This window comes from Lutjanus erythropterus, chromosome 8, assembly GCF_056507025.1.
Source record: "Lutjanus erythropterus isolate fLutEry1 chromosome 8, fLutEry1.hap2, whole genome shotgun sequence".
Classification (NCBI taxonomy): domain Eukaryota; kingdom Metazoa; phylum Chordata; class Actinopteri; order Lutjaniformes; family Lutjanidae; genus Lutjanus; species Lutjanus erythropterus.
The window spans coordinates 2,621,603-2,765,781 of NC_139324.1; the positions used below are offsets into that span (position 1 = coordinate 2,621,603).

A 144,179-nucleotide genomic window follows, 5' to 3' on the forward strand; every position below is an offset into this window, starting at 1 on the left:
GGACAGACCCTCTGACTGGATAAACCTGCAACTGATTTTTCAAATCTGGACCATTGATATTCCTCATAGAGAACCCTCCAATTGTTAAATAAATTATCTTGATTGACCTGACCGGATCTAAGGCTGGAGGAATTTGGTTTGAATTGTAGGGTGGCCAGACATATGCCAGAGCAAATGAAAACATGAGCTCAGCAGATTTGTCTGGTTCCCATGCTACAATATAACAAATGAATAACACTAATTTGAAATGACTCCTGATTAGGCACAAACAAAGCAGATTTGGAGTTGATTTTGCTCCTGTCAGAGTTGGAACTGACGCTGTTGGTGTCGGTTGGAAGCATTGATCTCTTCTGGGGTCCAGGCGACAGATTTAGCAAGGAGTTAAATCTCTAAACCTCTGGTGTCAAATCCAAGGGCACAGGAAGTCTGACAGCACACAGTGACTGTATATTTTGTTGCCATGGACACAAATGCGCAACATGCATTGGACTGCTAAATTGCACAATGCACATTTTTTTCCGTTGTTGCCTGAAATATATGGCATAATTTATTTCTCAGTGGGGGTGCTTACTTGCACTGCGCAAATAAGCAACACTATTGCACATACAATGCTATTCATACGAAATAATGAAATATGCTGGGACACACATGCACTTATACACACATAAAAACATGCAAAGCTCTCATTACACACACGCAAAAAGCTCTGTCACAGCTTATCCTTCTATTCTCACTTTCTGCAGTGTCCGTGCCACTGTTACGATACACCTGTCATCACACTCTCCAGCAGCAGCTGCCAAACAGCTTTCTGGCTGATGTGCAATAGCTACTTCCTGGAAGCTCTTCAAGCTGGATATAGACCCACAGACATAGAGACTGACCAATAAAGCTGCCAGCTGCTGACAGAAACTCCTCTTTAAAGACAGTCTCTCCTGAGCAGGGTGCATATAGTAGGGCTGAGATGAGCCCAGTTATCTATAGATATTTAATGTAACGTTTCCTCGTTTGAGACAAATGAACATTGAAATCATGAATGATGTTTCTCCAGCTGTGCAATATGGAGCTTTGTGCATCAGAAAACGTAGCTGTGGTTGATTGCTCAGCCAGCAGAGTGAAAAGACTGACACATCAGCATGCATAGAAAGGCAGTGACAATCAGTAAGCTTTTCAGTGCTTGATTAGTATGTGAACAACTACCAGTTTCCAACTCCAGCTACTTATCTATCGTACTCCTTTTCCCCGAACGTGACGTTATGGGATGATGCATAGCTTTTAAAATGGATAGTTTTGTGAAGTGGGGTTGTATGGGGTACTTGTAAATACTGTTCTTTATTATTATTATGATATATAATACTAAATTATGAGATCTCCATTTCTTCTTTGATCGTCTACTTTTGTTCTCAGTGCCATTCTTGTTATAAAGAATTCAGTTCAAATTATTTCTCACCAAAGACGCACCTCTCAGTAACATGTCCTCTTCTCCCCTTACTGGTCAATTCCACACATTAGCTGATTCTAATCTCCTCCCAGCGTCAAGCACCAGACCTGTACTAGTAGCCCAGAAGAAAAGAAAAGTTCAAAATAAGATCTTGTCTTTGTCTACCCTGTGTCTCCTAGACATAAATGAGCTCAATTTAAGACCAATGCGGGACTAATGCTTCTTAAATTCGGCACCTGGGAAACCGCATTTGTCTCGTCTTAGCCTGGGTCTTATTTTTCTTAAAATGTTCTTTTTTTTTGTCTCACTACACTCAGTGGTCAAATTAAAGTCTTGTTGCTCCATGCTGTCATCAAGACAAAACCTCTGAGACACCTAAACTCTCTTGTCTTGTTCCTTTTTTCTCCAAAGGGGGGTTTAGGAGAAACAAGTGAGACTTCAGGAATAAAAATCTCATTTATTTCTGATAAGACAAAGAAAAGATGATTGTGAGAAACAAAAGTTTAATCTGGGAGGGCTTTTTCCACTCCATCTGAATACCTTTGAAACTCTGTCCCCCAATTTTATTAGACTTCTTAATTAACCAAACATATGAACATCCCACTTTTGAGCTAAATGTTCTTTACTTGATCTAAAGCAGCATCATTGCCTCATTTAATTCCCTTGGAGAGAAAATACTTGCACTGCCTCACAGCTTCACATCCTGTAAACCAAAGCCCACTGGGTGTTTCCTAAGGAATGGGAAGGCTTGGTGAACCCCTCACCCCACACACACAGTCAGAGGGCGACAAGCAACAGCAAGACTCTCAGATATCTGCACCTGTCCATGCTGTGATCCGAAGGAGGCCCCTGCTGGGAAGCTACAGGGTATAAAGAGAAGTCTGAGAGATGCAGAGATAGACTGGGAGCAGAGAAAGAGTGCTGGGAAGAGGTCAGACAGAGTCGGGCTCAATTTCCTGGTGCATTATGTTGCTCAAGTAATAACTCAAATTACCTAAAATAGACTGTTCTGGTGCACACCAGCCACTTTGGATTACAACTGTAGGATTTCATAACAGGAAAATTCATCAAGATAAGATTAAGAAAAACACAAGACATGCAACTCAAAGCAAATGCTTTCATGAGCAAGTCAAGTCTCAGCCTTTACCAGTGAAACAGGATGTTTGGACATAAGAAGGGTTATTCACTTGTTGACCAGGATGTCCCTGAGTATCTGCATGTGCATATAGCTGTATGGTATAGGTCTGCAGTTCAGTCATTCTGTTGTTTCAAATCCAGTGTAGGCTATATAACAGTCTTGGATTCTCAAAACACAAAATGTAGACCTCTATATTACATTATCTGTCAAAGTTTTAAATGATCATTTTTTTAAAAAAAAAAAAGACCCACCTGAAAATGTAATAAATCTCCAATAATGTAATAAGGTATTACATTATCGGTAAAAATGTTATTACAGTATCAGTCAGAATATTTTATTACATTATTGGTCAAGTTATTACATTATTGGGTTTTATTACATTTTCGACTGAGTTAAGTGCAAATTTTATTACATTTTCAGTAAATTATTATATTATTGGGTGCTACAATGAGGAATACTTGATGTGTTGCAGGTGAGTAAAACAGATTTAAGTATTAACATTGTTTATGAAATGAAAGTAGCCTCTCTAATGATTCAAGTCAATTTTGAAAGAAAACACTCAGACATCAATACAACACACAATGAAGAGACCAGCTGGAAAACTCACACTGCTGAACATCATTTAGGTGGTTAAATGGTTCGAGAGGCTGTTTTCAGTTTTGTTCCCATGCGCTCTGATATGTCACTGCAGCAAATGTTAATATTTAAGTATGAAAACAAAAACGGTAATTATAAACTTGACAGGACAGAGGAAACATTGGAAATACTCTTTAAGACAGCTCTCATGGAGGTCAGGATGTATATGCCTGCTTTCCTCCAAACTAGGATTTATTGGTAACATGAACGATCAATTAAATGATTAAACAAAAATGTTGCTTATACCAAATATAACATGCTCAAATTGAGTGTAGATTGGTTGTATTTTACCTTTACTGAAATTCTTAACCGATTAATTGAGCATCAATTAATCAATATCATCCCTACTCCAGTTTCACTGTATGAACTGAATGAATGAAGTTACAGCTGCTGTGTGTAAATGTGCACACAGCTTCATTCTGTTTCTCCCATCTGCAGCCCACCTGTCATTAATCAGAATGTTAATTTTTATGACCTGTGGATAAACTGCTGTGCCTGAGAAGCAGAGTATACACGTGTTGCACTGCGCTGTGCACCCCCTGAAAGCAGGCAGAAGATACAGCCCTTAGTGTTGTTTAGCCTCCAATCCAGGACTGTTTGCCTGTAATAACACTTGGGAGATGCAATTATCTGCACTGAAAGACTAACATACCTACACACTGCTTTTGTTCCATGTTCTTTGTTTGACTGTATGGAGACATTATTCACAACCTTCCTACCAGGGATAGTATACCCACATGCTGCTTGTGTGTCTATGTAGACATTACATCCATACAGAGCTGAAGAAAAGAACTGGGAGCAAAGAAAATAATTGGGAACATCATTTTTATTTCTATACAAAATGCAAGACAACATGCTGTTGATATAGAATAAATGATAAATAGGGAAAGAGCAAACCTTGTGTAGCCTGTGTTGTTGTAGTACCGACCACAAGAGTTAGTATTGTAGATATGATCATCCTTCTGCAGAGCTTTAAAATGGAGATGCCCGAGACCAAGGTTAGTTTTTATTCATTAGACTGTATGTATGTTGTGTTTGAGGCACAACATATGCGTGACATTTGCTTATTTGGATGTTCAACAACTTGTTCCCTGTACCTCATGAAGACAAAACAAGATTTCCTTTAGCAAAGTCTGTCATTTAGCAAGCTATACTGGAATGTTCAACAGTTTACACAAATTCTCTGAGTTAAGCAAAGAAAAAGGGGAAGAAGTGGCTTGTTTGTGGAGCCGACTACTCAGGACGTTGGCTAATGAGCCTAAATGCAGAGTGCAGCTCTGTTACCACACAAGGAAATGACTGCTCAAGTTGCTCACTACTGAGAGGACCACGAGCACTGAGGAGTCTTCCTGCAATTGTAAGAAACTACTGCCCTGAAGTGTGTGTACTCTCTTTGCTTGTTGTTGTAAAGACAGATATGATTCTCTGCCCAAATGAATTCAATACCAGGGTGTAGTCGAGTGATAATTGAAGGGAAAAAAATACATTAGGGGAAGCAAAACATACAACTTACTACTTTCTGTTCCCAAACAAAAAAGTTTTTAAAGAGCCTGTAAAGGAAAAAGGGAGATTTTCTTCAAAACACATTCTACATGTTTGAAAAAAATGAGAAAAATTCTCTCCAGATTGGATCCAGGGCTGCAACTAACAGTTATTCATTAATGTGTAGATCATTTCCTCAATTAGTTGCATGATCCATAGAATGCCAGAAAAACAAGTAAAATGTTGATAACTGTTTCCCAAAGCCCAAGGTGACGTCTACAAATACCTTGCTTTGACTACAAACTGAAGATAATCAGTTTCCTGTCATAAAGGCACCAGCAAATATTCACATTTGAGAAGCTGAAATCAGAAAATTTGCACATTTTTTTCTTTAAAAAAATACTCAATGATTTACCAATTATCAAAATAGTTGGCAACTGAATGGCTAATCGATTAATCTATTTATTGTTGCTGCACTAATTGGCGAATATGCAAAAATGGAAACCGAGCTAAAGAAAACTCAACTTAAAACTTAATGGGAGACCTTTTTTTCATAGTAACTAAAAAGTTACTTTTCACAGTACTGCGTTACCTTTTGGTGTAAGTAATCAGTAAAGTAACTGAGTTACTTTTGAAATAAAGTAACTAGTAACGGTAACTAGTTACTGGTTTTCAATAACTAGCACAACACTGGAAATAACAGAGTATAGACATTAAAGTGTGATGAGGTCTGTCTTATGCAGACTGGACAAAAGTTTTAAATACACACATGAGTTCAGGCCAGAGTCCCAATAACATTTGGAAAGCTACAAAAGTAAAAGAGGTTATCCTCCATTCATCACCTCTAACATTATCACTCATAAATTTTTCATAAAATGAATTAAATAATTCTTGAACGTACCTGTGAGTCCATAAACCGCCTCTTTCATGGAGCAGCTCTGTGGCTGAGGAAGGAACAAAACTGTTGTGGAGGCAGCAGTGAACAGATATAGTGACTGAGTCAAACCAAATAACACACAAAGGGAAAACAAGATGGACGCCAACTACAAGTAATATAAGACAAAAACTAACTAAAGCCTGACCCCCCTCTGACTTGGCAGCACATGGTTTGGTCTGATGAGCTGGATTTCAGATTTAAAAGGCTCCACCCCTCAGACTCACCTTTGCTCAACCAGGAAGTGAACTGCCCCCAACAACCACAGTAAGTCAAAGACAAAGAAACACATGGTTAATAAAACAGAGAAGAGCTTGTTAAAGGCCACAGAGTCAGAATGTGTTCACTCCATTTAAACAGAGTGAGGACACAAGCAAATTAACAAGATTTATATCAAACAAACTGTGTCATGTGAATTGTTTGGACTGCAGATGGTGAGTGAGGCTGTTAGCATGTGTGGCTGTTAGCATGGCTGCTAGCATGTGTGGCTGTGGTCATCAAACCTTTAACACTCTTTTTCAAGATACCACTTGTACAGAGCAGCAAAATATTGTCTGCATCTCCAGCTACAGAAATGAACCAAAAATTGTAAAACTACTGGTGTTAATCTCTTTAAAGGGACATTCATTACCTAAATCCATTTTTCCCTCTCATCTGCTTATTCATCTAAAGAGTTTTTGTGATTTGCAGAGTTCTGAAAATGTCCTCCTTCTCTCCAATATGTTGGAACTAAATGGCACTTGGCTTGTGGTTAAAAAAAAAAAAAAAAAAAAAAAAAAAAAAGTTTTGCAGCAACATCTGTCTTCAGTTTCATGTAGGAACTGTTTTTTTTTTTTTGGGGGGGGGGGGGGGGGGTTACTTTAAAAATGTATTCCAAGTTACTAGTTACCTGATAAATAATGTAGTCTGTAACCTAATCCAAGTATGACACTAATAAAGTAATGAAATTTGATTACTTTATGTTACTTTTGGATTGCCTCAATATAAAATCTGGTGAAATTGTTCAGCCTGCTGTTTAAAGAGCGATGAAAGTCATATCATATGATCAGGCCTGGACTGTTATCAACCATGTGACGTTTCAGGGGGATTCAACCATGTACACTGAAGTTAATACAACTTCCTGTGTTTTGGTGAAACATGGAAGTTTGCCATGCCATCATGACAACACCATTTGACAGTAAGTCACAATCTTCACAATATAGTATTAGCAAGGTCTTAGCCTTTTGATTTAGATATGGTCAACCTGCTACAAGGAGCACACCAGAACCTAAAACATGTCTTTTCCTGTTGCCAGCAGGTGACATTATGACTATCATAGAATATTGTCATGCGTTCAGGGCGGGACTTGTATTAAACATGAAGTTTGGTGTAGACCAAACCATTTATACCAAAGTTATAGCAATTTTGTATTTCATGGCAAGACTTCAAAATTCAACGCCATGCCCTTCAACAATAGCTAAATCATTCAATAACTTTTGATCACAAACTAGTCTACATGGCACACACTGATTTTGAAGTTGTTATAATGAATTCTGTTGGAGGAGTGCGTGGAAAACACCAAAATTGACCACTAAATTCAAAATGGCCACCATCCTGTTGGGGTTAGAATGTGGTTCCCTTCAGACTTTTTTTTGCATCTGGGCATGATACATGCTTGGTCTGATTTTCATGCATGTTGGGGGAATGTGCCGTGGGGGTTGCTGTTTAGAGGCCGTGGCCAAGCCATTTTACCATGCCCACCACCAAAAACTATAATCAGACAAAAAGAAAAGTTTCATGCGTCATTGAGAATGTCTTGCCCCTCAAAAATGTGACTGAAGAGGGTGAAAAAGAAGAAGAATCTGAGCAAATCCAATAGGGTCTTCTTACCGTTCGGTGCTCAGGCCTTAACAAGTAGCACATCTGTGCTGCAGGGACTTATGCAAACACCACACACTGCAGGCAATGGCAAAACATAACCAGAGGAGACGGCTCTTCATTAAATTATGAGCTGATCAGTAATGGTAAGATCAGTGTGTCCCAAGCAGCTTGTTGTGAACCTTAAATATTTATATGAGTCATGCTGAGAAGAGGAAAGGTAGAAGATTGCATCCTGAGAGCTCCATTTTCCCCTGGAGAGAGCAGTAAGTTACGTGCAATATATGGACAGCAACAATATAAAGAATAAAAGTCTATCAAGACCAATAACTATAACTATAAATATATTGTTTTAAAAATGGTTATAACTCAAGTAGATGGGAGAGTCTGCAACACAAGTCCACACCATAACTATGAGTTATCAGCTGAAAGTTGATAGAGAGCTGAAATATGTTGAGGTTTAGTTGGAAGTTGCACCATCCTCGTCTGTCATTTTCAACCTGCACATTTTACATCCTGCAGTTCATTTTTTGTTGACCACTGCATAGTTTTTGTACACTAATGAAATAGAGTGCTTAAGTCACACCCTCTCCAGTGTGCCCCTTGGGACCTAAATTCCAAAAGAATATGAATGGTAGTCTAGCAAGAAACTTATTATTATAAGAAAATTATTTGATCTGTGCCACAAATAACATGGGGTTTTTGTCAATTAAAAACATAATTTTACAAGTCAAGAAAGTCTCAGTTTGTCGTAGTTTAGTTTTGTGTGAAGTTACACAGTGGACTACATCTCTCGTCTAGCACAATATACATCATTAAAAGCAATCTCACTTCCCCTTGTAACATTATATTTCCTTTAAGTGTTTCATCCAGCAACTCCAGGTGCTTTTGTCAGCCAGGAAGACAAAGAATGAGTGAGAATGAGTGTGACTACATCCTGATACAAAATCACGCAGGTATTATAGCTTCAGTAGCTAACATTAGCTTCTGGAGGGAGAAAATAATGCATTCACGGCTTCTGGGTATGAAGTCTTTCTAATTACATTTCTTCACAGTCTTATACTTCAACAGTTTTACGACAAACGGAGACTTACTTGACTTGTAAATTTATGTTTTAAATTGACAAACAGCGCATGTAAGTTGTAGCACAATTCAAACAGGATCACAATATAAATTCTCTTGCCACTTTATATTTTTGATTTAAGTCCCATGGTGGTCCATCGGAAAGAGACATGACTTCGGCACTCTATTATCTTGGTGGTTCTCTCCTGCAACTTGATTTGATGCTGTGATCCAAGCATGTGACTTGAGTCCACAGCTCTGCTTCAGAAACCCTTCATTTGACTCCGGGCAAGATCTCCGAGCAGCCCATGACAGCAGCTCACTGCAGGTAGAAATAAGCAGCATACCAGTATAAGCAAACGGCTTTAGAGATGATCTTACCAAGCAGCAGACTGTGTGCTGCAGGTCTTGCAAGATCCAGTGTAAGAGCAGGTCATGTGCTGTGAATACACCATGTCATGGTAATGAAGTGTGATGGGTCTGCAGCAATCAGCTGAATGAGCACTGCACCTTGTAACATGTATTTCACATGAATGCATGCACTAAGACCAGCTCATATAGGTACTCTTAATAAATAATACAGTGTGCATACTGTAGTTTTTCTTTATAGTACAGGAGATATATATGCAACAGCACTAAGCTGCTAAACAAAGAGTCAAATATTTCCAAATTGTCCATAAAATATATTAAAGCATCTGAGGAACAGAGACCATGAAATAAAAATAGATTTTGCAGGGGCGTTTATTTCATCCCTTCAGATGTGCTGTGCGTCAGCACAGGGCAAGATGGTAGAAGGTTAAATGCAGATATTTATTCACTGTAATGCACAGGTTCACAATCTTTTTAGGCCTATGACACTTTGTATCTAGGCAATGTCTGCATGTGACCCTTCTTCTCTGGTTGTTTCATTTTTTTTAAGATGAGAAAAGATCATATTTTGTTAGTCCACAATTGGGAAATTTGCAGTTTTACAGCAGCATAGTGGACAGCAAAAATATAAAGAAGCATCGATAAATAATAAATAAGTAAACAAGCAATATAAACAAGGAATTAGAGGAAGGATAAACAATTAATAAACAGTCTCAACAGTTGATTTTACACCATTGCACAGAGGGAATACTGAAATTGCACATTGAAATGATAATACACCTGATTTAAAAATCAATATTACATATTAGATTATTAGGTTTTACAGTCCTGAGCGAGTGAATCTCTCCAGTATTCTATTAGAAAAGGAGCAGAGATTGAGAAAAGCCAGAAATAATAAACATGAATTATGTTGCCTCAGTGATGTTTCGTCTTGTCATCATGTTGCAACCCATTGAGATTTATCTTGCAAACACGCGACCCCCAGATCGAGAACCACTGTCATTGAGTTTCAGGCAGAGCACGAGATGTAAATCCCAAATGTAACCGCTAAAAATGTTTTCAATGGAGACATGAAAAAATACAATGAGAGCACTCAATGTAAACATCAATAAATGTGATAAAGAAATGTGTTCACTCTAGAAGAACTGATGTCAGGGTTTAATAGTGTTAGAATCCACGGTTAAAATGTCATGATTATGATAATACCCACTGGTTTAGTGAGTTGCAGTCGTTTCCCCTTTTTGAGTCCCAAACAAAACAAATCAAGCTTAATTTTAATCTCCTGCACATCCCCAGATAAGAAATGTCTGTAAACACAGGATGGATTGTTTACTAAATCCCCGCGCCCGCATTTTGCCCTTTGCTCGTAATTGAATGCAATTAGGGAAATGATATTGAATAAATGTTGACTGCAGTGTTGGAGTGCTGCCAGGCTTTGTTAGAGGAAAGACTGAAAAAAAACTATGCAATGGGCTTTTTCCACTGGCGCTTTTGGCCACGCCGAGCCAAACCATATTGCACTTGCATTTCCATTATCACTTTCAGCGTGCCGAGCTGTGCCCGGGATGGACCTACTTTGGAGTGGGCCAAAGTGAACCCGACCCGCCTCCAAGCAGGCTGCGGTGATGTCTCACCAGCCATGACCAACCCCTTGATGAGCCACCTTTCTCCCCCTTGAACAAGCAAGGGTTGTTTTTTAAAGTCTCTTTATTATAAGTTCTCAGCACTTTTGTAACTTCTAACAGAATCTATATGTTTTGTAATGCGGTTTGCTGACTGCAAAAGTGGTAGTGATTAAATGTCTGAGAGCAACCAGCAAGGAAACTGAGCATGTTATTAATTCATTTCAACACAGTATGACCTTGTTGTTCAAAACACGGGAATAAGTAACATATATAACTACATTTCGAGTCCTCTCCTTCTGTTAGATAAGAATCTTTCATGAGTTGGTTCGCTCGTTGTGAATGATCAAAATGTTAAAAACTGTTAAAAATCAATAAATTGCCTACTGTTTCTACAGACAGTAGGTGTCCAAGGAATTTAATTCTCAACAAGTATCAAACTAATGACAAATCATTCAACAAGTAAATGAGTTTTCCTGTGTGGCCCTAAATTACATACTGGCTCCCTTTGAGAACCCCTGCTTTAAAACCTCAGACAAGAAGTTGGCTTAACTCACTTTAAATAATGTGGATGATGTCAGGTAAGGAGTAAGAGAGATACAAGCCTAACACTGGTTATAAGCAGATTCAGTTTTACTTAAGCCTGACAAGTACATCTTTGTATTTAAGCAAATGGACAAAGACAGAACAAAAACCAGAAACCACAACCTTTTAGTAACCTCGACAACTAAACACAACCTAGTGTCCCTGCTTTGATTTCTCAAGTACTTTAAGCAGCAGTTTTTATCTTTCTAAACACTGTTAGAACTTCCTGCCAAAGCAGCTTTCATCCTAAGTGGTCCTCTCTTCTGGCACCACTTTAAAACACTTTGTTTACATCGGGAAAACACATTAACATATTTTTTCTGCAATGCATGAGTTTGGGGTTTATAATTCCAGGTCTGTGGCTGACAGTAATAAATAAGGATATTACTGGTTATGAAGTGTTTTTTTTTCTCCAATTCATAAAGTTAAATTATTGTTAAAACAAATGATTGATATCCTGAATAACAAGTGTGTTTGACTTTATTTTTGTGTTTAGAAATTAAGACTAAAAGATTAAAAGAGCGATTCCATACAGAAAACAAGTAGGGCCATATATCAAGCCAAATTTATTTGAGCTCTGAGTTTAAAGTCAGAATTCTGAGATAAAGTCAGAATTCTCAGAATAAAGTTGTAATTCTGAGATTTAAATCAGAATTTCAACTTTAATCTCAGAGTTTTGACTTTAAACTCACAATTCTGCTTTTTTTCCCCCTCAAAATTCTGACTCTTTCCCCTCAGAATTACGGCTTTATCTCAGAATTCTGATTTTAAACCCAAAAGTCAAATTTTTTTTATCTCAGAATTCTGACTTTAAACATGTGGGTCCTTCTCATAAATCTGACTGTAATCTGCAAATTCTGACTTTATTCCCTGAATTTAAACTCAGAATTCTGCCTTTTTTCTTCTGAGTTCTAATTTTATTCTCAGATTTTTTTTTTTTTAATTATTTTTTGGGCTTTTTGCCTTTATTTAGATAGGACAGCTGAAGCTATGACAGGAACGGGGCAGAGAGAGAGGATGACATGCAGCAAATGTGCTGCAGGCGGGAATCGAACTGGCAGCCGCTGCAGAGGACCGACAGCCCCAACACACGGTGCACACGCCCCACCAACTGAGCCACACTTAAATCTCAAAATTCTCACTTTAAACTCTTGAATACATTTTTCACATGGCTCCATTCTGGCTTTAATCTCAAAATTTTTACTTTTTTTTTAATCAGAATTTTGAATTGACACTCAATTCTGATTTTTATTCTTAAAACTGTGAGAATATACAAACAAATTTCCACATTTTTTACATGCGGCCCTAATCTTCCTCCATTATTCTGAAATCAGACTTGTCATGCATGAAAGCTCATTCCTAGTCCTCTGTAGACGTTTGACAAAACTGCAACTGATCAAACTCTGATGAAGTACTGATGAAGACCATGAGATATGACTGAAAGCTCTGAAAAGCTAGAATTTGAGTTTGAGTAACGTGGCATGAAACTGAAACAAATGGCTAAACTGGATACTTTATATTTTAGGGCGTCTGAATGTTAGACTGAGGATATAAATGCTATCAAAAATAGATATCTACTGTAGTGTTTGTAGAAAATAAATTCCACTGTATCTGACGCAGTGCTCTTGTCCCGTTAGTTCCAGCACTGCAGCATGAATGACTCATCATAACAATGACTAACGTGACCTGTGAGCCCACTTAAAGTGACAGTCAACTCACGGAAAATAGAATTTGCTCTCACACTGTTGCATTATGGAAAAAAGGCAATGCAGCTCACCCACGATTTCGAGCACTCAACACACAGGTTCTGATGGGTTTCAGGAATAGTGCAGCCACCCCCACTCAATGCTCATGCACAAAATATGAAGTCATGTCCTTAATTGATTTTTGTGTTTGGTATCAGTGGATGTACATGATCAATTCTGCACTGTGAAGTTAGGCGTGTTGGTATCAGTCAGGAGACAAAATGACACGCAGGAGGAATAATAAGTGGTATGTCATTAGTTCAACTGTTCTGATGCCTCTCCCTGCTCAAGTATTGGCTTACTGATGTGGTGTTTTTTGAACTTTATTATATTTGCATAGATTTGCAATTTATAATCATTACCTTAGTCATCACTGTTGTCTTCACTTGTGTAGCAGCACATAACAACACAGTTACAAAGCACTTTAGAAACAATAGAAAATGCGGATTAGTAAAGCAGAAAAAGCTGGATAAGGAAATAATTATAAATGGGTGTGTGTGTGTAAGGGTAAAAAAGCAACAAACTAGAATTTAAAGGATATTTAAAGCAAGAATAAATGTGACATTTGAGTTTGTTACACTACAGAAATATGCACCATTAACCATCAGAAAAACAATGTGAAAAAGACACGCACATCCCTGAGCCCAGTGGGTTGGGTGCTGAGTCACAAAATATCTAAACCGCACAACAAAATCTGCACACCAAAAGAGCTCCCATTTGAAAAAAAATTATTAGCATGACATTTTGAGCTATTGGCTCTTCCTCTGAGGAAGACATCTTTTGAACAGGAGCCCCTTTTCCTTTTCTTGTTCATTAAACACTAGGGCCAAATCGCAAAATCAGGAAAAAATTAGTTGTTTCCTCTGCTCAGAAATGCTGGGGACAAGTCCGCTCTGCTGTCTCAGTGTCAAACACCTCTGTGACCTGAAAATGACCTGAAACATGGACGTTCTGTCTAGCAGCTTTATTAGACATGTCCACATGTTTGATCCACCAGAGCCAGAGCTTCAATCGGGCCTGGAAATTTGAGCCTGGGAAGGCCCAAGCCCAACAAAATTCTGTCCAAAACGATCCAAACTCGAGCCTCATTAGCATATTTCAGCCCAAACCCCATTACAGCCCAACATCTTGCTTAACAAGCTGCCCTCTATACATTGTAGCACAAGTGATTAAATTTAATGTTCTTTATTTATAAAAAAGGACCTTTAACCGTAATGAAAAAAAAAAAGAAAAATTTACATGCAACATGTCTGAGGACAGAACCTTCACACGGTCTTACTCTCACCATCTTACACACTCAAATAAAATATGTCTAGGCTAAATACTGGAGGCTAAAATATACTTAAGTATATTTAAATACAGAGTCTTAGGGTTTTAACATATGCCATGTCACAAAACAGTTGCACGATTGTCACCGATACAATGAGGATTTGAAGTGTGGCTGCGCTGTCTGAACAAAGGATCGAATGGACTGCGGATCAACAACTGGTTTGCTGCAACATTTGAAATCTCAGGCAAATGTCCAAGAGAAGCCCAAAGCGTGCAAAACAGTGGATTCACACTTTATCCAAAAAACTTCTGGCTGAAATACCAGCAGAGATAGCAGCATATGATGGATTTACCTTCAACAGTCGGCTGAGGTAGAATGCGGCCCTTACTGAAGAAACATGTCAAAATCTCCTGAAGAATCCATCTGAAATCTCACACCGAGTGAGTGAGAGCTTTGTTAGAGTTTTGCTTTTTAACTTTGAGTGATCACTGACTTTACTGAGCCGACTATTGAACGGCGCACTGCACACTGTGCGCACCTTGTGCTGGAGACAGCTTCTGAATGGCAACAGAATATGGGGATCTGTTTCAGGTTAATAGAATGACTTTAAAAACACAGAATGACTTGTTTTAACACATTTTGTTAGTTTATAATATGAAGGTGGTGCTGTGGTTAGCACTGTCACCTCACAGCAGGTCCTGATTTTGAATCCCCCAGTTGGCTGCAGGGCTGGGGAGTTTGTGGCTGGGGCAGGACCTTTCTGTGCAGAGTTTGCATGTTCTCATCTTGTCTGCATGGATTGTCTCTGGGTATTCCAGCTTCCCTCCACAGTCCAAAGACATGCAGCATAATAGGTTAATTGGTAACTCTAAATCGCCTTTAGGTGTGAATGTGAGTGCTTGTTTTTCTGCTTGTGTCAGCCCCACAATGAATTGGCAGCTTGTCCAGGGTGTACCCCGCCTCTCAGCTGGGATTGAGTCCAGCTCCCTCCCGTGACCCATCAGGATAAGCAGTTACGGACAATGGATGGATGTAAAATATCTCTTCCATGAGGCTGTTAGACAGTGACAGATCACAGGCAGTAAACTTGGCATTGCACCTGTGTTCGTGTGTCCGTTTGCAGGCTCTATACAGTGTTGGAAGGACTGTGGTTCTTTCTTATTTCAGATCTGCTCAAAAACATCCTGAATGCAGAAATCATAAACAATAGTTTAACTCTACAATTCAGTACTACATCCTCAGTTTTTTCAGAAACTATTTAACATGTATAATGTGTTTAGAGGAAAAAACTCCCTTTTACTCAGGCTTTAAGAAGTGAAAGACAACTGAGTTAGCCTGAGAGCTCCTCATGCAAGTTGTTTTAAAGTCGACAAGCCCTGATGGCAGGGGCTAGATCATTTGTCTTTAATCTACCGCCAGTAAAACCGCTAACAATAAACTGCTGGAGGACCTGAGGCTACAGTTGAGCTCATCTGGAGTTTAACCAGCTGCCACATCAGATGACACTGCTGTTTAACTTTAAAAGGAAGTGCCTTTTTTTGCAGAGCTGCCCTGGGGCATTGGTGAATTTAGCATCTGCTTCATGCCACTCAGATGTGAGGATACAGATGTGAGAATATCAACAAAAGTTTTCTCATATTCTGTACTTAAATAGAAGCACTGTCACATTACTGAGATGTCAGTTACAAGTAAAGCTACTGGTGTCAAAAAAGTACTGCTTCTCAAAAAGTACTCAGAATATTGGTTACTTTATAACCGTATGCATTATGAATCACAGGCATTCAAATGAAAGAGGTTTCTTTTTCTCCACATCTTTAGTCCAAATTGCTTCCATCTCCTGCCCTGTTCTGTTCAGTGCTCACGCTCACCTCTCCAAACCTCTGACTGTTACAGCATTTTGGGTTTTATTTTGTCCGTATGCCACTGTTTTCCTTGGCCCATTTGTTATCAAATAGTCTGATGAACTCCAAAAATTCAGATGAAAGGTTTGCATACTAATTCAAATTGTGCTCAGTACTCAATTATCATTTTAACTAGGTGGTTTACATATTGTGATACAAACCTAAGTACAAGTAAAATTAGTAGTAGTTATACTTGAGTAGTTCCACCTCTGGCCTACAGCCAAGCTGGTGGCTTTGTGAGCATGTATGTTGGTTTCCATATAATACAATCTTACTTTTAACTTGTGTTAGCATGGTAACATTTGCTAATTTACAGAAGATATTTCAGAAGAGATGATGTAGACTTTAAATGCGTAGCATTCAGTGTTGGGCAAATTACTCAGCAAGTGTACTATGTTAATTTTTACTTACTCTGAGAAATGGCCTTTGTCTCATCTGAGCTGGAGACGAATTTGAGCCAAACTGATGATCTTAAAATGTTCTTTTTTTGTCTCAGGAGAAACAGATGAAACTTCAGTAAGCTCAAAATAAAAATCTCATTTATTCTTCACAAGACAAAGATGAACGTGAGAAACAAAATTTTACTCTGGGACCCTCTCTTCTGTATACATGGATGGCTCAAACAAACACAGGACTTTCACCCAGGAGTCCAGCATTTGTGTTCCTTGTGAAACCAAAAGTTAGCAGTATCTCAAGTTTTAAGCTAGGTTAAGTTTTAACCCAAACCATGATTTTTCCCTAAACCTATCCAAGTAGTGCTGATGCGTAAACCTAACCAAATTGTGAATACTAACCATGTTTAAAAAAAGCTGTATGGCAGCCTCTTACACATGACCTGAGGTGAGAACAGGATGGGGTTGAAGGGTGTTATGCTGAAAATGGTTGTCTAGTGTGTCTGGAAATTACATTAAAGTTTAAGCAAAACAATAACAACAACAATAACTACAAGTCACAACACACTCGGTCATTTAATCTATTGTAAATATAAAAATATAGATAAGAACAGTAGTAAAGTCTGTGTAAAGTAAAAGGGAAGTTAGACCATTAGATGGATTTCTGTGTTCAGGATTTTTTGGGAGAATTTAAGACATAGCTCGATGACATCCAGGAGCCATGGTCCCCCTGTAGTATATAGGCCCCGTGAGCCGACACATGAATGGCACCACCACCTCCTCCCCTTGTACCTTAAGTGACTCTCTCAGTCCAAATCAGCCCAGCAGTTCACTTCAGTTCCAACAACCCGACACTGAAGAAAAAATAAATACCATCCTGTCACTGTCCTCTGACTCTGGTGGCTCAAACATGTCTGGAAATGTCCAAGCTTTTTTAATCATTTAAATGTGGCTGGGTGGTTAATAACACACTCTTTGGTGTGACAACCAGCACATTTAATTGCTTCACACAATCACTAACTGCACGGTAGGAGCAGCAGCTCAGAAAATGCTAATAGGAGCAGGTCAAACGGGTCACTGGTGGACAAAAGACCTACTTTGTTGTTTATGTCTGAGGACATGAGGTTATTGTAACCTCTGTCAGATGGCATTGTGGGACATTTGGAGTGTCATTGTCACTGAGCAGCAAAAATTCACAGGGCAATGCATTCCATCTCATCCCACTCTGATTACATCAACTGTGGTCTTGGCAGCAGAGTGGGGCACGTTCATCTAAACTCGACCCCATACAAAAGACAATGAGCCTATTCATGCCTTTTTCTGCCACAAATAATTACTACGATAAGATTTACAATAAGCTTCATTGTGTTTGTCACAATCTGTTTCCTGCCTCTGCAATTTGCTGATATTGTGACAATCTTGATCTGACAGTTACAGCGAGTACGCTGCATTTGAGAAATAATGTGTTCTGTGTGGATTTAATATCTGCATTTTCCAATACAGTACAATGATTGTTTGTATGTTAATGATAAATTTTATGGTTCTGCAAATGCTAAAAGTTTAAGTTTAGTGTATTTTTTTCAATTTATATTGTGTATTTACACGCATTCATAAGATTTATGTTGACAATGTTTTTTTATATCTTATCATATTTTGACATATCTGTTTCAATCTCATTTAGTATATTTTTAAAAGTCTAGCCTCTCTAAACCATTTACAGTATTTCATGTATATCCTTCTTTTCAGTAAATTATTTTAATGACCACCTGCCACACTGCCTATTTTAAACATGTGTCACTCTGTACATGCACAGCTGGAAGGTTTCATCTAAGCATTTCATAATGAGAGCTTTAAATAGCAGAGCAGATAAAAGCAACAGAATAGAGGACAGGCATCTTTGAAACAGTGCCCCAAGGTCCTCAAGGTTACCCTATACCACACGGGTAGACTCGGGGTGCTGGGGGGAGATAGGGAGGGAGATAAAACATGATAAAGTGCCATATTGGGTGCCTTTCCAATGGACAAATATGATAAAATGCCCTCTAGGATGCCTTTTCAGTGGATAAAATATGATAAAGAGCTCTATAGGATGGCCCAGTGACCAAGATGATGAACCTCATGCAAGAACCACTCGTACAGATTTGTTCTTAAGCAGTGTGTATGAAGTATGAGTGATTTAGGGGAATTTGTCGCATTCACCAATTTTCTTGTATTTTGAATTTTCTTTCGGATACAAACACAATTCACGAGTGGTCCAGACCTGTCGTAGAGTCAAGTCAAGCAAGTTTTTTCACTAATGTCTGTATATTTCATTAGTTTGAAGACATTTTGAGTTATAAGATAGAAGATTGAGATAAATTACACTTCATAATTATGCTGTTTGACTATATTTCAAATTATAATATAATTGTAGATTTACATATAAAGCCTCTCATCATTCATTCAATGATCTATTATTACCTGCTCCAGGTGTCTTGGCTGTATATCTGCACAAGCAGGTTTATGAAGTCTCTGTCCAGGTGAACATCCTCAATTATTACATTTTCAATCTCTGTGATGAAAACTTCCTCTTAACCTTTTCCTCTCACTGCAGCTATCTATCATCTATCTATCTATAGCCCTTACTGCGGCTGTGGCAAGTCATTTTTTTTTCCTATGAAGTAATTTTATTGAGACTTGTCCTCTTTATTTCAATGACAGTCTGACACTCTAGTAACACAACGTTAACAGCACTCGCTTTTCCTGTTTCTTTGCTTTAGCAGGTCTTTTAATTCCACTGCCGACGCTGTTAAAATGACAGATTTTCCTTCATGGATGTCTGAAAGCAAGATGTCAAACTCCAAACTCTTTAAGTTCTTCTTTTTTTCTCTTTGATGCCACTTCCTGACATATGGGACAGGAAGGGGGTCCATATATGGTATTTTGGGGGCATTAATAATGCTTTACAAGTGTCATGCACACGCACTAAAATACACACAGGTGGATAATTCACAAAGTTATCTGAAGTTACGAGCATTTGTTGAATCTGATGGTGTGTGTTTATATGAACCCTTCATATGGAAAAAAAAAGCTTTTGCACGAGGCCCAATGTGATGAAGTGCCGTCTAGGGTGTCCTTCATGGGAAAAAAACATAGAGAGCGCCCTCCAGGGTGCCCTTCCAGTGGAGCAAGTGCGATACAGTGCCATATAGGTTGTGCTACAAGCTGATAAAGTAATTGGCTTCCATATGCTTCTTAAGTGTTAAATACAGAGGTGTAGTAGTTCTTGTACTTAAAGTCACACAGCAAAACAATTTTAATTAAACCAGAGATTGAAGCTGGTTCTCCATAAATGCATCATGACTTTCAGCATGCCGCTGCCCCACCACACACAGCTGGTTCCCCCTGCCCCTCACACAGTCTGAGTACACCACTGCTATACCATTCTCATTCCTGTCTCAGTTATACTGTAGAGGACTGAACTGAATTGAATTTTCAAGCTCTCTCTTTAAAGCTATACAGTAATATGCATCATGTCTGTATTAAAATGTCTAAAAACAACTTAACATATGTTATACATTTTGCTGAGCTGTGTACTTACGTTATCCCAAATGTTTCCAACAGTGGTTGCTGTAACTTCTGTGAAATTACAGGATAAGTCGGATAAATCTGAGAGTGAGGAAGGAAGTTGACAAATATGACTAAATATTACATTAATAAAACTTAAATACATAACCTAGTCCAGGAACATTATCCATTTCAGTGTTAATTTCGTGAACTAATCATTTTCATCAACTCCCATGATCCCATGCCACTTCAGTGTCATCAAACAGACGTAATGTACAGTATTTTGTTATTTTCAATGTGAGAGAGAACCCAAAATATCCTAAATCATCCTTTCTGCCTGTGTACTTTCATGGGCAAAAACGTGGAGGAGGTAAAAGACTCATGAACTGAATGACTTCAAAATAATAATATGGGTGAGCCTGAACTGGAAAATATTAACAGTGCTGCAGCACAGAGGCTCTTGAAAGATGAATGCTCTTTGGCTGTGAAATGTAGGTGTGGTGAGTGAAGATGAGAATGTTTTGTGTCCTCAAGGCGCTTGGTAGGATGGGCAGGAAGGATAAGGTGGAGCTAAGACAAACTAAGAGACACTGATACGGAAAGAAATGAACATCATGAGGTCAAATCTGTGCTAGAACCAAAATCCTCCTTAACCTGATTGTTGTATCACACAGTGTGTGTTGTGCAGTGCATTGTGTGTCACTCAATTAAGTATCAGTGACAGCAGAAGAGGGAAGTAACTAAGAACAAATACTTCCATACAGTTGAGCATTTATTTCTTTGACAACCTGTTATTTTTACTCCCATTTTAATACAATATCTGCACTCCTGAAATTTTCTAAACAGGCCTGTTATTTTAGTTTTAATGCATTTGAGGAGAATTATTATTTTTATTTTGCATCATTCTGTGCCGCCTTCCCAAAATCAAGACTGATTTTAACCTAAAGATATAAAAGATGACTCCTATGCATCAATGCATATCACTCACAACAGACTTAACAAGTTGAAAACAAGATAAAACACAGAGTAAGATGGAAAGACATAACAAGAAGAAAACAAGGTGAAATATGTAACAGGACAAAAATGTTGTACAAGTGATAACAAGACAAAAACGACAGAAAAGATTAGATAAAAACAACAAAATGAGATGAAAGTGATGTAACAAAACATTACAAGACAAAGACGTAACCAGATGAAAAGAAAGTAAAAAGATGAAACAATACAAAAATAATGTAAAATATGTAACAACATAATGAGATAAAAATGGCATAAGAAAAACATTACAAGGCAAAGACATAAAAGAAGTAAAAAGACGAAAGCTGTGGAAAAGATGTAACAAGACGAAAACAACATAACAAGAGGAGAAAGACCATGAAAGGTGAAATATGTAACAAGACAAAAACATCCTGCAAGTGATAACAAGACGAAAACAACAGAAAAGACATAGCAAGAAGAGAACAAGGTATAATATGTAACAAGACAAAAGCAACATAACAAGATGAAAGTGATGTAACAAAACGTTACAAGACGAAGATGAAAACAAAGTAAAAAAGATGTGACAATACAAAAACAATGTAAAACACATGATAAGAGGAGAAAGACGTAACAAGATAAAAATGACATAACACGTCAGAAGCGTAACAAAATGAAAGTTACATAACAAAACATTACGAGACAAAGACATAAAAGATGTAACGGGATGAAAACTGTGAAAAACAGAGGGAGACTTGCCCCCATAGTAACTGTGAGGTTCAGTTAGCTTTGCACAGAAACAAACAGAGCTACACAACTATATGTACTTCTATGTGAGTAAAGAATGTGTGTACTTTTGCCACCTCTGAGTGACAGAACGCTATGCAGAATACTGCCAAAGTCCTCCTGTGACTGTTTAAAGCACTTATTGCATTGTCTAGAAAATGTGTGCCAGTGCAGTTGACTGGTCCACACAGGTTCCCTCTCACAGTCGACGCTGAAACAAAATGTTCTGATATCTTCCATTCAGCCACACTCCAGGACTTTTCGCAACATCCATCCCAGAGATTAACTGCATCCCAAAGTGCTCATCGAGTGGTGTTGGAGTGTCATGTGAAACACGATACAGTGAACCAACCCAACCTCTTAAACAAACTCACAGCAACTGTTGAAAGGAAATGGGAGTTGGTGGTGGTATTAAATGGAATTAACAGCCTAAGTGGTGTGCATGCACTGGGGATGGCCTGCGGAAACTTCCTGCATGTGTTGAAAAAGTTCCTGTGCCCTTGATATGGACCCAGCAATATTAGTTAGCCCCCGCTTTCTCCTTTTCATAGAACAGTGGCTTCCTGTAGTTTCCTTGAACTTCTGTTTTGGAAGCCTGCTTTGTTGAATGAGTGAGAGTGTAAGCAGGTTTTGTGCCAGTGAGCATTTCTGCAAATCTGCCTTCTATGACATGTGAGTTAAAAGTGGGGGTGCAAGATTGGAGCCAGCAAGGAGAGGTGTGGCTGGGATTTTTTTCCTGCAGGGATGACAAAATGTTTAAAAAAATAAACATATTACCAGGTTGAGTTAACTAAAGCTCCATGTACTTTCCTGGGAAAATATTACGCCAAACTTCATTTAAGAAATATGACATATTAACAATTTCTTACATGTCCGGAAAACCACATAATTTTAGAATCACAAGATGAAGTGTGTCACATGTCAGCAGTCCTTTTGTCAATTCAGCATCAATATAATCTATAAAGATAAACTGTATATCTGTACATTTTGGATTTTGTTGCCTCAATTTGTTTCCATCCTCTGTTGGTTAGCTGTGCTATTTTAGTGGGAGAAGACAGTGGGAACTTCTTAAAAAATTAAGATTTCTGACTAAAATGAGTGCTGGTTGGTAGATCAGATACATGCCAGCTTATACACAGACTCATAACACTATTCATTCACTGTCCATCATGTATGTTCAAGTATTTGAAGGTATTTTTAGGTTGTTACCTAAGTAATTACCCAGTTTGCTGATTCCTGTTTGGTGCTGGTGTGAGCACATCTCCCCTCCGATAATATTAAATATGATTGATTGTATTATGATTATGAATTATTTTTGATCCACATTAGCACAAATGTTTAAAAATAGCAAAGTTACATTATCAAAAAGAGGGCGCTCCCTTGAGTCTAATAGTGGGGGGTGCAGCTGCTCCAAGAACCTAGATATTGGATATTTATGTAAAACCCCAAATTACACTCAGTGACAGTCTTTTGTTACTTTTTATCTACTGTGTGGTTAAGGTTAAAAATGGTTTAAGATGGCAAATGAGATACTCAGCTGTATTCTGAAGTATATTCAGACTGAATGTAGAGGGATGCTTAAAGGGATAGTCTGCCCAAAAATAAAAAAATTCAGTTTCATTCATTTTCCCAAACAATTCAAGTGAATGGTGATCATGGAAAAACAACAACAACAACAACAAAAAAAAGCCTTCAAACTGCTCATCTGCCATAATCCAAGTCTCCTAAAGCACCAGCATGCTGTTCACTTGCACATGCACACCATCACGCCACATGTCCCCAGTTCAGACGGTGTACATGTGAACGTGGCTCCAAACTAAGGATCTACAGTGAAAATTTAGGCCTAGTGTAATTGATGGTTTTCATGTCCTTCAAGGCGATTTTGTTGCTCCAGCAGTGTTTTGTGGAATAAAGAAACTAAACCCGACCTTTAATCAGCATTTTTGTGAGAAGATAAATGACTGAATTTTCATTTTTAGGTGATCATATATGAAACTGATGAAAGATGGATTTGGTAGCATCTTTTCAAAATTTCTATAGATATTGTAAATTTCAGTTTCGGGCCAAATGAAATGATAGATGGATGAGCTTATTACAGGCCTGTGACAGCCACAAGATACCATCTCATCTTTTCTTTTCTTTCTTTTATTGTCAGAGTATTTGATTTATTGATTGAAAATGCTTCTGAAATACATACCTATCCTAGGTTTAATTCAGTAAATTCTCAGGATATGAGCACTAGACAAGATAAGCAAAGTTCAATGAACTGTGATGTTAACAAAAAGGCTGACCCTGTGGACAGATCCCTCTCAGTGGGACTGTTGTTTTTCTTTCCTATACTTTTTGCTGATGCAGTTTTAATGGAGTGTCATGTTTACTGACTGTGGAAATAAATGAAACTTATTTGCGACTGAGGATGTGGTAAATTCCACTGTTTTGTTTTATTTCAGTTCAGTCAGTTGGTCAGTTTTAATCCAGTTAATGATCATGGTATGAGTGGTATCAGTGCACAGATGTGGGAAATTCATTGCCACAGCTGTAATGTGCAAGTACGAGAGAAGCTGTGGAATCTGACAGAGTGATAACAGGCCATTTGCCACGGTCTTCTTTCTTGTGCAGGAATTCCCACTTCACACGAGACATGAAGTGACTTCCTGTGGGAGGGTTATTGCATAACGTGCACTCAGTGTTGCCAGACCAGCTCTGAGCTGAGCACTATCTTTGTCTGTGCTCTGGACAACTTTATGTACCTTTCTTGTACCCCTGTGGCCATAAGTCGAGAATTTTAGTTATGGATTTTTAAGAGGGATAATGGTATGCTGGAGCTGGGAGACTGCCCAAAATTTGAGAGGGTATTGGACAGGATTTGGAGCGCTACTTTAAAAATGTATTCAGATTCAGTCACTAATTACTGTTAAAAATGTGAGCGATAACCTTATCTTCACCTATCACAGTATTAAAGTATTGTAACTTTATTTTCAGCTGTTTTTGGATTACATCTAATGTTAGTGGTTGTTCTGTGTAGCTAACATTACTGGTTGGTCTATGTAGCTAAGGTTGGTAGTTGGTCTGTGCAGCAAGTGTTAGCGGTTGATCTTACTTGTAAATGTTTGAGACAAGATAATAGGGAGATTTACACCTCGTGAAATTTTTTTCAAAGAATAATGAATTGGTAACTGTAAGATTAGCTGGTTTCACTGCAGCCAGAGTGGCGTTGAGACTCATGAAGTGCTAAAATGGTAGTATATCTTTCTTTATTTTAAAATATATTGTAAAATTGTAACCCCGCTAGTAACTCCCATTTTCATAACTGTAATCTCTTTTTGTAAGTGTGCAGTTTTTGTATACTAATTACATAATCAAGTTACATGTAATCCATTTGTCCTCAAACCTGGTAGTGGATAAGAATTTATGCACACTGACCATAAATACATCTGCCATGTGGTGCACTCTATGCTTTATGGGTTAATGACAACCAATTAAAAACAAAATGTATAGTGTAATAACACTAACCAAATACACGATAATGATTCACATAATAATCCGTGTATTGACAGTATGATTCTCTTCATCTAATTGTGCTACTCATCTCCCCGTATGTCTATCTGAACAATGACTGTCAGGGGATTTCATGTAATTAGTATTTGGAGTTTCCTTTCCACTGTTGTCATCAATGTTCATTTAGTGTCAATATTTCCTGAATGAAAACCAATTCTTTCGGTGTCAGCGACAAATTTGTGTTTGTCTCCTGGGTAATAAAGAATGGTCTGACACCAGTTGTGCAACATGCTGTGTTTGCTGCAGCTGAGACCCATTGCTTATCTGTCTGTTGTCTAGCAAAAATACTTATTGGCTTTAACTGAACTTGATGATACAGTAATCCTTGCTGCGTTTCATTAGTGGCCTGTGAGTTTTAGAATGGTCTTTATTTTGTTTCTGATAGTTAAAGGGACAGTTCACCCCAAAATCAAAAGTACATATTTCCCCCCTGGCCTGTAGTGCTGTTTATACATCTAGATTTTTGTGGTGTGAGTTGCAGACATTTGGAGATATCACCCATAGATATATCTGCCTTCTCCTTCAGTATAATGGGACTAAATGGCACTTGGCTTGTGGTGTACAAAGCATGAAAAAAATGTATTTGAAAAATTGAAAACCAGTGTCTCTTTCCAAAAATCATGACCGGGTCACTCAACATAGAAAAAAAAAAAAAAAAAAAGGAGTTCCTACATGAAACAACAAGGTCTGTGGATTATCTTGAGCAATCACATCATGATTCTTGGAAACAGACACTGGTTTTCAATTTTTCAAATGTATTTCTTTTTGGTACTTTGAGCACCACAAGCTGAATACCATTTAGTCCCATTATACTGGAGAGAAGACAGACATCTCTTCAGGCAAAATCTCCAACAGTCTGCAGCTCGTAATAGAAATTGACAAGGCCACCAAATGTGGACAGAGTTAGTGAATGGCAAAGCCCTTTTCATTGTAGAAAGTTTTCTCCAATCTCAAGTAGCATTGTTTGATTGTATTATATTGTCTATGTGTATTTGAGAAAGCCTTTTTTTTCCTCCGTGCTGGGCCGTACACCCTGTGACCTCTGACCTCAGAGCTGAGGATCCCCCAGATGTGTGCAGTTGGCTCATGTCAGCTCTCGTGCAGCAGTGACCTCTCATTGCTCTGACAAATATTCTTACAGCTGTTATTGTTTTGTTGAGCTATCATAGCTAATTTCACATGGCCATCTCAAATATGAATGGATTCTTTTGGTCAAACTTTTCTGAAGCACATTGTTGTGAAATGCCTGTACCCTAAATTGTGACTGACGACATACAGAAACAAACAGAAATTTTGGTCCAACAAATAACAGTTTATTAAAAGTGCCTTATAAGAATAACAATAATTTGAATTTGAATTGAGTTGTGCAGGAAACACATTAAAATATAGTAATGAAAGTGCATGCATAATTCTGTCTTATTAAGAAGAAGTGATTTGTATGCTGAAAGGGACCTGGCATGAATAAGTAAATATTGAGGACTGCACTTAGAATTATTATAAAGACAGGAAATGGCATTTGAAGCTCTATTTGTGTGGGACTAGTATTACCTGGGGACCTCTGCTAATTTGTGATGATCTGTAAAATCTGTAAAAGGTCATCTCTGATTTTAATCCTAGGTGAATCTAAAGTAAAAAAAAATATATATGTAAATTATTAAATGTTTTTGACAATAACACTGCAGAAGAAGAAGAATTCATAACTTAAAATAATTTTAAAATGTGTTACAAGCCTTCATAACATAGGTGCGAAATTGTGCTATGATAATCATCTTTGTTATAAATCAGATTTCTATCAACAATGTCAGATTTTTATAAAACATGATTTAATCAGGCATAAAAAGGGTTAGTTGTACCTTAAGGACCCCTGTCTTTTAAAAAAGGAAGGAATACTGTGTAAGCACTGATAAGCTTTGGCCCGTTACAAGGTTTAATAGCCAATAGTTTGATGTTTTAAAACTGTGTTTAGGGAGGTTTAGGTTTGTACCCCTCAATTATGCTGGGAAAATATATTTTAAAACACTTCATATTTAAAAATATTGAGTTAGTATTTCAAAATAATAAGTTAGTATCTTAAAATAATGAGAACCTTTCACAAAACAACTTATGCATGTAAGTCATTATTTTGAGAACGTTTCTAATTATTTATTAACTTAATATCTTTATGATAGGGGAAACCAGGGGCAGTTGTAGCATTTTTTATTTTTTCCTTCATAAGTCATGGAATTCTTGAAATATTCCAGTCATCTTTTCATATGAGAAAACATATATAAAAGTTCATATTTTAATCCTGGCCTGTAGCATATAATAATGTTATCTATCTAGATTTCTTTGGTGAGAGTTTCAGAGTTTTGGAGATATCAGCCATAGAGATGTCTGTCTTCTAAATGGCACTCAGCTTATGATGCTCAAAGCGCCAAAAAAAAAAAAAAAAAAAAAAAAAAAAAAGTACATTGGAAGAAATCAAAATCAGTGGCAGTCTAAAAATCATAACCTGATTACTTAATCTCCAAAACTCTGCAACACACACCAAAAAAAATCTGGATGAATAAAGAGCACTACAGGCCAGGGGGAAAATCTGTATTTTTGGGTGAACTGCCCTTTAAATATGAAGCCACCAAAACCTTTTTAAATTAAAATGTCTCCAGGTATTCATGACACCCATTGCAACAGTCTTTCCTAATTCTCACTAACTATTAAAGCATCCTGTTGCTGGGGCAGAGGACGGCCACTGCTCAGGGTGATGCTTGTATTATGAATGACCAGGCTTCTTCCCAACTAGTCAAAAGCAAAAACAAGACAGAACAATAGAGACAGAAGCTGTGGAAGTTATTCCTGTCCTTCTTTTGTCCCCTCCTTGAGTGAGAGAGTATATGAAAGAGAAATTGTTTTTTTTTCAGTGGGAAATGTGGTTGGGGGTGTTGAGGGCCCACACTCTGTCCTTTCAAAAATACAGGAAACTGAGGGAAAAAGAAGGAAATGGTCATACATTTTGTGTTCTAGAAAGACAGACAGTGTCAGCTCACCAGACTGAACTTCAGCATGTTTCCCACTTTGAAGATGGGCAAACAGAATGGTCTTGTTATTGCAGACAACATCAGTCAGGAGACTGAAGAAAGAGAAGGAGTGAATAGAGGAAGGAAGTGGTCATGGTGCCGGCTGTCTGCTGACTGGCTTGAAAGGCAAGAGATACTCAAACAGGGTGGAGGACAGGTTTAGAGGATTTTTTTTTTCTGTTGCATTAAACACTCAAATAGGCCTAGACAACATATCCATCATTATCATTCCACCATAATAAGTGTCCACATTCTCTAGGCAAGGAAAGTTTATTTGTGTAGCACATTTCAACAACAAGGCAATTCAAAATGCATCAAGACAAAATGTAAAAGAATCACAAGGCAATATAAAAAGCATTCCAATATAGTCAAAAGGGTTAAATCAAAAATAGAAAAAAGATAAAACTTAAAAATAAAACTTACAATGCAACTTAAGATATTAATCAAAAGCCTCAGATTTGGTTTAATGAAAAGTCTTCAGCCTTGACTTAAAAGAACTGAAAGTTATGTCAGACCTGTAAGTTTCTCGGACTTTGTTCCTGATATGTTGTGCATAAAAACTAAACGCTGCTTCTCCATGTTTAGTTCTGACTTTGGGGACAGAAAGTTGACCTGTCCCAGATGACTGGAGAGCTCTTGATGGTTCATAATGTAGCAGCAGATCAGAAATCAATTTTGTCCCAAAACCATTAAGTGCTTCATAAACCCAAAAGCAGTATTTTAAAATCAAATCTTTGGCAGGAAGGAAGTGAGTGCAAAGACCTCAGAGGTGAAGTGATGTGATCCACTTTTTTGGGTTAGGTTTAGGAAAAAACTACTTGGGTAGGTTTACTCAAAAATCAGGTATAAAATACGTATGTTACTTACCTAATGTAAAGTGTAAGTAAGACATGAGAGTTGTGTCAACCTACTCTAACTCCAGTAAGAAAGGAAATTAATATATTTCTCTCAACTAGGCTTGGATGTTAATTACAGTATACCAGAGGGTGAAGAAATCTCAACAGAATGATTTTCAATACCATCATATATACAGACACTCCTCTTTCTATTAAACGTGTGGGGAAATGCCACGTACACCACCACGGGTCAGTCTCTGCACGACAGCACAGCTGAGCAGACAAACATAGCTCTCATAAGAAGAAGAAACATGGCGTCTTGGGGATGAAGGTACAGGACTATACAGATAAAAAGAAGTGAAATGCCTCTGCCCCTGTTTTGGATTATGTTGAATCAAGTCCAGATGATAAAAGTAAGCTAACAAACACTGCAGACTACTGACTGGTCAGAGTAGCGTTTTGTCATGAGTGTGTAACTTTAGCGAGCATTACAGAGGGTGAGGGGCAGACTGTTGGTGACAGTTAGTAGTGAATGCACGGTGAGCAGTGAAGTTGTCATTCTGAAAGAATACGTACAGAGACTGCACTATAAATTTACAATTTAGGTTCGACTTTTTCTGTGAGTAAAGGCTGCATCTTCTTAAAACCGAAGTGGAGCTCCTGTGTTTGCGTGCATTGTTTCCTAGTTGTGGGAACAGTGCTACAATAAGCTCCGCCTACATTGACAGTGTATTAAGTACAGTGGACGCCGGTGGACATGAGCGGTTTCAAACCAGTTTTACACAAATACCGTCCGAAAACCATATATCACATATAAAATGTCAGGCTATAAATGTATGAAAAAATGGATAATATCCAAGTGTTACCACAACATCACACAATGCAAGTGATATGATTTAAGTTACGTACATAATGAAACTAAAAAAAAAAGTAAAACTTTAAATTAGTCAACGTTAACATTTGCATTAACATTTCCAGCTGGGTTTCTAACCAACCATGCTGCTCAAAATTCTGGAAGTGGTGTTAAGTGTTGGGCTTGAGACAGAGCGGGCACACAGATCTGCAGCCCAGCCCAGAACCGATGAAAAGCCCCCTCACCCTTTTATTGTGTGCTTTTTGAGGCATTTAGATAAAGAGAAGATCAGAAATGTGGCCTGGGACAAGGGGAAGGTGACATGGATGAACCATCACATCATGTTGTTCCTGGATTACTCTGTGGCTGTTGAGGAGAATAGTTGATGTTTTGCGAGTGCAAGAATAAAAAAAAAAAGTTTTCCTGACTTTTTCACATTTTTATACACCAAGGCTGGAAGATGCATTTGATGCAGTTTGACGACAGTACAAGGTACTGCCTTATATTAAAGGATTATAAGAGGCTGGTTGCGCACACGCGATCGCTGCAGAACTGCTACACTTGCTTTTCTTGTAGAAGGCTAGACTTTTCAGTTACAACTACAACTACATTTCTGATTTTTAGACCAATGGAGTTAACTGAATGGCTACATTTGGACAATGCTACACCCGTTTCACATCTGGACAATACATTTGGACCTGTGTCACAGATACACACTGGGACCACTAATAACATATCCTCTTTATTTATTTTTCCCTAAAATCAGGTATGATATGCATTTTGCTTAAATTCTGTTTAAGCATATGTTTTTTTTTCCTAGACATTTCTTGCCTAATAGGTCAAAATGTAAACATGGATACACAAAAGAAGAATGTCAGTATAGCTTAATTCCAAGGGGCTGCATTGTAAAGAATGTTTCCCATCTTTCAAGGATTTGATCTTTCACTAGAGAATTTGCTGTTCATCTCCATCAGCAGCAGGTCCAGTCTTCAAACCCAAACTCCATGAAATGCATTCCAGATGTTATCCCAGAAAATTCTCACAGAAAAAAAATCACAAGATGAAAAAAACAAGACCATATAGGGACAGAGCATAAATAATATATACCCTTATGGGAGAAACATGACAACGAACTAGTACTAAGAAGAGGACAGCTATTTTCTTTTTCTGTTTTTCAGAGAAATCCTTTTGTCAGCTCAGCTTTTCAGTGCTGTTGCAGGACTACATGACACGATTTAAGATACATGATCATTCTCAAGCATTTTCTAAAACTGGATAGCAAATGCACAGAGTGTAAATAAATGTCAGCACCTGAAACCTTGACAACCAAAAGCACTGCTAGCGGGCTCTGCCTCAGAGCAAAGTTACCCAGACAACTGATGACCTGAGCGCATATGTTGGTTGAACCTTTGTCATGGTTCTTCCTGTGAGGCCTTTGGGTTGGGGAGGGAACATATTACACACTGCAGGCTCTGCATGGCCTGCACAGTATTAAGAGGGAAAGATCCTGCACAGAATTTACTGTAACAAGAAATGACTGTGAACAATCAAATCTGTTTTTTTTACACATGGAAGAAAACACAATCATGACAAGAAAGAGACTCTCACAATGAAGGACTTATAAATCATTTTGAGATATTAAATTGGAATAACTCAAACCACAAAAACACAGTAATTCATAACAAATCATTATGCCGACTGTGACACTCACAGAGGGATTAATCTATTGTGTACTATTTTGAAAGTTGTTAATTATTAGTGTTGTTGTATTGATGTGGTATTGCATTATAAGCTTGAACATGAGTGAAAATGATTTAGCGAAAAGATTATATTGATGCAAGTTTAGTTTTGTCTTATCACCCTTGCTGACCATGGAAAGACTACATGTATATATGACAAATTCTCACAGCAACGTGAAATCATAACGGTGTGTAAATGTCTGAGGTGATCTTTCTAGTTGTGTGGGGTGTGGGTTACAATTAGTACTTAAGGTAACTGGTGTGAGTAGCAGAGTCTTGGAGCCGAAGACAAGCGCAGAAATTTAATTTGACAATTGTGGATGAATCCTCCACTGTAAGCTGGTCAGCTGTTTCTAACTGTCAGTTGTCTGTAAATGCCAAGTTTAGCCTGTTATCCTGAAAACAAAAACCTACTGCCCTGAAAATACACACTCTGGACTTGGAAGTAGGTGGCTGCCTGTCTTGTTGCCTGCCAGACTCAATTAACATATTGCTCAATTTAACCATTATTAACACCTACAACTTCTATAAGATTATTAATGATTTCTTTCAGCTCATAAACAGACACTTTCTTATTCTGCAAACATTTAGCGTTCGTTTTAACTCTAATTATTGTGAAACAATAACCATAAGTTATAGTCCAGAAAAGAAATTTCAGAGGATACAGTGATGATGGCGATAAAGGGATTTATACAGTGTTCATACTGCTCTTCCAGTGTTATTTTTAAAATTAACAATCTTGCATGTTGAATGATTTTTACTTCAAGAAGACAGATTTCCTTGTGCAACCACCAGCATCTTCAGATCTATGGAGGACTGCCATCATTAGGAACATGTTCCTAATGATTGCACCAAGATACCCTGTTAAATGCATCTGCACAATCAATCCTCCAGGATCAACCGGGGTGACATCACAGCAGATCAATAAGCACAATGCCCTTCGCCTTAATGCACAATTAGCCTTACATACCTTTTTTCATTGATACTTTGCCACAGTTTACAGTTCTACCCCACTGCAAAATAAAAAAAAATGATGTGTGTTTTTCAAACTTTTCCTTTCCCGATCATTGGCGGGTTTTTGGTATAAAATGCAGAAAGATGGACATGTAAAACTGGACATTAACCTGTCTAGGCTTTTTATTTAAGTGAATAATTCATTCCATGCAGTTGAACCAGTCATCTTTGAGAAACAAAGAGTGAGGCAAGTCAGAAAAATATCATTTTGTGTGTGTGCTTCTCTAGTAACTAATTAAAAAAAAGAAAAAAAAGAAAAATCCTAATAAACAACATAAATAAGTCATGTCTGAAAAAAAAATCAATATTGTTGATTTTATTCATGTTGGGGTCAGTGAGGATGATCCCTGGAGCTCACTATCCTCAATACCAAGGTGATGCTGATGTTAATGCTGTTTGTCAGGAGGATTACTGCCTTGCGTGACCTGTCTGACATTTCACAATGGTAGACTAGTGTTTAAGACCAGTATCACCCGGCTGGCTGTGATGATCCTGATGCAGCTGTGCGGCTGAATATTCTGCAGCAGCTGCTGTAAATAGAGGACAAATCTCCTCAATGTTATCTAAAGAGACCCTGAACAGGACACAGACTGACAGCCCCTATCATTTAATATTATACTGCTGTCATATGACAAAATCATAAGAGGTGTAAATACAGCAGCAAAATCATGATTTATTATATGAATATCAGAAATGACATGCTACAATGCGGTATTTTAACTAATATGGTATCAATACATTGTAAGCTACTAAACTTGACCACACACGTTCGTATAGTCCATACAGAATTATGTAGCCTTGTGGTTGAGCATGGTGGCTCAGTTGGCAGAGCATTCACCCCATGTACTGAGGCTGTGAGTCCTCTGCCGCCGCCATGCATTTGACTCCAGCCTGTGGCACTTTGCTGCAAGTCATCCTCCCACTCTCTCTCTCCCTCTTTCCTGTCCTCACTTCAGCTGCCCTGTCCATTGAAAGTATAAAAATCCCCCCCCAAAAAAAGAAAAAGAATTATGCAGCCTGTCCTCACCAGAAGAATGGCCATATGTCATCTGTGCAACAAGTTCATTATAAGACGTATTTACGTTTTTTGTTAGGTGGCGACCTCTAGTGGGTGTAGTAATAATGACTGGAGAAGTATAAAGAAAAGACAGAAGTTTCTGCCAGGAGACTGGGCTTTGTGTCCCGGGTGAAACCAAAAGTCAAATTTACATAATGTGTGTATGTTACATCACTGTTTATGTTACATACTTCCCTGAACACAAACCATGATCTTCTTCTAAACCTGACCAAGTTTCTTTTATCTTATTAATGATTAATCGATTGAAAATTTGTAACCCTAGTTTGTGTATTGGAGACTGTGACCACTGAGCAAAACAAGAGGAAGGTAAAGTAGACTGAAGATCTGGAGGAACAGAAATCCTTTCTAACACCATTACTTTAATTTGTAATGGAGTAATATTACAGTAATGTAACTGTACTTGTACTTGAGTACAGATTTTCAATACTCTTTCCACTGTTGGTCGCCGCACACAGGTATATGCAGCTAGTGTGGCCGAGGTGTAAACCAAACCAAAGTGCAACTTTTGCACAATATTAATCACATAAGGTTGCAAGACATATGTCATGTGACTTCATACTTTATGTCCTGTACACCTGTCGCTGCTGGTACTCTTCATCAGTCATATTTAGGCATCATTGGCAATTGATCTGTTGTGTCGTTCAGGTATAAGGACATGTGATAGGAATATTGAAGTAATTTTGTATATAAGTAGTGATCAGATGTTTCAGTATTTTTCTTCTGTGTTTATTAGCATTATTATGGATTAAATTATTCAGTGACAGAGGAAGAAGGCCTACAAACAAAGTTTTGCCCCTTACATCAGTTGGCTTGTCCTGCCCCTGTGGATGCCACATGCTTTTGCCATTCATACGTACGCTGCCACACTTAACTGGTGCTGCAAAAGTGCTCTTTATTCACCAGAGAACAATCTAGGCAGAAAGGTCTCCAGCGTCCAAAGAGTCCAACAGTCCAGCAATCAATGTGCAGGCTGGTGGTCTTTACACATGCAAGTCAGATACCCACACAGCACTACGCCTCCCACACAGAACGCCCACAAACCCCCAATGAAATTTGACTGAGATGAAATTTGCTTGCCACTTTGAGCAAGCTCAAAAATGAATTTCATTGTAAACCAAATAAATCTTGACATTTAAAGACAAATGTTCTAACACAAATAGTCATTGTTGGTCTAAACCTGCATGAAAAGATCTCCCAAATCACAGGTAAAAGAAGTCCCAAAGGTTCCCTCTGGACCACATCTCATGTATGAAGTGCTTAATGACAAACATACTTTTCTGATGGTTTTTAATCAAACAAGTAAATCATTTGACACCTAATATGATGTATACAAAATACTACTATTTCGCAAAATAAATGTTTTAGGTGCTCTATGCCAAACACATAATTATTGTCCATACAATAATTTGATTAAATGAAGATTTTCTATCAATAACATTGATAACATTCAGCCACAAGAGGTCACACTCCCCATTCCAGTGCATTTTGGACCTGTCAAAGTTTTCAAAATGATTCATTCACAATTATTTTCATTTTATTTATTTATTTTATTTTAGGATACGTAATACTTTCTTTCTGCACTTTACTAAAAGCTCTGTGGATGTATTATTTTCTGGAAATTATTTGATGATATAAAAATTGTTAGCAATTTCTATATGCATTCAGAAAAACAGGTGAAATTATAAAGTTTAGTTTCACCATGAAATTAATTTTTGTAAAAACTGAGATTTTTTTTTAGGAGCTCCATGTCAAGTTAGCCTATACTTCTTTGCAATGTATGACAGTGGTGGGACTGGTATTTGGTGACTAAATTGGGATATTGTGGAAAGGCAAAGATTTGTGATAACAAACTGCAGCTGGCTCAAAGGTTTTGTTGTACTGGAGGCAGTGAAAGAATTTTTAAGGCAGAACAACTGCATGTAAAATCAGTGCAGATGTGTGAGAAGATGCAAATTTATCCTTGGCAGCACGACCGTCTTCAGGAGAAGGCAGTCCACTTAAATTGAAAATGTTTCAATCTAGTCTCTGCTGTTATACAAAGGGTTTTAGCTGATAGATAAATGATTGTATCATCAGTGTAGATTTGACAACCAGATCGATCACAGCATGATGGTAAATTATTTGTGTGTACGCTAAAAAGTCCCTGAGATGGAGCCTTGTGGAATACCCATTCTGGATCATTAGGGAATATCATATTTTTTTATTGATTTTAACATGTTGCTCTCTACACTTGAGACATGATGTAAATCGGCCTGAAAACTGAACGTTATTAAGTTTGTTTAAAAGTGTGACATGAGTCACAATGTCATAACTCTAAAACTGTTCTCACTACATTACCCATGTCTAATGAGCTGCTGGTTTTTTCAATGAGGTAACCATTTCTGCTGAGTGCTGTGGCCTAAATCAGAATTGTTTAGGACAAATGAGTTTTTTCTTTCAGGGTGGTCAGCTGATTGTTCTATAATAACCTTTTCCAGTTAAATAAGTAGAATAGAAATTGGTCTATAATTGCCTACTCGGTCTGCTGCTCCGGCTTCCAGCTTTGTGGGAATTTAGCAGCTCTAATGGAGAGTTTTATCAGATGTGTTACAGGTTTGACCATCATCGAGCTGTGTGTTTTAATAAGTGGAGGATCCAAACCAAACGTATCCTTTTGCTTTGAATTACTCACTTTGTTGATGATTTTACCCACTTTCTCTTGGTCATTAACTGACCTCTGAATTTACATTAAGTTCTCATTATTAAATTCAGAGGCATTAAAGAGTAACTACACCTAAGCGACTCTTTCTTGTCCATTTCTGTTAAATTAGTCAGAGGTTTGGGAAGGTCAATTGAATATTTTAATACCTTGAACAATTTTGCAGAGTGTTACGTGTAATTTTAGCCTTTATTATGAAATTTAAAATGCCTAGAGTCATTCACATTAGTGCTGGTAGATGAACTTACTCCAAAGTCAGGCTCAATGTGCCACCTAAAGGAAGAAATGAGCAGAAGCCATTCATTTTTAAATGCCTGCGTGTACAAGAACAACTGAGAACTGTCATCAGTGGGGGAAAAAAAAATATGTTCAGTGTAAAAACAGGTTGACGAACAGGGCTGAGGTTGACAGCCATGCAGAAGGTGACGAGAACATGGAAACAGCTAAATCCACCAAAACTAAAACTGTGATTAACAACAATAGAACAAATTTAGACACAAAAAATACATACACAATTAGTGATGACAGACAAAAAATGAATAAGATGTACACTAAGGGTTGACTTAGTAGAATGTTATTAATCAAACCCAAGATTTGCAGTAGACAGGCCTTCATTCCCAACCTTGCAACTGTTATTGTTGCAATAAAGTGGTTAAAAAAAAAGGCAGATAAACAGCATTTAACAGTGATGTTGTACATGTGGAATATGAGAAGGCGTCATCTCTTGAATGCTGGCCTTTTTCTGCTTCATTAAATTCAGAAGGCCTTTTGTGACTAAGTTAAGTATCTCTTCATTGCTGCATTATGTCCCAAATCCACAGGGGCTCCTGCAAGACAGCTGCAGCTATCCCAAAACAAAATTGGCTTTGGCAGGCAAACAAAAGGAGCCAAAGGACAGTACAAAAAATACTCAAGTTGAGGTTTACTTATACTCAGATTGTATCTTTTTTTTTTGTCTTTTCGCCTCTTAGCAACCCCCTGCGGTCTAGAGATAACAGCGGTTCAGTTCAGTCTGGGAGTCGGCAATGTCATGGGGCGACAGAGGCTGGAGAAAAAATCCAGGATTGCAAAATTTCCCCCAGTACAGTCAGCATAGCGGCTGTTTTGTGAATATTGTATTATACTGGCTCACCTGTATATTTCCCTTATGACAGTGGCTGTAATTTCACCCCAAGTTGTTCTTTTGCAACACAGGTCAGTTTCTGCTAGACTGCATTAAAGCTGCATTGAGGGAAAGGCTGGTAGGACTGAATGAGATCATTGTGAGGCTGACATGCTTTATGACCATGGACCATTGGCTAACGTTAGAGTTACATAAGAACAACCATTTCTACACCAAGTGTTTCGATGATGATACCAGACAGGAGAGGGGATTCAGATTGTGAAATGAGCAGTGTAGCCAGGCCAATAACACACATCACCTCTTGTCTTTGGGGAAATAAATGCTTAGGAAGGGAAGTGTTACAAATACAAGTAAACACTTTTTTCTTTTTTTTACTGTGCTCCACCACATTCAGCTCCTACAGGGATCATGTCAAGTACCATTATTGTCTCAATCCTTGTAACTTCAGTGGACTTTACTTTCAGTGCTCATGTTCTTGTTTTAAGACGAGGCCTTGGCTTCCACTTTAGACAGCCACGTCATTTCCAATTAATCTCCGTTTAAATGAAACACTAAATATTATGTTAAAGGCTGAGTGGCTTCTTCTAGGATGTGGCAATGTGTTTCAACTTCACAATTTCACATGCTCCCATTGGATGAATGGATTGATTCTTCCTTTCATCAATAATTTAAGTCAGTGGTTCACAATCTTTATCTGGCATGCCCCCTTCAGAAGCCGAAAAAGTTTCAACCCTGAGGACCACACAATTGTCAGGGTTAAGAGGGTTACAATGTATTACAATATAATTATTTATTATCTGTTCAAAAATCTAGTCCTTATCTACACATCACTATTAAAGTAAAGTTACTCGATTTACTTCCCATTACTTTTGGATTACCTCTATAATAAATATGATGAAATTGTTGTGCACAAATGCACAGGTAGATTAACACAATAATTATGCAAATTTGAGTGTACTTTGTTGAATAATATTAAGTTATTCATTTCCATAGTGATGACTTGCTTGCAGCTATCAAAAGCTAATACTTTCTGAAACTTTTTTACACCAGGAAAGCCACTGACAATTTTAATCTCACAGTCTTTGAACGCACATCGATGATGTTGATGTCCACAGTTTAGTTCCTCATACTTATGTTTTGCCATCTTTGTCATCAGTTTTTGCTATCAGCTATCCTTCATCGCTGTCTCATGAAGCAGTGACGTTCCATTGTTTGGCAGGATGTGGGGTCAAAGGTTGTGTTGCAGACTTTCACAATAAAACCCTGGCAACTAATTTGGCATGATATTACTGTGTGAATGAAAACAAATGTTAAAAAGTCACACAAGTAGTTATTTTATACCTGTGTCTGCACCCCTGAATTTATATAAATACATTTTTTTACCCATTATAACAGTTGGGTCACGCTGGGTACCTGACCTGGTGCAGGACTCGGGTTGCAAATTAGCCTTGGCTAGAAATCTTACATGTGATACATTTGTTTCTTGTTATTGTATCCTGCTACAATGTTTCTTGCATTGTCCCTGACAAAAAACTAATAAATAAAATAAACAATAAAAATGTTTGGACTGTCATTTTTGATGCAAACTAGCTAACAGTTGAATGAGCAATAGTAAATTGATGTAAATAAATGAAACCTGTAACTTGTAGGGCTATACCAAATGCTTTGAAGCATCACTCACTGCCATCGTATTTGAACAACAAAATTTAAAAAATTACTGCCTTGTCACTTGACGTGCTGGCCAAACCAATGACATAGTCCCATGATAAAGGTGAACACTTTTTAATTGTACTGTTAAAATGTGGAAATATCTGAGCACCTGACACCATTCTCAATCACAGCAGTGAATGTGTTGGGAAAAGCACTGGAGCTGGAACTGGAGCTGCTGAGAAAGTGGGCGGTCACTGTTGAGCTCCACATAAGGCACTGTCCAGTACAACCCAGGGGCTCCAATTATCAATTCGCACACAGGAGGTCTACATCTGTGTGTAAGAACTTCCGGTGTGCACAATATAATTGGTATTTATCACTTACATACATATGCATAGTGTATGCAAATCTGTGTGTTATCAACAATAATAAATCCTATGCTCTGCTCATGCATGAATTGCCTCGACTATGATAAAAACTCCTCTTCAGAATGTTCCAGTGACTTGTTCTTGATGGCAGCATGCAGAGAGACTTTACTTAGAACAAGATAAAGCAGACTGTCAAAGAAAAAGATAGGATATTGCTTTGGCATGTGCAACAAATGAAGTGAAAAAAAGACCACAGTAGAGAGCCAAGTTTCAATTTCAGCTGATGATGAAAAAAAAAACCCTTGTAATTATGTACAATCAGTCCCGCCAGTGGCCCCTCATCAATAACATACAGAAGGGTTTCTGCAGACACATGGTCAGGAGTGCTTCTAAATTAACACACACTGTCGCACGCAAGAGGAAGTTAATAAATCACATTCTGTGGGTGGAAATGAGTATGCACGCTTAATGCAGAAATCTGTGCATACAAACTGTTGATAAATGAGGCTCTGGGTCGGCACACTGCCAAAAACTCCTTATTAAGCTCTCTCTGCAGACGCTATGAAACTTTTAAATGCTGCAAACACATAAACCAGAGTGACCTAAACTAAAAGGAGCAGCCAGCAGGTTGAAAAAAAAAAGTTTCACTGCCTGTATTCTGGCCACATTTTGCAGATGATGTTGAACATTAAACAAGGCTGTTCAAATTCTGTCTAGATGTTCTTTTACAGTGCATTCATGAACATATATTTCATAAACATTTTTACATGAACTCCAAAATTCTCATAAGATAATGAACTCACTCTCACTCCAGGGTGAAGCCTGAGCACAAAGACACAGAAACCTGGACCACAACATAGCTTTCTGGCTCCTCTTTGGGTTAGGCAAAAGCATACAACATATACACACTTTATCCAAATAGTCAGTGTACACAAGTAAGATATTATTATGTTCATAAGTGTACTTTATCAGAACTTACGCCAGACAACAGTTCAGTCTTTCCCTCAATGTGGTGGTGATATCTCACAGCCAAAACATTTTACAAATCTGCTGCAATCAGCAAGAATCCAAAATTATCACTCATCATCTTCAGTCTGACAACTTCATTACACTCTCATCTACTGGCGCTGGTGATTATTTCTGTTTTTCTTTTTATCAATGATTATGGAGTATTTTCCTGAACATAAGTAAAAATACACACCTCAGCAGTCTCTCGTTTTTTGCTGGTGCAGCTGCTGCCGTGTCTCAAACATCTTAACAAGCATTTGTGCACAAAGAGGCTACATATGTAAGGATGCTTTTCAGAAAATTAAGAATAGAACATACTGTGGTCAAACTGGGATCATTAAACAGGTTTTAGTGCCTGAAGAGCCACATGACAGCATCATTACCAAAGAACGTATAGCACATGCCCCATGATTTATCAGAACTTAATCTAATTGTGGAGCAGCAGACTCAGTCCTGCTGAGAAGGATTGTGCACCTGTTCCACATATTGTCAATATGTATGCCTTGTGGCCTCTTACAGTACATCGAAAGGTCAATTCTCCATTGCACAAAAGGGTAAAGTGAGGTTACCAAAGGATTTATTCTTATCATATCTCCCACTTGGCTGCTATAGATAGCCTCATCTTCCTGACCTCTCAGCGCGGCCCCTAACAACATTATTTGGCTCAATTAAACTGACATTTTCAACTTTGCCTCAGTCTCATATTATCCCGTTTTGAGCCACTGCACGTACACACAATCATCTGTGTGCAGCCACCAATTTGCGATTCAGCCCTATCGCCTTAGCTGGGAGGAATGATTTATTTCCATTATTTTCAAAGCCAAACGCTGCCTGTCTGCTTATTGTTTTGCCGATAAACCGGGGCTGTCTCACCCTCAAAAGGCTGTTTAATGTTCAAGCAATTTTATCCAAGCTTTCATCATTGGTGCTTTATCATTTCCTCCTATCATTTGAAAAAAAAGAGTTGTAAAGCAGATGTGTTAAAGAGTTCACATCCAGGAACCAACCACTGTTCTTATGATCAGGCCCTTTTCTGACCCCTTATCTCCCTCCATACAGGTGTCAGACCACAAACATGGCAACTCAAATGCATCATCCCAGAATGGAGCCTGCTTCTTTTTATTTGTACAGCTGAAGCCCCGGTCGCCTTGGTTGAAAGGCACCGATGATGCACTTGCATTACCAAACAGATGAGTGACCTTTGCAGCCAGACAACCATGAGGAAGTCAAGTAAAATAAACATGCATGTCTGTGGTTTGACTGGTTCCGCTTCCATTCAATCATATCTTTTACAAAGTGCTTTGGGCTGTTTGATTTTCAGACTCAGCTAATGGATGCTCACACATACAGAAACATTTCCCATGACTCCAAACTCACCTCTCTCACAGAAGATTCTTCTTTTATCAGCAAAGCAAGGAACGTCTCAAATCAGCTAACAAAAGACATCGGCCTATAATTTTACAAAGACACCTGAAACTAGACAGTGCTGATCAGATATGGATCAAAATTCTGTTACTACATTGGCCATTTTTCGCCTAAAATGTTTGCAGAAGCATATTTTAGTGTACACTTCAGCTGTAATATGAAAAAGACTGTAACCAAGCGGCCACCATTTTGTGTAGATCTGTCTGATCGTGTCCTGAGACACATGTTGATTTTGGATGCCTGGTTAGGTATTCAAAGACATTCAAATTCAGTTTTATTGTCAACTGTCCATCAAATGATGTATAGCAGTTGAGAGTGATGTATTTTAATTTGGCACTCATTCTTCAGAAGTGGGACAAAGCTGTATTTTGAGGGGGTTTTGATTTTTGATTTTGATGAACCAGCCTCCAAGCAGGGGTGGAAGTAACAAATAGTTTTTGAGATGAATACTTTGTACTTTTATTTACAGTAAGTATATATCTAACACCAGTATTTTTGTGACTGAGTAATATTTTAGCAATGTAACAGTACTTGTACTTGAGTACAGATTTTCAGTACTCTTTCCATCACTGCCTCTGAGTGAGCGAGAGTTAACATCTTATGTGGCTGACAAAATGATTTTTAATTTCACAGCATAGTCGTAAAGTAGCTAATTTATTTTAAGTGTCTCAGAGTTCTCTTAATGCAAATCAAAATACACATTTTAAACCATAATTCTTACTTAGCTTTGATTACTTAATGAACTGAAATAGAAATCTTACCGGTGCTTGAGCAGTAATCCCGCCTTTTTTAAACCAGGAAGTGAGACAGGGGTCCTTTGGGAAGGCCATAGTCAACTTCATTTATGCCTGATTAAATCATGTTTTTATAAAAATCTGATGGAGTTGATGGAAATTTGGGACACAACTTTATAGGGCCAACATTTTCATAAATAATATATTTTAAAATGAAGATTACAATCACACAATTTCATACCTATGTTACATTGAGTATTGTTAGTTTTAGGGTATTTTCTGGCACAGAGCAAACCAACACACTTCATAAATTGAATATATTTCATACATGAAAACCTTCAAGAATAAAATTTCACCCAAAAATTGAGATTAGAGTGTTGATATTAATATGATTTGTCCCAGTTCTCAACAATACATGTTGGAATAAAATGTAGCCACTTTCTTTCGAAGACTACCGAGCACAAATACTCCAGACACACACACAGGGATCAGCCACCATCTGTCAAATATGTGACTGAAATGAAGTGGAACATGAAAAACAAGCCAATGTCAAGAAACATCCTCATCATCAAAGCTGATCTCACATAACGGGACGTCTGTTGAGCATTTTAAGCACAACAGACCACAGACGGAGCGAAACCCGGTGTCTTTACCGAGCACTTCTTGTGACATACATTGGACCCAGAACAGCATGAGAAACAGCTGCTCTGCATTTGCTCCTCAAGCCAAATAAATACTGAAACACGTTCCAGCAAAACATTAGAAGCAACGCTGGCCCTCTACCCGCGTTTGTTTTTAATTCAGTCAGCTGTAAAAGACTGAAACAGAAATCCACCATCATAAATCAATTTGGTGTTTTTTTGAGGCTTTAAAGCTATCAACAGCCATCTTTGATCCACCCTGTCTGCAGAGCACATGTCCCATTTTCTATTGTTCAGAGCAGATCAGAGTCCCTTTGTCTTTTGAAATTAAGATGTTGAAATCAGTACTAATGGAAGCCGGCGTTGTGCAGTTACATAAATATTTAATTGAAATTAATGTTCTGTCATGTTGTACAAGTTTTTAGCCACGCTGCAGTGGGTGTCTTAGGTGGCAGCATTGGTTGGTCAGTCAGTTCAAACGTTGATCCAGTCTGAAATAACCTCAACACATGCTGGATGGACTGCCAGAAAGTTTTGTACAGGCATTCATGATCACCAAATGATGAATCCTAAAGACTGTGTCATGTCCATGAGGTTAAAATGGTTTGGTGTTGTGTGAAATCACTCAATAACTGGTGGATGGATGCCTTAAAATATGATACAGAAGTTAAAGGTTCACAGAGGAAGAGCTGTAATAACTTCCCCCTGTCCTCCCCAGAAATGGGAGTATAAGTTGTCTGTATAAACAGCATATTCCGACCAGGAAGAGTGCCAGGCTTTGAAGTCAATTTTTCATCGAGGGCGGGCCACATGATGCACAGCTGCCCAAAAAGACTTTTTTCCCATAAGCTTACATTGAGAAAGTAGCTCTGGATACAAACCCCAGTGAAATGACCTGTTTCACTATCAGGATTTGATCTAATTTCTCAAATAACATTTGGAAAATCTAGAAGAGTTGCATGATAAAGTCACTTTCATCCCCATTCCAGATAGCGGATGGCTAAACCAGAAGTTAGCCCCTCAGCCAGTGGAAGTCTGTAGTGTGTTTGAGTATGGGCCACACGATACAGAAGCATAAGTTTTACAGGCCTGCCTCCAACTCTGAATCCAGTTCTCCTGAGTACATCCATGATTATGACCCATATGTACATTGTTAGGCAGCGACCTCTAGTGGCTGTAGTAATTATGACTGGATAAATATACAGTGTGATTAAGTCTACCTAAGGAGGACAAACAAACACAGGGCTTTCACCCAGGAAAGGAAAAGGAGTTTTTCTTCTAAAAACAATATACATTAGAAAATAGTCACTGAAAACATGTGAAAGCACAGAGAACTATGCAGTACTGAATTGTGGAATTTCGGTGCAGACACACCAAATCAGGCAATGATGGATCTCAACGCAACAGAACACCCTATGTTCCAGCAAGTGGGTGGTGCTTGATTTTGGCTCAAACTTTTCAACGTGGTGGTGGGGTCACAAACGTTATCATTTTTCAGGTAAACAGTACACGAAAAAATATGCTTCTGAAAACATTTTAGTTGAGAAATAGGCAATGCAGTATCAGTGTTTTGTTTCATATTTGATTAGCAGTTTGACAGTTTGATTGGACTTTCATGAATCTACTACACTGCATTCGATGGACCTTATTTGCGTAGAAGTCAGAGAACAAAGAAGGGTCAATTTTTCGCGCTGTACCCATCATGCACTGTGCAGCTGTATCTGCTCTTCTCCAATGAGAAATTAATGTATTGGATCCATCAACTTGATGTACATCAATGGATTTGGTGTGGCTGTTGTTCACAATTTGTTTCAGGATTTTTTGGGTGGACTTGAAATATGGCTTGGTGACATGCTGGAATTACATGAAGCGACACGCAAAAGACACTCCCCCACCCCAGATGGTCAGCCATGTATGTACCCTAAACAACTGTCAGTCAAAATCAGCCCAGTAGTTCACTTCAGCTCATTTCAGCTCCAACAACCCGACACAGAAAAAAAAAACATCCTGTCACCACCCTTGACCTAGACATGTAAAATACAGAAGTAGTGTCCATATTTCACATCACTCCCCCAGCATTTCAGAGCAGAGAAAACCTCTCATGATTTTGAGACCTTATGTTTATATCTTCAATAAATTAGGCTCTGTGGTTAATAACACGTCTATGGTGTGACAAACTCAACAAAACATTTTATTGTTGCTTTACATGAACTTAAGGTCCAGTACACCTGGCATACATGTAATTTCATGTGTCACTGGCAACCTGTTTTGTTGTTTAGGTATGAAGATGTGTTGAATAACTCTGATGATCCCTTACTTTTCCTCTAGTGCCACCATCTGATCATTTTTATGAAAAACTGCATTGAGCAGCCCTGACAGTCAGCAGCTTATATGATATCGCTGCATTTTCTCTCCATTTTTTAACAAAGATAAAGTATCTTGTTGAAAGTGTACTTTTCATTATGTTGCATTGCAATCTGGTGACACGCTGGTGCTTTTCGCTGTCAGTGAGATTTTTCTGTTCAGATCAGTTACTGTGAGTTCGTCAGGTTGCCTCCTATTTGTGTTAAGCCAGCAGAGGCTTCATATTTCCTGTACATATACTGTAGGCCAACAGACTGTGACCTCAGATTCCAGCATCTTGACCCCAAAGCCTTGATCACATGTTGAACCAACTGTAGCATCAAGTATTGAATCATGAATCACATCCCAAAGTTTATTATTATCCCTCATGAGTATTTAATTTTACTTCATGCAATTTGGCTTTCTATAAACTTTTCATTTCATTTTCATTTTTTTAAATTACTGTAAAGAGACAGTTCACGCTCAAATTAAAAATGCATATTTTTCCCCTGGTCTGTAGTAATAACCTGTTTTTCCATCTAGATTATTTTGGTGTGAGTTGCAGGGTTTTTGGCCTTAATGATGTCTGCATTCTCTCCAGTATAATGGGACTAAACGGTACTCGGCTTGTGGAGCTCAGAGCACCAAAAAAAAATGAATTTGAAAATTTCAAAACCAGTGTCTGTTTCCATAAATAATTTTTTATATTAGACAGAAAGTAGTCCCAGTAGATTCTATTGCAGAAAGAAAGTTGTTACTACATTAAACTGCTCACAACAAGGTCTGTGTATTATTTTGAGCAGCTGGGTCATGATTTCTGGAAAGAGACATTGCTGATGAGTTTTTTTCTTTTGGTTCTTTGAGTACCACAAGCCAAGTGCCATGTGGTCACATTATATTCAGGAAAAGGCAGACATCTCTGCAGCTGATATCTCAGAAGCTCTGCAACTCACACCAAATAAATCTTGATGGATAAACAGTGCTACATGTATTAGGGAAAAAATATGTAGTTTTGACTTTGGGGTGAACTGTCCCTTTAATAAATAACCTTGTCACTGCATCGTTTAATATTTTAAAAATCGATACCAAGATGGTGCTGATAAGGTAAGCAAAGTCAAAGTTAAGACAGCAAGAAACACTGGTGATACAGATGACATATAATGAATGATGCAATTAAACTGTAGGATGTCCTGTGTATATTTTACACAAATGTATATGAAGTGGTTTCTAACCCATCTCTTCTGTTTGTCCCTCAGGAAGGGATGGGCCAATATGCTTGCCTTTTAAGTGGAAACCTACATCATTCCACGGTTGGTGGAGACAATAAACATACAAGGGTGACGGAGAGACACTGCAGTGCTGCTAGAGGAGTGCTGACTAAGATTACGGTATGGGAATATATGATAAAATAACAGATTTGTATATATTTATATTTCCCCCCTGATAGATTTTTCACTAGTTCCTTAATTCATATATCATATATTTTGATGGTAAAGAAAAAAAACCCAGGTAGTAAGTAGGCAGTGGACTAAACCAATGTGAGGTGTGATGAGGGGAGCACACAAAACTTAAAAACGTATGGTGCTGCATCTTTAATTAACACTGGCATGTTATCACAATTCCAAATCTCATTACCTAACAATGACTAGCCAATGACAGACACCAGTTGTTATATTTTATTTTTTTTGATGAACATGATTACTATTGCAATTCAGTAATCCCTGGAAATTAATTGGGACATGTCCCTATCATTCCTACCTAATTCCACACCTTTGGTTTGGAATGAGAACCTATATGCTCAGCAGTTCCATATGTATCTGTGACAAACAAAATGAAGGAAGTGATATGACACTTTAGACCCGCCAAACTCTCAGGGTATCCATGTCCACCCCTTTTCAACTCCAGGCTATTTTTGAGCCCATTTACGCCAAGCGGTTCTATTCTGGGACAACTTGGGGACTGGTGTGCTTTGTGTGTAAGGGTGTGCAAAGCAAGGGGGGTTATATTAAAGTATCTTTGAGGGATGAAAAAAAAATGTTACTAAATGTTATAATGTGACAGATTGCTTTATACATACAGGTGGTGAAACCTGTCAATCTAATTTAGTGTCTCCAAACACAGCCACCAGCCTTTATGTGTCTTACAAAAAGGCGGCTGCTAAAAAGCAGGGGTGGAAGTAACTAATTACAAATACTCAAGTTACTGTAATTGAGTTTTTTTTTTTTTTTTTTTTGGGTACAAGTCTGTACTTTTACCTGTGCTTAAGTATTTATTACACCATGTAATCGACTTTCAAAATCATCATCATACTGAGTACAAGTTGATTTAATGTCCAAACCTTTCATCTGCATTTTTGTAGCCAATCAGGTGATCTGACTGCAAATGGGCCAATGAAAACAAGGACATATGGATGTATTGCATGTCATTCAACATTGTTTTATCTGGTGGAATCATCTGATGAATAGTGAAACTACCTCACAAAAGAATGTCTTCTATTGATAATGTATTAAACATCAATGGTTAAAAAGCAAGATAATGCTTCAATTTACAGGCCCCATAATTTCATGGTAAATACATGGTAATTACCAAGTCATATATTTGAAATTTCTTAAAAATTACCCCCAAATTTCATGGTAAGTATGTGATAATTTGCAAGTGTTGTTTTTATGCAAGTAGGTGGTAATTACCATTTCACATATTTGAACTTTCCTTGAAATTAACTGCAAATTTAATACATTACTTGGTTATTACCACGCACTACATGAAAATGGTCCTTGCTAATTATCACAAAATTAACCATGAACTCTGAAGTTAATTTGGGTGTAATCTGGGGGTTATTTCTAAGAAATTTCAAATATATTATTTGGTAATTATTACCTATTTACCATGACATTATGGGACCAAAGTAACTAATACTCCAAGTAGTTTTTGTGATGAGTACTTTGCACTTTTACTCAAATATTTTTCTAACACCAGTACTTTTACTTGTAATTGAGTAATATTTTAGTAATGTAACAGTACTTGTACTTGAGCACAGATTCTCATTACTCTTTCCACCACTAAATGACACTACAGAGGTTGTCAGAGACACTGAATGTCATCACGCTGAACACTTGTCTTCAATGGTGGTGACGATGTAATGCTGGTGTAGTTTGTTAATCGTCTAACATTAGCTTTTTCTTCCAGCATTGACATTCATGCTTCAAAAATCATACAATTTGTGTTCATTATCTTGCTGAACAAAACATGTAACAAGTTCATAAACTTTTGTTCACCACAGAGCTTTTTTAAATCTAAGATCCACTGGAGGAATCCCACTGAGTTTTTGTGGAGGCAGCCAGAGTGATGCTAACTTTTGGGGTGGCCTACAAATATCTATCATCCATGCAGTACTCGAGTGCCACTTTAATGTAAAAAGTATTGATTACAGCAGATAAGCATTATGGGGGACTATTGTAAGTGCAGTCATTTCTGCACTGTAAATGCAATGCTAAGATTAGACCTTAGACTGTCTAACTTGAAGGGTAATTCTAGTACTTGTAAACCAGGGCCCTATTTTTATACGCATTTTTTACATAATTTGGAGGTACATTCACCCCCTAGAATTACGCTGTAGACATTACAGCTTGTTTAATGGCCAATGAAATCAACTCAAATACTTTTTGTACCGGGTAGTTATTGACCCCACAATATGTAAAAACTGGGCCCAGGTTTAAAAATACTGGAACTGACCTTGACGCATATGTAAAATATTTGCTTTTACATGTGCTTTTGAGGAGATGGAGAAGTTTTGTACAACTCAAACTTTTACATTTTGAAATAAACATTTTTAAAAAGTTTTGCAGAACTCTAATCTATTTTTTGTGACTAAAACTCAAATATTTAAGTTTATCTAAAGAAGAAAAGTAAATTATAACAACCAAATAGTTGGTAACACTTTTTCAATATTTAAGAGTTTAAGTTGGGCTCAAAACTCAAAAATCTATTGCATTAAATTACCTTGAAATTTTGAGTTTTCTCAACTTTTTCATTTCTACAACAGTCGATTTAGTGTATACTACTGGATGTTATTATATTTATCAGTTTAATTCCTGTTACAGTGGTCTTTAATAAGATCACAATGGGAGGTTGTGCAATAAAAATGACACCTTTACTGTAGCTCTCAAAGCAGTGATATCAGACCTTGCTTCAGTTTTGAGTCAGCCTGAATGAAATCACTAACAGCCTCTTATTTTTACTACTGAGGAGGATTTTTGACATGATTGGAAATTCTTGTAAATACACAAGACAAGCATGCCTGCTAATAGCCTGCTGTTAAAACAAATACTGTTGGGCTGGCCTCTTGCCTGTGTAACAGATACCCCCGTTTCACTGCTGGCTTGTGTTCGCTGTCTGGCCTGGCGGGGGGTCACGTTTCGAAAGCTTGGCAGTGCAGTGGCATGTGAAAAATGTCCCCCATGTTAGGACGGCGGCAGAAAAGTAGAACAATAGGCCACATTAATGTATTCTGATGTTTGGTCCCACCAATTCAAAATGCTTTATCAGTGCGTAGGATGACAGGTACTATAACATTTATTTTAACTGATGTTGAAGGAGGTTTTGCTGTCAGGCTGTGATTTAAAATTCTGAGAATTTATTCCCAGCTCATCAACAGTAAAATGTGATCATATGGGCTGGGAAAACTCCTTATTTACAGCTTCTACCACCCAGACATTTAATGGAAAATGACAAATGACTAAAGGCAGTAAATCTTTAAGACAACTGTGGAAAATATTAGGCTACTCCTATGTCCTGCCCAGAGATGAATGAAGAATGTTACATTGCACAAGCCTCGCTTGTTTGTTTAAGAGTGTTTGGAGTCAGTTTTACCAAAGTCACAGACAAGTTTGAATTATTTTAGTTTTGTTATGTATCATCTGAATTCTTATAATAAAGAGGAAGACCACTCACTTTACACGTCACAGTCTGTGAGCATGTGAAAAAACAGGGGGTCTGCATGTATCAGGAAGACTTAAGGCCTCTGTTTGTTTGTTTGAGAGCCACATCAAGGAACTTTCATATTTTGTTGGTTTTGGCCCCCAAAAGCACTCATGTTTCTACTGTAATAACCACAAAATGTCCAAGGAATAGGACAGGGCAGGACAACTTTGTGCCCCTGGCGCAAAATGGCAAAGGTGGATTTGGACACACATCCATTAAATTAAATCCATTGTGCCTTGCACTTTCAATTTGTGCTTTAGATCCCTCAGTCTTGATAAGGACATATAGCCACCTTTAAAAGGCTTTTGTGGCTCCAGAGGGAGCTGTGTGAAATCTGATTTAAAAAATAATAATAATTATAATATATTTTTAAGTACATGTTTTTAGATTCATTGTATTTTGAATCCAATTTTTCATTGTAAAAGGTGATCGTACTCATTAAAAAGTTAGATTCATTAGTTTTAATATACAGTGAACCAATCACTTTCATAATATCTTAGTTGATAATTTAATGCTTTATTTTTGACAAAACTTCTCATGTTTCAGTGCCCAGTTTACAGTAAAACACGTTTGACTGACAAAGCTGGGACAATCACTGAAACGTCATTATGTTTTAGTTGTGACAATTTTAGAAGTTACACCCTGATTTTCAGACATTTTGAACAACTTCAAAATGATGGCGCTCATCTGCTCACCATCAAGATGTTTTAAAAAACAACAATAGAAAAATTTGCAAAAATCACTTTAGTATCATTTTCATGAATTTAAATTTAGGTGTTGAGATTCAGTACAGCCACCTCCCAATTCAAAGTACCCTACAAATGAAGCTTTTATATGTTAAAATTGTAGTAGGATCTGAGTGACCATCTATGATTTGTACACTTAAACATATTTGTGTCTTTTGGTTGTGGGACAGTAGTTTGCACCAATTTGGTACAAACATGCCAAATGTGGTTCAATGTAAATCTCTTGCATGTATGCAAAAAGCCTGCCATGTGATTCTATCAGTTCCCCCAACAGATAATGTACATTTAGGGTACGTTTGTCCCAAAAGAGGTAAGATGCATAAAAATGTTGTAGAAATTTATGGTAATATGGTGAGTGAACAGTTCAAATGAGGTGTAGGAGTGTGTTTGTCATTCACTGTCCCCCATAGACCAGCGCTAATCCTGCTGCCGTTTTATGATCTACCAAGTGCGTCAGACTGTTTCCATTCCAAGCGGACCCTCGAGCCGCCATGCCTCGGCACTCTTACTCCACACGTCCAGAGCTCCTTGGTCCAGAGCCAGGTACTCAAGGCCTCTTTCCAGGACAGAGAGGAGGGGTGTAGGTAAAGTCAAAATAACCACTTTCACTTGTCAGTATTTCTACTGTATGTAGCAACAGAAGCAGTTGGATGTGATCCAACCATGAATGTTTATCCATTAAATGCAATTGAGTAAACCCTGAGCCAGAACCAATTACAGGCTAAACTAACTTATTTCCCAATTAAATAAAAAGTACCTGTTGTACTTTCCCACTGGAGAGAGACACTGAAGTACAGTGGAGGAGCTGATTTGACCACAACAAACACTCATTCTTGAGAATTTTGACAAAACCAAGAAAATATTATATATATATATATATATATATATATATATATATATATATATATATATATATATATATATATACATATGTTTTAAAGGATCAAACTCTTGCCTGTTAAACCTTGTAATGAGCCATCCTCCTAGTAATTAAGTTTTTTTTTTCTTAAATGCATCTGTTATACACAGCTGACAAAATGGTAAATGCTCAGAGTTCTCTTAATGCTAATAAAAATACACATTTTCAAACCAGAATTCTTATTTAGCTTTGATTTAGAAGGGCTACAGAGTTGGAGGGCTACATGTTATGGTTGAGACACATCTGATAGCAATATTATTTCATGAATTTGTCAAAAAAAAAAAAAAAAAATACAAAGTTTGCCAGTGCTTGAGCAGTATTCCTGCTTTTTTAAACCAGGAAGTGAGACAAGGGTCCTTAGGGTATATCTAAACCTTATGCCTGATTAAATCATGTTTTTCCTCAAATCTGATGGAGCTGACCTCTGCGACACATCTCTAAAGAGCCATTTCATTAAAAAAAGAATTTAAAACAAAGATGACTCTAATAGCAAAGTCCTACACCTTTGTTACCAGTAGGCGTTGTTAGTTTCAGATTTTGAAGGATTTTAACACATTTTTAAATTGTTTGAAGTTGTGCATTCTTTTCTGGGTCAAAGGTGTTTTCTGGCACAGAGCAAGTTTAGAAATTAAAAACAAAATAAAGCAAACCAAAACATTTTATAAATTACATATATTTCATATATATGCAAATCCTTGAAAAATCAATTTTCTCCAAAGAAATGGAATCAGACAATCAGAATTAGGACATGAATCATCCAGATTCTCAAGAATGCATGCAATGAGTGCAAATGTACATATCTGAGTAAGAACATATAATTCACTAAATTGATGTAATATAGAATCATACATTTTAAGTACACTGTTGAATTTCATTTCCATGGCAAACCTAAAAATGAAAAACAAAACTTGTACAACTGTGACCTCTAGTGGCTCAGTAGATTATGTGCATACTTTGAACAAAAGTAGTTTAGTCAGAATTTAAAATTATGACACCCAGTGGACAACAGATCCGGCCTTCAGTCTGCATTTTTACCACACTGATCAATCATAAAACTGGGATATTTGTGTTCCATAATTGCAAAGATAACTACCCTTTCCAAGTATGTTAGTTATGACCATTCAAAGGAAAACGCTATTGTAGTTGTGTGCATCTGAGAAAGGAAGGATGGATGTAGCATTATTGTCACTAATTCTACAGAGATGAAGGACTTTAATGTAGCTGTCCTGCACTGAAGTTGAGTAAAAGAAAAAAAAAGATGAATTGAAGAATAGCTCAGAAGGCACAAGTTTTATTACAAGGCCACCGTTTTATTAACCAAAAATGTCAACTCTAATAAACTCTTCCCAGGAGGATGAATTTATGCTCCGCCACAGAGAGAGGCAGACACTGCCAGGCCTTCCCTCTCATCTTCAGCCCAGATTGCCAACAACCACAATGACACTGGAAGAAAAAGGGAAAATCACAATTAGGTTAACACACAGTGGGCAGACAAAGAAAGCATGTTTCATTTCGTATCACAGTGATTTAAATTAGCAACTAATTCAGGGTGCAACAAAAAGGATGAAATTATTAAAATTAAAGTAAAATTTTTCTTGCAAAAATGGCAGAAAATGCCATCTCAAATATGGTGATTTCCTGCTTTTAACCATTTATTATCATATTAAACTGAATATCTTTCTTTTAAACTGAAAAACAAGACAGTGAAAGTCATCACCTTGGACCGGGACAAACATTTTTCAAGATTTGACATTTTATCTACAATGCAGCACTAAACTTGAAAATTTACTTTAGTCTTTGTCACAGAATGATAACCACTAACCTGACATTCTGGATGGTTTGGCAAACAGAACCATCTGGGAAGCCATGCTTAGAAACTGTTTGGAAAAGGGCGAGCACTCTGGCAGAGCGAAAACTTTTCCATTGACAAAAGCCTTCACTGCCCTTCTTTGCTCTTCTTTTGATGAAGAAATACTCTCCAGTTCTGATATCATTAATGATATCGCAGTATCTATGCTAACGTCTTCAGTAGCCACCATTGTTTGTTTGAGAAGAGTCGTATCCATGGCCACCAGAAACCAGGCCACCAACAGATAGCATAGACCCTGGCAAGATGAAATCTCGCATGATCTTGTGATCTTGGGAATCCAGCTGCTTCACAAGGTAAGATAACCACTACTAGACAAAACACTTTGTACAAGGGCAAGTAAAAATAGACTTTGGGCAAGTAATTCTTACCTACTTACCCAAAGAAAAAATATCTTAGTGTTGTACCCTGTAATTGGGCTCACAGATGTGATGTCCCTCCAACAGCCACACACTGCTAAACTATGGTGCGACTAGGGATGGGAATTGATAAGATTTTTACGATTCCGATTCCATTTTCGATTCTGCTTAACGATTCGGTTCTTTATCGATTCTCTTATTGATTCTCATTTGGAAAAAAGGAGAACAAACAGGAAGCTAGACATGAACTGGAGCGAGTACTGCCAGCCTCTGAGCCAGTCAGACTCTGTCTCTCGTTATAGTCATCTAAATGTAATGCATTCATTTAACCTTAACCTTAACAGTTAACAGTTAGTAATAGCAGGTTTTACAATGAGGCAAATAGCGCTAACATGATAGGCAGTGTTAGTTAGTTACCTGCAGTATTAACTAGGGGTGCAACAGATAAAAAAAACTCACGTTTTGGATCGTGTCAGTTTTGAGTCACGGATCGGATCATTTTTCGGCTCAGCAAAAAAGAAAAAAGTGGTGGGATTAGGGTTAAATTATTTAAAAAATGCACTTGTCTTTGATCTTTGTCTGTCTCTAATTATCACCATAGTTATGTAATGTAATAATAATGATAATAGTAATGATAATGGTAATATATTAAAAACTTCAAACTTATACAGTGCTGTACTATGTATATACTATACATATATTAGATCATTATACACTGTACAGTATAATACACAACTACGCTCTGTAGTCTGGCTCAATGTCCCGCCTACAGCAGCACATCTGATTGGTTAGAAGTCATGATCAATCAATCAATCAGCAGACACACTGTGTCACAGACGGGGCGAGACAGAGCTGCACCGGTGAGCAGAGAGGAGCTGTGTAGAAGTTAAGACAGCTGATATCACCAAAGTTTCAATGAACATCATAGTTTTATGATCTGTTTCTTTGGTGATAGCAGAGTTACATCAGTGAAAAAAGTTATGGTCTAGATTTCACTCAAGGCGATGTGACGGCTTTTAAATCAGTCACTCTTCACAGAGATGAGCTGCACACAGCAGCATCTGTCCTGTCTGTTCACTGCAACTCTGCATTGAGATTTTGGGTATTATGACTTATACAAAAATAACAGTGACAGTAAAACTATGATGCTCACATGTGGTCCGCGGATCACATGCATGTCGAACCGTAGAGGGCGATCCATACAGGATGCAGATCAACTGTGATCCGTTGCACCCCTAGTGTTAACAGCAGAGGACGTGCTAACGTTGCCGCTGCTGCTGGGTTGAGATTCACTCCGGAGCGGATCGAAAACGCGACATTCATTCAAAGTTATCGCATGCTGTGTGTGAAAATGTTTCTACATATTGGTTGTATTTGCAACGTGCTTGGTGATGTCATTCGCGCCCACTGGAATCGATAAGGGAATCGTTTGCAAAATTGGCAAACGATTCCAAGGAACTGAAACACTGGGAACCGGTTCTCAACAAGAACCGGTTTTCAATTCCCATCCCTAGGTGCGACTGTACACAAAATAACTACATGTGCACAAGAATTACAAAATTAAACTTATCTGTTGCCAACAATGCTAAGTAAGCAATGGGTATAATATATGAAATAGTAGCTGTGTAATGAAGTATCTGCTAGCTGATCTATGTGCAATGTGACTCTTATGTACATAAGGTCAAAAGGTCAAACTAAATGAACCATTAAAAGCTGTGTTTCCATCACAGGAACTTCCCCAAGGACCAGGAACCTTTGGAGGACCTCAGTGCATTTCCACTGCAGGGACCAGGGCCTAAATTAAGATCCAAGGACATTATGTTAATACCAAAAAAACACCTTTACAGTACTTTACAGGACAGGAACTTTGGTGATCAGGTCAGCAAGATTGAACACTTCTGATTGGTCGAGTACACACAGCACTTTATTTCATCCACTATTTTAAGATATCAGCAACCGCAAAACAGTTTGTTTTTGTTCATTGTGCTGCAACACATCAACATGGGCCACATGTCAACCCAAAGTGCCTGGAACTTTTAGTCAGGGGAACTAGTTTTCAAGGAACCAAAAGGTTCCCTCAGCCCTTTGTTTGCATTTCTGCCAAGGTCTAAACACTCATGAAAATTGGGCAAATTTATCTGGTGTATTAAAAAACGACAGCTGTTTTTACATTATAGCACGTCATCCTGAGAATAAATGCTAAATAAGGCCTGGACTTCATCATTGGTACATTTGCCATATCCATTCATCTGTAACTTTATACTGATGTGTTGAAGAACAGTGAACAAACAACAAACTGCTTTGCAGCTGAAAATTTTTAAAAATGGTAGTTGAAACAAAGTGCTGCAAGCCCCACCCGCAAAATTCCTGTAGTTATGTTACATACTACACCCTGAGTAGGGACTTCCTCCAAAGGTTCTAGTCCCCGGCAAGAGTTTTTGTGGTGGAAACGCAGCTAAAGAGTAACTAAAGGTAAAGGTAAAGACCAACTTTATTGCAATATTACAACCACATAGTTTAACCCATCCTTGTACTAGGAACCAGTGTCCAGCGCCTGGGGACCCCAGATGTAAGTCAGCACCTCGGTCAGGGTTACTGACCGTAGATTTGACCGAGCACAACCCTCAAAAGCTGAAACTAGTGTATATGGTAGTGTTGCACAATACACTGAAAATAGGTACTTTTTGATACTTTTGTTAAAAACGGTTAATTTCTCAAGGTTTGGTACATGTTGTTAGTCATCATTTGGTTGTTTACACATGAATTTTTGCTTCGTGCAGTGCCAGAGCTGTGTGTCTGTCGTCAGTTCGACTTCTGGCTGAACTCTGCAGTCAGACACTTCCATCTGACATTTCCCTCCAGTCTCACTTCTCACATTTTTTCCCTCTCCACTCTGTATATTCATGAAGTTCAGAACATCAGATCGGAGCAGAATCTCATGTGAGTCCCTGTGTTTTTCAGCATCAGTATCAGTGTACTGGTATCATCATTTTTTAAATGATAGAGGTCAGTTTCTTTTAGTGTCACCCCATATTGCAGAGGTGTAAAGAAAATCATCTTTTAGTTTGTCCCAAAAACCAAACTAACCCATCCATGTGCATCTTAATGTGTAAGGGTTTATACCACTAGCATGTGTATATTTTATGTACTGTACCTTAGAGGAAGGCAGTGTCTCGTCTACTTGGTCTGAAAGAAAACAATATTAAAATTTACTCAATTTAACCTCAAATAAAGTTGTTTTATTATTACAGGGACAGTTCATCCAAAAGTCAAAAATGCATATTTTTCCTCTAAAGTGCTATTTATCCATCTAGATTATTTTTTTTTTATGTGAGTTGCAGAGTTTTGAGGATAGCAATAGAGACGCCTGCCTCTCCAATATAATGGAACTAAATGGCACTCGGCTTATGGAGCTCAAAACACCAAAAACATACATTTGAAAAATTCAAAACCAGTGTCTCTTTGCAAAAATCATGACCTGGTTACTAAAGTTAACCCACAGAACTTTTTGTGAGCAGCTTCATGTCGGAAGTATTTTCTTCTTGCTGTAGAATCTACCTGAACCTGTCTGAATTATCTAGAGTAACCGGGTCATGATTTTTTGGAGAGACACTGGTTATGAATTTGATCAGATGTTCTTTTTTTGGTGCTTTGAGCACTACAGGCCAAGTGCCATTTATTCCCATTATACTGAAGAGAAGGCAGACATCTCTATCTGTGATAAAATATGTATTTTGGGGTGAACTGACCCTTAAAATGATTTGCTTTATGAATGAGACTGATGCAGCATACACACACAGACACGTACACACACATACACACAAAGATTGTAAGAAGTTAGCAAAATGTTCTGCACGCACTTGTGATTGTTTGATTGTCACTGACAAATCAATATCACCGTCAATATCGAGGTTGGATATTTTGTCAGCACAAATCACACCGCCATCAGTTGCAGTGTAATGTGCTTGGGGAGCCTGTGCAACAGCTTTCTCTGAAAAACCAAAAGAAAATAAATAACATATCAAAAAACACATCAAAATGCAAAATGCAAAATGCAAAAAAAAAAAAAAAAAAAAATGCATTCATCCGGCTTCTTTTGCACATTTTGGCTACTCTCCTCACCTCTGACTACAGGTTGTACTTTTAAAATGAGAACAGCTACACAGTTTACTGAGCATGATTATCATTTTATATACTACAGGGAATACTTGAAAAAAATGACCGCTCACCAGATGAACCTCCTCCAGGACCTCTCACTCCTTCAGTCTTCATGATGAACTTCTTTGCTTTTAGATCTTTTATTTCTCTGGTGCTAACAACACCGGTACCATCAGTAATCACTGGTCTGGGAGGTCCTGTAAATGCTGATGACAATCATCGTTACTCATGTGGCACTGTCCCTCAAAAACTTTTACTGCTATCCAAAAGAAAAGGAAACTTGCATTATCATTTTTTTTTTTTGTTTTTTTTGGACCAATGCATGTGAGTCTATTTTAATTTTCAATTTGCATTCAGAAGCACATTGAAGAAAAACAGATATCGGGTCATTTTTTTAATTTTGTGTTTTTTTAATAACAAAGCAAAAAAAAATCCACTTTCCAGTTTTTGTTTCCCTATTTCTACATGGGATTGAGTAAACAGCTTGTTTTCCGATTTAGGTTTTCTCATTTTGAAACAGAAATCTGTCCACTGAGTGCACTTTCTAATCAAAAAACAGGAACTGTTTTCTTTCCTTTTTTGGGTTTCCTTTTTATTTATCATCAAAACGAAAGTAAGAAACAGATCGTTCCTGTTTTTTTGTTTCGCTATTTCTAAATAGGAAGCAGTAAATAGCCAGCTTGTTTTCTATTTTTTTTATTTTTTTTTTATTTTAAAATGGAAATCCAATGGCCGCCAAGTACACTGACCCTTCACCTGCAGTTTTCAGCTCTAAAACATCCCCTCCATTCTGAATTATTTTCAAAAGCACTCTCATCTTGTTTAATGTACTGCATGCTTCTGTACCTCTACAAATTCAGAGATACTTCTACAACTAATTAAGAATGTAATCAGGCTCACCTTGAAACAATGACCAAAATCTCGACAGAAGTGACCACAGCCATTCTGACCGCAGCCATTCCAAGGCCATGATCTGCAAGGAGACAGAAAATATTGCAATGGTTTTTCTATAAGCCAAATATCACTTTCTCAAACCAACCAGACTCATTGAAGCCAGACTTAAAATATGGAGGCGTTTTACTTTTTTTTTTTTTGTTGTTGTTTTTTATGTTTGAAATCTGGTCACTATTCACTTCCATTGTTTGGGAGATTCTGCAGCACTGTTTTCCTGTGAAACTCCAGCAGTGCTGTGTGGACTAACAAAATACATTCATTCAACATGAGGGTGAGGAGATAATGACTGAATTTCAGTTGTGAAAAAGTACTTTAGTATTTTAGCATTTACTCCATGTCAGCTAAAATTCTGTAATGTGACGCTGTTTGAATACCAGCTGAAATATAACATTTTTAAAAATCATCACTACCCAAACAGTGACTATCAAAACACGGCATGTTTTGAAAAATAACATATATTAAATGAAATTATCAACAAAGATGTTATAGTGTTTGGTTCAGTGTGTTTAATTTTTTAATAAATATGATCAAATTTAAGCATTTTTCATGATTGTAATTTTTATTAATTATCCTGTGAAAATTTTATATTACATTTTTAAACTTGAAACATATTTTTACAATGTAGGTGTAATCAAAAATTGAATAGGTAAATGTATGCTCTCTTATAATGATATTTATTATTGTGTTTCAGTAGTGACAAATTTTGGGAGAGGAAAAATATTCTGAAACTGTCTGAAAACACACAATGAGAATTAACTAGTGTTTCAGTTATTTAAAATGTGTACCATGTGTAACAGATTATTGTAGACTTATTTTATGAATTCCACCAAAATCATTCCCATTTATTTGTTTGTTTGAATCGGGATCACTCTAACGTGTTTCTGACTGAGGAATAAGCCTTGTTGTAACTGTCCCCTTTTGCAACTGTCCCCGGTCTGCCCTATCCTACAGTACATCACCTAATACAAAGATTCATTAAATTGTAACAACATTTTTGCGTTATTAGACTGTACATTGACATATGGCATCCTGCCAAACTATTTTTGTAAGCAGTCATCACAAGAAAAGTTGTCTCCTTGGCAACAAAAAGGAGGACAGGGTCCAAGTGGATCAAGTGTTGTTCTAGTCAGGAGTTTTGGAAAAAACACAGACAGACAGGAGGCTTGCTGATCAGCTGGCATCAATCATTGATGTGCTACTGCCAGAGGTGAGATTTCACTAACTGTTTTTTAAATATTTCACTTTTTATAAAGAACACAAGATTTATTTGATTTCAAGTTGTTTTCTATATCATATTCAATAAGTGCTGTTAAAATGGTTCAGCAGAAGTGTTTATACAATTAAATAGTTGTGGAGGGAGTAGCAGGGTTTTGGAGATGTCTCCAAAACTCTGCAACTCACTTCATCACACTACAGGCCAGATGAAAAATGTGCTCTTGATTGAGGGGTGAACTTTCCCTGAACTCTTAAACATTATCTTTTCCATGGTGAAGGTTATTGGAACAAGAATAATATATAACAATAAAAGCAGTGCTCTGGGAGAGCACTTCTCAATGTGAAGAGGGGGATAGTTGTTTCTGCTGAGAGACTGAATTTGGATATTTAATTCACAAATAAGTCTGAATCATCTTGAGCAACAGCAGCATCATGAGCCATGATGCCTGAGTGAAATTTAAAGAAATATTCAGAATGCATGAAGTAAATGTTTGTACTGGACCCGAAAGCTGGTTACTCAACAGAAATAATAAATGTTAATGACTTAGCTTCAACAGTGGTGTACAACAAGTACACAATTATAATCATAGTGGAGCCGTGTTGAGCCCATCAATAACAAACCAAACTACATGTGAGATTCAGATATGAGACTAAGAATGTTTTCAGGTTGTGTGGTTGTGTTAAATGCACATATTTGAATGTTGTTGTTTAATGTTATTCATTTTTTCTCCTTTAAAATGTACAAAAACACATTTTGATGTTCCTAAAAATCAATAATGTACAATTTTAAACAAACATTTATATAATTTCAGCAGTTAGGCCAACATAATCTATAGTTTATTCAGATTTTTTTTCTGCTTAGTTGTAATATTTACATGTATTTTTTCAAATTATATTGTTTTCCTAAGCCACCTTTTGTTTGCATTAATTAATTGATTAGACCACATCTGTGCTGAAAGCCAAATAATGTCGTGGCTCAAAGATTTCCCTTATTTCTTGCCTAATAGTTGCTAAAATTGCAACTATCAATAATATTTTTCATTTATTTTCGATTTACTTCGGTTCTTGTTCTCCTAAGGCCAGGGATATACTTGCTCTTAACTACGTGAAAAGCAAGTATATGTCAACCTTAAGCCTTCTATTCTGCGTTTATACTTGATGAAACGATTCAATATGAATGTTTTGGTCACTTTTTGTACTATATGATTTATTATAATTAATTATTTATTTATATGCCAGTCAATCTTGTAATGTCTTGTTGTTACTCATGGTGGTAGCTGCCAGGTTTTGCTGATTTTTGGTGTCATGTCTGAAATTGAGCTTGATTGTGTCCAGTGGTTGTATTTATTTTGTAACTGTAATTAAAAAAAACAAAACTCTTTCTAACTGAGAGAGGGGGGAGCTAAGCAGACACAAACACACACACTGTGGACTGATGTCTTTGTGTTGTACATATTTTTACCAGACAGACCTGAGATCAACACTGCCTCCTGCATCTTGAATGCATCCTGAATGGCCCATATATAATTTTAATATATCCCGATGAAGATTCATGTTGCGTAAGCTCGCGCGGTACACTTAAGGGTTTGCAAATAACACATGAACTCCAACACATCCTGAAGTTTGTCACGTCAAAGAAGTGAATTCTCTGTTAGATAATCAGGAGTGGCACGTGAAGCAAAACAAAATACGGCTTTAATAAATTTACTTCACTTACCGTGATCCAAAACAGCCCTGACGCAATTTGTCAGACGAACTCAGAGGAAAAGAGGACAAATCTCTGTCTTTGACTGCTCTTTGAGGTGTGGCTACTGAAACAGGATGTATACCCTCGCACTTACATCCGTTGTTTTGGAAAGGAACTCTAGATATGTGAATATCTGGCGGGGCTTTAGAAGTTGTTTAATTATTGTGAATTCTGGATCATTTAACTAGGTTGTGGTTTATTATGGGAAGGTATGTCTGGGTAGGTTAAGGGACATGAAACACCTTAGAGAAAAATCATAGTTTGGGAAAATGATAACTATCGCGAGATCTTTGAGTTTTCTTCTAGACACAACACACGCAGCGCGGGTGGGACTGCTTTAAGTTCATTTCTGTGGTTACGTAACATGACATAGTTCATTTTAGTTTCGCTTTTACTCTTTTCTCCGTGCACTCTTTTCTTTTCTGTTCTTTTCTGTAATATGATAACATATATATTATTATATGATATTATTTTTATAAATACAAATGCATTGTGTTTTTAATAATCTTAATAATTACTAAAAAATGTGATTTAATAACATTTATGAAGTATTTTATGGGTCCAAACACCACTTTTATTCCTGTCCTGTGGCCTCAGTGTTCAGAAACGTGAAATGAGTGAATAAAATCACAATAAGATATTTAAAATTAAATTGTTTCATGTAAATACTACTTTCCACCATGGTAAAAAAAATCTTTACTGATCAGTTATATGTTTTGTTTTGTTTTTTTATCTACATGTTTTCATGAGTGTACTCATCTAGGTTACAATAAAAACATCTGATACACACTTACTCACCAAATAAGGTGAAAATAACACTGTATTTTTACAGCATCAAAAGTGAAAAAGAAAGTGCTCCGTGGACTAAACATTAAAAACACAACACTATACCAGTATCAACAAAATAAACACATTGTCAGAACTAGACTACTGTGCCACTCCTTGCAAATTTAATTCGTCACTACCCAAGCTTTGGGACGTTTACACCAGATTGGCATTTTTGTGGTTGAAATGAAACTTGTCAGGTCAGGTGTAGTGGCTCAGCTGGTTGTGTAGGATTTTCCAAGCACCACTCGACGGTAGCACCAAGGCACAAACATCTTCTTGCTTATTTTACATTCTCCAGACAGTAGAAATGCCAAAAAATAGGCCATGAATTGAATTGAATTTGGGCCTGGAAGTAAACCATAACTTATTACACTTACTGATTAGCTTGCCCAACACTGGATGCATGGCAGCTTTCTTTTGACTACATTTCTACATCCATCTGAAGGCAGGATGACCAGTCATTCTATCTCATTTGAGGAATCATAGACTTTTTCTAAACAATGTGCAATTAAACAAAATCATGCAATTAATTAAAATGATCGAAAGTGGAGACTTAAATTCTGTCATATTCAGGGCCGGCTCAGGGCATGTAGGTGGTTGCCTGAACCAGTCTAGCTGGTTATGCATGGGTTATCCAGCAGATATATATCCAACCAGCATCAGGCCCTGGCAGAAGCATGTCTACCTTTTTCTTCCCAGGTAAAAAAAACTTTTCTAAGTCTAGGGGAGACCGGGGTTTGTTGGTACGGCTATTTTCTGGTCCTTTGAGGGTCACAAAAACAAAAATATAATATCACAATGTTTGCTTTCATGATGTGCACTCATCTAGGTTACAATTAAAACATCTAATAGACATAAAAAAGGTGAGAATAATATAGTTATCAGTAGTTTTACAGTATCGAAACAGAAAAAGAAAGTGGTCTGTGGGCTAAACATAAACACACAACACTATGCCAGCATCAACAAAAATAGACACATTGTCTTTTTTATTTAAAGAATAGCACATCACAAACCAGTTACATAAACATACACCAACAAACAAATAACAAGCAAAGAACCCTGTTAACACATACAAAAAACCATCAGAGACACAGAAAACCCCACAAAAAACAGCTAAATAGTGATCATCATTATCATTCTTCTTCTAAACTTGGCCTTCATATATTCCACCTTTTTTCATAGACATTCATTTTCCCCCACCTTCTAACACCCTTCTTTTTCTATTTTTTACATTTATTTTTAGTGCTATTTTCTTTACATTTTTCTCCCCCTTGTCCTTTTTGTACACAGAGGAAAAAAGGACTTGTAGCAACAATATAAATCAATTGCACAATCAGAACAGGGTAGATCAGGATTAAGAGTTACATCAACCAATTGTGCATCATTTAACCTTTATATCTCAACATAAATGCTGATATTGGATCATCACTCACCCCTGCAGCCCATTCATAAATCAACTGTTATCATATTCACATCAGAGGCCATCACAATTACATGGGCAAATGAAAATAGTAAATCGTTGAGATGCCCATAGATTAATGTCTATTAATCTATGATTAATTGCCATCTTGATGATCTATCTGGAATTGAACAGCCATGGTGTGATTTCTTTGTCCTCAAATAGTATGCCGTTTATGTAAAGTTTATCCCGGACAAGTATTGCCCTATCTTTCTTTTCACGATGCTCTTTCAGTTTGGGCATCAGCTTTCTCCTTCTTGCCAGAATTTCTGGTGGGAACTGGTCATTCAGTCTATATGGCTTACCCGCCAGGTGTTTGGTGAAACTTTTAACGAGAGCTTTATCCTTGTAGCACACAAACTTCGCCAACAGCAAACAAGGTTTTCCTTGGTTTCCTCGGCTGTGTGGGATTCTGTGCACACGCTCAAACTGGATTTTTTCCACAGTCCCTGCATCCATGTGTAACTCCTTGATGAAAAACTGCCTCAGCATTTTCTCTGCGTCTTCATCTGGAGTTTCTTTGAGCCCGGAGAGAGCGAGGTTGTTCTTCATGGATCTGCATTTCATCTCCAGCATTTCTTCTTTCATCTGGCCATTTTCAGTTTTCATCTCCTTCACCGTCGATTCTAATTTGGCGACTGCGGTCTCCAATGTATCTGTTTTCTTTTTATATTCATCCAGTGTAGCACATGTGGACTCAGATGTCTGTTTTACTTGCTGCACATCTTGCCGCAGCACGTCCAATATATCCAGCTTTTGGAGCCTGGCATCAATGGAAGCCAACACATGGTGATTTCCCTCTGCTGAAGGTGAATTATCCAGTGATCTTTCTTCTGGATTGGTGTCTTGAACTTGATCAATCTCAGTACAAGTGTCGGAGGGCACGCTGGCAGTCGGCGTCTCTGTCCCCTTGTCGGTCATTATGGGCGATATTTACTCAAGCTCAGCAATGATTTTGGTCATATAGTTGTGCTTAAAGTTTAAGTCAAAGTTTATGCCCAAATCATCAAGAAATCCAAGGTTTGGACCAAGTAATTACTTTCGAAGCTTGCCAAACTTAGACGCCTGTACACCGTGTGCTGTGTAATGCAATCTCATCATTCCGTTGTCAAACTAGACTACTCTGCCACTCCTTGGAATTTTCATTTGTCACTAAACGAGCTTTGGGGCGTTTCTACAAGGTTGGCATTTTTGTGGTTTAAATGAAAGTTGCCAGGTCAGGTGTAGTGGCTCAGCTGGTTGTGTTAGCATTACTTGGCGGTAGTGCCCAGGCACATACCCCTAAAATCACATGAACACCTTCCTTGATGTTTTGCTTGTTTATTTCACATTCTGCAGATAGTAGAAACACAGAAAAATAAACCATCAGAAGTATCAAAAATAATAATTGAATTTGGGCCTGTACTGGGCTGGATTAAGGATTCACCAATACTGTTGAGCAATAATATATTACCTAGTAATATTACTGTAAAATTATTACTTTTTACAGTAACGAGTAGCATAAGGGATTACATTTTCCAAAGCTGTAATTGTATTACAGTTAATCACCAAGTACCTCTGAGTCACTGAGTTACTTTTTGACCTTGGAAGACTATTTTATGATGACATGTACATGCAGCAGGTCGGGGCAGGTCACGTCAGCTGCTAACCAAAAACCTAAACAAAGGATGTAGGATGAGGGAGAGCAGCTGTAAGTATTGTCAGTATTTTGAGTTTGTTTGGCTACCTTGAGACAGAATAGGTGGTGATGGACTCTAATCTGAAAGCCACACAGAGTTTTCTGGGTCTTAACAGAAAGTTTTGTTTTACTTTTTAAAAGAGTATTAAGCTAAACATAACTTATTACACTTCCTGAGTAGCTTGTCTACCACAGCTTACTTGTAGCTTATCTGTCCTCCACAGCTTCCTGGTGGATGTATGACATGCTGTTTTGCAGGTGACCTTTTATATCCAAAATGTGGATATAAAATTTCATCACCTCATCATTTTATCCTATTTGATATTTGTGTGTAATTATGTTGTAATTAGCATATGAATTCTGGACTTGTGACCTTGACCTTAGACCTTCGACAACCAAAATTTAATCAGTTCACCTTTGAGTCCAAGTGAACATTTGTGTCAGGTTTGAAGAAATTCTCTCACAGCTTTCTTGAGATATACTGTTCACAAGAATTGGATGTCCTGCATGAATTGAAAAGAGAAAAATACCTTAATAAATACAATAGGAATACACTTTGCAGCCCAGTTCCACACCAGAGCCTAATCTCACCTATAGGTTGTAAAAATGGCTAGAGCCGGCCCTGATCATATGCCTCTCCCAAGCTCTTGCAGAAATACACAGACTTCTTTTGTACACACCAAACTATTCAAAAATCAAAAGTATGCCCCCTCCTTTCTAACAGGTTTACTAAAAGAAGCTCTTGAAGCATGATATTTTTATTTCCAAAAGAGAAAGGCAGAGAAACATGGCTGTCAATCTGATTGTCAGACAGGAAACAATTTCCTTTTTTAAATTAAATTGTTTTATCTCTATTTTCCACATTTCCTTGTGAAAATTTGCATTATAGGTTAGCCTGCTTAATAAATGGTTCACCCAAAGTCAAAAATATATTTTCCCCTGGCCTGTAGTGTTGTTTATTCATCTTTTTGGTGTGAGTTGCAGAATTTTGGAGATATAGGTTGCAGATATATCTGCCATCTATCCAATTGAATGGAACTAAATAAAACTCAAGAGTAATGTCTCTTTTCAAAAATTATGTTATGGTTACTCAAGATAATTCCCAAACCAGAAAGTAGTTCCTACATTAAACTGCTCACAACAAGGCCTGTGGATCATTTTGAGTAACTGGGTCATTAGTGAATAGAAAGAGACACTGATTTTGAAGTTTTCAATTTTATTTATTTATTTAGAGCTTTGAGCAGGACAAACCAAGTGCTTTTTTGTCCCATTTTATTAGAGAGAAGGCAGACATCTCCAAAATTCTCCAAAACTTTAAGATGTGTGTGATCTATGTTTCGTTTACAAGAAAAAGGGTAAATTTGACCGAGGTACCAAGTTTGCGCAACTGTTGTTGGAGCACAGAGCAAAAAGGGGGCAGGTCTTAGTAAGGAAGTGTCAGTTGTGACCTTTAGTTTTGTAAAAAATGTGCAGCAGGCTGTTTTGAAATACTATGTGCTTTAGTCTATTCATGTAGGAGAATCCAATCAGAATTGATCAACATGACACTATATCACAGATAACAGATGAGGCCTTCAGACTGTAATTTTACCAAAACTGGGAATTTTATTTTTCCATAATTTTAAACATTAATTTTCAGCAGATAGCCATTTCCAATTGTTCAAAATAAAATACTATTTAGTATGATCTTTTTAGCGTGCATCTAAAATGATAACAATAGATTATAAAAATGTTATTTAATATTTTTTTAGTAACAAAAATTAGCAGGTACATAAAGAAGTACACAGACAAATAATATCACTTGTGTTGTTTGCTCACCATATGTGCACTCGGCAAATTTAGCCAACAGTTGTCTGTTTTTCAGTCACATTACAATTCAAAGCTTATGCATTAGCACCATGTAATTTGTTTGAGCTGTGGATAGGTCCTCACAACATCAGCCTCTTTGAGAACCTCAAGAAAACGAGAGCATGATTCTTGACCATTAAAAATCACATGATCGATCAGGTTGATGATAGTTTGTTCTGGCAGTGAGATATGCATCATATTCTGATATTGTTTGTCTGAGACGATTTGTTTGGCATGCACATGCTGCAGAATGAAGGAGTGATCCGCCATCAGGTACTCGATGAGTTTCACCTTGTGCTTAGTGATCATTTCCACAGCGGGGCCCTATAAAGACAGAAGGTTTTGATTATCAATCTGGAATGAATAAGGGTTTAAGGATTTTTTTTTTCGTTTGAAAAGAATAATTTGCTTTTGGGAGTTTTCATACTGTGGGACAAACTCTTTATGCTTCAATATGCAGTTTATAGGCATGCATGTGGAGCTTGCCAGTTGTCTAAATGCCTGTCTGAGTGTGACTGCGAGACAGTGCTTACACTGTACATTAAATAGGTTGAAATCCTATTTAATATAACCTCTACAGTTGAAGCAAATTGTTTCCTCCCTTCCCCTCTTCCCCAGACTAAGGGAAAGCTCTGCAGGCTGCAGGAGCTCTGCAGGAGGATTTATTACAGTAAACATATTCCATTTTTTCCTTTGAGTTAAACTTAACTAAAGTCTACACTACTAAATAAAGGTATGACTGTGTAGGAAGTACCTAAATGTGTGTGCTACAAATAGACATTAATGTATTAAGTACATACATTCTGTACTCAAGTAGAAGTACAGATACTAGATAAAAAAAACTACTCTGGTAAAAGTACAAGTACTGATTCTACTTCTTTACTCAAGTAAAAGTGAAAAGGTACAGGCTCTGAAATGTACTCAAAGTGTAAAAAAAAAAAGTTGTCCTCTGCGGGACATTTCTACTTTCTCTTTCTGTGCAAAGCTAACTGAACCTCAGTTTCTTTCCACAGTCGAGTCTCCCTCTCTTGTTTTGTCTTGTTATGTCTTTTACGTGTGTGTGTGTGTGTGTGTGCATGTATATTGTACCTTAGAGGAAGGGAGTGTTTCATTTACTCCTCCTGAGAGGAAAGCTGTGTTAGAACACGCTGGTTTCATGATGAAGTGCTTTCATTTACAACACGCAGAGAGAGCGCACACATATTGATATCATACAAATATCTAACAGATAAGAAGTTGTAAGAAGTTGAAAAATGTTACCTGCACTTGCTTGAGATGGTGTGATCGTCACTGACAAATCAATAACACCATCAATATCGACGTTGGATATTTTGTCAACACATATCACACTGCCACCAGTTGCAGTGTAACATGCTTGGGGAGCCTGTCCAACAGCATTCTCTGAACAAGTGAAAAAAAAAACACGTTCCCATCAAAATCTGTTTTCCAAAAGCTCAAACTAAAACAATGTTGTACAACAGGTTTCACCTTCGAAATGAGAACACTCACATGGCTTTTTTTAAGGTCAGCACTTTACTTAACAGTGTAGATTTCATTATTTCATACTAAAGGGAAAACTTGAAAACAAAACTATATTTTTAGGGAAGTTTGAGTTTTACTTTTCAGTTATACTAGAAAATATATTTTAAAAGATAAAAACTCTTGGCTATTAAACCTTGTAACTGGCCAACCTCCTACTGATTTAATTTTTTAATTAAACAGCAATCAGCAACAACATTTGACAGAATATTTTAGCTTTGATTTAGAAGAGCTACAGAGATGTGTGTTATGGTTGAGACACAAAATACAGTTTAGCAAGCGCTTGAGCAGTATTCTCGCCTTTATTTGAAACCAGGAAGTGAGACAGGGGTCCAGAGTTGACAAAAATCTGGGACACAACTTTAAAGGGCTGACGGTGTTATCAAAACGAAATATTTTAAACCAAGAATGATTTTAATAGTGCGTTTACATCTTTTAACAAAGAAGTTTTCAAAAAGAGGTTTTCTAGCAGAGGGCAAATTTAAAGAAGGAAGAAAGAAAGAAAGAACACATTGTTACCTGATGGACCAGCTCCAGGACCACACACTCCTTTGAAATTCATCACGAGGCCTTTTCCTTTTAAGTCTTTTAGGTCTCTGGCACTAACATGACTGCCATCACCAGCAAACACTGTTGGTGGCCCTGTAAAATATCAATGACAATCATCATAACCTGCGTGACACTGTACTTCAGAAACTTTGATTACATTCACTAAAAAAGAGAAACTTGAATTTCTGGCTTAATTTAACCTAAATACATGTCGAGGCTTACCTACAATATATATAATACAGACATGAGCTGTACAGGAATTTTACAGCCTGAGCTTCACCATCTAGTCTATTTGCCAGCACATAGAGCCCCATAGGTCCCCAGCATTTAGAATTTTATTGGGCAATTTACATAATTAGCATAATCATGTGTGTGTGTGTGTATATATATATATATATATATGGACAATATTTTAATGCTGATTGGCCAATTTGGACAATATTGGAGTGGTCTGGGGGGTTCTTGACCATGCAAAAGCCATTTCTGGCAATTTTCAAAAGGGACATTTGAAGCTGAGGTGGCCCTATTTCAAATCCTGGTGAGCTGATTTTTAATGAAGTTTTAATCAGTTTTAAGTTTTAGAGGACGCTTGATTGTACTGAACACATAACTAATATATTTAAAATAATATGAACAACTTCAACTTTGTTTGAGATTGTAGGATATGAACACAATCACTCAAATCACAATCATATCCTCAAAAAGGATGGTATAAGTAAAAATTGTTTGTCCTGGAACAGGTTTTTAAACAGAACTATACCCAAACTATGTGCACTAGTTACAATCAGTGCAGCACAAGTGGAAAACGTTCAAGAAAAGCACCTTGAAATGGATCGAGCAACCTCAAGAACCTCCCAAAAACCACTCCAATGTTGCTAAAAACCATGCTAATCATGCCTAAAATATGCAAGTTAGCACCCAACTGTTAAACGATGGGGACCTAAACTGTATATTTCAAAGATAAAACTTTGGGGCACTCAGCATTTCTGGCTTTCTGACAGCAAGTAGACCACTCAGTGTCCAGCTCTGACATGGATCTACTTCATTTTGAGTCATTATTTTCAGTAGCTATTCATTACCTTGACTCTGTAGGAATTCACTCAGAGATAAAAAATATTCCTACACTGATCCAGAATGTAATGTATTGAAGAGTATTAGGGCCTAAAAAAAAAAAAAAAAAAAAAAACAAGAGGAGGAAGACTTTGCCTTTTGGGAATAAGGTCGAAGTCATGTTGGGACTTTTGACTTCATTCTCCACATTTCAACTTTACAATGAACGTTTCATCTTCATTCTTGACATTTCGACATTTTTTATCGCAACATTTTGAAGTTTTTCTTAACATTTCAACTTTAAGATCAACATTTCAGCTTCATTCTTAACATTTCGACTTTAATCTTGAGATTTCATCTTTAAATTTATTCTCATTTTGACTGTGTTTTCAATATTTTGACTTTTTTCTCCACATTGCAACTTTCTTAACATTTTTTTTTTGTTATATTTTTGGGCTTTTCTTGCCTTTATTTGATAGTACAGCTGAAGAGTAGACAGGAACGGGGGTGAAGAGAGAGGGGATGACATGCAGCAAAGGGCCGCAGGCAGAAGTCAAACCAGTTGCCGCTGCAAAGGACTGACAGCCTCTATACATGGGGCGGACGCTCCAACAACTGAGCTAAACAGCCGCCCCCTTTCTTAACATTTTGACTTTATTCTGGACATTTCGACACTCAATATTTCAAATTTATTGTGGACATTTTGACTTTATTCTGCTTTTTAAAAAACTTTTTTCAACGTAATTGTCAACATTTCAACTTTAATCATGATATTTTAACTTTACTTTTGACAATTTGACTTTATTTTCGAGATGCAGAATAAAAAGAATTCTCCGTCCTCACATGTTTTTTTTATATTCTCTGGCCTTCATACTCTTTTGTTGTAATAAGGATCACCTGAAAGCTGTGATGGAAGTCTGTCTGACATCTTGTTGTCCTTGATCTGCAATGAAAGACAAAATAGAGTCATGACGTGACTATGACCCTCCTGTAAAAATTACTTTTAACCATTAATCCATCGACTCTGGATATGTTTCATATGTTGTATTCACTGATAATGTACAATACAAAAGTGACTTAGGCCACTTGGAGAAATATTGTTAAGTTACTCAGTCAACACATGAATAATATACAGTATTTATTCCATTTTTTTAGCAGTCAGATCTGTAAATCATCTGCACTCAAAGTTTAAGAACTGTATGATGTAACACCGGGTTGCATGTCATACACTCCTATTTACTTTCTGAGTTTTTTTCAACCAGAAAACCAGTTCTCACATAAAACACACAACAAGGTCTGTGGATTATTTTGAGTAACTGGGTCCTGATTTCTGGAGACAGACGATGGTGTTGTTTCTTTTGGTGCTTTGAGAACCTCAAGCTCAGTGCTATTTAGGCCAATTATATTGGAGAGAAGGCAGACATCTCTACAGCCAATATCTCCAAAACTCACAACAGAAAAATCTAGGTGGATAAATAGCACTACAAGCCAGGGGGAAAATATATATTTCTGATTGTACAGTGAACTGTCCCTTTAACAATCTGAAAGAAATTAGTGTTTTTTGGTCGCTTTAATTTGTTGACTCCATTCAAACTGTTCATTCTTTATTCTTCAAATAACTTCTCTGATAATTTTAATCAAATTACCTCTCATTGTAGTGTTACAACTCACCTCAGTAGTGGGGTCAGTTGTAACAAAGAGCGTCTTCGTATGACATTAATTCACATAATCTGTGATTGTGAAGTAGACGTCCAAGTGGCTTTTATTTGTAGCAGTCAAAAATAAACGTACCTTGTATCAAACTCAGAGAGAAAACAGTTGCTGAGTTAGTGATGGTCAAAGAAAAAGTGTTACTTTCATCCCTGGTCTCCCCTACCACAAGGCTGTCTGGAAATAACATTATATAAGAAATGACTGCTGGTATAAAATACATGTTTTTACCTTTAATTTTTCTCCTGTTTTCGTTTGTTTTCACCACGTGATAGTACAAATTAGATAGTAATTGACACTTTTACGTGATTATCAGCTGCTTGCATAAATATTTCAGCTGAAATTATCTTAAGTGATGAAAAATATTTACAAAGCACTGTGTATTAAATACAGGTAAAGCATTTCCTAATGCATACGTAAGAATAAATGTCAATCACGCGTAGACTTAACCACACGGCCGACTGCCTCTAGCTGCGCGTTTCTCCAGTGAGCTTTCCTTCAATTCACTTTTTCATATCTGTAACATATTTTACAGATACTGACATGGAAACTGTAGTTAAAGGTGTCATGTTGCGGGTATGAAGTTGATATGACTATCACCAGATCATTTTGTCTTTGCTGTGCCAGCCGCGCATTCCACTATGCAGTAAAAACTTGTTGAGTCTCTTTATAACACAACACATAACCTACCTTTCTTTGGTGTAGCTTGTCGTGCAGTGGTCGAACAAAAAAACTGCAAGTGCGGCGATTAATCTCAGGATGTGAAAAATACAAAGTTTCAGTCTTATAGTTGACAGACAGCAGCAGTTCGCAGTTTCCCTCTTTCTCAGAAAAGTTTACAGGACACGAGAGTACAGGATGTATTGTACTTCCTCACTCAGAAGTGAAACCAGACCCACAGTAGAGGGCGAGATAAACAGGCGGTATACAGCACTGGTCATTACACTAGGGCCGCCCCACGGGCCCGTGGAGGTGGCAAGAGGGGTGGAGGGGAGTAATTCAGACTGTCCCCTGTTGCACATGAAAAACTCAAATCAAAGACTTTCCAACCTGGCCTTTCTTTCTTTCTTTCTTTCTTTCTTTCTTTCTTTCTTTCTTTCTTTCTTTCTTTTTATTTTTGGTAAAATACTCAGTAGGGTAGACTGGGGACACTTTCGACGGGACAGTTGCAACAAATCTTACTCCTCCAATCAGCACCATGCTAGAATTGCATGCTAATTGCTAATTGCTGCTGAGTTGCAGCAGTGGTAGTCGTAGTACTAGCGAGGGTAGTGGTGGTGGTATTAATCTTAGTGCTATCAGCTGTAGCTGTAATAGCGTTGTATTGAGTTCTATACTTGAACCCTCCTCCCAACAGGAGGATAGATGAAATATTCATCATCTGCTGCTGCATTTATTGAAATAAACTTGTTTTGGAGGTATGAAAATATTTTTTTCATGAGCTGTATTTCTGTCACACTGTCCTCAATTTTTTTTTTAAATGAATTATTATTATATTGACTTTGAAACCTTGTTTTGCTAACTTGTAAGAAACAAGGTAAGCATGTGTCTAGATCAATATGTCTAGCTAGCACATAATTTCTTATACCTCCAATTGGAAAAATGCTAGCATTGCATGCTAGTTGCTGCTGAATTGCAGAAATAGTAGTAACAAGGGTAGTAGTGATAGAAATACTAAAACTCAATAACTGTTACTTGATAAATATTACTGAATAAATAAATACTATAATATTATTGTAAACAATTAATATTTTCAGAATATCATGCTTATTGAGACAAAAAGCAAAAGATAATTAATGACATTTAATGTACTTTCTAATATGTTTGCAACTGATCCGTGAACATGTTGCAACATCCTCAGGGTTACCGGTCAGCTGCAACATCTGACTTCTTCCTTTCAAATAAATATTGTGAATGATATGTCATGTATAATTATATTTAGATGGTATGGATAATTAGCAGGCAGACGTAAATTTAAGATTAAAAGATTTGGTGCGATCGTCCCCAATCTCCCCTGGCAATCTAATAAATGACATGCTTACTCTATATAACCTATTAAAATTATATACGTGAACTACATAAAAATTGCTGGGTAATATGTATGTTAATGTGTAGTGTGAAGTCTGTCAGATCATCTAACAAACAGTGGTGGATAGAACACCAGAAGTCTGTGACCAAATGTAGTACTCAACTACAAGTAAAACTACTGGTGTTAAAAAATACCGCATAAAAGTAAAAGTACAAATTTAATTTAATTTGAATTTTAAGTTTATGTTTAAAATATGAACAGACTCGTATGTGTCCTTGCTTGCATTTTGATTATCATAATGAACAAGTAGCAATAGTATTTATACAATTGTATACACATAGTAGGCTACCAAAAATGCTCTTCACAAAGGGTTTTTCTGTATTAAAATATAATGAAATGATTCACTTCATGACAATATACAGAAAACCATGCATGAACAAATCAAATACCATTGTTAAAATACCAAATATTCAGTCATGTTAAGTTAGGGTTGAGAGTCTGTACATTCATCTTGAGGGGATAAAAGCTGGCTTTTCATTATGGAGGTGTTTGACCTCTATGTAAACAATCACTGTGAAATGTTTTATGACAATTTGCAACATATTTCTGATTAAGACACTTTTGAGGCAGGAGATAAGAGATAAGACAAACTGTTAAAAAGGAGGAAGGGTTAGTGCCAAAGTTTAAGATGGGGGTTCAATGCTCCCCCAATCATGAGGCAAACCAGGAGAAAATGCAGTTGTAACACCGCTATAGACTGCTAAATTTCATTGGTGTTTTCAAGGACCATAAATAAAGTTAGCATATGCTTTATGCATGTGTTTTGTTGTTCTTATGTGTTACCAGCTGAGCACACCGAGCACTTTAATTAACTGATTTACAAGCACAAAGCGCCTTAAATTTAAACACCTTCAACCATTAATGTAGTTAGTATAGTAGCTTGCTAACATCTAAATTAGGCTAACACAACATAATTTCTGCCACCAGCTTTGTGTGGAAATACCTCAAAAGATTAAACAAGGAAGATGCAAAGTGTGCGCTGCACTCTACTGAGGTTAGCTGTCACATTTGGAATCTGAGGCAAAATTCCAAGTGAAAGCCCAAAGCGTGCAAGAACACTAGATTTATACTTTATCTAAAACACCTATGGCTGAAATGGTGGCAGAGATGCAGCATATATTGCCTGTGGCAAAATGTGCCCCTCACATGAGGAAAGATGGACAAAATCTCACACCAAGTGAGTAAGAGATTTTTTTTAGAACTCTGCTTTTTAACTCACTTTTAAATCACTGACTTTATTACACCGACTTTATCTAATGTTATCTAACTTCTGCTGCATGCAGCAGCCCCTGAACGTGAACAGAATATGAAATCTGTCTCAGCTGAATGACTAGCTAGAATGACTTTGAAAACACCAAATAACTTGTTTGAATTCATTTTGTTAGTTTATAACACGCAGAATGGTAACATTTCACTTCCATAAGCTGTTCATTCGCAGTGACAGATCACAGGCTTAACTTGCCATTTCATCCTTGCAGCTGTAGCGAAGTTCAAACTGCTTCACAAGTTTATATTAAGTTGATTATAATGTTGATTAATGTTGAAACGGTGTTCTTCTACATCAGTGATTATTATTACCATCAGATAATACACTAAAGTGGTCAGCATTTTAACCTACATTTCTTCTTTCATTTTTTCTTCCCTTGTTACATATTTGCCTGAAATATGACTGTACATTTTTTGATGATAGCCAAAATTATACCTTAAAAAAGTGCATTTCCCTGGATAGTGTGCTTCTGTACTCAAGATAGAAAGTAGCAGATAGAAAGTTTATGGGGAAAAATATTAATCCCTTCTCCTCACCCAAATGTTTACCCCATGATTATACGAGTTCAGATGCATGAGGCAGGAGATGAGAAATAAGACATGCTGTTAAAAAGCGGGACGAATATGAGACATAGTTCAGTTGTGAAGTCCACATGCTCTGCTTTGGATTAGTTTCTTTCCTACATGCACACTAGTTGCAACTGTGTGGAACCTGATGGTGCAAATCCCCATCACCCCAACTTGGATTGGCACTTAAACATTAATAAGTAAAAAATGATGGGCTAAGGTAAATAAGTTGTCATACTGTACTGTACAGAACTGGTGCTGTTGATTCACAGTTAGAGGGCTGTAGGCGTGGAGGCATTAAGAGTGTTTACTGTGGAGGAGCATGTTTACTGCTGGATGTGCTTTTGACAAAAGTAGCATTGCGCTCCAGTGTTACAGTCCTCCTTCCAGATGTCTGGTTCAGTTCGCTCATATCCACTCCAGAATCTAAGCTGGTTTCTCGACTCTCGACTGGCCTCCGTCTCCTCTGCTGCTCTGACACAGCATAATGGATCTCTGCTGCGGGTTTGCCCTCCAGTGATACAAACCAGGCCCGAGGAGGCTGAAGCGAGGGGATTTTAGAAAGTTCTGCCAAGGCATGCACAGAGTGTCTGCTGCCCCCGATTTTATTTAATGTCCCTGGGACAGAAACTGACTCTGGGAGGCTGAAGTGACTGCTGGATGTGTTGCTGGAGGTTGCTGCCTGAGAGCCCTCTAAAACCTCAGGCTGGTCCTCAGTTTTCTCTGCCTGGTTCTGAGTGGCAGAGGGACCGGAGGTTTGTGTGAAGCTGTCTTTACTCGGCGGCTCAGTCGCAGTGCTGTTTGAAGCCCCTGCACGGGGAAGGGTGGCCGACTTGCTCCACTGGGGCTCCTCTGGCTGCTCCTCTAAATGGAAGAATGCTGGAGCATGAAGAATGGCAACAGGCTGGTTATAGAAAAACAAGTTGTCTTTGAGAGAGGCTGGAACTCTGATCTGCTCTGCAGTTTTCATGTCACTGTTAAGCTCCAGTTCGTTGCACTCCACTGCAATAGCCACAGCACTGGGGTTGGCTATTACATTGCCATTGTGCATAGAAATAACAGAGGCATTGAGTCTATTATCCCCCCTTTCTGTGAATGATTGGTTCAGTCCATCCTGTGGATGAGAGAAGTCCCCTGAAGAGAGTTCAAAGACATCATCGTCACACGTGGAGGTGGTTTGGTCCTTTCTCATCACTGGTAGGATCCTCTTTCTTTTAGTTTCACTGAGTGAACGTCTGTAGACAAGACAGAAGAACATTAGCCTTAAACAGTGGCATGAAACTGAGCATCAAAGTTCATTCTTCTTGTTTAAAAGCACATCTGAAGTACAACAATTGACCTTCCTAAATTCCACCCCTTTTGGAACCTCCGCAAACGTTCTCCTTTCCTGTTTCCTGCACTTACATATGCCATGTGCTATGTGTCGGGACCTGTAGAAGCTACCGCTACAGATAACCACAGCTTAAATTAGTAAGTGTTAACAGAACACTTGCTAACTAACTAGCTGCTCTAGACCTACATCAATTGTTAGCCAACAGCTGCCTAGTGTTTTGCTCTGTAGGAAAATGCTAGTTAAACTAGCAAGTCTATCTGCGTAAATCATTAGCTAGCTAGTTGCCTAGTGTTTTGCTAACATTAGCTAACTTAAAATATGACTAGGTATGTATATGTCTCTTTTAGAGGTCCCCCATTAGAAGAATCTTTTAATGGTCGTCAAAATGTTTTCCTTTCAACACAGCCAAGCCAAGCACATAGCATAATTCAGTCCAGGAAACAGGAAAGGAGAAAGTTAACCAAGGTCCGTCCAGGTACAGAGTGTGCTAAACAACCAAATGACCTGCGTGACTCAAGTGAGTGCCCCTGCTCAGGAGGTGATGCGTCAGACAGCAGATGTCAGACTCCTCCCAGACAGCACAGATGATGACAAATTAGCAATGCTAATGTTTGCAGCCATGGCTACATATGAGCAATTTCTATTATAGTAGATTTATAGTAAATCTAGATATTAGATAGAGATAGAGAGTAGATATTATAGTAAATCACAGAAAACCACAATGTCTTTTACCAACTTTCTTGACAGGACGATGGAGGGGAGAAGGCTACTAACATTACATTAGTTAAAACTCAACGTTTTGTTGTGACAACTTGTAAATGAATGTTTACTTGTTAATAAGGGTGCCACAACATACCAGTACTGACAATAAATGCGTCTGCTTGACGTGGTGAAATTAGTTTGTTGTGTTGCTCCTTTGCCGTTACAGTCTTCTTGTACTTCTTACATTACTGTGGTTTCTATGGTACATCTGATCTTTTGAAACCAAACCACTTCCACACTGTTGAAGGCCCTTCTGTTTCTGGAACTAACTCCTCCACCATACACATTTTCACAACATGAATTTATATTGTAATACTGCCAGTACCAGGATATTATTGTTTTAAATCCTGAAAAAATTATAACAATATATCACACATCCCTAATTTCTGTGCCGTCTTGGGTTCAGGTGCAAATTTTTGGACCCCTGAGAAACCTTACCAGTAATCATATTAACATCCCCACAATTTATAGTATACATGAACCAGTATGAGATTAAAGCCTTTGTTACCTGCGATAAAATAATAACCCAAACAGAAGACAGATGACAATAATAAGCATTCCTCCAAGGATAACCATCAGATAAGATGAATGGTGCAAGATGAAGTCGATGGCGATGGCAAGTCTGAAGAAACCTAAAGTATAGACATGGTAAGAGGGAGAAGATAAAAATAAACATATAATGAAAATCTCTGTAGATGAAATGAACCAGGTGCATTTTGTTTCTAAAAACATTAGCAATTGTTGTTGTATCATTATATTTTATTTATTATTAGTGCTGTCCCACAACTAAAAAACAACAACAAAATATGTAGATTTAAGTGTGCAAATCTAACATATTCACTAAAATCCTCCTATTAACAATTGTAATCCAAAATAATATTTGAGTCATTTTAAAATACATAAAAGCACTTTGAATTGGGAGTAGGCTGTCCCAGACCCTAAGTTCTACATTTTAACTTATTTAAAATGATACTACAATGATTTTTGCTAATCTTTTTATTTTGTTTTTAAAAAGTTTTTTTTTTGATGTTGTTGAAAGTGAAATTGAAAGAAACACATGCATCTAAAATATAACATAAAATTGTCACTACCAAAACATGGAATGTTTCACCAAAAATAAAACATATTAAAATTATCAACTAAGTTGTTATTACAGTGTTTGGTTCAGTGTATATTAAAGTAATGAATCCTTGACTTTTAAATCAGTATGATCTTTTTTTTTGCCCTTTACAAAGAAAAATTAATTAATTAAAGTACAATGAATCTCAAGAATTACGCTTAAAAAAAGTTAAAATTTAAATTAGTTTTAATTCTTTAACCTGTGAAAACTTACAAAAAATATTCAAACTATATTTTCAATGTAGGTGTAAACAAAAATTTTAATAAGTCAGTATAACAGTATAAGCCCTCTTACTATAAATATTTCTTAGTGTGTTTCACTAGTGACAAATATTCTGTAACTGTCTGAAAACCTGTCTGAAAATACAAAGTATGAATTAACTGTACAATTACTAGAAGCATGTACCTTGGATCTTATTCAATTTACATACATACAAAATCTGGGGAAAAGGAGACTTTTATTTTAAGATGTTTACAATGCTAACCTTGAACCAGTTAAGTAGAATGGACCCTATATATTTTTTTATTTGGTATTTTTTATTTATCTAACACATCTTTTGCCAGTTCCAGGTCACTGGATTAATGGATTATGAAACATATTTTTAAATTGTGTTTCCTAATAGTAATTGTTTTTTCTTTCTGCAGCTTCGAAGGTTAGAAAAAATAAATTAGCACAATCAGAACAATTCTATTAAACAGTAGGTTTACAACAACCATCACCAAAACAGACATGTTCCATCTGATACATATATATTGATCACCATCATAGTCCCATGTTACCGCTGAACATACTAACAATGGTAGTATCAAGAAGTGTAGAGCATTGCATTTACAGCACGTCTTCAACAGGTGGTCCAGGGGCCCCTAAGGGGCCCTGAGATTTAATGCATGAGGTCCCCCAAATCACAAAAAACACTGACAAAAGGCTAGCTGTGAATCTTCGTGCAATCATGTGAGCTTGCTAACCTACTAAATTACTGCAGAACCTATTCATAATAGCTAACTATTTAAATACATATTATGGTATGTATTATCATAACATATCAGCCAGTTAGCTGTATTATTCTTTCAAGTGAATAGACACTCCTGTGAGTCACAGTGGATCATTTTCTACCTTCGGGAGCAAGAGACTCTGACATACCCTCCACCTCAGAAACCACCTGCAAAAGTCCAGAGGGTGAAGCTAATGCTGCTAACATTAGCCATGCTACAACTGCTGCAGCTAGAAGTAAGCACAAATTAGAGAAGACCCGAAAATATTATATGCAATATATGTAGTAGGGGGTCTCTGCTCTGTCTCTCTATCAACTGAGGAGTCCATGGCCTGAAAAACACCGAGCACCCCTGATTTACAGTATTTTAACATGTTGAGGCTGAGCACTTGCCTCTGGTGGATGACAGAGGGGCTGCTATCCAGTAACCGAGGTGAGGAGCTGTGAATGTCCACACAAGTTTTCCCTCCACTGACTCCACCGTCCCCAGTCCTTTTCTCATCCACCCACCTGCAGCAGGTAAAACAAACACATTGACATTGTTTGCATGAAACTGACTTGAATTTCCCACATCACCCACAATCCTGTCAGATCTTAAAATAAATGTGCTCATTTTCTTCCAAAGACAGTTGAGATTAATGAGAAGGGTTCTGAAAAGTACGATAAATAATAAAAAAAAAAAAATTAATTAGCCTAATTTATCTCCCATATTTAAGTTTGCTACTTTTGATTTTTTTGACAGTTCTGTAGACCCAAAATGACCCAAAACTATAAGAAATTTATTTAAATTATAGTCTGCAAGCTCTCAAGGGCCACGTAAATGGAGGTGTGGTGGCCTTGAGTTTGAGTCACGTGCCATAGACTGTATAAATAGGTTTAACCCTATTTAATATACGATCTGGTTTAAGAGAGTTGTTCCTCCCTGCCCCCTCCTTCCCAGACTGGAAGAAGCTCAGGCAGGCTGCAGGAATAGTGAACCTACACACGTGCAATATGTGTGTAACATTATACTTTGACAACAACAAGCGACAACGAGTTCTACGCTGTAAGTTGATCAGCTGTTTATATCGCTCAATATAACCGTTCTAAACATTTACAACTGTTCTGTGGCATCTTCTTATGACTCATCAACAGATATTAACTCATTCAAGTGAACATTTAACATAATTGATTTTAGCTCCTTTTAAAGTAAATAAACAATCACACAGGCCAAAATAAAAGCAGACGTTCTGCACCAGAATGGAAATTTCAAAAGTGAACATGCTGTCTGTAGTGTTGTTGTCAGAGAAGCCAATATTTCAACTTAACATGTTTCCTTAATCTCTGATGACATATCAGTCATTTTATGATTTAGTACAGTACATATATTACAGATTTCCCCTTTAAAAGATCAGAACAGGCTAGATTTCAGACTCACCAGTGGTCTGGTTAAAGAACCAAGCTGGAACAACATTTGACGTGTCAAGTCCAGAGCTGTCAGGGAGGCTCAGGCTGATCTGTATCGGCCCACTCACATGTAACTCTGTGTCTCCAGAGAAAAGCTGCACGCTGACAGCCGCCATCGGACTTAACTCCACACTGACGTACCCTGGAAACACAAGGGAGGTAATGCTTTAGAGAGTATGTGGAGGAAGTTGTCCTGAATTAAATGTTCATAAATTAACACCTGAGCTAAGTGGCACAAGTTTAAAAGTTTATATTTTGAATCAGTTTGTTACAGCGTTTTGGGGATTTTCTGGTAGAAAAATTAGGTCTCCAGCAAAAACTTGTGTGGTCTATGTGTTGTTGTTCTTCATGCTATCACTAGATGGCACCATAGGACAAAAAATTCAATCTTACGCACAGCTTTTGTTTGTTCGTTTGTTTTTTCACTTTACTCATCTGCAATCTACAATGCAGGTAAAACAGGGACGAATCATGTCCTACCAAAAGGAAACTTTACAAAATGATTAATACAGACACTCTAGTTCCAGTTTTTTGGTGAAAATGTATTCTTTAAGAATTTATATGAAATTTATGAAATGAAAGACAAGAATTCACAACTTAAAACAATAAAAAATGTGTTGAAAGCTCTTTGAAATCTAAAAACTACCATGAGAAAGTAGAACAACAAGTAAAACTGAGTTATTCTAATTATCTTTGTATTATTATTATTATTATTATTATTATTATTATTATTATTATTATTATTATTATTATTATTTTCATGAAAATGCTTTCAAAAACATGATTTAATCAGGCATAAAAAGTTTTAGGACCCCATCTCACTTCCTGGTTTACTAAAAGGTTGGAGTACTGCTCAAGCACTGTTAAACTTTCAATTTTTTGACAAATTCATAAAATAATATTACTATCAGATGTGTCTCAACCATGACATGTCAACTCTGTAGCCCTCCTAAATCAAAGCTAAATAAAAATTATGGTTTAAAAATGTGTATTTTGATTAACATTAAGAGAACTCTGAGACACTTTAAAAAATTAAATGGCTGCTCACTGAAAAATGTAATCACTAGGAGGTTGGTCTGTTACAAGGTGAGTGATAAATACTGTCTGTAGTGCTTTGTTTCAATTTTCTGGGGAAAAAAAATAGTCAGTCTGTACCTGATTTACTGCTCATGATGCCCACAGTGTTCTGAAAGTTTTCCTCGTCTGACGGCAGTTTGGGAACAGTCAGGTACGCTTTAATAGAGGTGACATTACTGCCATCTGTCAGGTTCAGCAGCCTCTTGGGAAACTGGACAACAGGCCACGATGAAGCATCTACAGATAACAGCAAACATGATAAATAACAGTTGAAAATATGTTTAGAACATCAGCCATTCTTGAGAATTGGGACAAAACCATATTTCGAGTTTTTAGCAATAGCAATGGGCAACTTTTTATTAAATGAAGACATCAACTCAGATGGAGTTGATGTCTTAAGTTCGTCTTAAGTTAACAAAATTAAACATTTTTTAATTTTACAGCATATTCATAGTGAGCATCAATTTAAGTTATTAAAGTGTCTCAGAGTTAATGCTAATCAAAATATGCATTTTTAAACCATAATTCTTATTTAGTTGACATGCTATTGTTGAGACACATTTGATAGCAATATTATTTAATCAATTTGTGAAAAAAATAAAAAAAATAAATGAATAAAGTTTACCAGTGCCCGAGCAGCATTCCTGCCTTTTTTTAAAAAGCAGGAAGTGAGACAGGGTCCTTTGGGTATAGCTAAACCTTTTTATGCCTGATTAAATCAGGTTTTTCTAATCAGATGGAGTTGATGGAAATCTGGGACACAATTTAAAGGGTCAGCATTTTCATAAATTAATAAATACATTTCAAAACAAAGTTGATTGTAATAGCACATTTTCAGGCCTGTTTAATCAGCAGGTATTGTTCGTTTTAGACTTTGAAGGCTTTTAACACATTTTCTAATTGTTTCGAGATGTAAAAATCTTGTCTGGAATAAGGGTGTTTTCCTGTGCAGAGCAAGTTTAAAAATAAAAATAAGCAAATAAATAAATAAATAAAGCAAATCAATACATTTCATAAATTTCATATTAATAAATCCTTAAAGAATACATTTTCACCAAAAAAATTGGAATTAAAGTGTTGGTATTAACAAATAAAGTTTTTGTTTGTTTGTTTTTTGTTTTTTTATAGGTAACGCTCTGTGCCAGTTCTCAGGAATGGGTGAAATACATGTACTTTACATATAAGATATATATCCTTAAATTAATGCTTGTACTGATCAAAGAGAGGCAGATAGAGCATGAGCAAGGAAGAAAGACAAAATAAACGTGTACAGTACCAGAGGTTTTGCCAGTGATCAGGACAGAATCCTCAAAGAGCCAGATGTTACCCTGATTTAGACCAATCAGTGACATGGTCACGGATGAAAATACTACAAAGAGAAGAGAGGAGAGAAGAGGATGCAAAATTAGCGGAGTACTTCAATTAAAAATGAGCTGTTTTTCCACCAGATGGCAGCATAACATTATGTTATACCAAGTTGTGTATTTAAACCTTTAAATACAGTGGCAAGAAATTGGGGAATATAAAAATAATAGTTCAAGATTCATTTTTGTTGTCATTAGAAATGTACAGCACAGTAGATGACAGATAGATGTCAGAGACAGAAGACACAAATCCCAGATGTGGGTTACAGAAGGATCCCAAATAGTTTTGCTCGGGTGCTGTGACTAATTAGGTGTCAAATGCAGTGGTGTGGAGTAAAGTTTGGCCTCGCAATTACAACCAGAAAGTTTAGAAACCACTGAAGTATATGAGACTCAGTATTTTCTGAGATTGCATTTACATGACATCATTTGACATGTCCTGATTAAAAAAAAGCCTGTTGATGCCGTGGAGCAATAGATTCCCTCAGCTGACAGAAAAAGAAAGCAGCTATCATAATGAAGTCTAGCACTTCTGCCACACGGTGGGAAACTTTCAGCCACTCTGCTCCAAAAACAGTCTGGATGTGCTCACTGATCATTAAAGCTAATGATGAATAAAAATGACACTGTCTTTCTTATACGTCTCCACTTGATAAAGCTCATTATCAGTGGTGCTTCAGCTAAACGTCTTCACTAAAGGGAAAGTTCATATTATTTAAAGTGGGGTTGTATGAGGTAGTCATCCATAGTCAGGTTTAGGAAGTAATGATTACATGTTTAATTTACTCAATTTGGATTTAAAAAAAAAAAGAAAATATATATATATAACTATTCCATTACAGTTACAAAAAATAAGACATAATCAGATTGGTTACATAATAAATTGAAGATTATTAACATTTCAATGAAAATTTATTTTGAAATAAGGAACGATATAGTACAGTGCGTACACATGATAACACTTGAAGAGTCTCACAATACCACCCAATTTATTATCTCTTAAAAAAATTGCTTTCATCGGGTGGAAATTTTGCCATGATCTTTTCTCAACATCTAGCTAATTTTTGTAAACATTTACAGGCAAGGTCAACCGCTAATGTTACCTGCACAGACCAGCTGCTAAAAGTAGCTTCACAGACAAGCTGCTAACATTATACCTATACAGACCAACTGCTAATGCTAGCTACAGAGACCAACTGCTAACATTAGCTACACAGACAGCCTGCTATCATTAGGCACACACACCAAGAGCTTACATTACCCACTCAGACAACTGGTAATGTTAGCTACACAGAACAACTGCTAACTTTAGCTACACAGAACAACAGCTAACATTAGCTACATAGACAACCTGCTATCTTTAGCTATACAGAACAACCACTAACATTAGCTACACAGACCAACTGCTAATGTTAGCTATATAAGCAACCTGCTATTAATAGCTACAAAGACCAAAAGGTAAAAGTAGCTACTCAAGCCAACTGCCAACATTGGCAAAACATACCAAGAGCTAACATTAACCACTAACTTTAGTTACAGAGATCAACTGTTAATGTTACAAAGAACAGCCACTAACAGAAATACAGCAAGCTAGCTAACCTGTGAACACTACTACTATACTATTGAAAAATATTTTGGGACTGTAAGTGATTAGTGTAATGTTACTTAACAATGAACATTTAAATGTGCAGAATTACCACTATTAATCAAAACATGCATTTGCATAACAGAAGACAGAATATCTGGACAACCATTAATAAACCTACAACACTATAGGTTTCTGGCTACATTTTTAACAGGTAATAACCCTCCCAATCCTGTATCTACTGTAGGTAATACACTGACTGTGGATAAGTATCTCAGACAACCTCACTTCAAGTAATCCAAAATACCACTTTAAATATCTTACTTGGCATTCTGTTGGTTTTACAAGGCAGCAGACTGTAAATGTATCCATCCTTGCTGGCCACAATTGTCATAGGCGTCCCAGGTTGGTAGGGTACACGAAGCAAAACACCGCCGTCCTCCCCAGTAAGAGCCGTGTTGGTCCTGGTGTAGTTGACGTAGACCTCCACCACTGCCTGGCTCAGCTGCTGACGATTCAGGCCGTCGTTGACCTGGACCTTTAGGTTTAGCGCAGAACCTGGAGAACAAATAAAGGTTGGGGTTAGACAAAGATGGGAGGACAGTGCAACGGAACTACTTTTAGAAAAACAAAACAACAATTTATGGACTTAATAAAAATCTGAGAGACAACTTTAAAGTTCCAACATTTCCATAAAAAATTATTTTAAAACAAAGATGATTATAATAGCACATTTTTACACCTATGTTATCAGAAGCTGTCATTAGTATTAGATTTCAAAGGCTTTCAATACATTTTTAAATTGTTTGAAGTGGTGAATTCTTGTCTGGGACTAGGGTGTTTTCTGGCAGAACAAATTTAGAAAAAAAAAAAAATTCAAAGGAAACCATTCTATAAATTATATACATTTCATATTTATAAATCCTTAAAGAATACATTTTAACCAAAAAAATGGAATTAAAGTGTTGGTATTTTTTAATGTTTTCTTTTTCGTAGAACATGATTTGACCAAATTCTCAAGAATGGGTTAAATTTATGAAAGATGTAAACATTTCAAATTTTACAAATATAGTGAACAGTAACCATTACAGGACTAGGCTACTTTGTCACCTGTGGTTACAGTACCCAGAATTTGTTTTAAAAAATAGTGCAATTTTATGAGTTGTTAAGTTAAGAGAACCTTTATAAACTTTGTAAAATACTGTCTGTGATCAGTTCTTTATTATTTGGGCCTTCTTGTAAATTCAGCCAAGTTATTGCTTTCTTTGTATAAAAAACACTGTGTCTGTTTGTCCCAAACTCAGCTGATATAGCTACTTGTTTATTGCACATAAAGCGGGGAAGTGAGATCCAATCACGAGTGGTCTCTCGAGTTGTACGTGGAGACACATTCTAATGCCAGGTGTGAACTGACCTACTTAGAGCCGCTCAGTTGTGATCAGATCACCCAGGACGCATGTTAATGCCGGGTGTAAACAGGGCCTCCTGCACACTCTTCGCGAAATGTGGCGTTATAATCTCCACAAAGGTAGTATTTGTTGCAGGTTGACTGCATTAGAAAGTACTGAAAGGTGTTCCTCTTATTTTGTCCATGATTTTTATGCTGAATGACCATATGCTTTAATGCTTCAGCAGAGTGGAGTTGGCTGCAATTTCCAATTAACCTAGATGGAACCTTATTGACAACAGAACAGGAAAAGTAATTTGCAGAATCCCTCGGGGATATCAATCAATTAATCCCAGCAGATTTTATAGAGGTGGACACAAATACAAATGGTAAAACCGGCCAATTAGTTCAGCAAAGCATGCATTCAAGACAGCATTATGTTACATTAGCATGCAGACTGCTAAGGACAGTACATATTTCCAATAATGTGACTCTTATGAGTAGCCATAATCATTACATGTTAACAGGGAGTTCAAAGAGAATCCTTATTAGGGCCTACTGATAATGTAAGACCACAAACTCAATTAACCACTTTCACACTGTGCACAAACACCCAATATCAAGATCTTGACAGCAGTATTTTATTTGTCAGAGGTATAGTGTTGCATAACAATGTAGAAATGCTCAGTACATCTCAATACAATGCCTGAGGGACACAAACAAAGCATTAATGCTGCATTAAACAATATTTTTAGAGTGGATCAAATGACAATTAATGTGGAAGGGGGTCACTCAAAGTGACAAATCCACAGGGAATTATTAACAAGTCTGCAGTTCCCCTCAGCTCGACGGAGCCTCTTTAGAGGAGCAGTATGTAACAACTGCACACCCCAAAAAAGGAGTACTCTAGTCCAAACTGAAAGTTTGAGCCATGGTTGGGATATAAAATAGGTTGAAATCCTAATCCTCCTCATTTGACAACCTTTTGGCATTAATTTGTACTCTAATTAACCTGAAAGGGTGAGCAATAATATGTTACGGACTTGATTAGAAATTTCAAAGGACAATGCGGCAAGTATTTTAAATTGATGATTTTCCTTCATCTCTGATGACATATCATGGTCATTTTATGACTGATAACTGTAAATATATTTCAGATTTTTCCTTTCACTGGTTGTTTTGGTTTTATGGACACAATTTTACCATGTGGTTCAGTTTAACTCCCTGCTCTCATCGAGCCTCTTTTTAGCTGGCCAGTATGGCAGCATTTTGTCAAAAAGTTAATCTATAGCTAGATTCATGTAGATGGACAAAAACTGGCGATTTTTTGTGACCATCAGCACAACCTTCAAAGTAACAAGGACGAACATGGTGTAGAGTACTGCAGGAATGAGTACTGAAATCCCAAGTTTGGAAAATTAGGACTTCCCTCATCATGAAGTGAGTGGGTTTTTTGAATGTAATTTTCATTAGAAATCAAGTAAAAAGGTCTGCGGTTAACATGAGAGATTGCTGTTCTATGACATAAAATACGTCAGTAAATACCCCACTTCTGAATTTTTAAGTCTTTTCATGTATTCTAAATGAAATTGCAAATGTTGTTGGGGACATTAAACATCATCATGCCAAACAATAGTCACTCAGTGGTGCTGGTGGTGAGTCGTGACCATGGTCCACTGGCTTTTTGTGGAGTGGAGTTGGCCAACAAAAATACTTTATCATTGCATCACACTATAAACAGTAACAATTGACTGTTTTAAGGAAGCAGCCATTTTAATCCAATGTTTTCCTAAACATAACGAAGTAGTTGTGTTGACTAAACTGCTTTATTTTGAAAGTGTAATACCATAAATTCAGCCATTTTCTCATTTACAAATTACACAAATTATTCGACTTTTAAGAAATTGTTGGGTCCCTTACAGTTTCCTGGGAAAATGGTCACTAAGGACCCTCTAGGATGATTTTATGCAAACTTGCGTTTACATTTACGCAAAATAATGATTAAACGAGCTAAATTTGTTCTGTTCTGCTGGGGCAGGTCTGCTCTGCTGTACGACCTGAACACGATCTCAATCGTAGGAGCTCCCTCCAGCAGCTCTATTGGACATGTCCAGACATGTTTGAACCACCAGAGCCAGAGGACAATGATGGGATGTTTTTTTTTCTTCTGTGTCAGGTTGTTGGAAGTGAAGTGAGGTGAAGTGAGCTGCTGGGCTGACTTGGACTGAGAGAGAGAAAGGTATGTTTGTAACTGACTGTTAGGGAGGGTGAGGGAAGGAGGAGGCAGTGCCGTTTGTGCACTGGTTTGTGGAACTTATATACTGTTGGGGGACCATGGCTCCGGCACATCACCGTGCTATATTTTAGGTCTGCCCAAATAATTCTGTACAAAAAAACTGTGAAAAACAGTCTACTGGTCTGACTCAAGAATTCAGTATGTTTTCAGCAACTATGTTCTAACATGTATTATGTGTGTAGAGAATAAATTCCCTTTTTCCTTTACAGGGACCTTAAGGGGAACCATAGCCAGGTTAAATGTTAGACATGTAATTATGTGAGATGTTCAGCATAACAACTTTACAAGGTGATTTTTTGTCAATGATGCATTTACAGCTTATTCTGCCCCATGTTTAAAAAAAGTTTTACTGTTGGGTTAAAAAAAATTGCAAACATCTTGATGTGAACAACTATGAAGGCTGCATAGCATAAGGAAAGAAAAGGACTGAAAAAAATCAGACATATTATTTGGACAGACCAGCTGCCAAAATCTGAGCAACATGTGCCCCATGACTACTGATAAAGCCACTGAACAATGTTTCTGAGAAACTGCTCAGCACCACGAGTCCTGCGTGCAGCTGTGAAACTCTGCCAGATCTGGCCAGTGCCCAGCTATCTTCCTTCACCTACTGCCTTGCTATAAATATTCTCCACTGAACTCTGCAGTTGCAGTCTGGGCTGGAAAGTGAGTTTCGGGAGCCATAAATCTCAGCAGCTGGTTCATCATCAACCCACCACAGTTACAGTATAGAATAGTTATTCTGTGCTGGACGGAGGCCACAAAAAGGTCCTTATTGCACTTTTTATTAGCAACTAAGTGCTCCATTATCACTATAGAAGCAATCTCACTAGTCACAATTTAGTAAGCATCTTTTTCTAATGGTGGCAATTCAACACCGACAGCTGTAGTGGTTGAAATTGTTGTTGGTCTGATTGCTTGTAATCCTGCTGCTGAAAGATCTGCCAAAGCTTTACTGAAAACTCATGAAGCCATGCCTTATGCCACCAGCTTTCACAATATTTCAGCAAGTGCCAAAAGCAGATAACCAGATCATCCCATATCATTGCCCATAACAATTCTCTTTGATCAGAGACAGACAAAGGCCCAGAGCTGCCTGCATTTTCAGCCACAATATGAAACAAACATCTACACTTGGCAGCGTTCGTGTCAACCCACTGGGATGCATACACCAGTGCAGATGGACAAGAGGAGGCTTGTTTTGGGAGAGGCAGCTTCCCACTTTACGTGTGTCCTGCCTCAGTGGCCAAACAGAACAGAAGGGGGTCACTACATCTGAAGTGGAGGTGTTTCGTGCCAGATTACTGTAATCTCCCCATTTGGCGAAGTGAAGCGTGCCACAAAGAGGTTTATGAAGTGGATTGAAATGGGCCGTCTGAGGCCGCTGAGGCAGATGAGAAATAGATCCCATGTCGAGTGTGTGATGATGTGGGTTGAATGCTGTTATTATCAGGCACATGAGAGAACTGGTGTCCAATTAAAAGACTGTTTCCACTGAAGGCGAGCACACGTTTTTATGGACATGAACTTTTTCAAAAACAATTTCATTTGTATCACCAGGAACACATTTTCACTGATCAAATGTTTAATTAAAAAGCTACACTCTTAGAAATAAAGGTGCTAACTAGAACCATAAAGGGTTCTTCAGCTTGTCCTCATGGTAAAACCTTCTCTAAAAGGTCCATTTGGAACCCTTTCAGGGAGTTCTACCTAGAACCCAAAATAATGGGTTAAAAGGTTCAGAACCCTTACACTGTGTAATGTTCCATTCGAAATCTCTCTGGGGGTTCTATCGAAAATCTTTTTATGTTACAAGGGTTTTTATCGAGAATCCCTCTATAGTGTAATGGTTCCACCCAAAGCCCTCCCTGAGGTTTCTATCCAGAACCTTTCCACATTTTACGGATGCTAATAAGAACCCACCGAGGGGGTTCTGCAGAGAACCTACTTATATTTGAAGGCTTTAAAGGTTTTATCTGGAACCCACTCAGTGGAACTGTAATGAGAGCTTTTTGATATTCAACAGATTTTAACAAGAACACACCCACTGAGTTCTACCGAGAACTTTTTGATATTTCAAAGATTTTATCTTGAAAACAGCAAGGGCATTCTACCGAGAACCATTTTATATTCCAAGGTTTTTATCTAGAACCCACCCAGGGGCTTCACTCGAGAATCCCTCTGGTGTAATGGTTCCACCCAGAATCCTCTCTGGGTTTCTATCCAGAACCCTTCCACCTTTTAAGGGTGAGTAACCCACCAAAGGGGCTCTACAGAGAACCTTTTTATATTTCAAGGGTTTTATCTAGAACCCATTCAAGGGGCTATACTAAGAACTTTTTCATATTTCAAGGGTTTTATCCAGAAGACACTGAGGGGGTTCTATGGAGAACCTTTTAATATTTCAAGGATTTTAGTTAGAACCTACCCAGGGCGTTCTCCCGAGAATCCTCCTATAGTGTAATGGTTCCATTAAGAACCTTCTCTGGGGTTTCTATCCTTTTCTGGGTGCTCACAAGAACCCGCCAAGGGGATTCTACAGAGAACCTTTTTATATTCTAAGGGTTTATCTAGAACACACATTGGGAGTTCTACCAGTAAATAATATGTATATTCTTATGATTTTATCTAAAACACACCCAGGGGGGTTCTACTTAGCACCTTTTTGTATTCCAAGGGTTTAAGCTAGAACCTACCCAGGGGGTTCCATTGAGAACCCTTTTACATGATGGTACAAAGAAGCCTTGATGAAGAATTCTTAAAGGATTTCAACAGTCCTTGAAAACCTCTTTCTTCCAAAAAGGGTTCTCAGCAGAACCCTCAGTCTTACAAAGAACCTTTGATAAAAACTTTCATCACAAAAGGGTTCTTCATAAGAAAATGGTTCTAGGTAGAACTTCAGAAATGGAGGCAGTATTAGAATGACAAGTTATAATTAATTACAAACAACATGTTTGTGGCTGAAAGCTTTGAAATGTGCTTTTGCTGACATATCAGCAGTGTGACATTATTATCATTTCACCACAGACTACGATCAAATTCAGATCCACAGGGAGGAGGAGCATAAACATGTTGACTGGTCATTTCTGTGAGATCAGCACAAACAGATGGTCCAACAGGGACTTATCTCTGGTGAACCCCCCCCACCCTCCCCATGCAAACATGCTTGTTTGTGTGCTGGAATTAGGCCATACATTCCACTGACGGAGGAAAACACAAGCGCACCCTTTGATATGTGGGCCAGGTCGTCCTCGAGCACGAGTCAGCAATATCAAATCCAAGTGAGACAAAGGATGCTTAGGGTGGAGCTGGGTTAAGAGGGGGGGCACAAAGACTTAATGTCCTAACAACCAGCAGTCCTGTGGTCTAATAATTACAATCCTCCCCTGGGACAAATGATTAAATCTTTAAGTCTGCTGCTTTAGCCACTATGAAGGCGCAACAATGATGATGTTGATCTCAGCATGGGAAAACTGACCATCTGGTTCATGAGAGGAAGTGGCTGTTGTGCATTTGTATTTCTAGATTTTCTCTTTTTATTTAGTACTAGTGCAGTGCCCGTTCAAAATGTGCCGACTTCTTCGTCTCTGGTGTTCCTTTTTGCAGCTCTGCCTATGTTAAGACAGTACTACAGTACAACAGAGACGAGGACAAGCTTTACAGAAATACAGCCTAATACTGTATACCTCACTAAAATGTCAGGAGGGTATGAAGGAATGAAAAAATAGATACCACCCACACACACAGTGTAACACACATGTAGTTTGGCTCCAGTTTTATCACAATTCGAAATTCATCTGCTTACCCAACTAATAACCACAGTCACATTTAAGACCACAGCTGTCAAAGCTCACACCACTTCCTAACAGGAAGTGATGTGAATGTGCGGGCTTCAGTTTTCCAAATTGAGGATGTCCTAACCTGCTCTGTGTGTCAGTGAACAGGCTGAGCTTGAAAAATTGCAAAGTTTCATGCACTTCCAACCTATTTTATCGGGTTAAAATTGATGTGACATCCTTGACATCCTTGCTTCCCCTCATCAATGCAGTCAAAACGGAGGATGAGAGACTAATTAATGAGGTTGAGAAGAAGCGACAGCTTTTATATGATCCACAGCAGCCTTTTTATAGGAATATCCTCAAAAAGGATGGGACTTTAGTGGAAAAAGGGGAACTTTTTGGAGTAAACCTCCCTCAAACTTTACAGAAACAAGACTGATTTAAGAAATGTATGCTAGTTGGGAATAAATAACTCAGATACCTGATTTAATTGTCTACAGAGGGAGGAATCTTAAGGAATCTTGTTTATATGGAAAGTTGTTTGCTCACACAGCTTCTAGTTAGGAAGCACTTTATCAACTGCTGGCTGAGTTTGGTTGTAGGACTAGAATTAGTCTTTGTCATGACTACAGTAAGCTCTTGCGTCATAAATTTCAATTTCAACTGCAAAACTTTCACTCAAAAATCTGGAAATGCTTTTCTTTCATATTGTCAGTAAATGACAACAGTATAAACAGAATAATCACCTTGTAGGTGTGTGTTAAATGGTTTGAAGTCTCCGCTTTGTGTAGGGTAATTCTTCGCGTCCACATCATGCATTCAAACTGTTTAACGCACACCTACTCATTGATTATCTCTTACTTAGCTGATGCCTTGCCAGGTACAAACACTTGTTAACCTGAACCCTCTCTACATGGCTCTGGGCATAAATATCTGGCTATGAGTATGTTTTCTGATTAATCTTTTTTATTTGATTAAATAAAAAAATGTACCTAAAATAAGTGTCAAAGCCTGTCTCTGTTGTTACAAACTGTAACCCTTATCTCTAAGAGTGTATCACAGTGTGAGAAGAGATAGTTATGATCATTTATGACACACATTCTGTGGTCTTTGACAAAAGCACAGACAAAATCAACAATGATCAGCAACCCTTTTTCAACAGGGGTATTAATGACAGAGGAGTTGCTGAGTTTGTGTCCAATGCAGGAACAAATAATATATATAAAAATGCATAGACCCTTCTACATTTTGTAGCTGCACACACATTATGGCAAGTACAGTAGACCACAACAGTTTGTCAACGGCCCACCGAAAACATGAGCAGCTTTGACTGCGTCCAGTCAACCCATTTAATAGCTTGCAGCCATAAACGCCACCAATTGCTCTGAAACGGTTGTGATACTGTCTGACTTCTGAACAACTTAAGTTAACCAGTGGAATATCAATTCCAATGTGTTGTATATGCAACAGCCATGCATTCTGGGAATTTTAGTGCTAGTAAAATGTTTTAATTCAACATTTGCAGTTTGCCAAATCATCTAGATGACTTCGGGAGACTGCTACTTCCTTTGCCAAAATGCACATGCAGCTTTTAGATAACATCGGCTGTAAAAGGGTCTGTAGAAACTGCTTTTTGAATGCCGTAAAGTTTCAGAAATTTTGCACATATTTGCAGTATTTGAGCACTGAAGTGGCCCCCATACAAGATATTAGTGCTATCAGTGGCCCCAGGCCAATTAGAGTTTGAGACCCCGTCAGAATTCACTCTGTACAGAACGGTCAGGAAGGCTACAAGGAGAAGGTTTGGCAGGACACTACACATCCTGGCACTAGGGGTGTGTGTGTGTGTGTGGGGGTGCTCAAGACAACAGCATGCTTGGGTACATTTCCAAGTGTTTCAGTTGACAACACAGACTGGAGGATCATGTGATGACGGATGGTAATGTACTCCTACAGCAGCATGAATTAGTCATGAAGGAGTTGATAAGTGAACGGGGCCACAAATCCCTCTTTCAGCTCCTCTCCACTGCTCTGCTGTAAACAAGGAGATTGTCATGACGAGTGTGTGCATCTGTGTGTGAGTGAGTGAAGCAGAGAGAAGTGCTTCTGGAGACAGAGGGAGAGCATAGATCCACTATGAAAATTAAAATAGCCAGCGGGACACAAAGCGCAGAAGTTGAAAAGAAGAATGAGTCTGCTGTAATGTAAAGGCAGGATTTGAATGAATACAGAGTGAGTCATATTAACCTTCATCTGACCAACACTACAGACTGAGGTCCCATAGTGACCTCAAGAATTAACTACTGTCAGAAACAAACATCACATCAAAATGTTCACTTACTTCTTCTTCAAAACATTATTAGTTGTGTCACTAATGTCATCTGAAAAAAACATTATTACTATTATTATTTTTTTTTTTTGTAAATTTTGTTATTTTGCATATTGTTTAAAACAAAATAGACAGAACACATGAGGAAATCTGTGTCTGCTGCATCTTTGTCTGTCTTCTTCAGAATCACCCACACAGTGTCCCCTGATAGTGTGCGGTACTTTAAATTAGGACCCACGGCAAACATGGACTCAGTTAATAGTTCCATCTATTAAAACTGCATATAGGAGGGATTGGCATTTGGTGCTTTTGACCGGGGTCTGCAAGGACCCTGATACATTGTAGGGGTGGGGGTGGGGGGAATCAATACATCACAGTATTGCAATATTTCACAGGGCAATACTGTTTCTATACATGTTACCAGGCATCCATCTTTATAGATGTGCTAGGTAGTCTTATGATGACGTGTACGTGCGGCAGGTCAGGGCAGGTCACATCAGCTGCTTGGCAAAAAACTAAACAAAACAAAGGATGGAGGGTGAAGGAGCAGGAGACAGGCAAACCTTCCACAGGGGGAAGCACTGTCATTACTTTGAGTTTGTTCTTTTTCCTCCAGAGAGAAGAAGAGAACACGTGGTGATGGAATCTAATCTGAGGGCCACAGTCAGAGGGGTCGATTTTGTTTCCACCACAGTCGACGTCTGGACAGCTAACAACAAAAGCTTTCTGGGTGAGAACAGTTCAATGTTGTGGTGGAACAAGGTCTCCAACAAGGTACACAATACATTAGTATAACTAGCAATGTAACTAACTCTGTTGATACCAACTAATATGTTAAGTGATATTATTCATCACGCTTTCTGAACAACTTGCCCCACACTGGCTGGGTCCCATGGTAGTCCAAACAGGAAGAGGTGTGACTTCGCCTCAGTATAAGGCTCATTCTAAAGTAACGAAAACAAAATTACTCTTATTTTCAAATGATTGCACAGTAATGAAATTGTAATTACAAATATTTTATTCCATTTTTGCCAAATTAATCCAATAGATCCCCCTAAATCTTACACACTGGACTTTTAAAATCCATGTATTGTTATAATCTAAAATAACAGAGTGATATATTTCTGCCTTGTTGGTGGTGATGCAGTACAAAAAAGGGACAGATGGACAAACCGTTACTCATGAGGTGACCACACAGCTCCCACACCACTTATTACTCACCAACCAGATCAGTAGATTTGTGAGCAAATCCTGATACAGATGGTCGAGGCGGACTAAATGAGGACATGTATAATCTGCTGGAAAAAAAGACCTCTAATATGGTTGATGGAATAAGAACGAGGTCAAAGTACCAACATTGTCCAGCCAACTCATTTCAGCTAAAATCCAACATTTTACGCACACAACAAAGTCTTCAAAAAGTATTTTGAAGTTTGACTGTAGCTGAAGTTTCCCTGCTGTGACACATGAAGCCTGTACAGACCTGACAATGCAGCGAGCACTTGTTGTTGGTGCTGAACAGCCTCTTGTTTCATGTGATCCCACTCTGAAAAGTTTCCGTCATTGATATGCAGGGGGTGTCCGGTCGGAGTGAACTCTCCAGTCGCTCTCCCATCCTCACAGAAAACCAGCGCGGACAGCAGACAGAGCAGCGGCGGCAGCGGGCGCATGGCTTTCACAAACACTAACAGTTAATAATCGCTGTCACTTTTTACTCGACACGGCTCCGGGTTTCATCTACAACTTCAACACGGGCAGAGATGATGCCCGCTGCGCTGCCATCACAACCGCTCTCCTCCTGTCAGCAACCAGTCTGCCGTGATAACTCCTCCCCTTTAATCCGCTCCACACAGAGCTGCTCCATCCATCCATCCATCCATCCATCCATCCATCCATCCATCCATCCATCCATTCTTTTATAAATCTTTATTCAACAGGACCTCACTTACAAACATGCGGCAGCATTTAAAATATACCTTTAGGGATCATAAAAGCAAATATTATCTTAGATTTTCTGAGGATGATACAATCAGCATGTCAGTGGTACATGACTATATGCATTATATATATGCTATAAAGAAAAATACAGAAATATATAATAATAAAATCCCGATTTGAATATTTTGGTGGGAGGCTGCAAACGTCCAGGGGCGTTTCCACTGGACAGACCTGCAGGGGGGGGGGGGGGGCACTGGCCACCCCTGAAATCTGGTTGGCCACCCCAAGTGACACTCCATCATCTTGAAGAATGATTGGGTATTCACCCAGGTGGGATCTTAGTTTAAACCAACTGCATGAGTTTTTTGTTTTTGTTTTTTTAACTTGGCATTGCTTTCTTTTGTATGCAGCCTATTTTTATTTTTATCATAAAAATAAAAGTATTTTTTTATGATGGAGTGTGGAGGATGACTCTCTCACAACCAGAGGAAAGAGGCACAATGGAGGTACAATTCATTTTTGAGGCCTTAAAGAATAAAGTATTGAAGCTTTATATTCTATTTATACATAAATTATAAATAAAATAATCTTCTCTGTTATTATATATAATATATTATATATAATTACATTAACACAGGAATTTAAGAAATTGTAAAATACTGTAATGCTAGTAATTAAATTAGATATTAGAAATAGTACATCAATGTGCGTACATGCCCATGAAGGCACACATGTATGTCAGGCCACCCCTGCATAAGTCAGTGCCCCACTTTGGCCACCCCAGTCAAAAGTCTGGAGACACATCACTTCTTACATCATATCACGCTGTCAGTCTGTCAATCCATGCACCATATCACGTAGTTCCTGATCTAAATTCAGGAATACAACAAATATATATGAACCATGTATTAATGCTAGAAATTATATTAAAAAATCTGAGAAAAATAACATAATCTGCAAAATAAATCTCATCATGCAATAATAAAAATATCAATACTACTACTACTGTTGCTGCTACTACTACTACTACTACTACTACTACTACTACTTATAATAATAACCATAACAATATAATCATCATTATTCTAAAATTAGGTTTACACATATGAGGAATCTGCCTTAGTGTTTTGGTGCATAACAATAAAGATAGTCCGTAGTAAACTGTACGATATGCAGTGTGGGAGTATTTGTGCAAGATAATAATCCAAGAAAGATGCTGTCCAAAGCACAGTATGTGTGTTGTACCACAAATGTACTTAAAGAAGACTATAAAAAAGTTCAAGTACTTATTATGAAGAATGATCCCCTTCATAGTGTGAGGACTAGATTATTATTTGTGTTGCATTTACTGTAAAGATTAATTTTTCTGACTTTTTTTTCTATTGATTCTTCTTAGTCCTATATTTTATATTTTTATGTGTATTGCATTTATTTTTCCTCTTTGTCCTTGACTAGGGTGTATTTATTCTAATTTGTAACTGTATTTTCTGTTTTTATGTCTGTGGGGCCTTTTGTAAACTTATTGTAGTTTTTAAAACGTGCTCTTGACTGTAAATAAAGGGTAGCACTTTAATATTGTAATGAACTTATTTGAGCAGGAACTGATTGTAACTACTTTATATATTGTTGAATACTGTGCAAAAAAAACAAAACAAAACGATGTAATACTGACATTTCTGTCCATAATTGTGAAATCATAAGACAAGAAAAAGAAAAAGTCAACACAGAGTTACATACCTGAACCTTGATTTTATAAAATAGTTGAAACAAGCTGATTTGCATTGAAAAATGTTGGAATATTCTCACTGCTCTGGCATATTTTCTTCTATGAATACTTATTTTATTAGACTGAAGTTACTTGATAAGAAGGATGTTTTTTTTTTCAAAGAATACATTATTTTTGCATCTGCAAAGTAACTGATAACTGTCAGATAAATGTGCAGAAACTTTTAATGACATAGAACTGAGATGCTTCAAAATGATTCTGTCAACTGTGAACAATACTCTTATAGCAGGACTACAGTATACTGCAGTTTTACAACTAAACACTTGCATTAACTGTTTTTAGCCACTAGATGGTGATAATGCAATATAACCAACAGAAACTAAACTTTCAGGTAGCCATTACTGCAATTATCCCATTATTCACGTAGCTGATTAACGTATTGATAAGAACTCTGACTTCAAAGTTTATCCTTGAAGAGTTTGACTCGTACATGAACCTGAACTTGTATGATCAGTAGTGGTAACAGTGAATGAAGCAGCAGTGGTGGTTATAATAGTAGAAAGGGTAGTTCTGGTATTAAAGTTAGTGCTATCAGTTGTAATTTTAATATTGGTATTTAACTTTTAAACAGGACTTCTGTTGTGACTCCATTTTGTACTTATTTAGGAGTAGACGGGGGATGTTTTCACCATGGGACAGTGGCAACAAGTCTTATTTCTCTAATCAGAAACATGCTAGAGTGATGGTACTCTTACTGCACACGCTCAGTTAGACCTTCTACTCACCAGGAGAACAGAAGACTCATTCAACATCTGCTTTTTGAAATTATATTTCCCTGTCCTTTAGTATGAATTAATCGATCCTTGTTGAATCCTTGTTTTGTTGACTTCTCAGTGACATGGTTAGCATTTGTCTAGGTGGATCTCACAGGTGCATGATGTTCTGTTATGGCTGATAGGGACAGGTAACAGTATTTTTCAACATAAACTAGTCATTGGCGCAGTTTTGTACAATAAATACATGTTTAATAAAGTTGCACTGCTAATAGTTCTATAATAATATTATCACCCATTCTTTAGAATGTTTTTTTCAGTTATTTGGTGAAACAATTCTTGAAGGATTTTTTTTTGCTTCAATTTTTCTACATGTCTAAATTTGCTTTGTGCCAGAAAACACCGTTGTCCCAGACAAGAATTCACAACTTCAAACAATTTAAAAATGTATTAAAAGCTTTCAACATCTAAAACTAATCATACTTACCAATCACATAGGCATAAAAATGTGCTATTAAAATCTTTGTTTTGAAATCTATTTTTTAGGGAAATGTAGACCCTTTAATGTTGTGTCCCAGATTTTCATCAGCTACATCAGCCTCATACAAAAACATGATTTCATCAGGCATAAAAAGAATTAGCTATACCCTAAAGACCCCGTCTCACTTCCTGATTTAAAAAAGGAGGGAATACAGCTCAAGCTAAACTAAACTTTCTATTTTTCAATAAATTTATTAAATAATATTGCTATAAGAAGTGTCTCAACCATGTGTCAACTCTGTAGCCCTTCTAAATCAAAGCTAAATAAGAATTATGGTTTAAAAATGTGAATTTTGATTAACATTAAGAGAACTCAGACACTTTAAAAAATAAAATGACTACTCACTATGACTGTGCTGCGAAATGAAAAATCAAACATTTTCTCAACTCTGTAAGACGTCTCACAGAGTTGACATCTACATCTAATTTAATCACCAGGAGGTTGGTCCGTTACAAGGTTTAAGAGTTTGATTTTTTAAAATATAATTTCTCAACATAATTGAAGAGTAAAATAAAAAAAAACACTCAAAATACAAGTTCTCTTCAAGAATGAGTACTATAAATGTAAAACAATGCATATATTCAGAATACTATGTTTACTGAGATAAATGGCAAAAGTTAAATTGTGAAACTGTGTATTTTTAACATGTTGCAACCATCCCCAGGGTTGGAGTCAGTTGCAATTTCTGACTTCTTCCATTGGATGAGATGTCATATGTAATCATTTTTAAATGGTATGGATAATTAGCAGACAGATGTAAGTTTAAAACAAATAAACATTTGTGTAGTCTCGTTCAAATAGTCTCTGAGAGAAATGCAACCATCCCCAGTATCCCCCACATTTGCATTTATGGGACTTTCCAGGTCTAATAAATGCATCCATTAAATATTAAACATTAATTCTGTATTTTTTTTTTTTTATAAAGCTCTCTTTTTACTTTGCTCTAGTGTTTAAATCACTGACTCACAATCTGTCCACACTGCAGTCTTCACACCTGCAGTACGGAGCTGCTCGCCAAAGGCCGCTGAACTTTGGAGGAAACTGGTGCATTTTCTCAGTCAGGACTTTTTTTGTTGTTGTTCTCTGTGTGGTTTTGTGGAGTGAAAATGACTATAAAAACAGAGGAATACAGACTGGAGAATTAACAGAGTGTTGTGTCAGCGGAGCTACGCTTCTGTCTGTTCCAGTACCTGTTTCCAGTATCTTCTACTTTTCTTTAGATGTTTTTGTCTTAAAGTGATCTCCAGTGCCAAGAGAAGGCTGGAATAGAAACACCATCATTCTTACACCACCATGTCCACGTAACTCAACAAAAAGACACATTTTTCATGAGTTGAAGTAAAATATCTAGGACATTTTCTGTACCTTATTTCTCTCAGATTTTTCTTCACAAATTTGTCAAAATATGTGTTCTTTTTTCCCAAGTTAACACAGGTGTGGCATATCAAAGGCCCCTCTAAAATATGCACTTTTATCCCACAGTACAGAGCCACAGATGTCACAAATTTTGAGGGAGTGTGCAAGTGGTATGCTCGCTGCTGCAGTGTCCCCCAGAGGATCTGTCAGTACATCCAGCTGGTCTCACAACCACAGACCACGTGACACCACGTGGTTGGCCACATCCAGTTTCCTCACCTGTGACATCATCTGAGACTACGCTGTAAAAAAAACATATGGGAATTTAGTGGAATCAATTAATCTTTTCTCATTAAATTAACATTAAGCTAAGTTTTATTAATTAAAGTTAATTAAAAGTTTCTAGAATTTATTTTCAGAACTTATAAATGAGTTTTTACCTAAGTTGAAGTTATTTGTCTTGAAATGATGAGTTGGGTGACTGTTTTTTTTATTTTTTTATTTGGCAACCATAGCTATCTTATGGAGACTCGAGAAGAGTATGGCAGCAATCACAATTTAGAGGAAAAGGCTCAGAGCATTGTACATTTGTAAAACTTTAAAACTTTTATTTGGTGTATAGGCTACATATTTTTGCAGTTGGTAAATGTAAGAATCACTTCACACTGTAAAGAAAAATAGCTGAAACAACTCAAATTTTCAAGGCAACATAATAATTTTTAAGTTGCTCTTCTTTTTTCAAATAAACTTTAAAAAGTTTAGCCAACCTATAATGTTTAGTTGAGATAATTAACTATTCTTCTTCAGATAAACTGGAATCTTTCAGTTGTAGAAAAAAATTCTTTCAAAATTTAGTCACAGTGAACCTTCATTGTCATTGTTGTGGGTGGCTGAAAATTAAATGGCTCTAATTGAAAATGCAAAAAAATTACCCATTACTCACTTTCACTTGAATGAATTTACTCTATATTGTTTTATTAAATATAATTTCTCAATTTTCAAAACTCAAAGATTTAAGTTTATAAGAAGAAGAAAAGTAAATTATCTCAACAAGAGATTAGTAACTGGTAAAACTTTTTCAAAACTGAAAAGTTTGAAAATTCAAAAATCTATTGCAGTACATCATCTCCATCAACAACTGCAAATCCCCCACTGCTCCCCTCCCCCAAGGTTCAGTTCTCAGCCCCCTCCTCTTCATTCTGTACCTGTTCCCTCTTGGTCACATTCCACTGCTTCGCTGATGATATCCAGCTCCTCATCTCCACCAAGACAGTCTCCACTGCCACCCACTCTACCCTGACTAACTGCATCACTGAAATAAAATCCTGGCTTCAAATCAGTTTCCTCAAGCTAAACTGTGACAAATCTCAAATAATCATCATTGGACCAAAAGCACTCACCAAATCCACCCATAACTTCACTCTCAACATCGACGGCTCCTTAGTACCAACCTCCCCTCACATCTGTAATCTTGGCGTCTTTTTCGATCAAACCCTCTCCTTTAACCAGCACATCAGACAACTCACCAAAACAGCTTTCTTTCACCTCGAGAACATCGCCCGTCCATCCCTCTCCTCCACAGCTGCAGAAACCCTCATCCACACCTTCATCACCTCCTGTCTGGACTCCTGCAACAGTCTCCTCTATGGCTCACCATCAAAACCTCTTGATCAGCTCCAGTACACCCAGAACTCTGCTGCCCGACTACTCACACACTCTCACACCAATGTCCACATCACCCCCGTCCTCCATAAACTTCACTGGCTCCCCATCCCCCAGAGAATTAATTACAAAATCCTCCTCATCACATACAAAGCCCTAAATAACCTGGCCCCACCCTACCTGTCTGAACTCCTTCATCAACACACTCACACCTGTGCACTCTGCTCTGCTGATGCTAACCTCCTGTCCCCACCCATCCAGACCAAGCACAAATCCTGGGGGGACAGGGCCTTCTCCATCGCTGCTCCCACCCTCTGGAACTCATTAGCCCAAAGCCATCTGAGACGCGCCCTCTCTCCCCATATTCAAAAAATCACTCAAGACTCACCTGTTCAACACTGCTTTCAACCATTGACAGTTTCTTCTCCACATCCCTTGCTTGTTTGTTTTTCTTTTTGTTGTTTGCTATATTGTTGTATGTTGTTTCTTCCTTTCTCTTTTCTTTTTTTTTGTCAAACATCTTTGAGTATTTTGAAAAGCGCTATATAAGTATAATGAATTATTAATATTATTATTATTACATTGCCTCTTTACTTTTTTCATAGATCTATAAGAATGATAAGTGAAAATTAAAATGTTAAAGAAATAACCATCATTCATTTCCATATAATATTTCAACAACTTTCAGAGAGCTTCTGGAGAAAGGCTACGGTGGCGCATGCTGCTCTGGAGCTGCAGGTTGCTGAGCCCCTTTCTTGCTGAAGGACACTGTCACTTTAAGAACAGTGCAGGTTCAGGTTCGTGCATGAGAGTGCTGGGTGCTTATTAACACACTGGAGATGCAGACGCAGCTGTAATGAAATGGGGAACAAGTAGATGTGCATTTAACAATATATATGTAGTCCTGATGAGAACAGTGTTGGATTATGGATATATTGCCTATTGTTTTGCAGCCAAAAGCTCAATAAAGAAGTTGGAGGTGATGCTTCTCTCCTGTGTTTGCTCTACAGGTGGAGGTGGGTGAAATGCCACTGCATATCAGATGCAAGCAGTTAATGATGAGGGGATTCTGAAGATCGACAACAAACAGTAAAGGTACTTCTACAATGATGAGAGAGAGACAGCCAAACGGAAGAGTGGACCAGTGAGAAAGTAGCCGGAAACATGACACTGAGTGAAATAAGATATATCCCTACACTGACTACCAGTGTCTACAGACAGTCAAGTTTTATATTATGGAAAACAATGAAGATCCATTAGGGTTTTGGAAGAACTGCAGTATTGATTGAAGACAGGTTCCAAACTATATCAAACATTTGCTTCAGTACATACTGATGGATGCAAGGATCCTCATACAGGGAGCACTGGGTTTGCTTGAAGGCAATAATGCAATGGGACAACGGAAACACAGGACAACACCTTTATTTAAAACTGCAAGAAGTGGGCACACTGAGGAGTTGGTCAAAAGAATCTTTTTTTAAAACTCTAGTTCACACTCAAACCTTAACATTGGTTGCTGTATGTGGGTTCCAGCACATGCAGGTCTGCATGATAATGAGGAAGTGGATAAATCTGCAAAACAAGCTTCATAAAAAAACAAACAAACAAACAAACAAAACACCATAAATGTACACATCCCATGAAGCAAAGCGGAAATCAAGGCAATAATTTTTAATAAACCAATTAAAGAATGGCAAGGGAGGTTGAAAAACGAAGCGAGGGGGAGGTTTTATATCATTTAATCAGTAATGTAAATTCAACAGTGAGGAATATAAGAAGGATGAGAAAAGAAGTCATTTGGAACAGGATAAAATTAGGTCATTACAATTTAAACAGTATGCTCTTCACAATAGGAAAACACACAATCATAGAATGCTCCAAGACAGACAGCACATGAAGGAGGAACTTAGACAGACTGGAGAGCAGGATATTAATATTAAAACTTTGATCAATTTGCAGAGTGGGCTGAGCAGTGGAGTGAGTTTATCAGACGGACTGGATTAATCACCAGAATTTAATCTCTGATTTACACTCGGGAGCAGAAGATGGTGGTAATGCACCTACTACCATGGTTGCCAACTACTGTTAAAGGGAGAGTTCACAAAGAAATGAAAATTCAGTCATTATCTACTCAAAGTCATGCTGATTGAAGGTCTGGTTTAGGTTTTTAGTCCACAAAACACTGCTGGGGTTTCACATGAAAACAGCGTTGCAGAATCTCCCAAACAATGGAAGTGAATGGTGACCAGTTTTCAAACATTAAAAAAAAAAAAAAAAAAGCCAACAGAATAAAAACTTAAATGCCTCCGTTCTGTTTGTCTGGTATAATCCAAGTCCCCTATAAGCTTTTAGCCTAAACCTTCACTGTAGAGCCACGTTCACATGCACATGCACACTGTCTGAACTGGGAGTATTTGGTGTGAACAGCATGTCAGGGCTTTAGGAACAGGGCTTTATCACAGGTAACTGGATTTGTTTAGTATCTTGAAGACATTTCACCTCTCATTCAAGTGACTTCTTCAGTTCTGTTCTGCTAAAGTTTCATACTTATGATACAATTAAAAAGTTGAGATAAATTCAAAATACGCTCTGTCTAGCAGCTTTATTGGACATGTCCAGACATGTTTGAGCCACCAGAGCCAGAGGATGGTGACAAGATGTTTTTTTTTTTCTTCAGTGTCGGATTCTTGGAACTGAAGTGAACTGAAGTGAACTGCTGGGCTGATGTGGACTGAGAGAGTCACTGAAGGTACGTTTGTAACTGAGTGTAAAGCTTATATAGTGTTGAGGGACCATGGTTCTGGCACATCACCAAGCCGAGTTTCAGGTCCACCAAAGAATCCTTAACACAGAAATCATGAGCAACTGTTTAACAGTCTAACTCCACAATTCAGTACTACATAGTTCTCTGTGTTTTCATGTTGCCATCAACTATGTTCTAACATGTATAATGTGTTTAGAAGAAAAATTCCCTTTAAAGTTATTTTTAAAAAAAGGGAGCAAAAGAAGTGTTGCATTTATATTTTTATGGACTGCACATATACTCTTCTGGATGAACCCAGTCCTTCCAAAAGACATTTCTTAATTTGTTGTTTTGATGGTGAGCTATAGAATTTCCCATGGGTAATTCAACTGTGAGATTGATCTTGAGATCTGGTGACTGTGATTCACATCATTTTCTCATCAAACCACTCGGTGACCCCTCTGTCCCCCGTCCACGTCCAGCAACCGCATTCATTATCATATTTGATGAGTTGGGAGTCAGAACATTCTCTATTCATTTATGTAAGTTTTTCTTTTAATTTATGACCAGTCTGGTCATGTATTCCTTAAGGTAAGAATGTATTATGCACACATATCATTGGCATTATAACCAGGTAGGTGACCCTTAACCCCTGATGTCTTCAGGAGCATTAATCACATTTCTATGGTCTGACTTGCCCTTCAGGAAAAAAGTCAGAAAAATGATTTTCCTGCTGGTTATTTAGGGGTCTTGCAGTTTGGGAAGAAATGTGGCCAAGTCTGTGGTGATCTTTGTGTCAGCTTGTGAACAACATTGTAGGAATGATCAGTTCAAGGTGTGACAAATTAATAGCGACATACTCCTAAGCTTTGCGTTTGGCTTTGTTTGTCACCCCACTAGTTAGTCCACAGAATAATACATGTTGTGTGGCTTCAGTCTCTACCATTGCTGTGATCTCGTCCTCCAAACAGTTCATTTTTCTCGTTTGTTCCGTGACTATTCACTGTGAGAAAGAAGGGCAGGAAAGAAGGAAGGGTGTAATTTCCAGGCAACTGTCTTCACTAAATGTTTGAGTTTTAAGTCAAACTCAAGTGAAATGAGCTCAAAAAAGTTTTGCCGACCTATAAGCTTTTATTAATTTAATAACTGACTTTCTTCTTTACTAAATTCTCCTACTAACTTGAATCTTTGAGTTTTAGAGATCCAAAGAATTCAGCATTTCAAAAATTGTTCACCCTATGTACCATTATTTGGGTGCTTGAAAGTTGCAAATGAGAGTATTGAAAATATGACGTTATTAACCATTATTCACTTTCACTTCAATGAGTTTACTTAACATATTTTGAAATACAAAAGGTTTTGTTTCACATTAAATAATAGTAATAAGTGGCAAACACTTAAAACTTAAACTTTTATGTTTAAACTTTACTGAACATGAAATGATTGTTTTTTATACGAAAAATGAATTAGTTCTGTCCTGTAAAAGGAGCCGAGAAAACTCAGAATTTCAAGGCAGTTGCCTTCACTAGATTTTCAAGTTTTCAATCAAACTCAAACTCTCAAAACTTTGAGAAAGTTCAGAACCAAAGTTTTGACAATCTATAATATTTTGGTGAGATAATTTGCTCTTCCTCTTTAGATAAGATTGAATCTTGTGAGTTTCAGAAACTACCCAAAAAATGTATTTTAAAAATTGTTCACAGTGAACTATGAACCTGATTTGTCTTATTTGGATGCTTGAAAATAAAATGATTTTTTTTCTCAACAAAACATTATTAGTTGGTAAAACTTAAGCTGCCTTGAAATTTTATTTTTCCTCAATTTCTTTGTTTCTCCAGTGTGTTAACTTGCTGCAATGGGTCAATAAAAACTTGGTGCATTTATTGAAAATATTTTAATTTAACTGTAATCAAAGATAACATATAACACTAAATTCTAGCTCTGATAACTTCCAACTATTAAGTTTATCAGCTCCAAAACATTTGTGGCAACTGATTTTTAGTGTTTTTTATTTTATTTTTATTTTTTAAGTATTGCTAACTTATTTGGGTTAACAGTGTAGTAAATTATGTCAACAAAAGATTATGGTTTTGGAAAAACATTTTTCAGCTTATTTCAAAGCATAAGAGTTGGGTTTGATACAAAACTGAAATTTAGTGAAGACATCTGCCTTGAGATGAAATGAGTTTTCTCAACTTTATTTTTTTTAAACAGTGTATCTGATGAAACCCTCATTTGTGCTTCATAATATAAGGGAAAATTGCTGAGAATAAGTTAAGATTTATAAATTACAGGTGCTTAAGTTACTTTTTTTTCTTAGAACTTGCTTGTGCAAGGTTTATTATATATTTTATGAATCAAACATAAGAGCACACTGTCGGAAACAATCTTAAGACTAAGTACAAAACTAAGATCATTTATATAAATGAAGCCCCTGCTCTGTTTGGCCATGTATGTAGTGACTGTAGTGCACCCTGCTGACATAATCAGATGAAATTGTATAACAAATTAGTATTATGTTTGATCGAAAAGTATAGTTTGAAGTTGAAGTGTCTAATTTCTTGTCTCTTGTCTCTGCTCACCAATAGATTACCCATTTTTTCCTAGCCTGGGAATCACGCCCTGTTTCACTTTATATCCTTCAAGTTGCACCCGCAGGTTGGCTTGCTCCGTGATGTCCGCCTGCAGCGCTTCCTGTCCTCTCCCCAAAACATGAGTGAATCCTTCCTTGGCCAGCTTCTTCACCATCATAGCTCTTCTTTGACAGGGGCCTCAGAGAGGCAGTGAGCTGACACATTTGTCCTCCCAGCTTTATTCCCCTCTGACAAAGTATAAATTGCAGTCTAAACACACAAGCAGGAGGATGGATGACAGCCTCAGTCTCCAGGATCAATTTGCCACAAATTAGATACAGTAATGGTTCATTTCTCCACATAAATAGCTGCATCTACAGGGACTATTTTGGAAATCTGCTCTCTTTCACTCTGGAAATCTGCGCCGGCTCTCTGCTCCATCCCTGGCTGCTTTCTTCTATTAATCTTATCAGAGCACAGATAGACTTTCTCTTTGTTTTTTTGCACACACCGCTGCCTGGTTTATTAGTTTCTGTTAATAAAGCAAAGAGAGTATTCTGTTCCACAGTGTGGAAATGTTTGTCATTTTTTACTCAGTCTTGACATCTTTTCCATTTATGTAAATTTCTGGTCAGTGGCAACCAAGAAAAATAAACTGTCCATTACCTGTGAAATAAACAGTTTTCTCTTTCTTAAAAGGGATGAATGCTAATAAACACTGACATGAAAATTATTTGAATTAATGAGGACTAATAAAAGCATTAAAGGGATAGTTTGGATTTTTCGGTCCATCCCCACCAGTATAAATGTGCGAGTTGGTCGAAAGTGCAAGCAGCTTATTCTGACTGATATGTCAGTTTACTGTCAGGCGGTGCCCCCATTCCATCCTCCGCATGGCTGCAGGTCCCACCAGCAGCGTTTCAGAAGCATGTCAGCAGTGGAGCGTTTTGCCCACCTGATTATGTTTACTTGCTCAGATTTTGTTGATTAGGTCCTCTTTCCTTGCTTTTTGTGCTTCTACCATGCATAATCAGGCTACACAGTTAAATAGTTTCTTTTCTGTCTGTCTTTATGATTGTGAGTCTGCACAGGGTCTTTTATTTTGAAAATTAACTTAATTCTCTGTGCCTTTTCTGTGTTTGACTTCCTGCCCATTGGATCTGATCTGTGCTAACTGACGCAGCATCCATCAAAAGTAGACTTGACGCATATTTGAAGCAGGGCAGAGCGAAGAGTCGCTTCTGGGATGGCGGTGGAATCACAAGTGTTGCATAGAGCTGTGATTAGTTCCAGCTGACAGCAACAAGCACCTTATTTACTTGTGGCTTCTACAGGAACATATACCATCGTTTCACAGTCTCAGAGCTCGTGGTTACTCTATCTTGAATGGCTGTGACACTAAGGTTAATAATCTACACCTTGTATTTAGAATATAAATCAGATTTTCCCTTCTGGAACCTCACTGCTTCTCCAAATCGAGGAACTATCAATCAGCATCTACTGTAGGTAATTCACTGACATCAACAAGTACCTCACACAACCTTACTTCAAATAGTCCAATCCCTTTAATATATTATCTGTAGGTGTCTTCAAACGTATATAAAAACACTTGATAGAGTAGACCTCCGCCTTATCATGTCTGATGGTATCTCTCAATGGGAAATCAATACTTTCTTCCTTGAACATAGATATGAAGTCAACATTTCTTGCCAGTTGAGACATAAATCATCTAAGTCTGTGGGTCAAAGCTTAATAGGTAGTTGAAAAGACAGATACTGGATGAAATATAATATATGGTGGAGATAAAAGTATCAGTGTCACTTTTCAAAATCCCACACAGGTTAAGTGTAATTCAGTGCTATAAAATCCATTAAAGCAATAAAAGATTCTTCTGATGTCTTGTACTACAAAACTCCTTTAAAGTCTTTGATTTATAAAGTCTTTAAAGTCCCTTTAAAGTAAATTATGAATTTATCTCATTTTTTTAATTAGACCATAAGTATGTAACTCAGAGGATCTGTACTATATATATATATTGTAATAAATGATAAACTGGCCACAATAAGTCAAGGGAAAGTGTTAAAGGCACGGTGGTGTAGTGGTTAGCACTGCGGCCTCAGCGCAAGAAGGTCCTGTGTTCGAATCCCACAGGGGCAGGGCCTTTCTGTGTGGAGGCTACACAGGGTGGGTTCTCTCCGGGTTCTCTGGCTTCCTCCCACAGTCCAAAGACATGCATGCTAGGTTAATTGGTGACTCTAAATTGCCCGTAGGTGTGAGTGTGAGTGTGAGTGGTTGTCTGTCTGTGTCAGCCCTGTGATGAACTGGCGACTTGTCCTGGGTGTACCCTGCCTCTCACCCAATGTCAGCTGGATGGATGGATGGTGTAACTGTCTGTTTATGAGTCATAAGAAATCATTAAAAATCTCGTACAAGGCGCAGATGTCACTGTTAAATTGAGCAAAATGTTAATGGAGTTTGGCAGGCAGTGAGACAGGCAGCCACTTAACTCATCGCCCAGTGTGTTATTTCATAGAAGTGGGCTTTTGTTTTCAGGATAAGTGGCTTAACTTTACATTGACAGACAATTGAGAATTATGAACACCTGATCAACTTACAGTGGAGGGCTTGTCGTTGTTTGTTATTGTCAGTTTATGAGGTTGCACACATCCTGCACTCCTGCGGAGCTCCTGTAGCGCTGCCTGTCTCTGCTGTGTATGTTTAGGGAGGAGGGAGTGGGGACAAACAACTAACTTAAACCATAGATTGTATGTTAAATAGGATCACAACCTATTTAATATACAGTCTATGACTCCAAATCGCTCTTTGGACTGCAATACTCATTTTTGCATGAGCAATGGATTACTCTTTTAAACTATTTTAAATTATTATGACAAATTTTCTGCTAATTGGTGTAAAACCATTTTGGCAGAGAGGACAGGCTGCCAGGTGACGTCCTCAGCTGGTGGAACACATTAAATGTACGGCTTTGCAGCTGTGATCTCTTTCAAAATACCAGAGATGAACCAGAGGCAACAAACTGACGTGAGGGTGCAAGACAATAAACATGACAAAGTGATAGACAATGTCACACAGTGAATAAGCCCTTGCCCGGAGAGACAGGTGCATGACTGGCCATTAATAAAGATCTGCAAGCCTTGCTGAGGTATACTGACATGCCGTGGAATATTATTGGGAGATAATAAAGACTTCAGGAAAAGTTTAGAAAGTTGTGAAGAAAGCCAGTCATTGTGTTCCTCTGTATAGGGAGATATTGCAGGACATTGCATCAGGACTCTGTAAAACTACACTGATGATTTTATTTGAAAGTAAAAAGTAAGAAATCTGGTGCAAAAGCTTAGGATAAAACTTTGTACAACTTTTGGAAGTCTTGTGGCTTTAAATGCAAAACGTATCCATGGAAATTCTTGCGGATTGAGAAAAGGGATATTGGAAAGCATACTGAGTACTGGCACCTGTTGCCTTTAGGCTTTGCAAGCAAAGAGGTGTTTTGTTCTCTTGTAATCCCAAGCCTTTTCAGAAATCATGATAAATACACACTTTTCCTCAATAGGTCAACAACAACTGGATAGACTGCAATAGTGCAAAGTTTTTTTTTGCAATTACCAGGTTGAATTCTATTATTTCTAATGTAGCACAAAGTTTTGAATTATCTAGTGAAATATCTCTATGTCTGCTTGCAGATGTTAGCATGCTAACAGGCTAAACTAAGATGGGAATGATGGTAAACAAACATTATTTCGTGAGCATGTTAGCATGCTCATTGTGTAGATGTAGAGATGGAAAACATTTATGACTTGCTAGCGCACATGTCACTGGACAAGGGTCAAGTGGATTGGGCCTGTTGTTCATACACCACACACTTAGCTGCTCTGCTTAGGTCCATACTTTAACCTGAGTATTAATAATATTGATGTTATAGAGGTCTCAGAAACTCACATATCAAATATGATGCAAATGGCTTTATAGGATGATCTGTTTATTTAGTCTGAAGCTGATGACTATGATAACTGATCTGAGGATGAGTACAGCCTCACAGAACCAGCTAGCTCAGGTCAATTTAGTATCATATAATTGATCATTAAAGAGAAGCCATTTGTCCAGCTGAGCTGATGGTCTGTCAAAGTCATCCACTGCCCACTGTCAGTGATGACATATTGCCTTGTGATGATGTCCTACACACGTCTGTTTGCTCCCCTGAGCTCAGATAGTGGATGAGCATGGAGGAAAGTTTTCCTGACACTGCAATTACGCTGCCAACGAGCTGGTGTTACCTGATGTGAAAAACTGAGCTCCTCCAGCAGTAACCATCACGGTTCCTGTTCTGTAACACCAGACGTGACGCGACTTAATAAAATCGTGGCAGACGGACGTGAGGCCAGTCAGCTTCAGGGTGGAAAGGTGGGGCAGGGAGGGATGCCTCGTCCATCTCTTACTCAATCTGAGGGTTGATTTATAATTTATTGTCCTACTTCAAATTGGATTGAAGCATTTTGCTGAAAGAAACTCTACATGATGGGTGCGTTGCAGAAAGTCAGGTTAATTGAGTGTATGTTGAATAAGGGGAATTTAAACAGCACAGCACAAAATGATTGGATATCTCCATCCTGCAGAACATCGAGAATTCAGCACACAAATTTCATTACAGATACTCAGCATCCCTCCTTACATTAGCTAATACTTTGACTGCAATCTCTAAAAGTGGGCAAATTTGCACTAGGCTTCAGTGGAGCTTGATATATAAAGATTTACCCACCCTGAGACACTGAATCTATCCCCAAAAGACTTTTGCTGATTAAAATGCTTGTTGATTGTTTGTTAAACAACTTTATTTTTTATCCCAGACGAGGTGAATGCTAAATCTTTTACGTGTTGTATTTGTTCTCTGAAATGAACTGGATTTGGAGATTAGCAGAGAAGATGAGGACGGGCAGAACAGGACATTAATTGATGTTGTTTATTACCTTATTATATTGTCGATGCCGCTGCTCCACCAGTCCATTTACATCTGTGCTAATGCTGACCCCCTGTTCAGCAACCGTAATAACAGGGTTTGGAGCTGATGTGCTTTCTGAATGATTGATAGAGTTGGTGTGGAGAGCATCAGCTACAGTGCGATGCTCCAGACGGGCACGATGCAGCAGCAAACTATCAGGGCTGACTTCCCAAGAGCAGCATGCAGAATCTCATCCAATTACATTATCAAGGACAGCTGCCTCATTTCCATAAAGTCTTTTGCAGGAGAGGTCAGGGCCTGTTTTCCCCCCACATCTTTTATTTAATCTGTAACTGACCAAGACCTGATTTTGTTTTCAAAAAGTATTACCTTTGCAAAAAAGCATGTTCTCACTTCTGACCATTTGTATGCCTGTCTGTCTGTTTCTGACTAATAGAAGAAGTAAAAAATAATATATTTGCATGAAATGTTCTGTTCAAATCAAAGTAAATCTACTCTCTGAAAGTACACTGCAGTCAGTTCACTATGCTCTAACAGTCCAGTCTGTAAGATTCAGGGAGAATATTTGGAAGAATAAGGCAGAAATGGAATATAATTTTCAAAGGTACATTTTGTATGTTGTATGTTTATAATCATCTGAAAAGAAGTGTTGCTGTCACCTTAGGATGAGCCTTTTATATCTACAGAGGGCGCAGGTCCTCTTCATGAATATACTATCAAGAATTGGATACGAGATGCAGAGATGCCACCCAAGTAAAAAAAACAAACATCCAATGAGATGAGATGGCACCCAAATGTGATTACCCATTCTGCCCAATGAGAACCACTCACCTGTCACATATGTTTTCAAAATCAAAGGTTTATTTTTGCAGTATGCGGTCCATTGAATATGCATAGTAGTGTTTTTTCTGACGGTCCTGCCCATGAGTTCCCCTTAGACTTTACATTGTGATGACATCACAGAAATTGCTTTTCTTGGCTTAAGGAAAGTTTTACAAATGTAAAACCTCTACAGATCAAAAATTCAAAATAGAAAGAGATCTTGTCTGAGGTTCATTTCTAACTAGATGACTGCACTCAGTAAAGTGCAGATCCCCACCAAGCAACAGATGGTGAAGCACCTACTGCAATGCCACCACAACTACCAGATGCATCCAGCTGAGATTTGCAAAGCTCTGTCACCAGTAACATGACCCTGACATACATTGTCTCTAGCTGAAACAAGATTTCAAACTGAACCAGTTGCTGATCACTTGCGGCCCCTAGTGGCCAGTTAAGAAGAGTGAGAAGTCAGCTGTCAGTGGTCATATAAAACCACCTGATGGCAGCCCCTCTCACTGTATGCTGTAAGCACATATGCTGTGATGGCCCACCTGGGATGTTTTTATCAGCAAAGTCGGAGAGATGTCAGCTTTGGCAGTGTTTTGATAAAGAAAATGTAAATAACGTTGAATGTAGAGAGTGACAGAATAAACTGGCATATAATCACTTCACTGGAGCAACATGTGACCACATTAAGCACAGACACGGATGTTAACCTGCAAGCAGAGAAGCTGCTGCTGCCAGCAATGCTAACGTTAGCCATACTGTGAAGCAGGCTGGCAGCTAACAGCAACTAGCTCCAGGTCGTTTACCCAGAGACACTTTGATCCTTTTCTGTCTGAAAAGGTGAAGCATTTGATGAGTTGTCATGTTTTGTAGGTTAATGTATAATGTGTATTCCACAGCACAAATTGGCACACATTTCAACGTCATTTAAAATACAATTTGGTGATTGTATACTATGATTAATAGCTTCAAATGGCTCTTAATACACATGGTATTTTTTCGGACAGTGTATAATATGATCAATTAATAATTTGTGCTCAATTTTAACTGCTTTCTGAGTGTTTTCTTACTGTTAGACCAGTCCACTAGTCTAAATTAAATTTTGTGTTGACTCAACAGGGAAATTAGATGCCAGGAACATCCCAAGTTCTCACCACACGTGTGATTCCAGTGACTATTTCCCAGTGAAAAACATACTGTTCTTGAGTTATGGCCAAATGTATGTTTACTGACGTCATGGTGACCCTGACCACTGACGTCTGACTACCAAAATCTGATTAGTTCATCTTTGAGTACAAGTGGCCCTTTGTGTCATGTTTCAATAAAAATCCCTCCAATTGTTCTTGAGATATTGTGCTCACAAGAATGGGATGGCCTAAAAACGGAATGCCTGAGGCCATGGCTGGTGACATTGTGTAGGGCCATAAAAAAGGTTTTTCAAGGTTTTTCAAAAATAATGACTCACAGATGTCCTTCAGCATACAGTCATGAATGCGCAAAAAATATGCTCATCTGTCCAGTGGTATTTGAGATTAACTGAGGACAAGCTGCAGATCCATTGATCATGCACACACATGCACACACACACACACACACACACACACACGCACACACATGCACACACACGCGCACACACACACGCACACACACACACATACGCATGCGCAATGGCATTGTAAGAGCTTTGTGTAATACTTGTTTTAGTTTGATGGCTTTTAGTATTTGAGTTATCTGGTAATGGCTTAATCTTCCGGCTTAACCATTAGGGGCTGGGTATGTAAGAGCCACAATATCAGAATAGTTAAAGTTAATTTCAAAATAATGCAAATTCATAGTTTGTCATTTCTATTCATTTTATAAGATATTGGCAGTGTAGAAGATGTTATAATCCCTATTCTTGTATATTGACAGAAAACTGCATATACTCTCTTTAATTTATCGAGTGGTGTGCCGTGCAGTAGAGTGGAGCAGAGCAGAGAGCTGTGTCAGGTAAGACAAAATGTAATTTTGAACTTTTTCTTCAGTAAAGGTTTTTTAAGCTACATTACATGTCCTGTCATTTGCATCAGACTGAAGTTACTGTGCGTATAACTCCTCAGTGGCTTTTTGACATCCAAAAGGAATGCTTACTATAATTGTTGCGCAAATGACAATAAAGAAATCGAAATTTGAACATAACAACCTGCACAATCTGCTAAATGGTCAGCTGAGTATACATCAACACTAAGCAATGTGTTGGATATTTGTAGCATTGGAAGAAATGCCTGCTTGTAATGTGAAAGGTTTGCTGGTCCCACTGAGAATTACCAGTCGAGGTTGATGCTCAATTTGAGGCTTTCAGCTCATTTTGTGCCTTTCTGCTCTGTGTGGTTGAATCCCACTGCCTCTCACCAACTCTGCTATAAATCCATGGCCAGCCTCCCAACACAAACCTCAGAAAAGCCCTGTATACCACCTGAGTGCCCACTTCAAGTTACCAAATGACAAAGAGCAGAAAAGTGGCTGGTGAAAACTAAAAATCCAGAACAGACCCTGAATTTTCCCCTCTGGAGCTGCTGTACCAAAATTCGGACTAAACTTCAGACAATTTCACACACTTTCACACTGACAATGTGACAAAATGCCTGGATCTCTCTTTTGCCACCACAATAGCTCCAGAGTTAATTTAACTGGCTCCCCTAAAAGACTATTTCATGTTGTTTGGTCACATGGTCTGTCACATGTACTGCCCAGTCATGTGGTCAAGTGCTACTGAAAAACACCCAAACACTAGATGAGTGCACTCAGAAGAGTGCAGATCTCTGCCAGACACCAGATGGTAAAGTATATACGATGATGTCAACACAACTGCCAGATGCAACCAGTGGAGATTTGCAAAGTTTTTAACGAAGCATTTTTCATTGTCTCAGTTAGAATACCATTACGCTAATTAACTATTATTTTTGTGCATCCTAAAGAAAACCGTTCGGGGTTCACCTCATATCACCAAGTATGAACTTAATATTAAAACAATCACCATAACCATAAGTCTAAACGTGGTTTGTGATCATGAGTTCTCTGATTACTGATTGTATTATAACTCTGTAATGTGCTAGAGACTCCCTTTAAAGATCCTGAAAGCTCACAGCTGTGCCGTTTCAAAGGGGTGTCGACTTGCAATCATGTCCCTTTCAGAAGCTTTGTAATCCAACTCTGAACTTCAGTGTCATTATGGAGTCTTTGTACAATGAATCCATATAGATAATGAACATTGTTTGAAATTATTTTCCATGCCGAAAATAGTCCTTGTTGTCCTTAGCTCCGCTGTTTGCTCTGCCATATCTTACCCATACTGCTTTGCATGTCTGTCAACTAATCAGAGTGGCCATAGTCATCATGTGACATGTGCGGAACAGGCAGCTCCAGTGGGCTCATTTATAAAGGTTATAAGGAGTACGCATTCCTACGCATACTTTCGACCATCTGTAGACCTCCCGCAAAGTTTTTCAGGCACAGAAAACCAGCATTCATTTTGTACTGATGTCGTTTTCAGATTTCCAGTTGAGCAGATATACAGTGTTTTTTTTTTTGTTTTTTTTAATGGCTTTCAGTTTGCTTTATCTCCGTTTAAATGCGTGGAGTCGATTGTTTCTATAAGGACGCGGCCGCTGCTGGAGGGTAAAGACGCACAGCCAAGGTGCAGTGGAGGTGCAGGACGCACAGCTGCAGCACCTTTGACCTGCTGCAACTCAACAAATAAAAGAAACAGAAACTGTTTATATGAAAAAAGCCCTGATTATTTTTGTACATAAACGTTTTGGTGTATTTGGTTTACTCTCAACTCAAACAAGAGAATACACATTATCCATTACGCAGGCTACTGAATCATCCTGTGCATCTGGCTCACTCTGCGTCCCCCTCTGTCTTCAACACTCCTCTGCTCTGGTAGGATTCTCTGACAGTAAGTTTCTCATGAAAAGAACGAGGTGTCTTTCCGCTATCCGTGGTACAAATACACACACTGGCACGGCCTCTGGCTCTGCACTGTCTGGTTTATACTTTTCTGTCGAACTACTTATTTTTTAATTGGTCTCAGCGAGTGTTGTATGTGTGAGGCAGCAGTATTCTCAGCATCTGCCACACACTGCCACTCTGATGCCTGTCCACAGTGTGTCCACCATATAACATATTTTCCTTGTCTCAACCTCCATAACACAAATGTTGTTTTCATTGTGTGACAATCCTTTTATAGCCTTTCCTGCAGCATTCGCCATGATTGTCCTCCTGCATTCAGTGTGAATGAATATTAATTTGGGGCGTTTCATTGACCATTTATAGGCAATTATGGGTGTTACATGACATCTGTAAAAGGTGCGCCACATTTTCCGTTGATTGTGATTTATAAAGGAAAACCAGCGTAGGACGTGTCTATGCCTTGTTTTATAAATCTGAATATTTTTGTGTGTAAGCACTTTCTGTGTTTCATCTGTATTCCATCCTTTAAGATGAATCCTACGTACAGTTTTATAAATGAGGCCCCAGGTCTCCAAACGTTGTGTGCAATGGAATAACATGCATTTGGATAGCATGGATAGGCGTGTGCTCAGGACGTGTGGAATATTTCATGGATACACAATTGTTTTGTTTATGTGGACTGGAAGTGATGTGAGAAAGTCAGCTTTGTTGACCTACTTCAAGAGAGCATCTGCGTCATTTTGCCCAGAACAGAGGAAGAGCACACAATCAAAAATGGCATCTTCATCATGGCAAATTTCTACAGAAAATAACCCTCCCCCCTTATGCTTGAAAGTGATGGTGATGATGAGGAGTGAGGAGAAAACAACATTCGCCTAGATGATGAGTTGGCTAACCAAGAGGGACTTGATCCAGTGTATGTGAAATGAAATGAATGAAGTGAATATGAAGAAATGAAAATATGTACATGTCTAGTTCTCCACTTATTTGTATATTTGGTGCTTATTTGTGCAAATATCCAAAAGGAGGAAAATGAACACACATACACATACCAGCACAAAGGTTTTTTTTTCACATTTGGGGGATGGGGAGCTATTGTTCTCAGATAAGTGTGTGAACACAGGATGATTTGCTATTGCTCTGTAAGCTTTGCTCAGCATACAGAGTGTGCAGAGTAGGTATGCACGTTTCAGTGAGATGAGATGAGAATACAAAAACATTCACTTGTTTGATATATAAATATGTTGTCATATTTTTAAATTTCTTTTATGTGCTTTATAGTGGTGAAGCAGCCGGCACCTCTGCTGCAGGACATTAAGCTGGTCCCATGAACCACAGGGCCTTCATGAAGGAGCTGACAGCCCAGCTGTGCGCTGTTACAGCTGTGGTCCCTTCTGCCACGGCACGCAGTGACCACGTACCCATCTCTGCTCAGACTGACATGAGCAGGGGAGCCTCAGATGGACACAAGACCTCTGTACGCTGCAAGCACACGAGGCAGGCCAGTCAGTCTGCCCCCTGGAAGTGTAAGGAGTGTGATGTGGCCCTCTGTCTCAACGCAGGCACGGGGTGTGACTGCAGGCAACGTGAAGGTATCACTGCAGCTTACATATTCTGATAACCCAGGCTGACCTGAAAAAAAAAGATGTTTAGAATGTGATTGTGCATTACAGGATTGAGGTTTTACAAGTATTTTTACTTTAGGAGACCAGGTTAACAGGCGAAAAATGGGGAAAAAGGCCTCCCACCCCGAGAGGGTTAAACATTATTTATTTAGAACATGTGGTTATTAATTTATAACATTACAAACAACCAATTCAGCTTTACAATGTTATAATGTATTTAGTTATTTAACAGGGATGAAGCATATTAATGAACATCAGTGTGTAATACATGATGTAAATATGCCAAAGTGAGCAAAAATGCTATAGAGAATAGATAATAGCTATAGAAAGAAATATATAGAAAGATAGAAAAAAAAAATTTGGAGCCTGCATGTCCCAGTGGAAGTTGTGGCTATTCAGAGAGATAATGTTTTAGCATAGAGCTGATTAGATCACCCCCAGTTTCCAAATTTAATTCCAACAAGTTAAACAGTAATATGTTCAGTTTCTCAAACCAAATTTTATGAAAAATCAGTTTACATTCAACTTTGTTGACATCCTAACAGGTATGGAATTAACCTGGAGATGCTCAGGTTGAAAATGAAAGGAAACCTTTCTATGGAGCCACAACAAAGGACAAAACTTGTGCTGCAACAGATTAGGTAAGACTTGTTTTTAGTCTAGCAGTTGTTGATGACTTGCTTGCTTTGAAATATCTTTTTATATTCCCTTGTGTTCCTTTTACATTGCTGTTCTGGAACATTTTTGTTTGTTTTTAATGTTTTTTTTTGTTTCCAAGTGTTGAATTTTATTTTTGCTTCCATTTACTGTTTTGCAGATGCTATCTGCACCTGAGCTGGAATAGCCACATCGGCTATTTGCACATGGGGTGGAATAGCCAATGTGGCTTTTTACACTCATATGTAGTCTATGTAGCTTAGCATGTCAGAAGCAAGTGTCTGTAGCCAACAATGCAATTTTTACCTATACTATTTTTTCCCCTAAATCTAACCAATCTATGACTAAAAAATGAAAATATATTTTTTTAAGTAAATAATTTTACCACTGATGTGTAATTTCACACTACAGTCAAGTTGCAGTTGTCCAAGGCAGAACTCACAGCCCACTCTAAAGCCAGTCATCCATCATAGCCTCTCTTTAATGTGAATATGTCACTCTTTTTAGCTAAAATAAGTGGGTCAGGTGTGAACAGCTCAATAGCTGCTGTGTGCCTATTTATACTTGGGTACAAACAGATACTCTGTTATTGTTTCATTTCACTTATTTTTGGATCTTAATATTTGGATCTCTGTGTTAGCCCTGTGGTAGACTGGGCAGGATCCAGTCCCCCAGTGACCCTGAGCAAGATAAGTGGTTTGGAGAATGGATGGATGCAGTATTTAGAAATTCTTTTAAAGTCCAGCTTTTCTTAGCCTCCTTTCTAAAATAGCACCCTGCTCTACATTCCAGCCCAACGGTTTCTTAGGACACTTAGCAGTGCATGAAACCCTACATGATGCTATATGTCGTATCTGTTCTCTGTGCAGGCACCCTGACCAACTAGGGGAAGTTGCAAGTGCAGCACTGAGGATGTGATCCCTCACTGGCCTCCCGCATACCAGAGCTGGGACCAAGTCATTGTTTTGCATGTCACAAGTAAGTCTCAAGTCTTTGCATTGAAGTCCCAAGTCAAGACAGGGAAGTCCGATGTCAAGTTTCAAGTCTATTACTTTGTTTATGACTGAGTTCTGAGTCTTAAACAAATCTGAGTTCTGAGTTTTAAACAAATGTGCTCTTCACTTCAATGTAATGCCATTTTAACAGCAGACCCTCGACCTTCCGTTGTTTGTGAAAGTTTGAATGTCAAACAAAGTTTTTGAATCTCTGTCGCGACTTTCAATCTGCACATTTGCCATTCTGCAATCCATTTTTTTTGTTGCTTGCTGTTTTTGTGTGCAAACAAAATAATTTGTTCTGTTCAAATGTTCTGTTCTGCAACTTGATTGGATCCTGTCAAATTGGTTCAAACAAAGTGAATTTGGATAATTAAATGTCAGCTTGATGATAATAAATACGGTCAAAAAGAAGGTTGATTGGGGAAATGAAGGAAAATTAATTGATCCGTGGCACACAGTTTAGGGAGATTTAGGAACAAAAATGCTTGGGTAGGTTCAGGATATCATTACTGACGTCACTGAAGTGAAGGGCAAGATGGAAGTAACATGACACAAGTCATGTTATGTACCTTACAACTTTGAATAACATTATGCTTCCACATGGGACTTAAACCCCAGTCTTGTGGGTGAAAGTCATCCATCCACCCCTCCTCCTCCAAATACAGACATCTCCCTGTGGGTATTTGACGTGTTGGGAATGAGAACAGACTGTGTAGTGAATAAATTGTTCAAACAGTCATAACTACAATCCATCCCACCTATTCACTGGAGTCTTTAAAAAACTATGGCAATAACAAACTTAGATTAAAAACTTGTTCTTGTAGTCAGAGAAGAGTACTTAGGGCTTTGGGAGGCAAGCTGACAACCATTGTCTCCTGAGGAACTACTTTACAGGTATATTTTGAGTATTGATTTTCTTGTGATATTTCAATAATCCACAATAAAGCCACAATGTAATTGTCAGAATGGTACACAGTGGTTCATGCTCACATTATCCATTATATATGGTATTGGTATTATCTTTACTTTATCCAACCTTTCCCCTTTTTGATTTATACTTATCACCAGCATACTGTAAAGATTTTTCAGGTCACCTACTTTGCAATCACATGGCTTGCTCAAGCATCGGCATTGTGCTCATTCCACTTTTACTGTCTCTTCAGTGCTAATTTAATTATAATGGGTAGTGTAACCATCTCAGTGTCCTACAGTGACACTTAGAAAAGTATTAGCATGTGATAGCCGGACTAGTTACCAACTTTACAGTCTGTGTAAAAGGAAAAGGGAATTTTTCCTCTAAAAACACGTTATAAATGTGTGCTGAAAGTGTGAAAAGACTGACAACTGTGTAGAGTTAGACTATTAAACTTTTCATGATTTCTGTGAAGAGGATTTTTAAGCAGACCTGAAACAGGGCTCAGTGACATGCCAGAGCCACTGTCCCTCAACACTGTAGAAGCCCCATAAACCAACACATGAACAAGAGCGTCCTCCCCTCACCCTCCCGAACGTTCAGTTATGAACATACCTTCAGTGATTCTCTCAATCCAGATCAGCCCAGCAGTTCACTTCAGCTCACTTCAGTTCCAACAACCTGACACAGAAGAAAAAAAAAACATCGTCAAAGTCCTCTGGCTCTGGTGGCTCCATATGTCAGGTTGTTTTCAGTTCTTAGTGGTGTTTGACACTGAGACAGTGGAGTGGACATGCCCCCAGTGTTTCAGAGCAGAGAAAACTGCTCCTTTTTCATGATTTTCAAACCTAATTTTCTATACAGTACTTAGTAATTTTTCTAATAATTTAAAATTGGCTGGGTGGTCAATATCACATTTCTCTGTGGTATGACAAGCCCACATTTATTTTTGCATTACATGAACTTTAAGCAATTTCTGTAACTGTCAACAAGAGATAAATGCATAGAAAATTATAAGCATTATAAACACTAAACACAGTTCAAAAGATGAACAATTCTAGAGTCTCGTGGAGTGAGCTGCCATTGAACACACCACTGTGGGATAGGGTCCAATGCATTATTTGCCTACGTCATTAGCAATTAACAGGAATCTGCCATCAGCCCATTAACAATAGCATGAATCCTAGAAAGACTCTCTGCCCCACCTAGGATCAGGATAAACTTTGGTGGTGATAAATGATCCAGCTGAGCTGTACAGGAAATTTAGGATTTAGTGATAGTGTTGAACCTTGATTAAAACTTAGCATAAAGATATTCTATATCCTAGAGTGGTACACGTACCACTGGCGGTGGTGTATTATTAATTAATTTTTCATTTTAAAAATGAAATGCATTTTAAAACATATAGCAATGCCAAAGTAATACAAATGAAAATATCAGATATCAAAAAATATGAGATCACTGACATGTAATTTAAAATAAAATGTATTGTTTTAATATCAGCCTGCTATATTATCATGCACAGTGGTGGACAAAGTATTCAACCCCAGTACTTGAGGCAAAGTATAGATACTCCTGGTCAAATATTACTCAACTACAAGTTAAAGTTTCTTAGTCAAAATTTTACTCAAGTTAAAGTACTAGAATACTTACTTTTATAAATACTTAAGTATTCAAATTACAAAGAACATTTTCTAATATCAATACATTGCTGTATTGTTTTCATGATGCATTTACAGAAGCTTGTAACTCTCTGAAACCACATAATGATGCACTGACTTGTTTGTAGAACCACTCTGCTACACAAAGTCTATAGAAACACCTATAAAAACTTTAGCACAGAAATACAATCAAAAACAAAAAGGACAGCTGATGTTATTTTCTGATGTAACTGTTTTAAAATCACCTCATGAAATTAGATTGAAGTCAGCTGTAAGAAGTTCTCCAAGTCTGTTAAATAACTGAGATTTCTTTCTGTCCTCAGGAGCAGTAGGTACATGAATTATGAGGTACTTTTCACCCTGATAAAAACAATCCAACATTAAAAGCTACCTTATTATTATTTCTCTTTTTCTAATTATAATAACATCTTAAGATTTAATTTTGTCTTTCTCCTGCTGCCATCATTACTGAGTTTTGTTTGAATTAAAGAGGGAGAGCTTGTTTTTCTTCTGGATGATGTATTTCTGCTTTTACATCAATCCCAGTTGAAAGCTGGAAACTGGGAGGATTATGAGAGAAGCAGTCATATTTCCCCGCCTCATCATTTTTGTCCTGTCATCTGACTGCTTCCTGTTTACACCAGTGCAGGCAGGTCCAGTGTACATGAAAGATCATGTAATATTCATTTTTAGACATATTAGTGAAGAATATTTCTAAAACTACTAAAATGGCCATCTGGAGGGGGATCATTTTTGCTTTAAAACCTGTTTTAAGATGAAAATGTACAAGTGTAGATGTCGCCTCAATCTCTTGCACCAGTGTTCCACAGCCTTTTTATTTTAAAAAGGTAACTGCATAAATTAATGGATGTAGGAGAATTACATATTATGGATGAGCTGGAGCTTTAGTCATCTAAGTTGATTTCCCTACATTCAAAACGTTGCTTTCCTTTTTTCTTTTATTCTTCTTCAATCACATAAAAGATGAAACAAAATGAACCCTGTGCCAGCTGAATGCAAACATCAAATGAAACAATATGCAACATATTCATTGCTAATTCTTTCTTTCTTTGCTTTCTTCATTGCTTTCTGGCTGGATCAGATACAGCCTCCAAAGGGCACCTTGTTCTTCAGTATCACTATGTGATGAGTTGAGATGGGAATGCGTTGTGTGTACATGTCTGTGAACATTCTCAATAATCCAGGTCATGGTATTCATATCAAGGTTTGTAGTAGGCAACTGGACTTGATAGAGTTCTTGAAGACGTTACGCCAAGAGGCTTCTTCAGTTCTGCCTGACTGGTTTGGGAGTTCAGGTATTAAACCTAATGGGGTCATTACCACATGGGGAGACAAAACAATCACTGAATAGGCGCATGGCACAACACAGGAGAGCCAGTTCCTCAGGTCAGGACTCAGCAGTCCATCCACATCTAAAAGCCACAGGACACTCCTTTGAGGATGACAATGTCCATTTTTGTTAACCTGGAACGGCCATCTCTCAACAGAGGAGGAGGTCTGAGGCACATTTTATCTGCCACATACAATGCAGTCTTAAGATCACTCCCCAGGCAGTTGGATATCCACCTGAAATCATGTGACCCTAACAAGTCACATGACAGCAGTCTCCTTAACGACTCTCATTCACACCTCCCCCCAAGTGAAACTCACGAGTCACACAATGGAGGGGTGGGCACATGAGTCACATTCCCCCCTAGGTGTTAACAACCCCATTAGGTTTAATACCTGAACTCCCAAACCAGTAAGGCAGAACTGAAGAAGCCTCTTGGATGAGAGGCGAAACGTCTTCAAGAACTCTATCAAGTCCAGTTGCCTTCTACAAACCTTGATATGAGTTGTGTGTACATGTTTTTGTTTCATTTTATTAGATATTTTATTTTATCCTGTTTTATTCTCAGTTTAATTATCTGTTATGCATGCTTAGCATGAAGGGACTACAACTCTAAACTACAACAAATTAATTTGATACCTTCATAACTCTGGAAGAAACTCACTTTGGCCGATTAATGTAGCTATGAATGTGCAAAAATGAGTACTGCAGTCCAAATAGCAAGTTGGAGCCATGAACTATATATGAAATAGGATGTAATTCTGTTTAATATACAGTCTAAGGTTGAAGAGAAGGCAGAGACAGGCAGGATGCAGGAGCGCCACAAGAGCACAGGATACACATAGCCTTGAAAATGTACAATTACAAGCACCAACGAGTCTAATACTGTAAGTTGATCAGCTGTTTATAACTGTCAGGTGTCTGTTAATGTAAAGTTAGTCCTGTTATCCTGAAAACAAAAACTCACTACTCTGAAATACACACTCTGGACAGTGAGTTAAGTGGCTGCCTGTCTCACCACCTGCAACTCCATTAACATTTTGCTCAACTTAACAGTTATAAACATCTACTCTTTCTTCAAGATTATGAAGGATTTCTTAAGACTCATAAACAGACACTTACTCATTTGGCAAAAATTCTGCATTAATTTGAAACAGACATACAAAACATTCAAGGTTAGACTGGAAATTTCAAAGAAGCATTCATGTCAAGTGAAGCGATTACTTCAACTCAACATGTTGCTTGATCTCTGATGACACATTTTGGTCATTTTATGATTTATTGCAGTAAATTTATCACAAACTTCTACTCTAAGACTGCCGCTGCCTCATATCATGATTGGCTGAACTTAATGCATCTTTTTAAGTTTAATATTTTTCAGAATTTTTGAATTTGGTCTTGCCTTAATACAGACAATACAAGCACTACAATTAATTCCACATGGAGATTGGACTGTTTATAGCATCAGTAAGCAGGACAACAGTGTGTATATTTTTCCAGGGTAGGTACAAAGGGACATTAAGCTTCCCAAATGTTCTCAATAGAAGTTTTATGATTCATGTTGTCTTCAAAGGCCACAATATTTATTGTGATATGTTCACCTCATTCTGAAATAAGTTTGTCGTGTTTATTTCACAATGCATTGTAGGCTACAGTGCTCAGTAATCCAGAAGTACTGTTATCTTGTTTTGTACTTTTCTATATTTGGATGGTGTAAAGAGGCTTATCCATTGCAACAATACAGACTTATTAAGTGAAACATCCTGAAAAGTTCCCCATACTCTCATAATTTTTTCACTCAATAAGAAAGCAAATGAAATGAATAAAAAGACTTACCGCAGGATCTTTTCTCCTTTTTCCTTTCTGTTTTTTTTTTTGGTCTCCTGTCCCAAAATAGAGTCAAAGTCAGATACTGCAGGTGTGATTAATTCCACTCAGTGCTGAACAATCTGCACAGACACAGCAGGGGCCAATGGCTGACATATGCAGGTATCACAAGCTGCTCATCTTCCCAGAGGGAAAACAGGGCAGACATATCTCCTCTTTCCTGCCTCACTTCTTTATTGGTTAGAACTTGGCGCTAGGGAAGTGCACGTCCCTCTGTTTATCATTTCAAGGCTGAGGGGCCAGCTCAATAAAACCTCCTGCGTGTATTATAAGATTGATCTCCCTTTTATCAAGAAACACCACGGCCGTTTTGTCGTGACACAAATCTTTTGGTTTCACTCTTTTGAAATGATAGGCGATATGCCAAATGGGGCAGGGAAATGGGTCATTCCCAGGTGCTAACCAGGATGGAATTGTTCCGAGGCCCTCGTTATGCATCACATGCTTTAATTAGATTGCAAAATGAGTGGACATGCTGTCATTAAAAATGTATTTTCACTCCTGTTGTGGCTAACATGGGGTCATATTGAATCAATAGGTGCCAGCTGACAGCTCGGGCACATAATGGATGCACAAACAGAGGCCCAAATGGCCCTTTTTCAACAGTTTTTCAGCACAGATGGTGCACATGTCATGCTTCCAACATCTGATATGAAGACATTCCTGAATAACATTGATTATCTGCCTTCCTAATGTGCTCAGGTTCTCCCAACCGATCTGCACAACCCAGAACTGGAAGGGTTATTTTAAAAATGTTTTCTGCTAGGTGTTTTCTTTACAAATTACCTGTTAAAAAATGTAGCCACATAACATAACAAAGTATCACAATATTAAAGTAACACAACTGTACTACTTTACGTTACTTTTGGATTACCTCAATATAAAATATGGTGAAATTGTTTAACCTATTATAGTGTTTTTAGTGCTGAAACTGGTGCTTATTTTCATCATTGATTAATCTGTTGATTATTAACTCAGTTAATAAATTAAGTTGTTTGGTCCACTCAGTGTCAGAAAATGGTAAAAAATGTTGATCAAAATCCAAGATGACATCCTCAAATGTCTTGTTTTGTCCACAACTCAACATTGCTGTCAGAGAGGGGGAAAGAAACTAAGGATGTTCCTGGTGAATAATTTTCCAGTCGATTCACAGAAATTTTAATTTAGATGAGTCGATTAGTCATTTAAAACTGAGCACAATTTCTGAACTGATAATGTTAAACACTGTCAAAAAAAAAAATACTGTGCGTATTAAGAGCCATTTTAAGTCGTTAATCACAGTCTACAATCACCAAAACGTATTTAAAAGGCAGCTGAAATGAGTGTCACTTTGTGCTGCAATACAAACATTATACATTAATCTACAAAGCACGAGAACTCACTAACTGCTTCAACTTTTTAGACCGAAGAGGATCACAGTGTCTGCAGGTAAACGACCCAGAACTGACATTGGCTGTCAGCCTGCTACACAGTGTGGCTAACGTTAGCAGTGCTAGCAGCAGCAGCTGCTCTGCTTGGAGGTTAATGTTCATGTCTGTGCTGAATGTGGTCACATGTTGCTCCAGTTGAATGATTATATATCAGTTTATTCTGTCACGGTCTACATTCAATGTCATTCCCTTTTCTAAATTAAAACACTACCAAACCGCACTGATTTTACAAGCTGTCATATGCCCGATTTTAGTGATAAAAACATCTTGGTTGCCTGGGTCATCAGGACATATACACTTACAGTGTACAGCAAGAAGGGCCGCAGCCCTGACTAGTGGCAGGCGGCTGAATAACTGGCATTGTGAATGAAATATTGATAAATAGTTTAACTGACTAGTATTTATCAGTGCCTCTGTTTTCTTCAATTTTAGCTTAATTTTTTCTTGTTCCTGTTTGGCCTTATTGTGTTGGCCTTCTGTTGTTTTTGCCTCTAAGGTATCCTGTTTTTTTGTTTTGTCCGTCAAAGCACTTTGTAAACTCAGTTTTTAAAGGTTCTTTATAAATACAATTATTATTATTATTATTATTATTATTATTATTATTATTATTATTATTATTATTATTACAGTGCAGAGCTTAACTGAAAAAACACAATTTAAAGAAGCATTAGTTAAAAAAAACAGACATGTACCACCTTATAAAGCTGTTGTGGCAAACATGTTCAACAGTTTACTCACATTCAGCAGTCACAGAGAAACATTAGTATTCATCTGGAGTCATGCGTCTGGTGACATGATGAATGTAAGTCCAATATTCAACAATATTCAATATTCAATGCCGCCACACTGAGCGGTGGAGCCCCCCAGGGCTCTGTGCTCACTCCACTGCTGTTCGCTCTGCTGACTCTCGACTGTGCAGCAAGGCACAGCTCGAACCACATCATCAACTTTGCTGATGGCATGACCGCGGTGGGTCTCATCAACAAGACTGACGAGTCAGCATGCAGAGAGGAGGTGCAGCGGCTAACGGACTGGTGCAGAGACAGCAACCTGTCTCTGAACATGGATGAAACAAAAGAGAGAGCTGTTAACCTCAGGAGAGCACAAATCACCAAATTTGTTAGTGTTCACCTGGCAGAGAATCTCACCTCGACCTTCAGCAACAGCTTCATAGTCAGTAAAGCCCAACAGTGTCTCTGCTTTCTGTGAAGGCCAAGAAAAGCCATTCTCCCACTCCCATCATCAATATTCTACACAGGGACGATCAGTAGCACCCCGAGGAGCTGCATCACTGCTGGGGGTGGAAATTGCACCATCTCCAATTGCAGTGGACAGAGAGGAGAGCTTAGAAGATCATCAGAGTGTCTCTGTTCCCTCCATAACAGACATTTACACCACACGCTGCATCCCCAAAGCCACCAGCATAGTGGATGACCCCACACATTAACTCCTCACCCTCCAGGTACCGAAACATTCTGGCCTCACAGTTAGACTGTGGAACAATTTCTTCCCCCAAGCCATGAGACTCCTTAATGCCCAGTGACCAGACTGACACCCCCCCCCCCCCACATCTCCTGTTGTTCTATTTAGCACCATGGTCCTGGAGGAACATTGTTTCATTTCACTGACTAGCTGTAATTAATCCATGACACAACATTTTTGTGTGTAGTTCAAAATGTATGAAATGGCTTTGTTAAATACCCAATTCTTATTGGTGAATTACAACATTCTAAGGTCTGTTATTTCTGTTTAACAGACCGTTGCTACGGTCACAGATCTGATAGAGTCTGGAGGAATAATAAAATCATTGTAAAATCACAAAAATCATTTTAAAATTAATATTTTGTGTCAAATTATTTTTTGGAGGGGCTACATAACCATGTAAGAAGCAGGATAATGTACAGTGAGCAGGTCATTAATGCAAAATAAAGACATAAAATTTTAGAATTAAAACATACGTAGGTAAGTAATAAAAATGTAATGATGTAATATAAAGGATAATATGCAGTGAGCAGGTCAGTACTGCAAAATAAGTTCATTTTACTAGATTTTATACAGCTGATATAATTCAATTAGCTCAGGACCAATTACCAACACATACTTTGTGCTCTTATATTTTTGATAATTGAGGGAACTGAGAAAAAGTAAAACATTTTATTTTCTTCTACACAATTTAGTAAAAATGATTCAAAGAAAAGTTTATTTCTGAATGCAGGACCAGCACATTAACAGAATTCCCAGCATGCATTGTGTGAGAGTTATAACTCTCTTGAGACAGGTACTTTTTTATAGCTTGAAGAAAACATACATGATGTACACATTCTGTGTCTCTACTACATTTTAAGATACGGCATGGGTGTTTGTTAGTTCAATTAACGTACATTTTGAACCAGCTCAAAATTATTTCCTGCACATACACAAACAAAAATGTTTGTGTGCAATCTGTTTCCAATAAAGTTTTAAGTTCTGTGAGCAAATAAGTGTTTACAGTGATATGAAGGAGATGACAATAAAGACAGCCCATAGTCACTGTCTTTTGGTCTCCATTAACTCTTGAATTAAATATTTGGCTCTTTAGCTGCTAGCTGGTGGACCAGCTAGTCACTTGTTTGTGTGTATGCCATTTGGTGCTGGTACAGTCAGTTTATAAAAGATTGTATTGGTAAAAAACAGCTGTCTGTTATGGCTGCTATCTGATTTGATGAGAGGAGTTGAAATTAACCTTAACAATTAAGTTGTGGGCCAGAAAACCAAATCAAAGACTTGAAAGACACTAAAGAAGCTTGACAAAGCTGTGGGGAACATGTTTGTTGATGCTCTCACATTACATGTATTCATTTGATCTGTTGTAAAAAAAATATATATATACATATTAGTAAGTGCATCTTCAAAGTGTAAGACTGTAGTTATTCCATCTCATGTCAACATGAAACAACTACTGTAAAACTAGTGTGTCAGTTTACCTCTCATTACTTTCTGACTTCCCTTCCCCTCTGTGCCCACAGGATCAAACCTACTGGTTCCTGCTGAAGAGCAAAATCTTTAAAAACAAGACACAAATGTTTAGTTGTTAGACCTCACTCAGTCAAGAGTAAATAACACATTTGTTAGGGATGATTTTCAGCCACAGATTGATACTCACTCCAAGATCTGTTGAGTATTTACTGCAGCAGGGCAGCGTATGTGGGATTAAAGAAAATAGTTTGTGTTCAAACTAATGAAGGAACGTGTCACCCGGTGCAACATGGTTTCTCACCGATGTGTCCAGTTTTTGGATAACAATAACACAGAGGAATAATATGTTGGAAAAAGGCAGTTGCACACTTGTAGTCATGATGCAAAAAATAATATTGTAATATTTTTCTGTACTAACCAGGCCTGACACCTCACAGGATGGACAGATGAGCAATAAATGTTGCATATACAGAGTAGAAAAATTACAAACAAAAAAAAGTCAAGTAAAAAATTGTATCTGAAGACAGAGTTTGTAATGCATAGAAGTATAATATATAAGTGAAGAATGTGAGTCATGTACGACCTCTCCACCTGGAGACCTGGAAGAGACCACAAAACAACAAAAATTTGATAACAAAATTTCTGATACAATAAGCTGTAAAATATGTAGAGGGGTGTGGATGGGGAGAATGTAGGGGCACTTACTGTATCAAAATTTTAGAGCTTTAACACAAAAACCCAGTGAGTTGCAGGTGCTGAGACAAAACATGTTACAGCCATCCCTGGTTTCCCCTACTTTATTTTTAATTGAGTCTAATTAAATAATTATTTGGATTTTAGTGTCAGCAAATTGGAAATTGAGACAACTGGTGAAGTTTTATTGACAGAGACAGCAATAGTTGCTAAGCAACCAAGATGCATTTCCAACTGTACAAAAAGACAGAACTTAACAGCAGCAGTTTCTGTGTGGTCAATATGACCACCTATGGCTGAAACAGGTATAACTGATCACATTTTCTTTGCCTTTTGTGTACTGTACATATAAACATTTTACAAAATGATGCTACTGTTAAAAAATACACAACTTGCATTGTATTTTTGGAAGAAGAAATACAAGTAATCTTGTCCAACCCTGCAGTTGATATTCTTGCTGATATGTGCTCTCAACATTATTTTTTCATGAGCTATATCTCAATAGGCTGTACCACTCTTAAGTTTTTTTCCCTCTATGTGGGGAACAATTGTGTACATCTGTTTTCAATCTACTATACATACTTAAGAGTTCCTAGCAGGCATGACACCAAGGGATGCATTACAGATGGTAGCCTTTCAGATTGAATCAGTATTTCGAGAGCACTCCTTCCAGGTAATGCAATTTCAAGTATCTAGTGACAATCATCTTCTCCAGAGCTGATAATCTGGCCCCCAGCAGAGGTGGACTTATATAAAGTACTTAATATTTGAAGTATTGGAAATTCTGGGTGGTCATTCGGCCATATATTAGAGTGCAGCGACCGCACATGATGTGACAAACATTACATGTAATCACCTCACGGTGCTTTGTTGCACTACATGTCCAAAATTGCACTTTGCTTTCAATTTTCTGCTCCATGGTTTCGTTGCTGTGGAGATATTTCTCAGTAAAGTGGCCAGTAAAAGACTTTTGTCAGAATATGTGGACTTTTATGAGCATATTTAGTGAAAGCAAGCTCTAGAATTAGCTTAAAGTGTAAAATACGCGAGCATAAAGAACTAGACATATATAAGTGATCTTAAAAATTGTTCTGTATGTCCTTTAGATGCCCTTTAGCTGTGCAAGCAGGCCATCTAAAAATAGCTCTACTCCCTGCTTTATTAACATCCTTAAAGGAGGTGAGCTGGTCCAGCTAGCATGAAGCAGAGAGGTGATTGGATGATGAATATCAGGGTAAATCAATACCACTGTCACAGCAACACTTAGGAGTAATCACTACGGAGGATGAGAAGCAGGAAGACCAAATCTTTGTCATTATTCGCTGGGGATGGTCGTCCTCCTCTCCAAGCAGCTGGTTCAATAGAGTGAAGTATTGAAGTGTGTATGTATGCCTCTCTGGGCTGTAGTTCTTTTTAACTGGTGATAAGAAACAGGCGGAAGGCATCACAATGGATAGTTTAGTGTCTTCGACGAGAGAGAAAGAGGAAAGGGAAAAGGCCAGTCTGTGGTGTGTTTCAGTGCACTCGGCCTTATTATGATTATTAGCAAAACCAATTAGTGATTTAAAATGAAACCTAAGCCTCTTACACACATGCACTACAACTCTGCACTAACCTACAAATTACCCAGAGGAGCTGTATGTGTGAACACAAATGTTCACATTAGTTCCCCAAGACTTAACCCCCCTCACAGAGGCTTATTTATCCTCTAGAACTTTAGATACACATATGGATACGGATGGAGCCTTCTGTCTGTACTCTGTGTTCATTTCATCTATATTTCTGCAGTTTTCTGAAAACTTGAGGATGAAAAGGAACAGTGGTGGACTCAGGCAGTCTGAGGGGCAGGGGGCAAAAAAATAAAAAGGGCACCAGCTGCACCAATGAGCCACAAATTGTGATGCATTTATGGTGAAACAGTTCCAATCCTTGGTTTATCATTTGATTTATAATACAACACCTAAACTTAATCTCTCTGTAATAACAACACATGGAAATATTAACTATTAAAGTATTTACAAGCACCAAGAGGCCAACTAGCATGAAGGGCAGCCTACACAATGCTGCATTGCATTTTATCCACTATAAGGACACCATAACAGGCACTTTAACACATTTCTTTCTACTAAAGGGCACTCTAGAGGGCACTCTGTCATGTTTTACCCACTGGAAGGGCACCCAAGAAAGGACTTTATCACATTTTACCCACTGAAAGGGCACCATAGAGCATGCTTTATCATGTTTTATTTAGCTTAGGGGCAACCAAGGGGACACTTTTGCAGCATTTTTTTTTAACACTCGGCCTCTGTAGAGGTTTGATGACGAGCTGATCATTTGAATCAGGTGTGATGGAGCAAGGAAACATAGAAAACATGCAGGCAGTGGGCTCTGAGGACAGGAAACAGTGGGTTAGTGTAAATGTGTAGTCAACAGTCAAAGTGTGAGACAACCACAGAACATAACGAAGAAGCTTTAAAAATCCAAATGTATTGATGTTTGTTGACAAATAGTGTAAGTAATACTCCGTTCACATGTCAGAACGTATTTAATCGACAGACAGACAACAACGCTGCCTCCTCCAGCATATTTGTTGTTGTCAGACACCTTTGACTCTTCTTCTTTGGGGAAACTTTTGATTCTAAGCAGCACCCTCTGGTAGAAGTATTGCCATGCCAACATAAAAGACAAATGGATGTATGTGGGCAGTGACAATTGGACTGTTGAAGACATAAATATCTATTTTCAGACATAAAGGAAGCATAAATGAGGCTTGGTGAGCAGTGATTGGCTGCTTGTCTGCTTTTCTGTTTATTGTCTTCTACTTTTTCACTGATCAGTGGACTGGCTGCACAGCAGACCTTTTGACTTATTAGAGCACCAAAATATTCATTTTTTGCAAGATCTTTGTCTTCAAACATACCATCACACACCCTCTGATAAAAATGAACCTAATAATTACAGACTAATCTCAAAGTTCTCATTTTTATCCAGTACATCTCCTCTTTGGACAAATTCAGCATCTTGGACAAATTTCAGTTAGATTTTAGAATGCACCAGCACAGTCTGCTCTCCTGATGGTGACTAATGGTTCATTCTTTTCTTGAAACTCAGGAAGTGAAACAATTTCTTTTTGATCTCTCAGCATGATCAATCACTCCATCCTCTTGGAGCTTTGTTGACATTCAAAGACAGTCCCTTTGGTGGTTTGCCTATTACCTCTAAGACAGATCAGCCTGTTAGAACTGATAATGTGTCCCTTTCCTGTGAACCCATCTCCTGTGGAGCACAGTAAGGTTCCATATTAAACCCTATTTCATTTCCCCCCATATATGCCTCCTTTGTAGTCTGTTTTTGGAAAATCTAATAATTCCCATTGTTATGCAGATGACACCCAGCTATACCTCCTTGAACCTGGTGATTTATGCTGTTGCAACTCTAAACCACACTGAGGCTGTAAAATCAAATATGGCAAAAAGCTCCCTACAGCTAAACCAGAGTAAAACTGAGGTCCTAATCTTCAGCCCTGAAGACTATCCCAACACTGCGATCAACACCTTGTGATCGAATCCAGATTCTCTTGCAAGAAATCTCAGTTGTCCAGCAAAGTCAGTAGGACTGATCTTTTGTGTAAAAATGTGGCAGACCAACCTGCCGACAGACCGGCATCACCATCCCTGCAACCACAGCACTGGTGTGAATCAAAATAAATAAATGAATGACTGTTACACAGCTGGTGCATCCAAGTTAAAGTGAATCAAACCTGGTCCCAACAGATGTAATGCTATTCTCTTCAACTGTCTTCCACTTGCCAATTTGCATACAGACGCAGGATAATCTAATGGTGCAATGACATCTTTACAATCACAAGCTGTGTTGAGGAGCATTGAAGCAAAAGCTCTAATCAATTCTGTCTCATAAAGAGTGTGTTCGGTTGGCCATAGTATAATAAGATATGCTTGACTGGGAATGGACTACACAGATAGCAGGTGACCACCCTTCCCCTCAAATGTAATTTCCAGACACTGCTTTGACTATGATCTACCACTAACACAGTGTGTCGACAGTGGTGGAGGGAGGGATGTGACTTCTGCCACGGCCTTAATTTGATGAACACTGGCGTGATACAAAGCAGGCGCAGTGCCTTCGAATCTTCAAGGGTGCCTCTGAGAGGCCAACAGCTGTTCAGATAGATTGCAATCAGATGATAATTTGATTATAAAATGGAACATTGTCTGGCCCAGGTTAGCACTCAACCAGTTTAACGTCGCTGAAAATAGGGACCACATGCACAGATCCCTCAATACTATATGTGCTGGCACTGAAAACAGTCATGAAATGTATGTTTTAAAGGGTCAGTTCACACAGATTGTAAAAAAAAAAACATTTTTTCTCTTACCTACAGTGGTATCAAGTCATGCAGATTCAGATATGCCTCATGAGGATTTGAGATATCTGTCTCTGCCACTCAAATGCAATGGAGGTGAATGGAATTTCATTCAAGTTGCACAGAGTATTGGAAATGACATGTCAAAAACTCAACAGTAACTAATCTTTCTAGTCCCAGTTGTACATGAGGCTCTACAGTTTTCATTCAGCAGTAGTTTTGAGCTACTTTCTACTGAGGAAATGCCAGTTTACTGTCTGTGAGCACATTAGCGCACTATCATTAGCATTAAGCTCAAACTGCAACTGTTAATCATTTTTATTGCCCAGTAGGTTTTAGCATAACAAAATTTGCCTTCATATACTGGTGCATAACAATTAACATATTATGAGAAAATATAAAGAAAGATGAAAATGCTGTTCGGCCTGCACTAGGTCACCAGATGATCAGTCTCCCAGCTGTAGATGGACACACATTTACCAGAGACGATCCACAAAAGATGATGGTGGTGCCATGCTCAATTCAACTGTTATAAACATCTTAATCATCGTAATTAATGTGAAATGGGCAAACTAAAATAGTTATTTCAGCCTGGAATAGAAATGTCAAAGGAGGATAATGTGGCTTTAGCATTGATGGCAGACAAGTGAGTATTTAAACTTAACATTTTTCCATAATTTCTGACATTTTATTTTATGATAAATTACAGTCTACATATTAGAGATTTCACCTTTAAAACTACACTTGGAAAAAATCACAAAAATGAATAATTATTATGTGGATTTTACGTGTGTGTGTGTGTGTGTGTGTGTGTGTGTGTGTGTGTGTGTGTGTGTAATGTGCTACACTAAGGAAGCATCTATGCGTCTAATTGGTGAAACCAACTCCCTTGCAATGATGCACACACTTAGGGCAACGCTGTGGATTTCTTGTGTATGTAGAACCCAGCAGCAAAGTTTCAGATGTGCTTAGCAGGTCTGCATTAGCAGGAACAGAAAGCTTCTCTGTGCTGCAGCTCTTCGCTGTGCTCCGCTGTGATTCAATCAAATTGCTTCCCAACTGGTCCTGTCAGATGTTTTGCACGAGGACACTTCAACCGAGATGGACTCTGCTTATTGGATAGTGATAGGTCCTGTGACCTTGCTTTTCTTCATGTTAAAGGAGCATGCTGAATTGCATGCCTGCTGGAGACCAAATTGTTTTGTCCTGTATACAAAAGATGGTTTTAAAGGCCTGATTAGATGCTATGACGTCAGAGACAGGAAAGAATAACATTACCTATCTGAGACCCTTATAGATCCATACATCCTTTGAACACTGCATCGTCTCCATGGCTAATTATATGCTGAAACATACCATATGGTACATGCAATAATGAATATATGATAGATGTGTGGAGATACATGTTGCCATGGTGCTGAAATGACCAAGTTAGAGGACAAATGCTTTAGGTAGGTAGGTACTGCACTCAGAGGGCCCATGCGAGCCACAAATTCTGGAAACTAGAGTGCATTGGACTCCCAATGGACAAATCAACAAAACTGCAAACAAACTAACAAAAAAGAAAAACTCTTTGGAACTTGAAAGCAATAACAAATAAAAGTCTATGGAAATGAGGTTGCTGTTAAAAGCTTCCTAAGTATAGTTCCTTTGGCAGCTCCTTGCAAAGTTGTTGCCAGGTCCTGACCATGCATACAAAAACAGCTATATAAAGATGTGATAAACAATTTATTTCTCATTTCTGCCAGATATCATTCAGATGAAGGTGAAAGGAAATGGGACACGAATGCAAAGTCATTAATACATCCTCTGTGTATTGCAATATGGTTTTAATGCTACAGTAAAGGTGTTCTTCCACAGCGAAGGCCACAATTATTAAGTTAATACTCCAAGTGCTCGACACAGGGACATATGTTTGAGACATACGGACAGTCCAAGCCCATACTATCCACAAATGGCCTTGGGCTGGACAGAAATACATAATTGAGGGGAAAGATACATTCTTGTGTCATGGATGAGATGGTGCAATGTCATCCCAAGAATAATAAGAGTGCGCCTTGAGCAACCCTGAATCTGGGTAAGGTGCAATCTTATCTGTCAGCCCAAATCTTGTCTGTCAAATTGTGTGTTCTTTTTACATCCCTCGAGACAAACTTATTTTGAGGAAATAAAAAGACACAAACCAGTTTGAGTGGTCCAGTAAAAGCATATAATCAATAAATTGGTCAAACAGATGAATATTAAAACAGCTGCAAGCTGAAAGGAAATAATTTCCATATTCATCTGGCTGTTCTTATCCTCTCTGCTCTCTAGTTAAAAAGACTGTATACAAATGAATTGTTTTTTTCCTAATTATGAGTGCATGATGATACAGCAAGAACCTAAAAGCCCTGAAACCCATTTTGGTTTCAATCAGCTTCTTACTATGAGGGATGGACGCTTAAATAATAATAACTGAGGATGTTTTGCTAAACTTTAACTGTGATTGCAGCTTATTTGGACATTAATAATTGATGGAATAGAGAAACACTGAAGGACTAAAGCATTTAAAGATATAATCCTAAAGATTTACATGAAATCAGACCTTTGATATTATTTATGATCAGCATTTTCTTCTGGAATCGCCATTCCATGTATTTGCATTCAGTAAAGACTGTATTAATTACTGTGAGTGTGTGTGTGTGTGATCAGTGGACCTGCAGCTTGTCCACAGGTTATCTCAAATACCACTGGACCGATCAGCCTAATTCTTTTTGTGTACATTCAAGCCTTGAGGGAATTTATTCAAACTTGGCACAAATGACCACTTTGATTCAAGGAAGAACTGATTAGACTTTGGTGGTTGAAGGTCAACTTCACTGTGACATCATAATGTTCAGCTCTCTATCAGTCCTCTGTCCTTCTTTGTAAAAATAGCCTCTAAGTGAAGACAGCATGTTTCTCACTGGAAATAATTCACTGGAATCATACATGTATACATGTATATGTATATAACTTAAATTTTACCAGAAAAAAACTCAAAAATTACTAGCCAATATAGTCATAAGTTCCATATTAAATTCCTTCAAAGTCTTCACTATATTCATTATATGAGTCTGGCGAGACATGAATGTAAACTGCAACTTGACTTACAACTGCAAGGCAATTCTACTTTTTTGACTGCTTTCTTTTTCATGACGATTGACAGCTGATTTCAAAGCTGACTTCATTTCTCAAATCAACACAGTTGGACCCAGTATTTTATTGATTATTAACAGCTCTTTACCAAAAGGAATTTTTCCATCTTCTTTTATACATGCTGTGATCCAATCTTTTGTAAGGAAACCAAATGTTGATCCTTCTGTTTTTAACAATTTTAAAAGAATTTCTAAACTAAAGATTTTCTAAAAAGTGGTTTCAACCCAGCTAACTGGATTTCTGTGTAGCTAATATTAGTATCTGGTTTGTGTAGCTAATGTTGGCTGTTGGTGTGTGTGCCTAACATTTGCGGTAAATCTGTGAAGCTAATGTTAGCGGTTGGTGTGTGCCGCTAATGTTAGATGTTGTCTGTATAGCTAATGTTAGCAGTTGTTCTGTGTAGCTAAAGTTAGTGTTTGGTTTGTGTAGCTAACATTAAGGGTTGTTCTGTGTAGCTAATGTTAGCTGTTGGTCAGTGTAGCTAATGTTAGCAGTTGTTCTGTGTAGCTAACATTAGCAATTGGTCTAACCTGTACATTTTATTGTTTTTTTACAGCTGAGGGCAGAACTGTTGCAGTACTGTGATGCTGTTTCCCTTTTCTGATTTAAGGACAAAATAATGTTGAATTTTCCACCCAGTGAAAGTATTTTTCACAACAGGCCATGATAATGAGTTGACTATCTGATTAGCTGGTTTCATTGAGACCAGAATGGTATTATGAGACTAATATGTGTGTACTGCACATAATAATATATCATTATAAATCTAACCATTTTAGTAATCCCCATTTTTACTAAATGTATCAGTGGTCAGATTACCTCTGTTTTCTGTAACTGTAATAGATTGTGTCCTAGTTATGTAATCCCATTACATGTAATTTGTTACTCCCCAAACCTGCTTAAAACACCCTCACCAACTTCTCTCCAACTTCTCTTTATTAAAAAAAAAACATCTCGCTTTGGAACATATAGGTGCCAGTGAACATAAGGGATTTCTTATTCCTCCATAAAGAATTGCCAGTGAAAATGATAAACATATTTTATAGGAGAAAGGCTTACTGTTGTGAAGTGATTGATGCTCCTTCAGTCTCTACACCTATATACTTTGGTCTCTCCATGCATCTCATGGCCTGGCATTCACCACAGCTCTGGATGTCCCCATTTTAAAAATCCATTTGCTCTGAAGCAGGTCACCTCCTTTATTGGCTACACTGAAAATCTGATTTACTACACTGCACCGCTTGTCAGTTTCTGACATCATGTTATTGAAAGTCGGGTATTGATTTAGGTCTAGTGCCCTCCAAATCCTGCAGTCATGTATGGATAACATTTACACACACTTAATAGCCTGCCATTAATCTCTGCTTGGAGAAAGGGAGTGCTTGGAGCCAGGGATTTGGAGTCTTTGAGAGTGCACAAGTAAATAATTTGTGTTAAAGTGCCATTTTCTTTCATCTTTCTTGGTGGAAATTGCCTGTCTTGGCAGAAAAAGCACGCTTCTCTGAGTATCTAAATCAATACCCTTCATGCAGCTGGAAACATACAGACTCTTCAAAAGCCATTACTATACACAAATAGGAATATCACTTCTCATAAAGTTGGGTATAATCAAGTCAGAGAAACGGTACTAAGGCGCCCGCTTGCTCCCTAACTACCATCCACAGAAGTGGAAATTGTGATTGTGTGTGTGGGAGACTGCCTGAGCCTGAGCTGGAACCAAAGCAGTGGTAGCCACTGTGTCGACCGTGAAATGTGGTGGGGGGTTAATTGAACACAGCACCTGTGGAGTCGACATGATGATTGTGGTTTTCAGAGATGTGCAACGATGAACTCCTCCTGATCCTGCGGGAAAACAAAGTGCTTTCGCATCTAAATGTAATTAATGAGAAACAATGCAGAAACTCCCGCCTCGCTTACAAATAGCCTGCTGATGGTGTGGTGTCAGAAGATCTTATTGGAAGTGCAGATGACTATACTTTGAATTCAAAATTACCCACTGCTTTGTGTTTCCAAGGTCCAGTGTGTGAGATTTGCAGGGAGTTATTGGCAGAATATAGCAGAAGTGAAATAAAATAATCATTATTATGTTTTCATTAATGTATAATCACCTGAAAATAAGTAGAGCTGTAGTCAACCACTGAAAATCTTGGTTGACTGAAATTCTACCCACTCTTCAACCAATTGATTGGTCGATGGCAAGAAAACTATGTTATCTCTAGATTAAATAAGTCTGTGTAAGGGAAAAATGGAGTTTTTCTTCTAAACACATTAAACATGTCAGAAAATAGTTGCTGAAAACATGAAAAGACTGAGAACTATGTAGTACTGAATTGTGGAATTAGACTCTTTAACCATTTAGATGTTTTGGGCGGACCTGAAATGTGGCTTGGTGACGTGCCAGAGCCATGGTCCCCAACACTATTTAAGCCCCATGAACAATAACTTCCAAAGTTAACACTGAAACAAGGGCCTATAGCTCAGTACTGGGGCTGTTAATCCTCTGCAGTTGCCACGGAATCATTGTGT

General features: G+C 37.8%; 5 protein-coding genes across 9 annotated transcripts in view; 2 read left to right on the forward strand and 3 right to left on the reverse strand.

Moving 5' to 3' along the window:
- Positions 1 to 10,594, forward strand: part of LOC146322298 (zinc finger BED domain-containing protein 4-like) — a 13,617-nt gene extending 3,023 nt beyond the window's left edge. The window contains exon 3 of the mRNA XM_084725192.1: positions 10,462 to 10,594. Within this exon, the coding sequence (XP_084581318.1) occupies positions 10,462 to 10,594 (133 nt within the window). The remainder of the gene's footprint in view (positions 1 to 10,461) is intronic.
- Positions 10,595 to 53,570: 42,976 nt separating this feature from the next.
- On the reverse strand, positions 53,571 to 62,928 carry LOC146322299 (uncharacterized). Of its 5 annotated transcripts, XR_014771284.1 has the most exons (7): positions 62,772 to 62,924; positions 59,786 to 59,858; positions 58,957 to 59,091; positions 58,588 to 58,718; positions 57,882 to 57,913; positions 56,432 to 56,522; positions 53,571 to 53,944 (listed from the first exon to the last, which is right to left on the reverse strand). XR_014771284.1 is itself a non-coding variant. In XM_084724241.1 (6 exons), the coding sequence occupies exons 2-5, from the start codon at positions 59,853 to 59,855 to the stop codon at positions 57,905 to 57,907; spliced, it is 345 nt and encodes a 114-aa protein (XP_084580367.1). In that variant the 5' UTR covers positions 59,856 to 59,858; positions 62,772 to 62,922; the 3' UTR covers positions 53,571 to 53,944; positions 57,882 to 57,904. The 5 variants fall into 5 exon arrangements, 2 of the variants coding, with proteins under 2 accessions (XP_084580367.1, XP_084580366.1); XR_014771285.1 differs by lacking the exon at positions 58,588 to 58,718 and having other exon boundaries at positions 62,772 to 62,928; XM_084724241.1 differs by lacking the exon at positions 56,432 to 56,522 and having other exon boundaries at positions 62,772 to 62,922.
- A 5,500-nt stretch (positions 62,929 to 68,428) lies between these two features.
- On the reverse strand, positions 68,429 to 74,357 carry LOC146322300 (uncharacterized). The gene is made up of 6 exons (XM_084724243.1): positions 74,153 to 74,357; positions 72,650 to 72,695; positions 70,673 to 70,795; positions 69,875 to 70,015; positions 69,704 to 69,735; positions 68,429 to 68,938 (listed from the first exon to the last, which is right to left on the reverse strand). Exons 2-6 carry the CDS (start codon positions 72,678 to 72,680, stop codon positions 68,657 to 68,659), a joined length of 609 nt encoding a protein of 202 aa, XP_084580369.1. The 5' UTR covers positions 72,681 to 72,695; positions 74,153 to 74,357; the 3' UTR covers positions 68,429 to 68,656.
- Positions 74,358 to 76,782: 2,425 nt separating this feature from the next.
- On the reverse strand, positions 76,783 to 98,670 carry LOC146322301 (protein FAM171B-like). The gene is made up of 8 exons (XM_084723936.1): positions 98,337 to 98,670; positions 87,387 to 87,620; positions 85,390 to 85,482; positions 84,192 to 84,350; positions 83,008 to 83,178; positions 81,984 to 82,100; positions 79,988 to 80,111; positions 76,783 to 78,619 (listed from the first exon to the last, which is right to left on the reverse strand). Exons 1-8 carry the CDS (start codon positions 98,521 to 98,523, stop codon positions 77,692 to 77,694), a joined length of 2,013 nt encoding a protein of 670 aa, XP_084580062.1. The 5' UTR covers positions 98,524 to 98,670; the 3' UTR covers positions 76,783 to 77,691.
- Positions 98,671 to 99,291: 621 nt separating this feature from the next.
- On the forward strand, positions 99,292 to 121,253 carry LOC146322302 (uncharacterized). Its single transcript, XM_084725196.1, has 3 exons — positions 99,292 to 99,297; positions 104,358 to 105,183; positions 121,204 to 121,253. The coding sequence occupies exons 1-3, from the start codon at positions 99,292 to 99,294 to the stop codon at positions 121,251 to 121,253; spliced, it is 882 nt and encodes a 293-aa protein (XP_084581322.1).
- The last annotated feature ends 22,926 nt before the right edge of the window (positions 121,254 to 144,179 follow it).

Coding starts and splice junctions, on each gene's coding strand:
- LOC146322299 (XM_084724240.1), bottom strand. CDS start 59,855: ATGGCCTTGGAATGGCTGCGGTCAGAATGGCTGTGGTCACTTCTGTCG. Junction 57,914..58,956: donor TCCTGGAGGAGGTTCATCTG/GTGAGCGGTCAT, acceptor GTTTTCTTTCAG/ACCAAGTAGACGAGACACTG. Junction 53,945..57,881: donor AGACACTGCCTTCCTCTAAG/GTACAGTACATA, acceptor TTTTTCTTCCAG/TGTCATTGTGGTTGTTGGCA.
- LOC146322302 (XM_084725196.1), top strand. Junction 105,184..121,203: donor CTGGAACTCATTAGCCCAAA/GCCATCTGAGAC, acceptor TGTGCTTTATAG/TGGTGAAGCAGCCGGCACCT.
- LOC146322301 (XM_084723936.1), bottom strand. CDS start 98,523: ATGCGCCCGCTGCCGCCGCTGCTCTGTCTGCTGTCCGCGCTGGTTTTC. Junction 82,101..83,007: donor GTTCTTTAACCAGACCACTG/GTGAGTCTGAAA, acceptor TACCTGCTGCAG/GTGGGTGGATGAGAAAAGGA. Junction 80,112..81,983: donor CCCTCTGTCATCCACCAGAG/GCAAGTGCTCAG, acceptor TCTATACTTTAG/GTTTCTTCAGACTTGCCATC.
- LOC146322300 (XM_084724243.1), bottom strand. CDS start 72,680: ATGTCAGACAGACTTCCATCACAGCTTTCAG. Junction 69,736..69,874: donor ACCATCTCAAGCAAGTGCAG/GTAACATTTTTC, acceptor CTTTCCTCTCAG/GAGGAGTAAATGAAACACTC. Junction 68,939..69,703: donor AAACACTCCCTTCCTCTAAG/GTACAATATACA, acceptor CTGTCTTTATAG/GGCCCCGCTGTGGAAATGAT.